The 118,985-nt window shown below is 40.7% G+C and overlaps 4 protein-coding genes and 2 long non-coding RNA genes across 9 annotated transcripts; 3 read left to right on the top strand and 3 right to left on the bottom strand.

The window, feature by feature from the left end:
- Window positions 1–390: 390 nt before the first annotated feature.
- On the bottom strand, window positions 391–5,250 carry LOC135796060 (uncharacterized). The gene is made up of 3 exons (XR_010549228.1): window positions 4,838–5,250; window positions 3,039–3,078; window positions 391–1,000 (listed from the first exon to the last, which is right to left on the bottom strand). It is a non-coding gene; the product is annotated as an uncharacterized lncRNA (long non-coding RNA).
- A 242-nt stretch (window positions 5,251–5,492) lies between these two features.
- mib1 (mind bomb 1) lies at window positions 5,493–110,477 on the bottom strand. Its single transcript, XM_065306924.1, has 8 exons — window positions 110,343–110,477; window positions 109,222–110,220; window positions 108,221–108,829; window positions 82,729–82,880; window positions 7,134–7,353; window positions 6,486–6,992; window positions 6,098–6,424; window positions 5,493–6,041 (listed from the first exon to the last, which is right to left on the bottom strand). Exons 1-8 carry the CDS (start codon window positions 110,457–110,459, stop codon window positions 5,901–5,903), a joined length of 3,072 nt encoding a protein of 1,023 aa, XP_065162996.1. The 5' UTR covers window positions 110,460–110,477; the 3' UTR covers window positions 5,493–5,900.
- On the top strand, window positions 110,173–110,802 carry LOC135795296 (uncharacterized). Its single transcript, XR_010549059.1, has 2 exons — window positions 110,173–110,298; window positions 110,362–110,802. It is a non-coding gene; the product is annotated as an uncharacterized lncRNA (long non-coding RNA).
- Window positions 110,707–114,085, bottom strand: LOC135795295 (uncharacterized). The gene is made up of 3 exons (XM_065306926.1): window positions 113,816–114,085; window positions 113,353–113,753; window positions 110,707–113,262 (listed from the first exon to the last, which is right to left on the bottom strand). Exons 1-3 carry the CDS (start codon window positions 113,939–113,941, stop codon window positions 112,170–112,172), a joined length of 1,620 nt encoding a protein of 539 aa, XP_065162998.1. The 5' UTR covers window positions 113,942–114,085; the 3' UTR covers window positions 110,707–112,169.
- Window positions 114,086–114,719: 634 nt separating this feature from the next.
- Sec61beta (Sec61 translocon subunit beta) lies at window positions 114,720–115,557 on the top strand. The gene is made up of 3 exons (XM_065307060.1): window positions 114,720–114,881; window positions 114,989–115,188; window positions 115,251–115,557. Exons 1-3 carry the CDS (start codon window positions 114,879–114,881, stop codon window positions 115,336–115,338), a joined length of 291 nt encoding a protein of 96 aa, XP_065163132.1. The 5' UTR covers window positions 114,720–114,878; the 3' UTR covers window positions 115,339–115,557.
- A 283-nt stretch (window positions 115,558–115,840) lies between these two features.
- Window positions 115,841–118,150, top strand: ApepP (Aminopeptidase P). Of its 4 annotated transcripts, none has more exons than XM_065307637.1 (3): window positions 115,841–115,998; window positions 116,080–116,442; window positions 116,509–118,150. In XM_065307637.1, the coding sequence occupies exons 2-3, from the start codon at window positions 116,127–116,129 to the stop codon at window positions 118,044–118,046; spliced, it is 1,854 nt and encodes a 617-aa protein (XP_065163709.1). In that variant the 5' UTR covers window positions 115,841–115,998; window positions 116,080–116,126; the 3' UTR covers window positions 118,047–118,150. The 4 variants fall into 4 exon arrangements, with proteins under 4 accessions (XP_065163709.1, XP_065163710.1, XP_065163708.1 ...); XM_065307638.1 differs by having other exon boundaries at window positions 115,845–115,998; window positions 116,069–116,442; XM_065307636.1 differs by having other exon boundaries at window positions 115,846–115,998; window positions 116,052–116,442.
- The last annotated feature ends 835 nt before the right edge of the window (window positions 118,151–118,985 follow it).

The raw sequence follows: 118,985 nt of genomic DNA, 5'->3' as shown, positions 1-118,985 counted from the left end.
AATTTTCTCGCAATAAATTTCGATACAGGGAAATAAAGAATTAAATTCCGCATCTAGGAAAATTATTGTGAGCTAAGTTTAAGATCGCGTTCGCGTGTTATAATAAAAAAACTACAATTCTTAGCGTAACGAGTACCTACAAGCGCGTATACACACAACTATCATTATAACTCGGGTCACGGAATTTTCTCGCAAAAAATTTCAATATAAGGAGAGACCGAATTAAATTCTGCATCTGGGAACATTATTTCGAACTTATTGCTACACCGCGTTCGCGTGTTATATCAAAGAACTACAATTCCTAGCGCAACGAGTACTAGTGCGTATGCACACAACTTTCAATATAACTCGTGTTACGGAATTTTCTTGCTATAAATATTAATACAGGGAGATGCCAAATTAAATTCTGCATGTGGGAAAATTATTCCGACCTTATTGTGACACCGCATTCGCGTGTTATGTCAAAAAAACTACAATTCTTAGCGCACGAAGGTAGCGGTATAAATGACTCGTTTTCAAGGCACCCTACGAAGGTAGCGGTAGAAGTGACTCGAGTTCAGGGTACCGTACCAGGGTAGCGGTAAACTACAATTCCTAGCGCAACGAGTACTAGTGCGTATACACACAATTTTCAATTTAACTCGAGTTACGAAATTTTCATGCAATATATTTTAATACAGGGAGAGGCAGAATTAAATTCTGCATCTGGGAAAATTATTCCGAACTTATTCTGACACTGCGTTCGCGTGTTATGTCAAAGAACTACATTTCATAGCGCAACGAGTACTACGGCGCACACATACAACTTTCAATATAACTTGCGTAAAAGAATTTTGTCCCAATAAATTTCAATACAGGGATATACAAAATTACATTTTGCATCTGGGATAATTATTCCGAACTTATTGTGACCCCGCGTTCGCGTGTTATAAAATATAATTGAATTATAAACATACCAGTGCACAGGTTATCGGGCTGCCAGGCACAACGAATGCTGTAACTAAACGAAAACATTAATTAAAACAAATATATTTCATACATTTGAATTATGTTATAATTAACAATCAACACAAAATAAACAATCTGTGCAGCAAACACAATACTTACACGAGCCTGATGAATCTTTCTTAAGGTGGGCGATATATATCCGATTAATTTAGTAACAGACACCATCAAACACAACGCCGAGTGAAGAATGTTATCAAATCCACTGTCACGTGACTTGTAATATACATATCAAACGCGATCAAAAACCAACATTTCCTAACATTAAACAAATGACTATAGTCGTAAAGAACAAATAAATAGTCGATTGAGTTTAGAGTATAACACGAATTTGGAATATTGAAGTCCGAATAAACGATATAAGTCTCACAAAACACAACTGGGTTAAACAGCAACCGGCACAAAACTGGCTGCAATCCACCGATAGTGCATGCCGAAACTGCGTAAACTACGACGCGACAATACGAGTATATGAAAGCAAGAGGTGCGCAAAGACGTTGAAGGCAAGCGACCATTTTATTCAATGGCGAAAATCTCGTAAACTAAAAGAGATAAATAGGAACAAATCACAGAGACTATTCTAAAAACTATTCTCTATGTGATTGGCTAGTTAAAGCGGAAATCTGAGAGATAAAATTTTAAGTCTTAAGAAAAAATTGCCAAGGGGGGGTGCTTAATATTTTTTTCGACGATTTTCAAAAATTCATATCTCTTAAACTAAAAGAGATAGCTACCAACGAATTGTTGATTATGAACGATTGGAAGATTCTCTATCAGATAAAAATATAAAATAATTATATTTCCTACAGTAAAAGGTCAAAAAACGCGACTAAAAGTGCTAAAAAGTGACATTTTGCAATTTCTGATGATTTTATTCAATCGCGAATATCTCGTAAACTAAAAGAGATAATTAAGATCTGATCACAGCGTCTTAATCTACGGACTAATCTCTATCAGATAGGATAGTTAAAAGGGAAATCTGAGGGATGAAATTTTAAGTTTAAAGAAAAAATTGCCAAGGGGGGGTGCTTGATACTTTTTTTCGACGATTTTCAAAAATTCATATCTCTTAAACTAAAAGAGATAGCTACCAACGAATTGTTGATTATGAAAGATTGGAAGATTCTCTATCAGATAAAAATATAAAATAATTATATTTCCTACAGTAAAAGGTCGAAAAACGCGACTAAAAGTGCTAAAAAGTGACATTTTTCAATTTTTGCCTGTTCAATTCAACTGCAAATATCTCGTAAACTAAAAGAGATAATTAGGATCAGATAGCAGCATCTTAATCTACGGACTATTCTCTATAAGATAGGCTAGTTAAAACGGAAATCTGAGAGATGAAATTTTCTGAAATTATTCCGAACTTATTGTGATACGGCATTCGCGTGTTATACTAAAAAAACTGTAATTCCTAGCGCAACGAGTACTACAACGCACAGAATACGAGTATACAACTTTCGGCACGAGGAGATGGCAACGCATTTTTTGCAGAAACTAAACGCAATAGATAAGTACGGATTGAATATTCTTAATTCTCTAGAAGATAAACGAGTTAAATTGAAAATCTAATAAACGAAAAAAATAATTTAAAAAGGGTAGCGGTAGAAGTGACTCCCATTCAGGGCACCGTACGAGGCTAGCGGTAAAAGTGACTCGTGTTCAGTGCACCGTACGAGGTTAGCGGTAAAAAGTAATGAAAAATTAAAATTCAATGTGTGTAATTCTGATTTCTTATGCTGCGTTTTACAAGTTTGTTTCCAATATTAAATCATAAATCGTATCGTATAAGCGCTTTTCTTGCAATAATTTAATACAACCGGATATAGAATTTAATTATGCATATTTGGACCCCGCGCCCAAGTTTGTAAGACGTTACTCCTAATAACAAAAAAAATTAACTATTTAATGCTAACGCTTTAGTAGAAGGCTTTGCACAACGCTGTGGACCACGACAAAAAAAACGTAAATGCAAAGTAATGATCGACACAGAAAATGAAACGAAATATATAATTGAATTATAAACTTACCAATTAATGCAGAACATCAGACTCCAAGCCTCGGCAAATACTGTAAATAAAAAAAGAAAACATAAGTAATATTATATTCACACAGAGGAGAAAAACAAACAATCTGTGCTGTTAAGTTAAAAGTTACTAACATCAGCACGATGGGTCGTCCAAATTTTAAATAAATCAACATGGCCACGAACACTTACGCGCACATAATAAATAACTGTAGTAAAGTTACTAAAGTTACAAATATAATACGAATTGGAAAGTAGAACTCCGGATAAACTATACGAGTCGCGCAAAATACGTCTGGATCAACCAGAGACCGGCACGAAACTAGCTGCAAACTGCGTAAGCAACGACGAGGCAGTTTATGATAAGAAAGCAAGAGGTGCGCAAGGCCGAACGCGACCTTATGTGCGAATTGCAATAGATGCGCAAATCCGTCAGCGCGTTGGCGGCACGCGACCTTGTGTACGAATTGCATTTGACACTTTACCTGGGATCAAAACTAAACTAAGATGCAGCAACATGCGGCGTGAGGTGCTGGCAGCGACGACACACGGCTATGCGATAAGAAAGTGTGAATTGTGTTCAAAACAAACACAATTCTGGTGCCGAATGCCCACGCTTGCCGATACATATAGAAATAAACAATACAACTTTATTTTACAATTTTTAGTCCATGCTATTGTCATCTATAAATGATACAGTAGTTTCGAAATTTAGATTAGTAAAGGTTATAAAAAATTAAAATTCGATTTGCATAATTCTGATTTCTTATGCTGAGAGAGTGCCAGATTTTACATAAAATATTTAAGTGATATCTGCTTTAGTGATCTGCTGATAATAAAAATGTTTTGCATTCTTGATAATTTTTATAATAAACTATTAGAATTAATATAAAATTGTGAGTTATATTCATGAATGAATCGAAGAATATTTGCTTAAATTTACGATGCTAATATAACAAACAGCAACGCTGTGTTTTGATTCCACGAAATAAAGATTCGATACCTGCAGGTAAACAAACTTATCTCTTGCGCGAAATCGCGTGATCGCACACGGACACGGTGTGCACTCACTACCACCAACAAGCAATATTTAATGCAAAACCGTACATCGTAGTGCCATCTAACCTTTGAAAATATTAAAACATATAAAACACATATATTTGATAAATGTGTTTTGAATATTTTTAAGTTGATAAGTATTTTCAATATTTTCAATATATATATATATAGGCTAGCGGTAGAAATGACTCCCATTCAGGGCACCGTACCAAGGAAGCGGTAGAGGTGACGCCCATTGAGGACACCGTCAAGGGCTGCGGTAGGAGTGACTTATGTTCAGGGCACCGTACGAAGATAGCGGTAGAAGTGACTCCGATTCGGAATCATAAAAATTTAATTATATGTAATTTCAGAACTATTGTCCTAATATAGAATCTTGGTCAAAACGTAAACAAACATAAACTAGTTTGCATGCATTAGTGAAACACGTCGGCGTGAGATGCAGCGCGGTGTTTATGCTTGTTGGGATTTTAGAAATCTTTATGCAAACATTAAAAGCAAATGGAACCCGACAAAAATGTGTGATAAATTGTTATGATTCAATTCATTTCATGCGTAAACTTAAAAAATAGGCATATATAATAGATAATACTGTGACAAAATACCCCGTATAACAATAACTGCCTGCCATCTAAGGCAAGAACTGTAACAAAATAATACTATGTAAATAATGCACGACACTACAATACTCCATATCAAACACAGCCAGATAAAAAAACTTGTTTTAAAATAAGATTTACTTACTAGGTAACATGCTCGCGCGACAATCTTTGTGATCCATAACATCCAACAGTCGAAAGCGAATAATTTCACGTTCTCCAACATTGCACACACTCTAAATAACACGACACATTTGTTATTATTACATGGCGTTTATACGTGATCGAATATAACACGATGTACCGAATTAATCGCTATCGGAACTTGCGAAAGAAGTACATATAGTAATCGACCACAGAATATACTCGTAATTTCACTTCGACACAGGTACGTGACAGCGACGGCGGTAAGTCATTCGCGACTGTGCAAATGCAAGACACTGAAGTTCCATGCAGAGTGTGAGTTCCGACGGCACATCGTCTCATGGACGTAAACAAATAGATATAGCAGATAAAAAACAAAACCTGCTGCGCCAATTCGCGAGATCTTGCACGGCGGACACGTACGTTACCTTTTAAGGCCAACCAACAACTGGCACTGATAAGTCCGCTTAGAATTTAATGCAAATATATGTCTTCCAGCGCCATCTTGGCTTGTTTTATAGAATTATTTTTAGATTAATTGATATTTAGCAACAAAACACATAACATATTATAAACTAAATGAACTTTTATTCATTTTTGGGTGTCACCCAATGCATTACCGAATTCTAATTCTAATTTTTCTATGCCCCTTCGCATAAACTAGACAAATGTGTTTTATTAAATAAATTATTGAGTTACATCTTAAAACAAAGTACAAAATTTGACTACAAATGTTATAATAACAATTCGAAATGGATCATGAGATTTTTGGAATAGATAACAATTTAACATTTATCTGTAGTTAATGTAGTTCCTTAAGACTATATTGCATTTGTAAAAATGATAATATGAAACAAAGCAACAATGAAACACGAACTTACTCAATAATAATAAAAAGCAAACGGTTGATCCAATAGAAAAATTACTCATAATATAAACGCACCTAATCAAATAATATAACTTCAATACACTAGCATGTACAATTACCAAAATGGAGTTGCTTCATGATCAAAATCCCTCATTTAACTAAGTAAATATTAATCTACGCCTTATCAATTAGCATCTTAATATAAAAGAATACGTTTCTCGACAGCCTTTCGGCAAATCGGACATTCCGTCATTTGATCCCCGCACATTTGACACAGGCCATGTCCACAAAGGAATATCATGTTCTTCAAACGATCCAGGCACACCGGACACATGGTCTAAAAACAGAAAACAAATTAATTTCCATAAAGCCTTTAATACAACAGTCACCTACTTGTTCCTTAATATCGTGCAATTGTTGTTGCAACTTTTGCAGATCATTATTGGAATCACGACTGCCATTATTCATAATTGGTCCTTGTGCGGCACCCGGGTCACTGGTAGAAGGCTTGATAGGTTCCACTTCAACCTCATTCTTCACCTCTGATATGGTTCCCGTTCCGCCCGTGCATATTGTCATGGGTATGATGAGTTCAATGTGCGACCGGCAAGTGACGCACTTTTTCATAATTTGCGCGCAGCATTCACAGGCGCACATGTGACCGCAAGGCTTAAACAATACCGACGCCTTCCTGTCCGAGCATACTAGACATTCCTCGATCTAAAACAAAGACAAGTTTAGTTTTTGTATAAACTAGAAAAAGATGAAATAAGAATTTTACCTTAACTCGAGCTGATACATTCTCTCTGCAGATGAGGCACTTCTTCACTCGGGGACCACATGCCGAGCAGCACGTAACGTGCCCACATGGCTGGAATATCATGTCGCGTTTGGCATCCGAGCACACCAAGCATTCGTCCATCGCGGGTGGAAGATTTTGGTTGACATTGCATTGCGGACCCATATCCATTTCGCCGCTCTGCTTCTCCTTGTAGCATTTCGTGAGCGTCTTGCACAAGTTGGGATCAGGGCAGAGGTCGAGCGGCGTTTGTCCCTTCTTGTTTTTAATGGTCAAATCGGCGCCGTTGCCCGCCAGAAAGCACGCGATGCTCGCCGACGACTTCTTGTCCGACCCTTGCGTCCCCAAACCCATGAGCAGCTTACCGACGTCTTGCACATCTTGCAGTTGTCGCAATTGCGACAGCGTGTGATGCCTCAACGCCTCGTGCAGTGGCGTGTCGCCATCTTTGTCGGCGATATTCAAATTGGCGCCTTCTCGCACTAAAAGCTAATAAATATTTGATAACATTAGGGTGCGCTCATCGCCGTGTACTTATACATCTAGGTAAACAAAGTATAGAGGCACATATGAGAGGACGCTTAGCGATTTTTGAACACCATCGGCGCGCCCCCAGTGCGCGATGCTTACCCTAACGATCTGAGTGTGTTGACGCTCGACGGCGAGATGTAGGGCGGTTTGCAAATTCACATTCTGCAGATCCATGTTGGCTTTTCCATTAAGTACCAACTGTTCGGCAACTTCCACATGATTATTTAATGCGGCTAAGTGTAACGCAGTATATCCGTCATCTTTTTTCTCGTCGACGATCCACGGCCTCGGTAGTTTCGCCAGCAATATTTTCATTGCGCTGGAAAAAAGCGAGCAGAACAACATCACTTAAGCGCTTCCGTTTTTATCGTAAATAGTCGGATTATGTGTTTACTTTAGAAATGAAAAATTTTCAAGGAGGCCACAAAGCACATCAAAGCTGTTAGTTTTACATTGAATTCACCATGGCGTCGATGAATTATAAATTCACAGCGACAAAAAAAAAGCGAAAGTGCATTGAAAGAACTTTCTTATAATAAGTAAAAAAAGAAACAAAATGATGAAATTAGATTGTTAGTAAATATTATGCAAGGCGCGATAAACTATACGTTCGTGTAGTTTAAGGTCATTCTCCAGATAGCGCGAATTCAGTAATTACACATTGGACATTATTTATTTTATTGTCTCTCATTCCGAAATGTGTGCCTGCGTTGCTGCTACCACATTCAGTAGTCGTGAACGCGGTGGCGTCGTGTGTATAATTTAGTCGCGTCGTCGTCGAGTGCGCGTCTTTTCGTTACAATATGCAGAGAAAATGAAGCAGTGCCGCATGCACACACATGTAGGGGCCTCAGTGTCGAACGTACGTGTGTGTACAATATACAAGATAGGGTCTTATTTATCCAGATGTGTCAGTGGGAGATAACTGGCGCGGCTGTTGCTCAGAGCGCGCAGCGCAGTAGCATCAGCAGCGAAATAATAAGCATTTGCCATTGCCGCCATTGCGCCTCCTCTCGCACATCGCTCGCGCTCTAAATGCGTAAGTAAAAAGAATACCACCAGTGGCTAGGAGACGGCCCAGCAGCCGCACGCATCGAATATTCCAGCGCGTATAATATTTCAAACTTAGTAGGAGGCTGCTGCCGCGCGTCCCGACGTTCGAATTTACAACTCAACTCGATTCCCCATTATAAATAGATAGGTACTCGACAAAGTTAAAACAACTTATAAATAGAAGTGCATTGTTTTGGATGGATATACACTCTCGGACGGGATGTTTGCCGGCTTAATAATAGACACTCTTTTAAACGCTAAAACGCTAAACGTTGTTAAAATGTGTTTTATTTAAAAAGAAATGTGCTCATCGATGAAAAATGCTGTGTTTTGTTTCGTAAGTGAACTTGCAGCTGAGCGCGAGTATACGTGTGTAAGTAATAGTTGCGCGTGTGATGCATTAAGCGAACAATTGTTTTAACATTTTAGACCTTCACCGGACCTTTCGGTTCAGTTTATATTTATTCATTAGTCGTCAATATGCGCACGAAGCGCGCAACGCTATGAAATCGTGTGATTTCGACCGAAATTGTGGTCATTCCCATGTGTTGTTGGCTTGCGGCTTCAAGTTAAAAGTCGTGTGCTGTGTGCTGTGCTCTTGGTCTATAATTGCATCGCAACGTTTAGATCATCGCAATATTATTGAAATGAGTCATACGTAAGCAAACGGCTCCATCGTGACCGCTGGATGCAATTGATATGTATATTTGTCCAAACGCAAGATGGACGAATGGAGGCTCGCATGTACGTATAAGTGGCGTGTGGTGCTGGTGCAGCGAAATCGCAGTGAAGTAACACACACGGTTTCCTTCCCGACCCGATGCTCATTTTTTACCGTTCGAATTTAAATTTAGCCGAATGCGGAGCGCACGCAAGTCACGAACGCAGGTCAGCTTTTAAGTCAAGTATAGAAGGGATAGGGATAGGCCGACACATGTGCTAACACCGCACATATGTTCCCTATAATTACCAAGAAAGCATCGATGCCGGGGTTTCGCCGGCGCGGCGCGCTTAGCCAGCGGCAGGTTTATTTTAGGAAAAGACAAATTTGGGAAGAGGGACTGGCTGTATGGCGTCACACCAATCGCATTCGCGGGTCCATTTTTAGACTTCAGCTACAACCCAAGAGGCAAGTTTACACTAATTTCGGGATGCAGGGTGCATTCGGCTCAGTCTCCGGGCGAATCTCGTCGCCGGTGAATGCTTCTTAGTCTTTCCTCGACCATTCATCATCGTCGACGTGCAGAGTCCGACTCTCGGGAGTGCCGTTTAGCATCGACTACTACCAGTACTACTACCTGAGGGCCATCCGGGGCCACGAGTGACTCGCATAAATTCCATCATCACTTTTCTGCATACGATGCATTTTTAACGCAAAGTGACACACTGTGAAATGGATTGTGCAACTCTGAGAAGATCAGCAGCCCGCGCAGTTCCGTACTTCCTTACTTCCCGTAGTGTTTAAGACTTATGGAATGTAAAGAAGTATGGAGCGATCGCCGGGTGCTTCAGCATAATACATCTGGTTGCCAGCCTACAGGAAGTGAAATACACATGCATCGCCGACAAGAACAGTAGCTGCTAGTGAACACACAGCCTGTTTATGTTCGTCATTAATTCGTACACTTAGTGAATGAATTAAAACCAATTTCATTACACACACAGCGCCAATCGTATAGAATTGAATGTTGTGAAACTCAAGAGTGATCCGGACCTTATATGGCGTTGACTCTACTGCGCAAGCGCGCGCCTTTTAAAATGGCGGTATCCGGTGCAAGTGTGTATGTGTGTGTGTGTTCATTCTAAAATGTAAATTATGATAGAAAAAATGCGAATTTAGATTCCTATATCTTCTCCTTCCATCTCTGACACCCTTTCAGGTAAACAATTTAAATAACACTGCATAAATTTCCTCGCCGCACAGCGCAGTTGTTATTCGAAACTATTCCAACCTTATTCCCGCACGCTCTCCAGCAATGCGCGACTGCTGCTCGCCGCCCTCGCCGACAACATATAGAAATGCATCGAATGAGTCTGTGTGGCACAGCGCACCGCGGAGAGGACAATGTAAATTACGGAAACAGTAAATTCACCAGCTAAAACAGGAAACGAATTCTACCATTCTACCCCCTCAACATAAATTATCGTCGTATTTGGACGAAACTGTTCGTGCCAAATTCAGCGCTTTCAACATGGCCGCCGGCGCTGCCGCGAATTAAGATTTGTCGATTTTCCAAGCAGCCGAAAATAAATAAAACATCAATTGGAGTGTGTTTGGACGTATATTAAAAATTCCGCTTATTTATCCTCGAAATAAAATTTCATCCGAGTATGTGCGATGCGATGTTTAATTAAAGCGGAATTGATTTTCCATTTTATTTTAGCGCCGCATAAAAGAAGCGGGCCGGTGCTCGAAAATGCGATATAATGCGCGATTTCTCGTTCGGTATCTGTTTCGCCGCTGCCGCCGCCCCCCGACGTAGGAACTTTGAGCCAAACTCGTATAACGAACGATATGTTTGCGTGCGCTTGCCTCGGCCCCGGCATTCGTTTGATTGTGTTGGGGGTGTGCAGGCGCGACACACTTCCTTCAATCCAAAAGTCCCGCTCTGCTCGCCCTCGCTTTTCATTCTTTCCACACAGCGCTACGCCGAAGAAACGGCGTTAGTTAACGCGCTTTGAACGCTTTGTATCATTTTATTTTAAATCGTGGTTGTTAAGCGGAGGAAGCTACTGATAGATTATCCGACGGGTGGATTCCGCACACGAATTTCCAAAAGAGGAGTGCTGAGACAGGAGCGCGTGACATGCATACCGGCCGGCTTCGTCCTGCATCAGCGAGGAGGAAATGTGTACGTGTGGTGCGCGCACCGGCAGTTTAAAGTTTCCTTCGTGCGCGCTTCAACTTTTCTTTCCGCGAGGCCAACGCATACAGTATGTTTTTTGCTTCCAAAAAAAAACCGGTTTAAAATCATCCGACGCGCATGCGCGTCGCTCCCCGCAGTCGAAATTAACTATTTTTAAAAGGGTAAATTATTGGCTTTTTATTACATCGCATGTTAACAACGTATTACTTTCCAGTCGTGATCTGGGGTTTGATCGTTCCTCGATGTGACTCGTATTTTTTATGGTCCCCAGGTTCGACTTCTCATTCCTCGCTTCGTTCGTTCGTCCGCTTTTTTCGTTTCGCTAGCCTAGATCGAAGCCGGTCGTGTGGCACCAACACGAAGCAGAAAAAACACGAGCATTAAGAAGTTTGCCTCGAAGGGGGCGAAAGAAAAGAGATAGTCGTCGCACGCGGCGCGTTGACTATTAAAAAACTTTGGATATAAACGACGCGCCCCGACGACGACGACGACTTGGTCGGACGTGTACGCGATCGGAAAGAATCGCAGAAGTTGGGATTTATTTTTGCCCAGCCGTGCGATATTGATTGCTAGTTTGGCGGCGAGCGAATTGCCGCCTCCGCCTTAAAATATTAACATTTTCGGAGCGGCCGTGGCATAACCCCATTCATATTTACACCCGGAGTGCGTGTTCCAAATGTCACACGGTGAAACATTTTTAGAAAACGGGCAAAATTAGTCGATTTTTACCGAAATACAATTTGATCCTATCGATTTCCGCCGCGCGCTGAATTTCAATTTATCGACAGTGCACGATTGCCAAAACACATTTTCGCTCGGCAAACAACATTCGATCAGCCGGAATTTATTTATAGTATCCATTATGCTAACCGGTAGTATGCGGACAACACAGCCTGCTGCTGCTGCTGGTTGCTGTGTACAACTTTTTGTACCCGGTTGTTTGCTGTCGTCGCCGATTTTGGGGTTAAGTGTGTCGCGTCCAAAAGTTACAAAGGCAACCACCACCACTGAGCCGTCAGGCGTCATTTATCAATGTGACAAAAATTTGCCACCGCCTGGTTACCTATTAATTATTTCGGACATCAAACGACCCCTATATGCCCAACATTAATTTCAATTCGCGTCCGGATCGCGAGTAAACAAATTAAAAGCGCACAATGCACTGCGCGCTATACGGTCAATTAATTAAATTCAATTAAAACGCGTACTCATTACAATGCGAATGGTATGTTTTCGGTCGCGCAGTAATAGCAATCGCAATCAGAGCGATAGAAATCAGTATGTGCATGGGGAAAAAATAATTCGAAAACTTTCCATCAGGACGAGTTTAAGTGGAAAGATACGAGCGGGTAAATGGGTTAGATAAATGCGAATGTTTGTGATATTTTTGGGGATGGTGGCAGCGCGCGCGCGTGTACCTATATATATAAAGTGGGGGAGGAATGATTTATTCAGCCAATAACACTTTGTCGATTCGTCAAAAACAGCAACGTCAAAATATCTTATCTGAGCGTTCGGGAAATTCAATGTGAAAAATGACTTAATACCGGGGCAAGCCTAAATTCCCCCGCCGCCGGAAGCCGGAAAGCGAAAAAATAAAAACCGCCATGGCGACCAGCTGTTACATCAATATTTTAACCCATTCACAAACAGCGCGCACATTAAAATCACTCGCAATCGCGCATAATTGAAGTCATAGACAACATAGACAATCGAAATTATTATTGTACACGCGGAATTGAATCGCAAATAATTAATGACAAATATTTACCGGTCGTGCGCTATCATCATTTTTGCGGTTGCGAATGTTTGCGCTGTATTGAGCGTTGAATCGAAAAAGATCAGCGTGAATAATTCAACAATCCAGGGATGGTAATCATTAGATCCACCTAACGAATACGCTAAAATAAAAATTTCGCGCCAAGGTTTTATATCATCGATAAATTTTTATAAAGCAATGCGCGCGGATAATAAACCCGCCGCACTTGTTTTGTGCTGATTTTATTTACGACAAGGCGTGTCAATTGTTGTTGTACGGATCGTAAACTGAGGGCGGTCAATTTGCACAAACAAAACGTGACATATGATCGTCATAAACATTTTTTTTCAAAAATCAAAATTTTTATGTTTTTCTTGTATTGTGTGATACGCAGTGTATAGATGTCACCTTTTATCAATGACGAGTGTTTACTTCTTCGCCGCTTGTGGCAACACGAAAAAAAAGGCAGCGCGCAGGAAAGTTTATTGCGGGAGAAGCGGCGCGTCGTCCATAGCAAACATCGCTGATGAACCGTGCGGATCGCAGCCGGCATTATAATCAGCCACTCGATCCCCATAGAATTTACACCCCCGAAACGTACGCGAATAATCCCCAAGCCGACATTTCTTCTCCTTTTAATCCTCCAAACGACCGATACAGCGGAACAAAAAAGACGGCAACCGACAGTCGGAACTTGGCAAGTCCGAGCGCGTCAATACGAAAAGAATTGGCGAGTAAAGGCGGCAAAAAACTTGATGTGGAAGTGATGGCAGGCGGCGGCCTGCGAGCTAGTTTGGTAACAAAACCATCCTGCTGTATCCTGCTCATCCGCCCACCGGCGCGCCGCGTGACGAATAAACGAACTAGATCTATAGATATATTTAGCCCCGCAAAAAATAAAAACGGCGAGCCACGTATCTCGCGTATTGGTCATATTTTCGAAGATGCGGTCCAAGTTTTGCGCCCCTCGCGGCCGTAAAAAAGGAAAGCGCAGCGCGCGTCTGAATAATAAGAACGTTTGTATAAATAATGAATAATCGATGGAGGTCCGGGCACCGGCTGACTCCAGATATCGACTGCACCCACCGCCACAGCGCGGGGGTGCAGCCACGGCCGGCCTCGGCTCCGGCGCCTGGCACATTACCGTCGTCGACGACGACGACGACAAAGCGGATAAGATCGCGCTATTGTTTTAATCACACTCACGACGATGCAATGTGCACAGCCAAATTCTTGATATCGAATCATTTCCTCGCCTCTATCAGCTGGATATCTTTCTGGAAGCATCCCGAGCGTAGGATTTCGCAAAATCTCAGAAAGACGTATTTAATTCCACTAAGATTTACCGCGCGCAAGATTATATCGTAATTAAGCGAATGGATACGCCACCCCTTCAAAAAAAAAAAAAAAACTCAACACACACCACGTATTTACTCGTAGATCTGATATCAGCGGATATAAGTTTCCAACGCGTGAATGTGATGAGGCAAAATTAAAAACCTTCGTAGGTTTCACATCGTTGACGAAACAAGAGCTGTTAAATCCTATGGAATTTATTAAGCCCGACGTAATGTCTTGCCGCGGGACGGATAAGATGTTTAGCTCGCGCGCGCGCATATAACAAAAGTTCATTCTTCGCTGAAAATAAGCATAAGTAATTCATGAAGACCGCAATGGCGGAGGCGGGGGCCCGGCATCGCATCGCATCGGCGGAACAGTAAACACGACGCCCGCGTAACAAAACAACGCCGCCGCCGCCGCCGAAGGACGCAGGCGACGACGAGTGCGCGCACATCCCTACGAATAACCCCACTTTATGATTCCGACTTTTCATATTACATGCCACCGAGGGAGGCAGCAGTTTGCGGCGCGGCTGATGAAAAATGCAGCGGCCAACATTTTTATCAAGACCATCATATTTATTTATGATAACATACGCCTGAGTTTCGCGGCTGCATTAATTTTACTTTTTTTGTTATTTCTTAGACACTAACAAACATAAAATAATATTAAAAAAAAATTATTAAATAATTACCAATAAATATTTTTAAGATTTTCAGAGAAGAAATTTTAGAATTTGCTGTGGAACGCGTTCATATACAAGAAATCATCATTAAATTTAGTTCGGAAAGTATTTATAAACCGCGAACACTCACAGTGTCGAGAAACACACTCGGTGCGCATAAAACACATGCATCAGCAGGCAACGAAGGCAATATTAATACACAGCGAGCGCAAAAAGTAGCCGACGACGCTTAAGGGATAATCTATCATTAGTTATGTATGCGCTAATAAGATATCGGGTTATATAGAGCAAGTAATTACTAAAGGTATCAATAAATCATCGAGGAGAATGAATGACGCTGACACAGTCACACACCCTCTACCCTCGCGCGTCACCCTTAATCAGGAATCAAAGAAATTGTCGCTTGCACTTGCAAAACTAGCAAAATATTCCCAAACCAAATTTTTGTATTTTTTAATTTTCCAGGAAGCGGAAATAAAACACAAATGAAAGAAATGAAAAAAAAAAACGCTGAGATAATAAGAAATGAATGTTTTTCTCCGTTTGCGCGCTATATAATCGTCATAATGATCATCAACTGATGGGGCAATTAGATCGAAGAGACCAGATCACCATGGCAACTGCCCTCCTCCACTCCTCCGATAACAAACGAGGCGATAATAATTTTATAAATATATATATAGGCATAACCTCTCCCCACAGCTCCGCGCGCGCGAGGTGGAAAAGGAAGCAATTTTGAAAGGCGCAGGCGAGAAACGCAATGTCATCACCCTAAATCTGGCCACAAGGATTGGGCTCGGCGGCGGCGGAGGCAGTGGCGCGCCTATCTGGGTGGGTATTAATTATACTTCATTCAGTCGCAGCTTTCGTATTCTTATTCTTATGCGTGTTAGTGGTGGCAGCAGCATGACATTTGAATGGGATTGGTTTTTGTGCGGCGTCAAGAGTCAAGCGGTGAAAACAAAGCCGAGGGATCATGGGGTTATGGCGTTATGAAGAAGCGCGCTCCGAAGTTAATTCCAGGGTGCGTGACAGATCGGCCATTGCGTGCCGATGGATTCAATGAGTAGTAGCCGCCGGCCGGTGCTGTGTGTATGTGGTTATGATGGCTATACATAGCCGCCGCCAGCGCGCAGAGGATATTTAATACACGGTTGCGCGCGCGCGCGGTGGGGCTGCTAAATATGGTGGGCCCCACGTGCCCACGAGGAGGATTCAGTTACGCGTCTTGTCGTCGAAGCCGGTGCGCTCCATATGTACGCGCCACGCGCGCGCGAGCGCAAATAGATGAACATCGCGAGGCGTGAACCTCTCCGGCGGAGACTTCGAAAGGCAAGTGTGTGGCAATGGCAGTATAATTGTTGAAATTACGTCATGGGAAAATATTTGATTTGATTATGACGTCTTCGTTGAGTTTTTCATGTTTTTCGATCGATTCACGAATAGATTCGCCGATATATCTTACAGCGAGAGTTATAAATAAATAAAGACGCGTCTTACATTTAAATTTAAACTTAGACATGCACGCGAAGAGCCGCATCTGTTCGCGTTGTTGTTTTTCACTCGCAGCGGCAGAGGAAAAATCACGCGCTTGTGATTTCCAATAAAAAGCAATTAAATTAATCCCCTCGTTCACATCGACGTCCAGCGAACGGATAATTGGAATTATTTATTACACAAATTGCAAGCGGACGGGAAAAAATGCGCGCCTGTTTCGGCAATCATAAAATCTCCCTTGATTGGTTCAATTAATGAACATCCCAGAGCGGTCAAGTCAAATTTGACGTTTGAACACGTTCGCAAACATTAAAAACGCGCGCGCACAGAGAAAAAACAACGCGCAGAGAGAGCGAAATGTGCTCCTTTTGTTGCAAATAACAGGACAATTCATTTCGCTGGCTGAATTTGACGCTTGGCTGGCAATCGCACAGAGTGGGCAAGAAACACAATCGCGTCTGATTCGCCATTCTGAATGCGTTCGGGCTTTGGGGGCGCATCCAGCACACTAGCTACATCGCGTCTCTTGTAATCAATTAAGTACATAATCTCTAATCCGATTCGAAGTTTGTTCGAACGAAATAGTACGAGCAAATTGCATCTTGGCAGCGGTAGCGGTAGCAGCGGATGCAATTCAATAAAACGCACTGCGCATGCGCAGCAGAAAATATTGCATAATGCAACTCAGCATACACCTGATAAACATATTATTAGCGCATCATGACAGCCGCCGTGTAACATTTGAGTGAGCACCGCTTGTATCATAATAAAAGATGCTACATCTGCATATTTGACAATTGATTAGTGCGCGCTAAGCGAGATTGATGACTCGCTAAATATTTAATAGATTCGACGGCGGATACGTCGAAAGCCAAACCTGCCGCGTACATGTGAAGGTATATATACATGCCAAATGGAAAGGGAAATGCACGCCGGAAATTTGTTCGCCTATCCTGCATTACCACAACGGGCGTCATTCTATCCGTAGGTATCTATCTATTCCGTATGTGTTTGAGCGTAGGCATTGCTTTTGCTTTAGTTCTGCCGGCGTAATACACAAAGTACATTAACAAATTAGTTTGGCAAATAAGAGCGCCAGGCGTAGAAAACAAGCGCGGCGGAAGGTGTTGCGGGCGCAAGGTGAAATCCGCACCCGTGTGGTCTGCGGTGGTGGCAGCGCCGCGGCTCTGCCTGTAGCACGCGACCGAAATTTCCAAGCGAATTATTCCAAAGCCGCTTAAATCTGACATGGCGCAAAAAGTTGTGAAATTGCATTTCATTCAGAGGCCCACATTTCAAATAACACTTTTCCACACACAAAAAGAGCAAAAAAACCTTTCTATACAACCACGTATATCATCTATACCTGCTTATAATTTTCACGAAAATCCTATTTTTGCTCTCCTGCTAAGGAAACAGATGATAGTGGTGTTTGTTGTTGCTGGAATGCAAGGAATGCGAATGAATCGCAAGACGCAAACATTCCGGAGCGTTCACCCTCAACAATTATAAGAATCCTCGATGAAACTCCTCGGAATCACGCAAAAACAAATTATTTCATTTGTGACCTTTGCCTTGGATATTTTCGTATGAGAATCTACTAGATGCGAGGCGATGCATGAAAGGAGCGTGAGGCGTCGATTAGGTAGCGTCGATGTGGCTAAAGATAGCACCAACCAAACTGTACGCCCGCCAACGCCATGTCGGCCATTTCATTCACTAATTTCCAAACTATCCAGGGTGCGCGTCGAGTAATCAACGGAATGTTCGACAAATCATCAAAAGCCAAACGCGCAAATTGAAAACGCAACAAAAAAAAAAATCAAAAATTTTCTTTTTCCGCGTCTGCTCGCAGCAATTGTACATTCAAACGAAGTGTTTTATAAATGTCAAGAGAAAGCTCGCGAGAGCTTCTCATGAAAATTCCGCACTGAAGAGTCGGAAAAAGACTGACACTGCGCCGCCTCTGATAGCGGGTCTCACATAAATCCTTCTTTTTATCTTTCTTTTGATGTCGACTCGATGCGCTGCATGCGAATCGCGGAACGCACCGAGTTGTTGCAGAAGCAGCTTTGTCGAATGCAAATAAATAAACAGCTTTCGAAAATGTAAACAGATTGAACGCCGGCAGCCCGGCCCGAGACAAAAGCTAAATGTTTCGGATCTTCTTCTTCGGCAGCGCACGGAAGGAAGGAAACGACTTTGGAATATAATTCAAAATTGCATTACAATTTAGGAAATTTTGCATATTTGATTGATCGCTTTAAGCGCGGCGCGCTGTAACCGACAGTAACAACTTTAAAGTAGACTTGTGTTAATATTTCACAACAGCTGCCACATCAATGTATCCAAATATAATCCCAAACTAAACTAGCAGGCGTCATCTATGAAGATTGCGTTGCACTACACATATGCGTGAAGTTTCTAGCAAACGCACCGAAACGCAAAAAACTTATTAAAAATGCTCTGTGTGTACCCGCGTTGCGCAAACGTCAACCGTGCGCTTTTTGATGGATGTGTTATGGTAAAAGTTTTCGCGACGCACGGAAATGAAAGCGATTTGTCATTTTGTTATTGCATACATTCTCACTGTTGACTTAATGAGGTATTAAGAAGAGTTGTAATTATCATTCACTGTGTGTGTATGGTTTTTTTTACTGTTGGTTTCACAAATGATTCGCAATGTTGCACGCGTCAGGTGAATCGAAGGAAGTAAATTATGTGAGTCGGCCGCAAGGACATTGAAGGATTACTAAGCGTCGTCATTGCGCGCGCACGCCCGCCGCCGCCGCCGGAAGTGCTCGGGCAGCTTTAACGCGATGATGAATTGCCTTTCCCTTTCAATTAAGGAAAACCCTTATTAAATCATAAGAGCGTGCGCCGCACAGCCACCGAAAGCATTGCCAGAGCGCGCGTGTATTGAATGTGAGGTTGGCGTGATGATATAGTTGGCGGTTTTGTGGGGGCGGCGCGTTAAACGACGCGCCAACACACAACACACATAAGGAGAAGAGAAGAGCTGAGATGTGTACGAATAAATAGGTATAGGGATGCGTGGACACATCGTGTTGCTTCTGAAAGGAATGCAAGCAAGCAGACAAGATAAGACCGAGTGGTGGAGAATAAAGTAATAAACGGGGCATAGAAAAGCGGGTAAAAGAAATACAGATGACGAAAACGAGTGAATACTAGAGTGATTGGTTCCGATAGAAAAAAAAGTAAAATACGTAAAATAAAAAAATGCTGCGATTTTATGAGGATTCGCATTTGTTTAATTTTTTGTAAGTTGATTATAAACTCAATTATTTTAGTAAAAATGCCGGTAAATATTTCCTGAAGTCTAAATATGAATTCCGCGTCGCTCAGTTGTATTCACTTGTGTTATGTTTAAATGATTTTGTAGTAACGCAACGTGCACCCCAACAAATTAGCTGAAAAATCGTGCTTAAGTTATAAAACTTGCATTGCAATTTGTATGGATGTTGGGTTGCATAATTACAACAATATTTCAAATGTTACCATCGATGTCATGTCTTTAAAAAAATATTCGAACTCATAATTGCTTGAAATAAAAATATTTTTCGCCGTTACACAGAAAAAATTAATATAAACCCATCAAATTTTACAAATTTCGACATTAAAAGCACTTTTTTTTTAAATTTAAGACAAGGAATTAATATTTTGAGAAATTGTTATTGATGATCCACATCCCCAGAATGCTATTGTCATGATGATCCCGGTATGCTAAGTGGGTATATAAAAGAAGATGATACCGGTTCGGGTATTGATTCGCGATATCTATGCTAGGCGAGACCAACACGTCAAAGATGAGGGGATGCGGTGGCGCATACCCCCACACACCCATATCGGCAACGCAAGAGCGCACTAAATATAAGCCCCGGCGAGATGAATCCAGTATCTTAAAGACTTTTATATCCCCCTAATATTGGATGGGTTCAAACTGTCATTGCGCAAATGCGATTCGACGACACTAGTGCTCTCGGCCCCGCCGCCGTCATGCAGTCACTCGCGCTCATCTCTCATCGCGATATTTGCGTCAAATTGAAGAAAACCGACGGCGATGAACTTTATTCTCTACTACCACCGCCCATATACGTACATAAGAAGTAAAACTAGCTACGTCCGTCGTCCGTCCGTCAGTCAAGTATCCTAGTGGTGTGGGCAGGTTTGTTTTTACAAGTATGTGTACATACTTGTTTGTTTGTGCTCTCGTTTTATACGAGTACGCGGCGACTATGTTTGCACTTATGACACCATAAACTTTATAATACCACCCGACGAACCAATAACAACACACAACTGGATGTGTCACGTATGCAAATATAAAGCAACAAAACGCGCATTAGCTTGTCCTCTGTCCAAAAACGCGTACAGGCCGCGTGTCGACGAACGAAAAAAAAAAACCCGGCAACTTTTCGAAAAACACTCTCATGCATGCGATGCGCGTATTTCCATCGCTTCACGCCAACAACATTGCGAGGGGATAAAAATACACCCGCCGAAAAAAGCGCGCGTGAGAGAGGCGGCATAAATGCGGCAATCACCTTTCGTGCACTCGATGTGTAGAAATCCCTGTGTATGTGTGTGTGTGTTACATTCTGAATGTAAATAAAACGCCGCCAGCGCGCGCGGAATAAATCTGAATAAACACGGAATGTTGCCGTGGCAATTAAATCCCGACCGACGTTTGACACTATTCGATGGCCGAAGTTGGACGAGATGCTCGCCAAACAAAATGAACAATGTTTCACCCTCGGCGCGCGCGTAAGTTTTATTGATGTGTGTGAATCGGCGTGGGCGCACACCCCGATAATAAACAATAATCAAATTGGTTTGGCCCCGTTTTTCGCATTCAGATTGCGGTAGTTTATTTAAACGAAAATCGAAAAATTTATTTCTGACCCCAACATAAATATCAGATATCTTTTCCTTCTTAAGGATTCTCTAAGGATAAATATCTATGGCGGATACAAACTGATTCAAAATGCAAACAGATACCCACCCGAAGCACATCTGCGGAAGACAGTAAAATTTATAATTAAAGTTAAGTTTTAATGCGTTTAAATTTAACGGCAATTACTTCGTCATGCTAATTCCAGCCGGCAATTATAGTCCAGTCGTTAATATTCAGTCAGCACTGCATTGCACACACGCGCGCGCTCGCTAAACGCCGTAATAGGAAGTCTTCTATGCACAGGCACCGGGCGAAGGTAAAAACCGCCGCTGCCGCCCCCCGACGGGTGCGCACGCGCGTAATACGAGCTTTAATTAACTTACATATGCGAGCGCGCCCGCCTTGATTTTTCATACTTCGGAACAACCGCCGCGCGTACTACATTTTATTAAGGTTAATTATTAAAATAACCTTTCCGTTGGTATTCACGTAACATTTAAAAACGCCGCGCAAGGAAGCACTCCATCATATGGCATGCTGATATATATTCATACTATTCATGCTCAATCTATATTCGGCATAAAATTATGATTTATACACAAAAATTAATTTCTAAGTGGAAAGAAATAAAATAAAAATGAAAAAACACGTACAACTAAATTTGTGATATAATATAATGACAAGAAGGGTAATCTAAAAAGCTCTCCCTGCTTGCAATGCGATTTATTTTGATTTCCATTGACTCGCAGCGCGTTCGTGCCGAGTTTCGCCTCAAAACGACATTAGTCAAATGTATTTCGCACGGTGCGCGCTCGGAATTTGAATAAAATCGAAGCGCCGTCGCAAAACACAAGTTTTTCGGGTCGAAACCAGCGAATAGAGAGGTGTGCCACTGTTGTGTTACCCTTGTAATACTCAGCGACGAGTTTTCCTAGAGGTCTACCTCAATCCACCATGCGTATCGCGGAAAATGCAAATTTTGCCAAAACAATTAAAATTTACACAAACACTCTGTATGTTAACCCAGCGACCAACTCTATAAATTGAAAGTTATAGTTTGCGTATAATTATACATTGTGTTGTTTGTTTGCTTACTTGTTGTTGTTGTTGGTGCGTTGTTGTTTGGGTAATCGCGAATCATTTACATAGAAATACAAACCCGATTGTAATTTTAAACATTTTTCCCGGGAATAATAATTCTAATTAATAATTTAAGCGTGTTTTCTTGTATTTTCTAAGAGAATTAGAAGTTTCGTAGTAAATTTTATTGCGAAACGAGCGCATTCGCTTTCCACACCATTCAATTGTGAAAATATTAATGAAAATCGATATATTAATTAAGTTTAATGTGTTTTATGTGCCATAATGCGGCGCGCAGTGTTTCATACTTTAAACGTGGACAATTTGCTGAAATATCTTCGCCGGCTCATTAATTCCCGCCTTGATAATGGAGACATAATCTAGCAATTAATGTGTTTACGTATAATTTAATATCATCGCTGGATTTCGAAAAATTTAGGGTGTATGTAGAAGAGGAGGGTTGTGTTGTGAGAGTACAGGTAATATCGAAAAAAGCATTCCCCAGCGGACGCATCTGCACATCGGCGAATTATCAGAATTTATCGTTGTTTACACGCTCGACTAATATTTGTGTGTCGGCGTGTGATGGGGAGGCTTATGAGGTCGGAGTTGATGGAGCAGTTAGTTCACTAGACGCGACTTTGAGATACGTTACGACACATCCAGGGGCGGCGTACACATGTGCGGCCGGGAAAAGGGTGGCGTGGGCGCGCCACTTGTTTTCCCGACCGCCATGGGAGGCGTCCGGGGAGTAAATCCGCATTGTTACACGGATTTAAAAACCAAAACCAAGCCGCCCTCAAACGCTGGCAGCAGTCCAGTCGCTTCCAATTTCATTTATCGAATATTCCGGTCATCAGCACCTTTAAATTTTGTTGTTTTGCAAGATTCAAGGAGTAGAAAACCTCGTCAGCAACATTGTTTAATCGCGTGCATTTCTTTATCTCGGCCGGCGGAAGAATTAAGTGCGCGAAAAGGAATCAAACAGCGCTCGGGGAGAAGAGAGGAATTCGGAGTAAAATGCGCAGTGAAACATCTTTCTTCTAGGGGTGGCTCATCCTTTGCAGGCGAGCACGCAGAGGAATGTGTTTAATGGCTGGCAATTATAGATTTTTATATCAGTTTCCGTTACATAAACTTGAATTTATTTCCTCGCTTTAATACGAAATAACCCCACCGGAAGAGAAGAAATGCGTGAAAAAGGGTGACCACTTCTTCATTTAATTGCTTTATTCCTAGCTGGAGGTATGCGCGACTCCCCCGATAGATAAAAACCCGAAAGGTATAATTGCAATTTAGCTTTTCGTTTTATCATAATCCCATAAAACCGGCGAGGATGTGACGTTGTTACGCGCAGCAGGTTTTATGTCGAGTTTATTATGAATATATTCAACTCGTTTCGGCGTCTACTCTGATGCAGTATGTTATAAGACATTTTATTACTCTTCCCCGTATGCGCAGCGGCAATATAAATCGGCGAGTTAAAAACTAATTACTTGCACTCACAGATTCCATCATAAGCGCGTAACATCAATGTTAGCCCGGCGCATCCGCACTTGAATGAAACACTCACAATGTGCAAATAAAGGGGTTCGCGGTGTACGCGCGCGGATGTGGAGCAAAAGCCGATATGCAGATTTTAATAATACAAATGGCTCGCGTGATATTGGCTGATGTATTTTCTTTCAAGGTCCGCAGGAAATCACATCGTTTTGATTGCGTGCTGAAAATTCCATGGCGCGCCGCGCAGGAGGCATGCGCGCGACTGGTGGCGGCTGGCGGCGGCGCGCAGCATGGCCGTTCCCGGCGGCTCCGCTTCAGTCACACGATCCTCCTCTCTACACGCTCGCCCTCTCATCCACCATCCACCGAAAACGCCAGAAATTCGCATCGCCCGCCGCTCCACAATACACACTGCATTATTAACGCTCTAATGTTGGCCAAACTACATCAGGCGAAGTACTCAGCACGCGCGCGGAAAGTAAAACGAAAAGTTTCCAATCATTTCGGCGACGGACAAGTGACAAAAACCACGAAAAAACAAAAAAATTTACAACCTCACCGCACCCGCGCACGCATACACACAACATTGTAAGTTTAGTTTACGGTTAATCTACTAGCTCTACCTAGATGGAGGATTTATTAAAATTTGAGTTGAAAGTTTTTCAAGTACGTAAACATTGCAAATGCAAACAGAAAAAAAATTGAAGCTCGTAAACAAGTTTTTATTATGCGCCCAGCGAGAAAAAGTGCGGATATTTTTTTAATGCGGATCCAACTTCAGTGCAGCCGGAGGTAAATTATATAGACACATATAAATTCATCCGAAGACGTAGACAAAGCCGAAGGAAAAATAACACCCGAACAGCTTAAGCAGGACGTTCCGTTTGTTTGGTTTTGCGCCGCCGGCGTCTATTTTGTGTTATGAAAGAATCGCGAGAAAAACGTAAAACAATAGCGCACTCGACGCGAAGATAACAACAAAGCAGGTAAATGGAATGTTGCGCAATTTTCTACTCGGAAAATACACATCAGTCGGTGCATAATTGGCAATAGCGTCGGAATCAAAGTTTCAAAATATTTCGACTTTTTCATGAGCCAAGTTGTGCGTTGTGGGCAAGGTCTCGGTTACACGCATCTATTTCTGCCGCCACACCGCTAAATATACGCATGTTATAGTCTATTGTCACGCCAGGTAAGATCGGAAATCATATAAAACGCACGCGGAAAAAATTAAGCTTTCGACTGGCGTGGAAATTCGTAAAGTTTTGAAGCGGTGAGAAATCAAATGTACGCACGGAAGAAATACGCGAAACTAGAACAGGGGGAAACTGCGCGGCGCGCACAAACCGGTGAATAGGTAATCGGGGTGTCCCGGGGTTAATGCGAAAGATGCAAGAGAGGGTGGGTGTGCCGAGATGTGCGCATGGCGCTCGCGACGTCAGGCGTCGCGAAGCTGCGGCGTTCAGTCGAGATCTGGACCTTGTTGAGACGTCACGGCGTCGACTATACTCTCTCTGGCCGGCTGCCCGCCTGCTGCTGCCTCCACTGCTGCCGCCCTGCCGCCCGGCCGGCCGGCTAAACACTCGCGCAACCACCATACACACTCTCGAGGCACTTGGGAAAGTTAGTGAGAATAATCAAAACACCACACACCTTAAATATTCACACACCACTCATCATCATCATCATCATCTGACTTTAAAATCAAAACAACCGTGTTTAATATTTAATAAACATGTGCTACCGAATTTAAAATAAAAATAAAAATATTTCAGTGCGGTTAAAATCTGAGTGATTATTTTTACTTCGTGTGGCGATTGATGAAGAAAGAAGATTGCACAAACAAAAGGTGTCGATGTATAGCTTTAGCTGGTTGAATCCGGGTCAAATTAATTTCAATTCTATTTGGTCCCCTTCAACCAGCTGTGGTTGACATTGCGAACGACTGTGACTCGCGGGATTGTGTTGCCGCCGCCACGATTAAGGCGAAGTTGAAACCGGCTGCACAGCATCATCGCGTCTGGCACGCAGGCGAACTATTTAAGTTTCACGCGGCGCACACATTCACACACATATGCCGGCGGAAAACTTGTGTAATTTACATTCCTTAAAATAGCTGTCGGCCGCGTATCGTATTCTAAACAACATTGTGCGCGCTCTCCACAGCCGCAGCAACATTCGCAAACCAATCTCTCTCTCAGGGAAAACCTTAAAACGTTTTGTGATTGCAGTGAGTAGAAATATTTCGAATCATTGCGTTTTGGTGGATTACGTTTCATAGACACACAGCATACGATCATCGCCGCCGCCGCCGCCGCTCTAATTCGGCACGTAGACAGTGTGTCGTCGTCTATCTCGGCAACACATAGATGAGAATCGTGACTGAATTGCGAAAAGCGCCCCCCTCCGCCGGTGTACGTGCGATGAAGCAAACGCGCCGCGGCGGCGCGCTTTTGCGCCCCCCGATGTACAACCACCACACTGCCGGGCTGCCGCCGCTGCCGCCGCCGCGCAAAAAGAGAGCGAAGCGTTGCGGCGCCGAGTGTTATCCCGGAAAGAGCCCGGGAATCCTGAATCTCCAGGGCACGTCTTCGGCTGCCGCCGCCGCCAGCGTACGCACATACACACCCACACACACATACAAACTCTACATATACACGCGATGCGTTTTCGCTTTACACTTTACACTTTCCACATGACTTCCAACCAAAATTCCTCTGTCTGTCTGGTTGGCTTCTCGCGTGCGCGCGTTCTTTTTAAATTAGCTCCGGCGCACTGAGCGTGTGAGTTTCAAAGCGCGAAACACGCGCAAATCCCTTCTACGCTCAAATATTAAAGATTATGATGTTTAAAAAGCCGCAACACGAGGAACGTGCGCACAAAGAATACGACGCGATAACGTTTAATAGATCGTAAAGCGCGGCGTGCACCAGCGTCGTCAATAAAGTGAGTGAGCAACCCCGAAACAGAGAAAAAAGAAAGAAACACGCACACACAACAAATTATTATGATTCTACAAATTCTACAAAAGTACAAAATGTAAAACCGATTGTAATAAATCATTTTTAACATTGTGATGTTTCATTTTCAGCTTTTAAAAGTGCAAAGAGATCAATTACGGTTTTATGATAGAAAAATATTTCATTAAATATATCGTAGACTGCACCTAAAATTTATTTCGAGCATTAAGAGAAAGAAATCTGGCGCACCCTCGAGCACGCAAAGACGTGGTAGCACTTATACTCAACCAGGGCGGCGGCAACGAGGGTGGTGGTAGTGTGTGTGCAGCGAGGACTATTCTTGAGGGCTTGTGGACTGAAAGTTGTAAGAGATACGCGCACATATAAAACGCTCACGAATATGGCGAAACGCAAAATACTTCATTTAATAAATCACTGTAATAAATCAGGAGTGCGCGCTAAAGGGGAGCAGCGCGCTTTGCGCAAACGAAAACACAAACGCATTACACGACACACATAATATTTCAGCATATTGCGTCCCCTTCCGGGTAAACGGCTAAAAAAAATTTTTTAAACAAAATTTTTGTTTTTTTTTTTATAAAAAAATTCAATCTTGAAAGTAAAGTTACTATTTCTAGATTTCAACAACATTTATTCCTGATTTATTCCTGTGTGTTATTATATTTGATTTTGATTTCAATTCCAATTTTCTAAACACTGGTCTGATTCGCTTTTGTTCAGTATGTACGATTGTAATAATGCCGATTGCGCCTGATAAATCCATCGAGTGGAAAAATGCCTGCAAGGTAAATGGAATGATGCGAAATGGACCGAGAGCTTTTGTGCGCGATTTTTCTCTTCGATTCGAGAATATTCATACAAGAGAAGCAAAAAAAAATATCCAGCGGACAATAGGCAATCTAATCATAATGATAACAATTGATAAACTTCCCCTCGACGTTTTCTTACCGCCTACACGCCTCGTAGAAAGGGAAAAAGCACTCTAGCAAATATATATTAACCCAACTTAAGATAATTAGCCATTGTGTTAATATATTATCGCCCCTCCAGTCTAATACTTAAAATTTAACGACTTTTGTTCCAAAATTACATCGCGTTGTCATTAGATACAGAAGGCGATAGCCCGAAGGCATTGTGGAAATTATGTTTTATCCGGCCGAGGCGAAGTTTTCTAATCCTTTTTTTTCTCCGCCGCCTTTACAAGAAAACTTTTCGCCGGAAGCAGAAAAAAGTTTTATTTCGCGAATTGTTGGCATATTGTTTGATGGCGAAAATTTGCGTAAAACACGAAAAAAATACGTTTATCTATCGTTTAGTTTGCGAGTCGGACAATATCAGAAATAAAAAGTATCAAAAGCAGAAAAGGAAAAAACTCGAGTTTTCCGATGGCATTTCGTTTGTAGTAATCCAACAATCTACTGTCGGCTTCGGTGGGATCCACCGCCTAGCACCGAACTCGGTATCGCTATCGTGAAATATTTGCTTTTGATTTTTTATGCATGCAGGATCTATACGGGCGAAAACTGGCTGTTAAAGTGGATCAATTTAATTCAACGCTCGAATCGAACCGTAGAAAAATCTTAACTCAAAAAATTTTCAACAAAAATCGCAAAATAAAACGCGTTGAAATTAAAAATAGCTAAATACACACTTTGCATCATTTACACACGGCGATTATTGCTTTATACCTATTCGTGTTCATGTTCATGTTCACCTGCCTGTTATGCAACTGTTAACGCCAACGTTATTTCCCGAGTGAACCAAAACCCACACACACACATATATACACATGTAAATATATAGGTATACAATGCCGGCGACGTGCTTCTTTAATTTTCATAGAAACGCACGCCCGGCGCCTCCACCATCGCATCGCTCGATTGTTGAATTGAAACGAACAGCGCGCGGAGAAGCGCACCTCTATTCTGCTTCTGCTTCTTACGAGCGAGCATACACACACCCCTTGAGGGGTTTTCTTTTGTTATGCTGGCGCGGGCGCGCACCCGCGCGGTTGATAGTTATAGTCGGAAAGGTAATAACATCGATGTGTGCGCCAGCTCGCGCGAGCAAGGAGCCCCGCGCATTATGCATGGAATAAAATAAGAAAGCGTGTGCACGTTCGCACGATTTGTTTTATATACGATTGCCAACAATGGATGTGCACGCGCGTGTTAACGACGATTAACTGCGTTTATCTTTTTCACTTACGTACTCATTTATTTACGATTTCCTGGAGTTTTTCTTTTCTTTGTATGTTTTTTTTACTGTTTTCAGGAATGTAAATATACAAAAGTCACCTGATGATGTAGCAGACTGTGCTTTATGACAAAATTCCATTTGGAAAATTAGAGTAAACGCAGCGGTGCGATGCAAAAATATTCGCAAATTTGGAAAAATCTTTTACGCGCATTTTTACGACCTTCGCTTTTATTGCGCCGCGCGCATTTTGTACACACTTCGTGTCTAAATCGGTGGCTATTCGTTGATTTGTTGAAATAAACATTTATGAATATAATAATAATTTTATATCATTCTCTCCAGCGCCCGAGCGCATTGTTGCGATTCCGCCACTCGTAAAAATTTTTATTGTCAAAAGTACCATTCACTGTTGCAACCAGCCACATGGCGCCGCAATTTTCTCCGCGCAGCATTCAATTACATCGAGCGCACAATTAATTGCGCCTCGGTTAACAATTAATTATTTGCGCGTGAGTGTAAAGTGATCAAAACTTGCCGCGCCGTCATAAAATGATAAATATTTCGCATTTGACGCAATATCGTGTTTTGTCTGCGCGCGATGCGCCAAAGGAAAACAAGACTATCTGCATACACATTCGCCTTATCGCCCAACGACCACCAACGTGCTCTTCATACTTCAGGGGCGCGTCGCGACGCAAACATCTCTTGTTGCTCATCTCCGAGGCGGCGTTTTACACTCTGCGCGCAGTGAGTGCCTTATCGCCGGCATCCGTGTATCTTGTAATTAAGATCGGGGCTTGTTAAAAATATTAAAGCAAGATTAATGCGTCGAGCGCTTTTATGCTCGCGCGCGCAAACAAAACAGGCGTCACGACCCCGGAAGTAATTTTACATAAAAATCACCCACAACAAAATTTCACCCACCTTTTTATAATACGAAGATAAATCGATTATTAACTCACCTGAAACAAGAAAAAAATAGAATATTATTTAAAGTTATGTCACAGAAGAGAAAGGACAATGACTAAGGAGGTGACTAAAGTGTGAAGGCGAAAAAACGAGTATAGGTTCATTCATCCCCGAGGCTTCTGGGCGAAAATTGATGCAGGAAACTAATATCCAACGGAAAAAATCCCGCACACGTTATATCTGCACGCGGCCTTCATTCTCTCCTTCTTTTCATTACGGAGGAGTTCGGGGCGCGCGCGCGAGTGCTTCGTCTTGTTCCGCTCGCTGCAATAACGCGAAACCGTGTCACTTTATCCTAAATAACGAGCATTTTCAATCCCGTCATCAGTCAAGCGGATCAGCAGCCGTCGCCGCATTTTTCTCCGGGACGTGCAAGCAGGCAGGCACAGTTTACCTTCGTATAATACAACACGCACACGAGTTCACGAGACGAGAAAAGACGAGAGACGAGCGATAACAGTGAAAAGTATTCCGACACACAAACAGTCTATTTACGAAAAATTTAGCTTGTGCAACAAGAAGTTACACACAATACGTTAAAAAACAACAACATGTTAAACATTGTGCAAACAATAAAAAACTATTTAAATAAAACCCACGCGCGAATATTTTATTCCCTCGATGGAAATATCAACGCGAGTGCATCGTTTATTCAATTTTATTTAATCGAATATTCGATTATCATCAGTTTTTGATCGACAAACATCCATATTCCCGCTCGCCCGGCCCGGCGTGTATTATACATGGAACACAAATAAATCTCCGGTCCGGTATACATTTTATAAAATATTTATCATTTCAATTTGCGCGCGGAATTCGACACAAAAGTGTAATGAAACCAAATTATGAGACTGCATAAAAATGTAATAAATAGCAAATGCAATAGAATGCAAATACTCGAAAGTCCCCGAATGCAAATCCGTCGAATTATCATATTCAGTAAACGCGCGCGCTGTGTGCAAGAGAAGATGAAGAAAGCGATTGTACTAGTTAAACGGCAGCGTGGAACTCTTTCGCCGCAGATAGTCGGCTAGGTGTGGAATTAATTAAGTTGATATTCAGCGTCGTGCCACGAAGCGATCGCAATTTCGCTTAATTTAATGCATATTATTACGCAAGCGCAATGCTGTGGTGGCGGGCAATATCTCGGCGCGAATTTATATTATCTACAACTGGTGCGTGCGGTGGGCGCGCGCGCTGTGCCGACTTACAGGTAAGCGCAGGTACAATATATACGGGCGATAATGTCTGCGGGACGACGTTGCGGTCGCGATAAGGACCTCCGACGGTTCGGCTATTGCCGGATTGCCGCCCTCGTTGTGTTGGGTCGCGTAAATCGGAACACAGATATCACAAAATATCAAAATAATTCGTAATATGGATTTTTTCCTTTCGGATTTAATTTATTTTGCTTTAAAACGCCATTTTAGAAGGTTTCGAGGCATAAAAAATAAAAATTTAATCACGGATGACTAAAGTCGTGACTAAAATACTTTAGCACGGGGCGGAGCTTGCGCATGCGCAATAAAATAAAAATAAAAATACTAAAACTAAAAAATGTGATTTTTTTTATAATTTACACTTTAAAATCAAAATAATCTAAAAACTAAAATAAAATATTCATTAATTTTGTAATGTGCAATTTGTACGCTAATATTATGTTAATCACATTGCAATAAAAATGAAATTATCGACCTCCACACAGAATATTTCCCAAAATTCTAAAATGATAATAATTTAGCGCAAATTTCAACTTGTGTACCATTTGTGCAGTCAGCGTACAGCGTTGATAACGCGCCGTCAGCACCACAGATCCGTAAGTCATCTTTAATGGCAACTTTAATCACCACCCAAACTCATCCGATGGTTATTAAAATATTTATCAACCAATAGCAACTCTTAACACCCACGCAGCGCATACAAATCTATTAAATTAAATCCAACTGTCCAGTCGTCGCAAAGTTTCCACTGAAACAAAACCAGTCTTTCTCTCAACACCAACCCGCAGCCGCTGCTGCTGCCGAGAGAGGAAAGCGGAAAAGGTAGAATTATTATTCAACACCGTAACGCTCTCTTTGTTAAGGTTCTCTCTTGGCTTAAATTAAATCTCGTTACGTTTACTCCTTCCGGATTCATTATGTCGTCGAGTGGATTCTTCGGCGACTTCCTCCCGCGCCGGCCCGGCTCTCGCTCTCGCGTGTTTCATTTTAATTTGCCTTGTTATTTGTCACAACGGAACGTCTCTCGTGCGTTGTTCGGGGGACGCGTGCGGGGGAGAGTGAGGGCGATAACTTATTCCGTTAACTTATTACGATTCGCACGCTTTTTTCTCTCGCCGGTGCTTTTATTTTCCGAATTTTAATTCTCCGCTGCTATAAAATTTCATGTACATTGTGCGCGTGATAAATAATGTATGTCCTCGTCGTCCTCAGTGGGGAAAAAGCAGAAATTATTTGAAAATTGACGCGCCTTAATGAGAAGTGATGCGCTGTCTGCATTAATTAAACAGCTATTTGCTTGCGTATACATTGTGTTATTTTAATTATTAACATATTGTAAACAGCGCGCGTGCGTGCGTAGAAAAACACCACGGAGGCGGCGGCGGCGGCGGGAGAGATCGGCAGCCACCGGCGTGGAAGCAATAACAAAACGTCGAGCGCCGCCGCGCTGGTTATTATTATTATTTCAAGCGTTGCTAATTAGTTCAAAAAGCGGCCAGCGCCTATATAAATGTCTCGTTTCGGCAGCATCCCGCACAAATAAAGAAAACATCTCCGCTACGCATGCGCACAACAACTTGATGCGTTTATAATTGCAATTGCATTGCTGCACAGCGTGTGATTATGGATTTAATTTAATTAACTTGAATTTAAACAATTAGATACAGATGCTACAAAATAATAACACACAACAAAAAAAAATCAAACAAATTTCTTTGTTGTTAGATTTATTAATTTTATTTTATTAATAAATTCTGTATCACGCAGGTATCGTGTATAAACCTGAATTAATAATACGCCAATGCACTTGTATATTACGTAAATAACTCTTTAACAAGTTTAATAGTTAATGAACTCGATGGAATGTTTTGCGCGTATACAAATATTGCCTCCCCGGTAATCCACTTTGCTGGCCCTACACGGAGAGTGTGGGTGCTTGTTTGGGGCAGGATTTCAAAGGCACCGGGTTTGTTTATTCCGGATATATGGATTGCGAAGCAACATCTAACGCCGCGCCGGGCATAAATAACATAAATAAATATTTCCACATAATGCCATGCTCAAAGACCAACCAATTAGCCAGCAATAAAAACGTCTCGATGATTAAATGAGCAAAACGAGCGCATTAAATGCGGAAATAAAACGCGCGCCGCCTGTAAAAGCAGCATAACGTAATGTTATGAGGAAGCACCGGAGATACTAAAAAGGGAATTACTCTTAGCGTAAAAGAAGAGTATATTGTTATACTCGTCTACTGGTTTAATTTCTATAACCCGTATTTTAAGAGAAGAAAAAATCAGTTATTCGATATCTACAAAGACCAGTAGTGGAGGAGGAGAAGAGGAGACATCGCCCGTATGTATTATTAATGGCCGAGTAAATTGTAATTTCAAAGAGTTTCACAGGAGGAGAAAATGCAACTATCCGATGAGCGAGTGTGTTTGAAGTATAAGATGGGAGTAGTCGAAGTTGGTCTTCGAGCTCTTCTATTTGCTCTATCTCTGCGGTCCCATTTAAGCCCGATGCACACTCAATCGCGTTGGCCTTTAGCCGGAGAGCGCGATCTTGCTCTCGGTCGGCAATACAATTGGTTAAATGGAACGAAACTCTCGGATGTGTTTGTGCAGCGCGTCTAGAGGTCGTAGGGCTGCGGCCCGTCGATGCCAGAATCGAAGAAGAGGGGAGTTTCTTCTTCTCCTTCGTTCATCGGAAGAAGAAAAAACAGAACGCGACTGTCGCGCAAGTAGCAAGAATTGAACGACATAAATAACCCAAGCAGTCCTCTTGCTTCCATTTCTTTTCCTCGAGAGATGTGTAGAAGGAAATGTAAGGCGGAATCCACTCCTAAAGGGTCTCGAACACTAATTCATAAAATTGAGACTCTCGTTCAAAGACGCTCGCGCTGCCTTTGTCCCAAACGTATAAATATACTCGTCGGCTGGTGGGAAACGGAAAGCCTTGCCGGGGTCCCGAAATCCTTCTTCGATAGATAAGTGCGTTTAGATAGAGAGAGGTCCTGACCGTGAAAATCCCCGCGCAAACCTCTTCAGCGTTAAAAGATAACGCCGAGGACCTTAGCTCTTCTTCACCGCCAACGGCGTCCAAGTGGAATACAATCACACGCCGCACATCGACGCATTCGGAAAGTCGCAGCACACGCGATCGTCGAATGGGGGCGCAAATATATAAATCTCAGTGGTGCGCGCCGCCGGCGAAACGGAGATAGTAGGTCGACTGGTGGTGGTGATCTACGAGCTCAGGTGTCATCTAATCACCATAATTCTTAGCCGCACCTTCGCCCATTGTTCTGATTTGCGCCGCGATAGCTCCGTCCCCGGTAATGGGATCACGTGACGGCTAGCGACGTCGTCGTCACTGCTAATGCCGGTGCGATTGCCGTGAAAGGCAATAAACATGGACCATCATCGGTTGGGGGCGGCGGCTGACGGGTGCCGATCGAAGGCTGAACGCTGATGTGTTTCAGCAATGCATTTTCAATCATTCGCCGATACGAATTTACTCATTCGATACTAACGCGACCTAAATCAGACGCAAATTGACTGCACACGCCCGGCTCCTCCACCAAACCAAATCCAATTCGAAAACAACGCCGCACGCGCTCACCTTAAATTATTTATTGATTGATAAAATCGCAAATAAAAATTATGCGCCCGCTGGAATGTTGACACAAGAACCACATGTAGATTTATTTACACTGGCGGTGCGGGCAGAGTTGAAGAGTCAGAATCAATATTTGTACGTTGTAATGAAGTACCTCTTTTCTCCTCTCTCGCAGCGCGCGGCCACGAGAGATGGAAATTTTCGTTCGCGAGCGTCTTTTGCTCGCTTTTTGTATCTTTTGTGCAGCGTTATTTTACTTTCTGTAATGACTACGGCAGCAAAGCCAACCACCTTTACAAAAACTGTTCGCCAACGACACCACCGCGCGCCAACACGCCGCCACCGACGCTTTTTAACGCGGCGCATAACGAGCAAAAAGCGCGCCAGCTAGCTACTCGCAGTTTGTTAGCCGAGATGACACAACCGAAATACACTACGAAACAATGAGGTTTGTGTGCTGATTAAATTTGCGCGCAAATATTTACGTTCAGACAAATTCACGAGGAGCGAAAATTAAGAGTGTTATTCTACGTAATATTAATATTATTCATGTACTTTTAATTTCATCCAACGTTTAATTTCAAATTAATTTTTTTTCGGTGCTATCTAATCAGGTAATTTCGACTTTGTGGAAAATATGCATGCAAATTGGTTGGGAAAGCGTGGTTTAAATTTATAGCAATTGCATTTATAGCGCGCTTAGAACTAAAACGCAGCGTTAATTCCACCCAATTATTAATTGCTCTTTGAAACGCTCACCCACACACCTGACATCCCAGCATGGCGTGCCAAATAAATGTAAACATAAAAAGCGAGCGAAATACCGAAACAATGCGAAAAGTTGACATGATTCGGGTAGTTTGGCTGGTTTAGGGCGAGTAGCGGATGTGCGGATGTGTTTTTCGTCCCTCGCTCCAAGGACCAAGAAGTGACCGTAGAAAAACTTAAGTTGTAGGTAGTTGCTGATGCTGTGTTTCTCTTCAGTGTGGTGCCGCCTGTGTGCGATGCGCTGTATGCACAAAGTCCGCCAGCCGTGATGGAAGAGGAATAAATGAGGCGGCAGACGGCACGTGCATCGGCAAGGACCCAAAACGTTACTACACACAAACATACTTGCACGTACCGTGTGAGAGATATACTAGACGAGATAGGAAGAGCAGGGAATCATCCCGCGCAGCACAAGAGCACAGGCAGAGACGAAGTAATAGTTGGAAGAGAAGCAAAAAGGAGCTTCCGGGCCGTCGCATTGCAGTAAATCCGGGCGAGGAGACGCGACCCACAATTCGGTACCTCTCTACACACAGCAGCACAGCACGGGGAGAGAAAAGAAAAGAGTCCAGCGCCGCCGCCGCCGCCGCCGCCGCAACTCGCCATAAACGCGAAACGAGAAATGATAATGCAACCGAATGCGTTTATCCTCGCAGATGCGCGCTGAGAATTGCCAAATGAAAACGAAATCACGCGTGCGGAATAAGAATGTGAATTAACAACACCAAAACAAAAATATTTGTATCTAGATAGTTGTTAATTTGTACAAAACTCGAAACAGAAAAATCTGTTTCATTGGCAATTCGATAATGGTGCTTTATTCGTGTAGACACAAAGATCTACTCCTGATATAGGTTACGTCAGGGCAGGAGACATCAAAGAAAACCACCGCACGTCGTGTCTCGTAATTTTAGCTCTTCCATTTTTCGTCGTCGTGGTCGTCGTCATGATGCCCCATCAAAAGAACATCAAGGTAAGCCGTTCGAAGCTATATCGGATCCGTCGAAAACTGGCAGTCATTCGTTACTTTGCCATTATTCAAACGGCGAGGATTTGTGATTTTCCAAAAAATATCCACAAAATTTCTAACGCGTTATTCCCAAATAGATTTTAATTAATTTAGATTAATGCTTGAAACAAAACAATACTACTTTAGTGAAATAATCTAAATGAAGCATTTGCAGCACTTCCATGAAGCATTTTAATGGCTTCTGAAAATGAGTAATGAGCCTAGAAGACGTAAACGAAGTATTCCAAAGAGATAATTGTGCAGGGCGCTGCAGACTTGTCCATTCGGCGAACCCTTCATCTCTGCATTGGACGTGTGTGCAAAGCGTGCATGTGTCGGATGAAGAGCGAGAAAAGTAAGCGCGACGCCTCCTCGACGAAAGCGTCGAAGCGCGAAACGCGCCAAGAGATATAGAAGATGGGCAAATGGCGGTGGCGGCGGCAGACACACTCGGACGCCCGCCGCCCCAACGCGTCCGTATATAAACGAAGAAAATAACTTTTTAATTAAATAAGTTTTTCGCGCGGCGCAAGGTCCGACGACGAATACTAACTGCACATTATTTGTAAACTTTGCCTCGCGCAATGTACATATCAAAATAATAAATGACGTTAGTTGTCGTTTGCCACGCGCGAACATATTACAACCGCCGCGCCGTTGAAATTCAACTTAATAATATAATTGTTCTGCAGTTACCGAAGATAAAACGTAATGTCAGCACTTGCATTCTAGGCGTATCACATGTGTACCTGTACCTATACTACCGTTACAGCTGTAAGTGTAGAGGTGATTGTTGTCGAAAATTGCAGGCGTCAGGGAGCGCGATGCTTGTTTTGCAGCGCATGCAGTCTTATTTAACGAAGCAGACAGGAGAGTATCAGCTTACATAGCAATAGAGCTCCGGTTGCAATCCGAAGACGTTCGAATCACTTAAATTTCAACATGCCGCTGCAGTTGGAGTCATTAAGCATGCACAGCAGCAAAACTTTGTTGGTTATTGACCTAATACGGCCCTGTGGATATTTTTCTGCATTCAGAAAGCGCGCAATATGCATTTTACTCGTAGAACCCAAGAACCTGCTACTTCACTATTTCAGAAAGTAATCTTCCCTAAGTTCCCCAGATGCTAGAAAATGTACTAATAATAATAATAGTAATAATAATAATAAGCGAGGAAATGAAGTTTTCCAATTTTAGCGCTGCAATTCCACCATCGCGCGAGTTTCTTTGACACATTCGTAATTCACTAGTATTCTACATCAATAGTTGTGTGAGAGTGGAATAAAAGTACGAGTACTATAGGCGTTTTGATGGCGTACATAAAATAATCTTATCGCGGTAATTATTTTCGGAATTACCATACTTTTACGCCAGGCCCACCGGACTTTTCTGTTTAATATTGCGAAATTACCCATTAGATAACGAAGAGGCCTCGCGTTGGAAAAACACTTAATGGCGCCATTTGAAAAATGCGCGCGCGCATTAAAATTTGCCAAATTAAATTGCACTATAGATCAACCAGGGGGCGGCGGAATGCCGCTCCTTATACAGCACAATTCTCTACACATGCCGCCGGCGCCATTAGTCCATCATGGACGCAGCTTGCGTTTCATCAACATCAAAACATCAAAATTAAAAAAAAAAAAAAAATTATTCTGCAACTGTAAAATAAATTCAATTAAAATAATTGTACTTGTATTTTAGATTGGTACGCGAATAAATAACGAGTATTATGGCCTGGATCGTTAACGATTCCCCAGAATATTACGATTGCTCATTCCTTTACCAACCCGGGCGGCACTTGTGGTCTCTCCAAGGGATAACGAAAACCACTCGCTCAAATTCGGCGCATACAAACATTCGCAGTAAAATTTAAAATTTCACATAAAATAAATTACTTCCATTTATTTAGGAGAACAACACAAATGACTAGATTAATTTGCCGATATAAAAATATCCCTAAAACCATTTTTCGCGTGTTGCAGCTCACTTATCCCTTGGCTAGTTATGCAAATAACTTTCTAATGTTTATTCGCGCAGCTGTACATATGCATGCGCTGAATTGCAATCGAGTATAAGAAGCAAACTGCGCGCCGCACATGACGAAGGATATCAAGCCATCCACGGCCCAGCCCACTAACGTCGACTAAATAATGTATGCGGGGTAGCTCTCTTCGCATGTGTGGCGCATCATCGTCGAGGAAAGGCCGGTGGATGGCTTTCAGCATAATACACAGCGCGCAACGTCAACATGCGCGTCTTAATTAAATTAACAAGCTCAACTTGGCCGACTATCGTTATGCAGGATCAGGCCTGTATTTATATTTACCCGAGGATGAGTGCATCCCCTTGCGGAGTAGCGAAATATGCTAAAGATACAAACAGCGGTCAATAATTAGATTCGCCGAACGCAAACTACTTAACCACAAGAAAAATAAGCGCAAATTTTATGCGCTGGATGTGATTGCAGCGGCAGTAAATGTTTATGAAGGCGTCACGCGCGTCATTAACTTAATTGAAATATGTTTCACCTGAGAATTCAAGCGGCGCACCGGTGCTAAATGCACAAGGACAAGTTTAGTGAAGTTTGATGTTTTGCCAGAGTGCCATTTGTGAGATGCCGACGCCGAACACATACTGGATGTTGATAATATCAAATAAATTCAATTAAATAATTAAATAATTAAAATGTGTGATTGAATTTATCGTCCCGGCAATTTGTGTGTGAGACAGACCGGAGAAACATTAGTTAAAACTTTTTACACGCAAAAACAGAAAAATAAAACTTTTTAAAAGTTTGAATTTTAAATCCGAACGCGTAGGCAGGTACAACGCCGGACGCATTCTGCTGTGTCGTGTGTTGTGTGCTCTTTAAATCCTAATTGAACTTGTTTTTTGTTTGCAAATTTACAGCGCCCGCACACAAAACAAAAGTACCGAGCGTGGAAGTAACCAAGTAAAACACCATCGTCAGTACCGGCTTTGACTTTGCAATATTCATTGAATACAACATCTCTTCTACATCCTCAAAGCAAATCAACAACAACAACATGGATTCTGTTTACACACAACATATATTTATATTTCCGCTCCGGGGGCTTTGCAATAATTATATTAGATATGCGTACGGGAATAATTCAACTCTGTTGTTGCCGAAACGAAGCCATTCGAGCATGAAAAAAAAAGCAGAAGAAGAAAAAACACAAGCGAATAAAAAACGCGGTGCAGGTTGGTTGGTTGGTCGGACAAGTAACATACATCAGAGCCGGAGCACAATGAGCAACGCACTGTGAAATGCAAGGAAAAGGATTCGTTCGGACTGTGGAATTGTCCGGATGGACGTAATTTAAAATCCGATTAAATTTTCCCCGAGTTTTCCGCCGGCCAAAATTTATATTATACACACGTTCGTATACATGCCACGTCCGCGCACAAGCAAGCAACCAGCGATGCGCTTGCAACCGCCCCCCGCGAGCTATAAAACTATAAACCAAATAGAGGGGTAATTAAAATAACTGCCTCGTGGTGCGCCTGACGTTTGGGCGCGCAACGCACTGAAATATTAGTTTATTCAAATTACGCGTTTGCGTTTAATTGGTTATGACGTCGATATTTTTATTATCGCCGCGCGAGAGAAAAACGCCTTTGTATAATTATAAATCTTGCGTTTGCGCCTTTTACGGATTTATTTCGGAAAACGCGCGTATTTGCATAGCGAAGAAGCGTTAAGTAAGCATTGTTATAAACGAGGAGAGCGGTAATAAATTTTCGATAATCCACGACCTGACAAAACTTCCGAATCTGGCGCGCCAGGGATGAGAAAGACGCGAAGAGTAAGGCAAACACTTTGAAGCGCACAAAATACTTCCGGGTAAATTCAAAACTTGGAAATTTTAAATTAGACGCATAGAAATTTGGATAATAAAAAAACAAAAAATCAAAAAATAAAAATCATGTACTAAACCCAAAAATTAATTAATATCTTTTCTAGGGTAAGATTCAAATACAACGATTTTGAGCTTATGCTCAGAATATTCATGAAAATTCAGAAACCGAGCCAAAGCGTATTGAATTGTAATTCTGTTTGCTTCGGAAGCAAATCATCAAAAAATCCGCCGTATTTTTTCACTCCCCTCGACATTAATCATCTGGCACACTCATAAAAAGAGACTGCAACATTAATTTAGCGCAATAACACATCCAGTGCATAAATTATGACTAAAACTTGGGCAAAACTCGTTCGAGTCCAGCGGCAGCAGTGGCGAAGAAGCGTGTGAAGACACAAGTACACAACTTATATGTATATGTGTATGGTGGGTTGCGGACGCGAAGGAGCACAGCTATTTGCAAGTGTAATACGTAAATGAAATGTCCGCCCCATCCTCCGCTGGCGCTGTATTAAGTGCCGACGATTTACATAAAGCCGGCATAAATAAAAACCGAAATGTTATAATCAAACTTTACGGCCGTATAGTGCTCGCGCTCCTCACATCCAATACAACGAAATGAACGGGTATTATATCAAGAGTTTGCTTTTGGTACTCGTATATCCATTCAGAATATTCTACAGTCAGTCCACCAAGTGAAATTTACGTAGCGCTTAAAATAGTTTTGCATACAGGCGGTGGGTTGGTGGTTGATATCGATTAAGAAAAACGGGGCATGCGAGCACGCTGAGTGTTTTCCGTAATTTTCTTTCAGCGGGGCAGCCTTCCGTGCGATCCGGCCTAAATTACGAAACATGCCACGCTTCCTGTGCACGTGGTGGTGCTAAGGTGGGTCAATAAGCTACGCTCACAAATTTTACACTACAAACTAAAATAACACATTTATTAAACTTGCTGCGAGCGAAAATTAGTTGTGATGACATTTTCCTGTTGTCACAAACAACAACAACAAACTCCATCCTAAAATCCGACCGAAAAGTTGTTGTAATAATTTTTAGCAGCATGCGAAAACTAAATAAACTTTCACAACACGTTTGTTGTAAAGGATTTAGTTCGTATTTAAAATTGCGTGCAACTTTGCTTTAATAAATCGATTCGCAGGCAAAGCGCGCGTGTTGGCTTACATTTATTTACCTTTCGCTCCGACTATATTTACCGTAATAATAATTGTAGATATTTACAGCGAGCAATTAGTTGTGTTAACTGTAGCTACTTAAAACTAAGTGGAAATTTAAAACCCTCACAAAAAAAACGTACAAAACTCAACCGGCAGGCTCACGTACACTCCTCGGATGTCTTTTGGGCATAGCCAGGAAATGAATAAGGAAGCAGGCGGCACGCGAAGAAGAAAAAGTCATCAGTATCCCAGTGGCAGGATGAAACTAAATCAAGTCAACATTAAATATTCTCAAAAGGTCGTAAACGTCCGCATAAAAGTCCTGGGGGTTGGGTGCACCTTCTCGGCGCTCGTATAATCCGGTTTATGATTTGAAAATAATTTATAAAACGAACTGCGCGCCGCCGACTGTCATTTCACGAAGAAAAATTACCGGCCGCCCGGCGCCTCCACATGCGCGAATAATGTTATGTTATTTTATGTGTGTAGTTGCGATGAGATGTTTCACAACTTGATTATATTATCTACGCAACTGACACCATTTTGAAAGACTAATAACAATAAAGCGCAAGTGTAAAGAAGAGCAGTTAACGCGCAAACAAAAGCAAACTTCGGGCGCGCTGTTGTCTTAATGTAAACTTTTAGTGATGCTTGGAAGTTGGTCAAAATAAGTTAAAACAGACATTGTTTAATTCGTTTCGTATGAAAATGCAGGTGGAGAAAAAACAATGAGCTGTGTAAATTTGAATCCCAGGCGCGCGCAGCGAAAAAGATTTTAAAATTCCATCCGGCTTCTTTATTGTGCCATTTAGCGGCGACAAAAGAGCGCGCCGAATAAATTGAATCGAACTTAATTCCTAATTTAAATATTTGCACAAAATCTTTGCGCACGCGTTTCTCTCTTTCTCCTTTGGATATTCCCAGCAACTTCAACTATACTACCCGCGTGGAAATCCGAAGCTTTCCACGACTACTAAAAGTTCGGCTGTGGCCGTACACATGTCCACGTCTGCGCTACACTTTACAACTGAATAATAAAACGCGAAAAACCACAAAAACTATTTATATAGTTACGACAACCTTCGAATAATCTACAACGAAGAAAATTACAGCCATGATTAAAAAATATGCACAGCGAATTTACGTGCAAATTGAATATTGAATATATTTGCGAAGCAAAGGTGGTACCAGACACTTATATTTTCAGCGTGACCTACATTGAAGGGGGGTGCCACCACCGCGAAGAACTCAATGCCGATGCTAATATACGCCCGGCGCTCCGCCGTAAAATATGGAAAACGCTCCACGAGTAAACTTGGCGAATCGATAATTTACTTAGAACGGTTGTTGCGGATTAATTTTAGGAACACGAATTTGCATACGGCGCGCGTACTTACGAGTATAACGCTTCTAATTAGCCACATCATCCGTAAATACGTATTTATTTTCGATTGATTTAATTCGTAGAAATAACGTGATTCAAATAAAATTGCAAAATTCCAGGGATTCAGCGCGTCAGCGGCCATAAAACAAATTTAAACCTGACGGAGTGTAATGAAATGGATAAGATCTCCGCTTTTTGTGTTCCATGTGTGGTTTTGGTTTGACTCCTCCGTGCATATGCAACAATATAAAACATACCTCTACATAAAAGAATAACTTTACACACTGCTGGATTTCAATAGCCGTTAGTTTTATTTTTATATCCAAGCGAAGAAAAATGAAAAACTGAAACTCGGAAATCTTAAATAATTTTTTTTAATATTTACTTTTGTGTTATTACGATTTGGGTAGTAATGCAGGAAATGAATTTCCGTATTTCGCTTGTCTAGCAACCATTTCGGCCATTATCCTATTTTATGTACCAACATTACTACTGCAGCGCTTTTATTATAGCAATAAGTATCGAACAGACTCCGTACTCGGTGCATTTAATTTCTTTGCGGAACTTTTAACTTTAATCAACAAATAATACAGCGAATTGGGTTATTAAAAATATATGGCAGTGCACACATTGGAAATATTTATGCAAGATGAGAATCTCGACATAAATCTTCCCGCAAAGTTTGGTTTATTCACAAAATATTCGATCGCACAAACACGCCACTTGCTCGCATGTGGAATGCATGCATAAATTTATGAATAATAACGCCGTAAAACAATATTTTCCATGAATTCTCGACGACTCCACTCCCGTCTGCCAAAACTCAAATAACAACAGAGATTCCACACACAAAAAAACCACCACCACGCACACAATGTCAATATTTCAATGCCTGGATGTTGATATTTTAATATTTGATGTCTAATAAATTTTCATACCGATTGATGCTGAATGTGTCTACAAATCATCGAAGTTGTGTGTTATTGGTGTGTGTGACCGAGAGTGAAAATCGTAAATATTTTTCATAGCCCAACCAACACCGGGCTTTGTTTTCTTTGTGTTTGCCCCGTTTATTTCATTCTACCCAATTTTAATTCGCCATCATACGCAAAAACAACAATGGCCTGCATATTTTCGCATTTCACGTTCGCGAATTTATAACTTATGACTTGGAATAAATCACGTGTGCGTGTGCAAACATTGTTAATTGGAATAAATGATTATATCAAAAACCATACGAGACAATGGGTTAATTAAATAACGAAATTAGAATTTAAATCATAAATAAATTTAATTATGTGTTCAATTGTACGCATGTAAAAAAATCTTTGGTAAATGTTTAAATAGATGTGATTTAATTAAATTCGCAGGCAAATTATGCTAATTTGAGTAGTTATAGACAAGATTTTACTGTTAATACGAAAGCCGCTTTGTTTATTATTATATTCCGGCGGCTGGGGGTACGAGAGAACTCGACTACCCCTATAATCAACATTGTGCTTGCAAGGAAGTGATGCGCGGAGACGGAAAGAGTTGTGAAATATGAAGTACGAATGCGCGCGTCAGACAAAGCGCATTTCCAACGCCGGAAAGACGCTGAGGGCGGCGGCTTGTCATTGAGAAGCACACGCGCGCATATTAAACGGCGGCGGAAGACGTGCGCGCGCGAGAATGAACACATTAGAAATGAAATTTCTGAATTTAATTTACAGCTCCGGCTGTTTCTGCTTCCTGATAGCGCATATTGTACGGATGTTAAGTGGGTGAAAAAAAGTTGTGTGTACAATATATGTAAATAGAGAAAAAATACGCTCGGGAACAATCTATTATTTATTGTGGCGAATTTCGCTGAATTCCGCAGCGGGTTGGCAAAATACTCGGCAGGCTTCCTTGCCTTGCCTCGATTGGAAGTTGATATAAAAATAGCCTCAGAGTTTATATCTGCACACAGCGACTTATCCAATTTCGAATATTGCCATCGCTTTTATTCCATCTTGATGCGATAAAACAGCAAATAGTATATCGATCGGGTTGCTGGGTGCACATAGGTGGTTCAATATGACGTTTGTGCGCTATTGTTCCGCCGGGGAAGCCACTTAAATACCAAAATAATGCAAAATAATCTCGAAATTTTCCACTTAATGAGCACTTAAGACACCGGCGGAAATGGGACAATCAAATAAAATATCAAATAAACGCCAACGTTCTTTTCTCTCTTCTGGGGTTTCTGGTGGTGGTGGTGGCAGCGGCGCCAAATTGTATTGTCCTTTTGTTGTTGTTTTCGCCGGCTGAGCAAAAGGGGACGTTTGCTTTTCATACGAGTTTATCTCGAACTCGTAAACAGCGCATCAGAAAGCGCGTCTTGTGGCAAAATTCGCCCTGCGCACAGGATAAAACGTCACCAGAAACGTTTGTCGGGTTGTTGATGGGCGGCTTCGGTGGAAAGTTATTATGCATTGTGCGCGACCTTCGGCCCGTCGCCGTGGGGGCGCAAAAGACGAGCGCGGCATCGCAATGTCCGCGCGCGCGTCGCAGTAATAAAGAAATAAAGTGAATGCGTGCCCCCCGAAGGGTGCGAGTGTGTGAAGGATGCTCTTCCCGAGATGAAAAGATAGATGATAACGACCTGCGGTGTGTGTGTGTGCGCGGGCGTACAAACAGCACTCCTTGAGGCAATACTGACAGTTGGCACGGGTGAAAGTTATGAAAATAAAAAAGAACGGCAAAACACACATAGCCTGCCTGGGAGGACACATATGAGTAGTAGCGTATTAGCAAACCAAAATGAAAGCAGAGCAAAGAATTAGACCGGAATAGAGGTGGAAGCAAGAGGAGACTACTAAGTAAGGAAGCGGAATGCCACCCGCGGGAGTAGTTATGCAAAACTCGGCGAGAAGAGGCGAGCGCGGCCCGTGTGCAGTTACGCGTTTATGATGAGCGGCCCACTAAAGGCACACACGAGGATAACGCGACCACCTTGCGACATGCTTTTGTTTTTAGACCGAAATTGGAAAAATTTTCGTTTCGCCAGACATGCACAATAAAGATAACCGCCAAACGACGCCGGGAATGTGAAACTTTACAAACAAAAATCTCTTCACTCCACTTTAAAACATCCGAAGTAACAATCAACCAAAGTTGCCAACTTTTACAAGTAATAATTCAACAAATAACAAAAAATATATATTTTAAGCATTAAATGTGCTAAATGGCACTTTAGTCACGACTTTAGTCACGGCCATGACTAAAATGCCACTTTTTTGTCTTAAAACCGTGAAAAAAGTGGCAAAAATACAAAAAAAATTTTAATGCTTCGAATGAAAATTACTATGTCACAACCCTAACTACCACTCATTGAGTTCGTGCCGCAAGTCTATCTACAGACGCGTAAATTGCCAGTCATGTAAATGCATAATTAATTTCACTTTTAAGCACGCACATCCACACACACTTCACAAAAGTCTTCCGTCATAATCGCTGCTCACTGTGAGCTCAACACGAGGAAATTATGCGAGTGCCAAATGATCGTTTCATGATGGAAACTATGTTCCAACAGAGGGTGTGCAGAACCAGGAGGTCGGTCGAGTCGTTACGCAAACATGTAGCGCACAGCCGAGAGAGAGGTATGTGTATTTAATTAGCCTAATTATGAGCTTGGGAAAATATTTGAGCGCTTAATCATTTTTGATGGTGCGCTGCACACACATGCACAACACGACGTCGATGAAAGCTTCTTACATATTTGCGCAGTGGATTAACCCGAATAAAATTTGTAAAATACTTGCAACTGTCATAAACATATTAAGTTATAAAATCTCCCAATGCAACAATAGACTATATACGAGTAGATATACAAAGAGATAGAGAGGGAGATGTAGAATGGTTGGCATTAGATGCGAAATTTACAATTCGGGTCATGTTTCTACACATACATGACCAGCGTGTGTCCCCGGGGCGCACGGACACCAACGTGCGCCAATTTGGTTCCAAAGGGGGCGGCGGTGGTGGTGGTGGCAGGCGCGGGCCGGCAAGTTTCGTGACCGTAAGATTACATCCGGTCGTCCGGCAAAAGCGTGCCAGCTGTTTATGACACTATCGGTCAGCATACCGCCGAAACTGTTGCGAAACTTTAAAACTGATTTTCATTTTGTATCTCGTCCCCTCACATAATATTAAATATTCATGAATCATAAAAAAATTAATCTGTGAGACGTGCGGGATAAAGAATCTAATTAACAATTACGTTTGCTTTAAAAAATATAAAAATTCCTATTAAATTACACCGGCAAATGAATATTAAACATAAAATTTATGCCGACAGAACTATTCACTCCGCGCGTAATGAATGTGAATACGTAGAATGAAATTCTTTTGCGCTTTTTACACACATATATACACAGGGTGCTTGATTGGTTGGCGGTGTATAATAATCGTGCGTATGATCCCGATTAGCGGCGTGTGGCGTGGCGAGCCTCCTCCGCTCGACAAATTTACAATCGCGCGCCGCCGCTCGCAGCAGTCCCGGTTTTCCAACCCTCAGGCCCGAACCGTATATGTACGTGCAATCCGGCTCTCCAGACCATTAATCATCCTCGCCCGGGCTGCATTTACATATCCCACTATCAATTTTTATCCCGTGACGTCATAAATCGCGACCGCAACAATCGGGGTGGCCGGCGGTGGTGGCCGCCGCCGCATGCACGTATTTCGAATTGTGAATGCCGAATGCTAGGCCCGCCGCACCGCGAGCTGCGCATAGCGCGACGGAATGCGCCACCACCACTATACTTCACTCACACCCGCCGCCGCCCCCCGTCCGATCGAATTGCACGAGTGCCGCCGTCACAACATTACAATGGAGCGTATTCGGCGCGCCATTGTGATGCGGAAGCGTTTCGAAAATTGAACGTTACGTTTTCGATTTTTTTCCGTGTGAAATCGAAATCGCGGCAATAAATAAAACAGATACAAAAAAAAAAGACAAGAGCAGTGAGAGCATGCAAATGCGTCGTAAATCTAATAAGTTATTTAATTATCTCCGCGGCCACGTGTCGCAGAATCCGCGCGGCGTGGCTAATTCGCAACGAGCCGTCAAGTCGTTTACGATTTTCATAAGTTTCGCTTTCTGCAACTTGCGGTGAACACTTAACACAATAATAAATTATACCAGTCGCAGCGCGAAAATTCACTATAAATGTCCTCATCTGCATCTTTAACGAAACGTGAAACTTATTTCATTTAATCCTATTTTCTTTCGTCGTTCTTGCTCGTAATTTAATTTAATTTTGAGCGGTGCCGAGAGGAGCAAGCGAAGAAGGTACTCATCCGTAGTGGCTGCGAACTTATATAAAATTAAACGAACTGTTGGCGCGCGCATTGCAGGAATTAAGACGAAACTGACGCCCACGAGGGTTGTAGGTGTAGCTACATTACATTTAACTAAATATTTTTGTGCAAAAATTCATAATAACCGGAATAAATCAATTTGGAATGTAATTTCTAGTATATTATAAACATTTTAATTTAGTAAAATGTTTGCGCGTGACGTGGATGAGATGAGATGACATTCAGCAATAATAAATCGGAACTCCATTCGTATTATTGTCGAAATTAACGCGGCGATTACTTTTGTGCGGTTTGTTTGGCTGTTGGCTTATCCATTAGCAACATTTCATTAATGTTATTTTCATCAGCGCCGCTGGGTATTCACGAAAAATCAGCGCATCAAATCAACCAGAAACGAAATTTTAGACAAAACATACATTCAAACATCACTGAGAGCCCCGCGAGCGTCCAACCTACTCAACTCGCTGCGTAATTAAACTAAAATCAATTATTAAAATAAACATTGCGCATAATACACGCATGGCAACCAAACATACAGAGAAATAAATTGAAATATATTAAATTTTAGTAATTTACGAGGTTTGATATGTGTCTAATCTGGTTGTAAACTCAATTATTGTAGTAAAAATGCCGGTAAATATTTCCTGAAGTCTAAATATGAATTTCGCGTCGCTCAGTTGTATTCACTTGTGTTATGTTTAAATTATTTTGTTGTAACGCAACGTGCACCCCAACAAAATAGCTGAAAAATCGTGCATAAGTTATACAACTTGCATTGCAATTTGTGTGAATGTTTGGTTGCATAATTACAACAATATTTCAAATGTTACCATCGATGTCATGTCTTTGAAAAAATATTCTAGCTCATAATTGCTTGAAATTAAAATATTTTTCGTTGTTACCCAAAAAAATTAATAAAAAACAACGAAATTTTGCAAAATTCGACGTTATACGGAGTTAAATCGAGAGTTCTGAGAAAGTTGCGTATTGCTTTGATTAAATATCGCGATTTGCAATGCGAGAAGCATAAAGCACACGAAGACGTCTCAGTTTCACACCGGTAGATAAGAGAGTAAAAGCTCGGCATCTACACTTGTAACACAACAGGTGAGACGACGGCGCCCCCGGATGGAAAACACGATACAAAGATGCGCAAAACTTTGCTCGCATGTAAAAGCCCTGCTCTCACACCACCAGCTTTTCACTAGAGATAGATCTATGTGCGCGTGCTCTCGTTTGAAGTGCGCACACGAAAAGTCTCGGCGCGTCTCGCATTTGACACCGCGGATCCAATTCGCAGGTAACTAGAGCTACACGCCGATCGAGCACGTGTTTTCGATGCGAGTGATTTTTTACGTCTTACCCCAATTCATCACAGCACTCAAATGATTACAGAGGTAGAGGAGGTTTTTGACATACCTGCAACAAACAAAAATCACGTTCTAAATAAATTACATCAAGTGCTAAGTACCGAGAGAAAAAAAGGAATTGCTTTTGTTAGTACAAAGTACACACATACATACATATATAGAGAGAAAGAGACATTTGTAGAGAGAGGTCTTGTTCTCGTGTGATAGTCGAGTGATGCTGACAACAAAGGAAGCTGGAAGCGACGAGGCTTATGCGAGGTAGGCCATGAAACTAATTATGACAAAATGAAAAGGAACGGATCTTTTGATGGCTTCCACGTTATCATAATGCATTCGCAACGTGTGCGGAGCGAACGGCACGTCGTCGCGCTGCCTACGCCAAAGAGACACATCAGAAATGTGTCGAGTTTCATAACCTTTATGCTTCGGTTGCTCTCAAGCTGTCTCGACAATTTTCCCATGATCTTACACGCCCGCAGTAAAATGCATGCTTCTTCATATCAAGTCAATTTTTGAAAAGTTTCATTTGAAACAAAAAAGAAAAACACACTTTTTTATTCTTTTAATACTTACACCACTTTTTCCACAGTTTATAGACCCGAAAAGTGGTAATTTAATCACGAATGGCCAAAGACGTGACTAAAGTACTTTAGTCATGGGGTGGAGCTTGCGTCTGCGCATTTGAAAGATGGAAATAAAGTGAAAGTAGAAAAAATATCATAAACGTGGTTAAAGTGCCACTTAGCGCACTTGATACTTAATATACTATTAAAATGCATGATACTAAATCTCATTTTAAAAACGATGGCAATCAGTTAAGAGAATAGGCTCTGCGATAGATTGGCAAAGCACAGGCTGGCATATTAGATATCGTTACATTTAGATATCGCAACAAAGCGTGTTGGAAATGCGAAATGCGGAAGAGAGGCGCGCGCGGAAATGGGAAAAATGCATTACGGCCCGCGCGTATCGAGATTTAGGTAATGTGCCGATATTGGAAGTGAAAGAGGCGATGAAATTGCATCGAAATTGCATGCGGATGGTAACGATCGCCGCTCGCTTCCATCTTTTCGTCTGCATGTGCCGCGAATACAAATATTATCCGATATTAGAAGCAAATATTATCACACACTTTAAGTGAACACAAATCAAAACATTCCGTTGGAATTTTTTCCCTCCTGGCTGCCGCCAATGCGGCTTTATTTTATGATCTGTGTAGTTTATGTCTGCTTTGCTTTGCAGTCACGATGCGGCATCAAATAGAAAATTCATTTAAACCGGAACGACCATAATTTATAATTGAAACAAAGCCTGATCGCAGTCTGAACGAAGGGGCCGGGACATGTTTTCGATGTCGACCGAAGGGGGTGGTTTATAAACCGCGTCGACCATGGCCTCGGCACGTCATCAATTTGCCCTACTGCGAGTTCTCTCATTCACCCATATTCCACCGCCGCATCGTATGCGGGGCGGGGGAGGGTTGCATCCACCCAACGCATACAATCAACGCCATCACTTCTCGCATGTCCATAGACCAATAAACTATAATATTGCGCTGGTAAACTAAACTAAACACGATTTGTTCGTTTGTTGTATGCGCATCGCTGAAATTAGCGAAATTACCCTCATCGCTCATTATTCCAGTCACACATTTTAATAATTCCATAGACAAATCGCGCCGCGCCGGTTTGCGGATGCGCGCACAAATTGTGAGTGTAACGGTAATTTATTTTAATTTATAGACCGCGTTCCGCATTACGCGTTTAAATAAAATATAAACTATTGGAACAACAAGCGCCAATGAAAATTATTGCAAATGAGCAAATCAACGGTGGACAATCGAGCTGGCACAACAATTATTATAAATTGCGCGCGCGGATAAATCATTCATTTTTCCATCAACGATACATAACGCTGATTTAAACATGATGAATTGTTTTTGGCGATCAATAAAAAATATTTTCACTAAACTAAACATTATTGTTTCATGAAATAATATTCATATCCTCGATATTTTTCATATTTTGAAAATTCGGCGTAAAAAACACCCTGTATTTATAAAGCAATTAGAGATTTAATAACAAAATATTAAAATATGGCTCCTTTGCTATTATATATCATCAAAAAACATTAAATTAATTTATTTTTACAGGAGATACAGGGTGTTTTACATGAAACATTACACAAAAATGTAAAAAATTACAAATTTTGACAATTTTCAAGGGTTTAAAATATAGAAAAGGAGTGTATGTTGTACCAAGAGTCTTTTACAACTATTTAACAATGAAGAACTGTAACTTCTATGTTTTTAAAAGAAATACGAAGCTTTTAAACATGAAAAAAATACTAAAAAATGCATTTTTGTTAGCTGAGCAAAAGTAAATACTTTTTGCAAATTGAAACCCAGAAATTAATATCGCGCAAAACTCCGTGAAACTACTTTGTAAAACTTGCGCACGCGGATAACGAAAAAGTAATGCGCGAACGCACCACAGCAAATGATAATTATCTAAATGAAATCTAAATTAAAAGCGTCCTAGATTAAAAATCGCCCGTTTTTACCGCGGCGCGCAAAATTATAAATTACGCGCAATTTACTTAAAACTTTGCCAACAAAAGTTTGTTATAAATTTGTTCGAAAGGTGGAAGTGAATAATACGCGCATTTCGAAATTTAATAAAATGTGGTTTTCGCTTTTTGCCTTCCCTTTCCTTTCCTTCCTTTCTTTTTTTCAGTTTCCGCGTGAATAAAAATATATATGAAAATATTTTGCTTTCAGATGCTGGTGCGCGCGGGCGGCTCATTCGAAACAAGAAAAGTATCTTTACGCGTATAAAAAGCACAGTTTAAGACGCTGTATTTATTATATTTATTATACGAGCCCCCGGAATAAATCGAAGGATGCGCAAAGCGAAGAGCGGTGTTCGCGCTGCCGAACCGCGAACAATTTTTTACGACCAATAAAATCTAATCCGAAATTTCTTTTCCGCACTTCCACACACACAAAAACGAAGAAAGCAGAGGGTTGGCTCAGCGTAACAACACGATGGAAGCAGCACAAAAAAAAAAACGCGAGTTTATTTTATCAAAAATTATCACATATGGTATCAAGATTTCCTGCGCCGGTATTGCATAAATTGCAATTTCCTGACGCTGTGGGTAAAGTAAAATACATCCACTACCTATAGAATATAATATTCTGCCCAACCACTACATAAATTTGTAATTACAGGTCGTTAAAAATAAATTATCAATTTCGGTGAAAATTAGCAAAATTTCATCTTCGATAAATCAAGGCGATAAATGAACTTGTCGTTTAACGACCGCGCGCGAACAACCGAGCAATTTCGCAGAGCAATACCGCACAATCGATAGATTAATAGGCGAAATTTTAGAATTAATTACAACGCCGTTTAGCTGTACATTACACGCCTGCCGATATATATAACACTACTAAAACATCGACACGCGGACGCGCGAATTCAATTCCATTAATTATCTGCTGCTTTTTTTCCGGGTTTTGAATGGAGTGGACTTAATTTGAGAGTATTTAAACTATAATTAGCCATAGTTTATGAGCGTGACGTATTAAATCCGGCGCAACCCCTGCGTACCCATCAGCCGCGCCTCTCTCGGATGTCATTACGATATCCAGGCGCCTTCACATTCGAGCCGGAGCTGTCGCCGCGATTTGCGTACATCGTTTATTCAAACCGTAAGCCGGCCGTTTTACCTCACGACCTGAAACGGATAAAAGCGCACACTGCTAAGGGTGCACACAATACTCGCGGCGATAATAAATGAGTAAATAATATAAAACCTCGTGCAAAAAGACGAAAAAACGTTTTTCGGCGGATAGAAAAACGATATTACACACACACACAACCCAAGGGGATGAAAAAAAACAAAAATGGAAATTAACAGCGCGCACAGTGCGAACTGTGCACCACTTTTAATAGCATTTAAACGTAGACAATAAAACGTTTCGCGTTTAATTCGTTTCGTGCTGTTTATGTATGTGTGTTGGTTGTGTTTTTTTCGGCGTTCACGCGTAAAGAAACGCGGGAGGGTTGCAATGATGAGGGACGATGCCGGGCACGTTGGTACAATAAAACGAACGAACAATACACATCGCTTTAACACAATAATGATCCGAAATATTCCGCCTCATAATGTAATTTGCTTTCGGTCCAATGACAGGTCGGCGGGCGCAACGTGCTGCGCGTCGACGGAATACGAAATCGATCACGTACGACGAAATTTGTTTGTACTATTTTCGCGTGGAAATGATGATGGAAGCAGGCGCATCGGGGCCCAAATTCGTTTCGCCGCCACTGCCGACAACAACGCTCGCCAACTTTTTTGCATACACACGAGCAGCACGAGGAACTCCCGAAGGTGGTTGTACTCGTAAAAATTCGCAGCACTAAGGAAAAGAACGCGGTAATCAAGTCTGACGACAAGTCGATGCAAATTAGTGCAGTGTGGCTGGTTTTACACGATACAAAAGTTAAAATAAATGTCATGTACGTTGATTGTAAAAGGAGAAAAATTAAGTTGATTGCGCACACGCATTAATATGCGCAATTGTAAAAAAGAGCGGCGGCGAAAAATTCGTGCATTTGCATAAATATGAGCGTCGAGAGGTTTTTTTTTTCTCTCTGTGTGCTACGCAATTTCATATACGAGTATCCCATATGTGTGTTACGACGCCCGGCCGACATTAACAGCGCGATGGATGGCGGCGATGGTGGAGGCGCCGCGTTGTGAAACGGATGCAACAAAAACGCTTTTTGAAAAACGCACTCACAGAGAGCCAGTGGAGGAGGAAATCATGGTGCGCCCGTTTTTCTATTACTTTATGCATGTATTATGCGCAAAAAACACTCATATATCAATTTTATTGGAAAAAATTTCACGCGGCGTGCAAAAAAAAACGTTTCTCGCCCTCAGAGTGGTCAATAGGTCGACCGGAATGACCCGAAAAGACGTGCGTGAACCCCGGGCACCCGAAATCCAGTTAACTATTTTCTTTATTCGCCAAACCCGCCAATAAAACAATCATTCGTGAATAAAAAATGTAACAATGTTGCCCCGGGCGCAGTACGAGTACTCAATACTCGATTTGATTATAGATTTTCATTTAGCACGTAAAGTATTAATATGCAGCAAACGTTCGAATGACATTGCGGCAATGTTGGCGGCCCAATTGGAATTTATCAATTGGCCGGGTCGTGCGCGTTACTCCTGCCTCCGCTGCCGCCCCTCTTCAAAGTGCATCATCATCCTGCGAATGCGAATGCAGCGTTCGCAACTAATTGCATATTAAATGTAAATGTACACGTCACCAAATCACATCAATTCGATCCAGTGAAAATTTTCGAATTTCATCAAACTGCGCAACTTTCTAGAAATTTCCGCAATCCCTTTACATGGGTCATTAAAAGAGTGACACATTGCTGTGGTATTGATTTGGGCATTGGCCCATAGCCCAGTGCAGTTCATTATCTAATTATGTTAAATTAACCGCGAGCGGTAGGCCTGACAAACGGTAAACGGTAAATCCTAAACATAACCATCAAATGCGCGACCAACTTTACCAAACCATCCACGCACATTACGCAGCTCCAACCAAATGGTTGTTCGATTTTATAGACACCTAAAGAAGTAACTAACGTGTTTCTATCGCGAGGGGTGTGCAGGAGAATCAACAATAACCATAAATTGAGGTTGAGAGCAGCCGATGTGCGCTGGATAAAGTTGTTTTCTGTTTAATGGCGTAAAAAATCTGATCACCTAAACGTAATGGTTTTCAACATCTCGGCAAGCACTTTCAAGTACCTGAGAAGTTCAACTGACCCACGATATATTCGTAAATGATGCAGAAACTTATCCAGCGTTTGTAATCAAAAGCAACAAAGTTTATATTGAGAAATATTGCTGCTGTGAGAAGTGGGAGCAACACAACAACTTAATCGAAAACTGAAAATAATATTTATGATCGCGATATTTACATTTTTACGTTGTCACAAACGTCGTTGGCGCGTCCTCGTCGCCCAATGATTTCCCCAGCGGTTCGCCCCGACCGTGTCGCTATTCGTTAAAGACAACGAAACCGAGCGACCTCTCCTCTCCTGCGGTTAGGCGCGCCCGTTTGCAAAAAAATAAGAAAAACAAACGCCACAATTTGCTTCGCACGAGCAAATAAAATAAAAGCGAAACTTCGGGGCGCGTAAAACTCGCCGGAACGCACCTTCGGCACTTCGAAAGACAATATAATTCCGCTCCGAATTGGTAATTCGATGGATAATAACACCGCGTCGAGGGAAGAGGGGCGCGCGAGTGTGTATAGGAACGATCCGCAGCCGTTCGTGACTTTTATTGTTATTTTAACAGCCCGCCGCCCCCAGGAAACTATATTCACTGCGCGCTGATAGTGCCAACGTCGGGTGGTATAATGTGTGTCATTATCGGCGAATTGTCCATACTCTCTATAGAGAACAGAGGACAGAACGGGGAAGAGAGGAGAGTAGCGTAACGCGTTGGTCCGATGGCCAGGGGAGCGAATTTCGAACGGGCACAGATTAGACAGGTAATTAGTGCCGTTATTGTATGTACACATCACACGATCAATTGTATAACACCTTTACAATCAAAATATCAAACATACAAAAATATTTTTTTCAAGGCACGAAAAGTGGCACTTTAGTCACGGGCGTGACTAAAGTTTTAAAATTTTAAAATAAAAAATACAAAAACTAAACATGAAAATTCATTGGAAATGGAAAAAATATCGTAAGCATAACATCGCTAACCGTGGGTAAAGTGTCACTTAGCGCACTAGAAACATAATATACTATTTTTGCATTTTTTCAAAGAAAATACCAAAGATTTAGTAAAACTTTCCCAAAAAACCAACACGAAAAGTGGTACTTTAGTCACGGCTGTGACTAAAGTAATTTCGAAGTTTTAAAATAAAAAATACAAATACAAAAATTGAACATGAAACTTCATTGGAAATGAAAACAAAAATACGTAACCATGACATCGGTAACCGTGGGTAAAGTGTCACTTAGCGCACTAGATGCATAATATACAAATTTTGCATTTTGATTAATAAAATACCGAAGATTTAGTAAAACTCTTCCCAAAAACCAACATAATCATTAGTTAACCATTCCGAAAACTCATCTAATCCAGTTAAGAGCATTAGATGGATGTTAGTCATTAGTATACAGCGCCCCATCTCGAATATCCAATGCGTAATTGTCTAATCACATCAATCGATTCAACAATTCCGCTGAAAACCAAATCATGATATGTTTTTTTAATACGTCGTAACTTTCTCGCTTGTCGTTGTTAAATAAATTGCAAATTGCGAAATACAGCGTCCCAATCAATACTCGAACGCGCGTTTTATGCATCCAATGAAAATAAATATGTCAATGTAAATAACAATACAATTTACGTATTGTTAGTTTTGTAGCAAAATTTTTCCTATAAAATTCCGTCACAAAACACAAAACGATATATCATAATGCACGTGACAAAATCCATTGAATAATAAATTTAAACATTTTTTTAAACAAAAATAACAACAAATTTGCTTTGGAGAATAAACCAACATATGACTAAAATTAATGTTCTAACACAACACACAAAGTAGACACACATTATCCACAGCAAATATTTGCAGTATCAAAAGGCGGTCGTAAATCGTCGCGGTGTAATTCTAAGCACGCGACAATATCGCAATAAAAGCCGCATATACACACCGACTGTACTCGACTATTGTTATTAATGGGCATATATTTGCTGCCGGTAGTAAAATGTCACATTGGAACATCTCCGTTGAGGAAATCACCTTCACAACTTGAAAACTTTGCATTCGCGTGGTTTATTAAAAAGAAACCAAGCATACAAGCTGGTATTAAAATAGCAAGGCATCAAGAAGGGTCATCAATGACCATTACAGCAGAACCGGAGATAGAGAGTGAGAAAGAGATGCGCACACACGCTCGAATTTAATTAAAGCGCACGGTGGCGCATAATGAACGCTGGAGCGGCGAGCGCTCGTTACGAAATTGAAGCAATAGCCGCCGCCGTTCGTAACTGTTGCGAGCGGTACTCTGGACACTCTCGCGCTGCATCTGCGAACATTTTCGGGGATGGGCTCCGGGCGCACCGAAGCGTTCGTCGTTTCCCATTCGGGAAATGTCAGGCGTTCTTAATACGTTCGAGTTGTTAAGGTTGCGCGTCGCCGGCGTATCTGAAAGTCAACAGGCAGGCATCGTCGAGGTGTAGGTCTCCTCTCTTGGAATACCCTTTGGAGCTGTGTGTGCGTGCAATTAAATTAAATAAAAGCCCGATGCGCGCTGGAATACACCACGTTTTTGCGGCTGTGGTTTTTCTTTGACTTTCTCCTCGCGCGCAAAACAAAGCGATGCGACAATGAATGACAATTTCGGAATTTTAAAACGTATAATTTAGGGGCGTCCGCTTATTAGTGCTGCAAGTGGGCCGGAAGGCAAAACCGCGAGACAGGCATTGTCTACGAACACCAAAGACCAGAATTCTCTAATCGTCCTTTTTGCCTCTCCGAAGCGCGACACGTCACCGCCGGCCAGACGAGGGTTAAACACAATAAAAAGTGACCGTAACAGTAACAATTAATTCAAGTTGTTGGCCTCTTTTTTATCCACCAGCTTTTTCATCCCCCGCAGGCACATCCACCCATCTATCTCATCTCCTCGTTGCGTTGCCGAGAAGGATCAGCCGTATAACCACACAACGACTGCGCCCTCGCCGCCGGTGCTATCATCCTAGAATATTGCTTGCATAAAGAAATGCGGACGTGTTTTTTTTTCTCTCCACGCGCCCCAACACAATTTACTTGGATATTCGTTTATTTCACACCCAGTGTGAATATCTACGATGGTGTTTTTAATAATATCCATAGCCCACGGGCGCGAAAATAATGACTAACGAGTTTTCAGCAATATTCATAAATAATTGTAAAATAATAAAATAAAATAATTGCATTTGCGCCATGTTATCGCAACAAAATGATTATATTTACAACTGTTACATTAGCGCCGGATATTTTATTGTTTCGAATTAAATTCTACAAACACACGCGGCGTGAAAAACGAAAATTGGTTCGCAATTCGGGCTTTAATTATTGATGATTCCCGCTGCGAAAGCAACATGAAGGACTGTCAAGAATTGATAGTATTTGATTGCGGACGCGCATCCACCCCATGCCGCGCACAGCAAATTTCAATTTTTGTACACCTCCGGCAATAAATATTAATTACATAAATTCCAATATATTGCACAACAAGCAGCTGTTGGTTGGAAATGTAATCATTTCAATCGTCGCCGGTGAATTATTTTAGTGCAAAGTGGCAACCAATACCAATACTCGTACATAAAAGCGATTCCTTGAAAACGGTGCGCGCACACCGAAATCAGCGAAAAGGAAACGCTTAAATCCCTAATGTTGCGCTGAACTGTAATAGTCAGCAATATCCACGATAATAAAATAGCAAAAGCCGTTCGCGCCACGAGTGTTTTTCGCTTAGGCGCTCTCGCCCGTATATTTTCCTTTCCGATACTAGGCGGCGGCAGGTCGCCGCCGAGTGTTCCGATCTTATGCGGCAGATTTTTTTCTCGCCTCGTGAAACGTTCGCCGATTGTATACACGAGTGTGTGCGGAAAAAATCAGAGAGGACCTCAGCGCGCGCGTGTGTAAAAAGCATTACAATGAGATGTGTGTTCGACAGTGCCAAAAATACTATCACCACTATACTTGGAGCTAGTAGTGCGCACGGCGCGCAAGGTGTCTGGGGCATGCCGCACTCTCCGCATCCTTTCCGTTTTGCCGTTTTCTCGTTTTTCAGTTAGGCACTATTACCAATGCTGTTCCGGGCCCATTCGCATTCGCTGCGGCGGAATATCGAGCATGCATATATATTACGTCTAAGCAAAAACCCACGCCGATATCAGAATATACGAGTTTCTATTATCCGCGGAGAGCGTCTCTGCTTATACTTCTATATATTTCTATACCCGAGGTGGGCATGCCTGATATATCTATCAGCACACTCACAAATTGTCGGCTGACAGTCCTCCTGTTTGCAATCAAATGTGTTTAAGTTTAAACGTAGTAAAATAGATTTATTTCCATTCTATTGAAAATAATAGTATATTATGTATCAAGTGCGCTAAGTGGCACTTTAACCACGTTTAATTTTAAAAATTAGAATTTTTTGTATTAAAATTCCATCTCGTGACTAAAAGCCGTGACTAAACTTCTTTAGCCACGGTCGTGACTAAAATGCCACTTTTCGTGTTTTAAAATAGTTAAAACGTGGCGTTTTAAACGTAGAAGTAGATAAATACTATTATACTATTGCGACATTTGTTTCGGTCTGCTACGAATGCACAAAATACCCAAAACAACTACCGCGCGCTGTCACGCCGAATAAAATTTCATTAGTTCGTCCGAGGCTATTTGAATTCAGCGTAACGACGTAGATCTCTGTAATTATGCACACGTGGTCCCACCCATACATTTCCACGCGCGTTGAATGCCAAGTAGGGTTCTTTTCTGGTGCACATTCTGGAACGAAAACTCCTCCAGCGCCGAGGTAAGTATAATCGCGATAGTGTCAGTTCATGCAAACCACCAGGCTACTATTCCCGATGAGTATGCAAACAGAATAACACCGAAAACTACTAGATAACCTCCCCTGTTATTACTTTTATTAGCTTACGAATAAAATATAAACGAATTTAAAATTATTTCGAATTTAAAAATATTGTCCTATCGGAATTTATGCGCAGCATAACATTTCATTACATGCATTAAATTTCAAAAACTTTATTATCATCGTCGTGCAGTGACCGCACCAAGTGGATAACAACCGCCCCCACATGCGTGCGACAAAAAGGCTTACCGAACCATAAACGAAGCGCAATTTACGACGAACAGAAACGCGGTACATGATAATAAAGTTAATTGTGTTAACAACACGAGTCCACTCCACGGCCCCGGCGACTCTCACTAAGTGGTTACTTGGGGCGGCGCAATTAAAAATATCGTTTTATAACGAGAGCCAGCGCTACCATAGGGTTTGTGCAGACCACCCGCACACACACTCATACACTCACATCAAAATTTCCATCGAGAGGGAGGCGTTCGCTCAAAAGGTGAGTACGTGTGAGCGAAACTAATGACAGCGATATTATTATTCCGCGTCGTTAAAAGTGAAGAAGCGAAGGGTGATAATTTTATTGTGTGCGACGACGTCGCCGAGTTTTGATTATGTCGACGTTTAATGTCCACATTTGTCCGCGACATTTGCATACAAATGTTAATTTTCAACCGGCTGCCAGCACGAACACGAAGATGTTCCAATTGAAATAGAGTGAAATAAAGTGCGGCCGCATGGCTCTATTAGCTGGATTTGCGCGCGTTTATTTTTTTTTTGCGAAAATGAATTGTAACGAGTTGGGAAATTTTAAATAGTGCAGCAAGTTGAGTCAACGCATCACAGTTATTTATAGTTTGCAGTTTTCCGCTAGTTTCGCGTTGTTGTGGTTGGGTTTTCATGGAACGAAGATGTATGGCACGCAATAAATAGCGGAAATGTGCCCGAAATACACTATTCACTACCCTCAAGCCTACCACAGTTATCTAACTCAACTAAATGTTTAGTTTTTATGTTTATAGTGATATGTTCGGTATATTTACGGCAACTCCAACATTGATTAATTTAAAAAAATCTATTTTTCATGAAATCTTAATTTTTTAAATGTTTTTTCTTGTTATTATGATATGTTCGGTACTTATACGGCAATTCCAACATAGATTCATTTTTATAAATTTAAAAAAAATCGATTTTAAATCAAAAAAATATTTTTTTAAAATGTTTTGCATTGTTTTCTATATGTTCGGTACTTATACGGTAACTCCAACATAGATTCATTTTTATAAATTTAAAAAAATCGATTTTAAATCAAAAAAAAACTATTTTTTTAAATGTTTTCCATTGTTTTCTATATGTTCGCTACTTATACGCCTACTCCAACATATATTTTTTTCAATTTAAATTTTTTTTCATGATTTTTTTTGTGATGACAATTAAACGTGAGTGAAATCAAACAATCGCATGTCCACAGCGCGCTCATTAAACAGCAATCGTCATTACTTGATCATTTAATTAAAGCCTCGCCGAGCCATCGTTCAATTAGTGGCCAGAGGTCGTCGGTTGGGCAGCGCGTCGAAATGGCATATATCAATTTGATCAACTGTGACAATAACGCCGGCCAATGAAAACGCCCTGATTGCCTGATATATCTGTCCGCTCGCGCGAATGTGCATTCGAGTCCGAGGATAGATAGAGAGATAGATTACGCTAATGTAAGTCGCGTCGATGCGCCTCCACCACGGCGGCGCAAACCAAAACTGTGTGTTGCGCACAATGCGCGCCACCACCCACACCCCCGCAATAGTTCAACAATGTCCGCTCGTCGCGACCGACCGCAATCTCAGGTAATTAATGGGCATGCATGCGCCGCTTGCGCGATTAATTGTATTACATAATAGCCGAGACACTCCACATCCCCCCCCCCCACCCAGATTCTATTCCCTGCAGTAGGGGCCATCACTTCAATTATTCTATCAGTTATCACAAGACTAGTAACTTGCAAGTATTGCTAGGAAACCCTAACCCAGTCGGTAATTGCTGGTACATTTTCACGAACATAAGTGGACTACTATCCAGAAATGATTCTTAATAGGCTTAGCCAGTGCTGGGCGAATATTTGTTTTAATTATGTAGAAGCGTAATGCCATAGTTGCGATGCGCGCGCCGCGCGAAAGGTTAATGATGTCATTAAGGATAATTCGGGAGCGGGCAAGCGGGTAGAGTAGAAATAACGGGTGCGATGGGCTACCCCAGTGGATATAACATGGGCCTTTCATATTAACAAGGGTCTTGTTTTAAAGTATCGTGAATCACACAATTTCAAAACTAAATTGTTTTAAAACTTTTATAGAAAATTATTTTTAGTTGATTTACAGAGCTCTACTTTACCGACATGCGTCCGAATTTGTCATCGTCAAGTCTTTCCGTTTCCTTCCGTTATTAGAGACGCTCGTTACCCAAACACGTTTCGCGTGCACAACACACACCGGCACACACACATAGAAAATTTACCGAAAGGCCTAGAGCGCCAACAAATATGTAAATACGACTTGTCCAAATTCCGGGCTTTCGGTATGTATTATTAAACGTAAAATATGTTACCGGGCGAATGTAATATGCAATTGGCGGTGGCGGAAACGCACGCAAAACGCTCCATTTGCGTTATCGAATAAAATGCAGCCGTAAGTCGCCTGCGTGCTAATTTAAAGTAGCAACATATTTTAATAGTAATACATAGTGTATTGGCATTACTAAGAGGACGCCTAAAGTCTGCTACATAGTGTTGGTGGTACAACGGGCGCGTACATAACATAAAGTAGTATTAATTGTGCGGTTCTCGCACCTGTCCTCGCCCATAATGTGCGGGGATCGTGCGGTTTTATCGGAAATCGAGAATTCCACGTATAAATTACACATTTTCCCACACACTACAACAACCCTTTCCTAAACGAAAAATGATGCATTAATAATAAAGCTTAAGCGTTTAATGGACGCGTAAATTAATTTCGTAACGTGCGGACACCATTGTTCGTGTTAATGCAATCTAAATAGCATCACACACCAACTCAAAGCATAAAGTTTGATTAATTTGGCTTTAAAGTTGCCGGAATCGACGTAATTGGGAATTACACTTAATCTTTTTCTATTAGAACACTTAAAGTGTTGTTGTTATGGTTGGGCGGGCAACTAAAGACGAAATAAGATAAAGTAAAAACTTATAGCGCGTGTAACACGACGATCTTGCTGCTCTCGGAGTGGACGACGTAGTAGTCTCGCTCGGGGGAGCTGAAGTAGTAATTGAAACGTTAACGAACGGTGTGTGTGGTGTGGTGTGGTGTGGAGCTTTCGCAACAGAAATCCCGGACATGTTATCCCGACGTCGTCGACGAGTTGTACAGTTAGTATACGAGAGTATATACAGCGCTAGTTTGGTCGAAGAAAACGGAGGAGCGCGCGGCGTTAGATGTTAGATGAAGCAAGGCTGTACTCATTCTCCTTTGCAACCACCACCACCACCACCACCACCGTTCTTGAGCTGGCCATTGTCGAGAAACTGTATCCGCGCGAGTGTATATACCGAGTAGACCGAAGTAAACCGTTCGATATAAAGGCACAATGGCTCGGAATAGAACGACGGATTAGATTAGGATAAGTCCGGTGGATTGATCAGATGTTTCGATTCGGGCTATAGCCGTACTGTGCTCAGATTCTCGTCTTTATCCTTATCCGCAACTTGCAAATCGGCGGCGCAGGATGAAAAAAAAAAAACTCAAGACTAAAGTGATTTGTGTAAATAAACAAAAACTGACAAACTTAGTCGTCAATCACGTCTTCTACTTTTTTTTTTCTTACTAGTTCAACGCGTAATCTGATTTTATGTAGTAATTTTTTTCTGCTGCACTCCTCAACAACCCTCTAGATATATTAGCGAATAAAAGAGAGAAATTAACATCGTGGAGGCTAGCACGCGATCGTTTTCCGTTAAATTTTCTGATTAAAACAAATGGTGTTTTCGGCCCATAACTCAAGTCCCATTATATACTTTCTCACTTTGCCTACTACACCATCGACCCTGTGTGTAGTAGACGACGTGGTGCTTCCAGATACCATCGCACACACATTCTCTTCACGTGATTTCCAAACACGAATGCAAACATACATCAAACGCAGGATGCGCGCTGCTCGTGTACCGACATTACGAGGCGCACGGAATTAAAATCTAATTACGCAAACGAAACGCCAGCCTAATTAACAAAACCCACATGTTTTAGATATATACATATACGCAGTGGAAAACAATTTGATACGATGATGAAATGTAAACTAATTATTTATCACACAACGCGTAAATTAAATCGAAAAATAATTTTAAAAAAATTTCTGTTCGCTGTACTATGCAGATAGTTATATATTGCTATACCTGCGTTCGATGCAATTGTTATTTATTGCTTCTACGCTGCATCGATTAAAATTAATGCCTCTGCAAGGGCTTTGTGTCAGTTTTTTGAATGCGGATTACGCTTGGAAAAAAATGCACGCCAAAGCTGAGATATTTCACAATCAAGGATTATATCCCAACAAAAAAAAAACTACAAAATAAAAAAATTAATTATAACGTAAATTCTGCGCGTAGTTAATAAATAAATACCTTTCCATAGAACAGGTTGAAATTGATCGCTTTAAAATAACACAACGCACTTAATAACAGTTTACGAGCACATTACTGTTTGCGTACGCCGGAGAAAACCTAATTACAAGTTGTTAATGCCTCAACAGTCATTAGTGCGCGGGCGGCGTGCGTATATTTCCACACATAATGGAAATTATCGCCAAAAACGTGCGTATATATTATTCACGCCCCCCGTGAATGAGCGTATTTGTAAGGTAAAAGTACCGTTTTGGGGAGCGCAAATCTTTATTATCCTAAAAAATTATACGCGCAATAAAAGGAATAAAACTTTTATGCAATTTATAAAATGAGGGCGGAAAATTCTTTAATGCCTCTTCCCTTTTAGTTTCAAACTCGCTCACATACACATACACACACACACACGGGTATATCGAGAAGATTAAGTGTGGAAGAAAGAAGCTGGAGCAAAAGTAACGGCTGCGTCCAACTTTTTATTCGCCAAGTCGACAATTTCGTTAAGACGTTTTAATATATACGAGCAATATCCATTTCGCCGTTACGATCGTCGGCCCAATGCCACACTTTCATTCGCGTAACAAATCGCCCATCGCAGATAATGGACCTTACAACATTACCACATTAAAAGCACACATTCACAGCACAATATGTCGATGTGTAAAATCTAATAAGATTAATATGAAACCAAAAGTGAAGAGGAGTTTTGCGAGTCAAGAAAGTGTCGCATAGCCGCGAGGCTCACTCGAAAGTCGAAAGTACGTGCGCTGCCGCCCCCGGGGGCGTCTGGTAATATAAAAAGCGAATTATCAAATATATTACGGCGATTAGTGGCGCGCACGCCTATGCTGAGGCAGAACAGAACCGCCGGCTGGAAATATGTAATAGCTTCTTGCCTTCGGGGCTTGTTCAAAGTGTTTCGGGCGCAAAAACAAGCGCAGCGTAGCTGAGCAGCACATTGCCGCCGCACCAGCCGCACACCATTCTCGCGTGTAGTAGTGTTTTAATATATTGAAGTCGGTGCGGACGACATCGCAATATGTATATCACGGTAATTAAGGGATCCCAACTTGGAACTAATGAGACAAAGAGATTAACAAATGCCGACAACGACGACTCGAGAGTGACGGTGGGCGGGTAATGAACGACACGCGAAATTAAAGGCGTATCACTCGAGTGGCACTGCATTTCAGCCCAACGGACTACTCTGTATATAAGATAGATGTATGTTTGTGTGTAGTAGTGGGTGCTCAAGAGCCTGCTGGCGGCACTCGCTCTTCGTCGCCTGCCTGAAGAAAATAATTGATGTATATTTTACCGGCGCTCACCTCTTGACATCCGGCTGACATTATATATAATATGGTAAATGGGAGTGCTTCGTCTTCATGCACTTTAAATTTTCATAACGCGCGAAATATTACATTGATCGCCGCATTTAAATTTAAAAACTTTGATTTCTTGTGAAATTAATCGTGAATTCATTAATTCATTCGCCCTCGCAAAGTCGATTACCGCATTCGAAAAAGCAAAAGGTAATTTGTCACTGGGCACGAATATCGAGTTGGGTAAGTGCGACACGGAAAAAATGAATGGGAAACACGCAAGTTGGAGATTGTACACAAGACCACATTGAAAAGACGCGTCTTTCACAAAATAAATCTCATCCTGATTAGTTTTGTTCAAGTAGCAGGCGGAGGGTGTTTTTGCGCTGCGGGCGACCATGGAATGATTGAAGGAGCGACGTAAAACTTTCGTTTGTTACATCGTACATGTGTGTGCAGCAGATGTAGTGAACAAAACGAGAAAATGCGAAAGCAACCAACCCAACCCCCTCCTGAAACACCCACTTAGAGGTGAGTTGTGAGAAGAATTCATTCGGCGACCTCTATTGTGCGTCGCGCGTAACACCGGGCGAAAAGTTTTCCCCGCTTTTGTATAAATATCGCATTAATCCAGCGCGTAGTTGGCACCGACCAAACTCCTGCAAGACTAGTATCTATAACTTTATATCCCCTTGTAGCGCAGGGGTAGTTATCGCACAACACCGAGGAGTTGGATTAGCCAACGAAAAACAACAATTTCCTTTCCCCGAAAAACTTGACGGGTGAACTTGTACAGTGGCAAAGTTAAAAGTGTCGATGAACAAATCCGCGGCGATTTTTCAAACGCGTGAAAATTGCAGAATGTTTTCGACGCAAAACGAAAACTTGGCGCGCGCGAGATTTACGACTTTCCTTTTACTATTACTAGAAATTCCAATACCCTAAAGTTCCTATTGACTCGGTGACTTCCTTTTGAAATCCACTTTAATTACTTCCTCTCTGGATTTTGCCAGTCGCATTCATTGATTTCTCCACGGCGCTCGTTTGTGGCGTTATGGAGCCATTAAAGCGATTCCAATATTCTTGCATGCTCTCAAATTCTCCAACAAAAAAAGCCCGAGATTTTAATTTCAATCACAAAGTCACGATTATCCGCATTCGCATTTGCAGTGGAAAAGAAGTAATCGCGTGTGCAAAATTCACCGAAAACTTTCGGGCAACAATAACTTCTTAGCCGATTAAGACGATGCACATTACTTATGCTCTCAGTGAAAACTTGCGAAAACACCAAGTGCACCAAGAGTACTCTCTGCGCGCTCAGAGCCAAACAACAACTATTACGCGCTACGCCCGGCGAGTACGAAACAAGTTCGTCCATATATTATCTTACGTAAGTCTGTGCGGGCGTAACAGTCGAGTTATCAAAACAACCGGAGGAATTAATACACATTAAAGTAATTAAGTTAATCCCGAGCGTGTGAACATAACTAGCGCGGCGGCTGCAGCTTGCTGCCTCTCCAAGCATACCGGCGCTAGTTTTCCAAAACCGCCCACCCACCCCATCGACGGTTCATCGTCGCGGCCCGCAGCCAAAACCCGCCATCATAACACGGTCGATATGTAAAGTAACGTAATTTAATGTAATGTAGGCATCAATGGCGGAGAATAGTGAAACGAACTCACATCACAAACACACGCCTGCACAATATGAATATAATTCGGTGGCGGTGTGTGAGATCGCACATTTCGAAATTAATAACACTTTGTTCGAGGCTTAGCCGCCGCCGCACACGGATGGGGCTTTCGACTTAACTAAAACTCGAATAACTCCGATATACCTGCCCCATTTCGGGCGCGTTATCCGACGCCGGCAACTCGTAACAAGCTTTTGAAATATTGGCAGATAAAGGGCACACATTCCCATATCTGCGGCGCGCACAGCACACACGTGGTCACGGGAATTAAACGCGTGTAGATGTGTGTGTTTGTAGGAATGACGAGGCGGCAAAGAGACACATCTCCGTCGATCGGTATGTAGATGCGGCGCGCTCGCAGACGCAATTGGAATTACGAATGCGAATAACTTGATATTACACCACCACCACCCGCATATCTCATGCATTAGGTCTCGACAATGATCCGAACATACAAATGAGCCTAATTAATTGCCTTTAGCATTTAGCGTGCGCGGTATATTCGCGATGTTAACGCGTATTCAATACAAGTGCCCGGCGCCTCCACATAATGATTTACATGCGAAAAATAACTTTTATTGCTTTTTGACTGTGAAACTGCACGCAAATGACATTTGAAAGCCAACAATAAGTAATTACCCAACATAAATGTTAGTTCTGCTCTCTAATATACCGCCGGCGTGCATACGAATGCGCTGAAACCGCAAATTCATACTCTAACTACTTCCGAAACTTTTCGTTTTCGTTTTCCGCGCTGCAGTAGCGCTGCATGCCATCCTCCTTTGTAAACATTTCACACGGCGAGACGCCGAACGTTATAAGCATCAGTGAGTAATGGCGCAATGCCTCACGAGTTCTGATGGAAATAGAAATAGATGTTGCATCGCGCGAAATCGAGAAATTTGCAGCGCGCGGCGCAAATATTCAAATATACGAAATATCGATGCACACGACGTCGAACGCCCGCTTGCGCGATGGATATTACTTGACAACGAACGCGTTCGCCTGTGCGTGTCGTCGTCGGTATCAAGACGTGTGCGCGCGGATCGCGCGCTCGCGACGAAATGAAACTTTTGGAATTACATTAGTTTCAGAAACTGTTGACACGCTCCCATTCATTCTTGTCACTCGCGCGCACTTAGGTGACAGACAATAATGCCAACGGCGGGCGGCGCGCACACACCTCGAGAAACTTCTTTCTGCGATTTACATGCGAAATACGAAGGGCCACTCGACACACACACACACAACTTTTTATCAGTTTCATTCGAAACTTTGCATTTGTGGCCGCGTTATTTACGTTTTTATCGCCTGGGAAAGTATAATTCACAAATCCACCAACGCAAATGTCAATTTTCAACCTAAACGAGACTAGTTACGAATTGACAGGTGTAATACATGCCCTCATTGATAAATTCAGCACGTACACACTTCTTTTTCATTTTCAGCGTTTTCCACACACAAAACTTTGGAATAACGTGCGCGGAAAATTAATCGCAACCAACAATACAATACAAATGTATGCAATGTATTGTTGGTTGCATATCATTAAAGAAAATATTCTCGAAAAACACCTGCGACGCGTACGTGTGTAATTTGTAACTTTCGCAAGAGTCTTCTGCAAGCGAGACAAAAATTAATTTAAACTCCACTTACGAGGGCACTAAAAGTTGCGCCTTGGAGGGTATCTATCAAAAACGAAATCTGGTCTCGTGTAGGCGGGACCTTTCGGCCAGAATTCGCATCGGCGAGTTACGTGGCGGCTGCGATAACAGCTTAAACTTAAACTTGCAGAAAATTTATCGATTTCAAGCGCGCGCGGCGCTTTTAAAGTGTTCCGCGCTCGAGAAGAAAAATGCAGAACGGGAGCGAGTCAAAAAGATATGTAGACATTCAATTTTCAACTTTTCCGAACAAATTTACAGCTGTGACTATTATACATAAATTTCCAAAAATCGCCCAATAAAATATAAAATATCTCAACGGCAAGACGACATGTAAACGGCGTTAAACACGGTTATGTCACACCGCAAGTGTCAAAACCAAGCAAACTATCGCAAAAATATTGGTATTGTTTGATTCGGGAGTGAACATCGGCGCGTCGCGCATAAATTTCCAAGCATTTTGTAGTTAAATTTCCATCGCATCGAATTTAAATGGAAGTTTAGACAAGTGGAAATTGTTGCCATTACAGTGAACGACCACTTCGTGTTGCGCGCACGATTTTTTGTTTTGCATTAAAGTGCATTACAATGCGAACTTGTCGAGCCGAAACACAATAAAAGCCAGCGAAAACGAAAAAAAAAAACCAGCGACAATAAATAGCAATTGGCCATTTAAAAGATAAACGACTTACCGATGGAAGTTTTAACAACGCAGGGCACACAAAAAACGCACCACTAAGCCTGTGGACGGGACTGAATTAACGACAGACTCACCTGGAACATAAAAAAAAGTAATCATTAAGTGACCCATTCGTAAAACAATCAGTATATGTGCACATCAACACATTTTTTGGTCATTTTATGTAAATTTTCACGTGATGTATGTGCGCAAAGTCAAATTTTATGTGCATTACATTAATCTGTATTAAATCGGTCATAAAATTAACGCATTCAATATATTATCGCAGATAATGAGTTAGTAGCGCATAAAAATTTAATATAATGTGCAATAAATGTCAGGATGTGTTTAAATTTGAATTCGCGTGTGTGATAAATGGCCAATTCGATTGCGACAATAAGTCAAATTTGGCAACGCGCGCTTCGTTAGTATGCGCACCGGGCGGAAGCCAGCCTGCATGTAATAAAGTAATATAAAAGTATAAGAAGCAAAAAAAATGTGCGAGAGATGAAGCAGACGGAAGCATGAAAGAAGCGCGAAATGATAGATTTATGCTTCGGAATGATGTATACGCCAAAGGTAACAATACAGACACCGTCGAGTGTTTCCGACGAAAACCTACGGAATAATAAATCAATCCGCACGGCGAGAGAGGGAGAGAGCAAAAGATCGAAGCCTTTATCAATACTTATCGCGCGGCGCGCAGCGGAAATCGGTAAGGAAGACATGTGCGCGTGATTTTTTTAAAACCGCAAAAAGGATACAAGCCGCCTTCGAATTGCAAACGTGCTTGAATATTGTACCGGAAGTATAAATCACGCACGACCTTCGATATATGGAACTGTCAATGGGGAAGAGGGGACGATCAGAATTGCCAAGTTGGTGTGAGAATTGCGAGAATGGGAATGAAATAATAAGAAAAGGAAACGAATGCTGTGCGCGGTGCGGCTGGACGCGATGGTGGAGGAGCCGCATTAGGAAACGCAAAAAAAGAAAACACACACACGCAGCCCGAGAACAAAATTTCGTCGCAATTTATCGGCGCGGCTGTTCCGAACGTGTGGTACACTTTTAGTCCACACGTTCCAACGCACAGAAAAAAATATTATAGTTATAAAAGCGGAGAGAGTCACATATGCACAAAAGACCCGGGCGCAAAAAATCTCGTATGCAAACCAGCAATAATGCCGAAAACACTCAGGGAAATATATTTATGAAATTGAAGCAGAAAATAATAGTTTTTGAAAAATTTCGCGGAAACAAAATAGGAAAAAACTTCATTTCTAACTGCTGTATCGCATTACGTACTCGTGTAGCTGCCGCCCGCCGCCGCCCCCGCCATGGCATGAAATTTATTCATACATTTCTTCAAGCGTTGTAGAAGGGGATGGGCCAAATGTTATACATTTACATAAAATATAGCGCTTACTCTACTTTACGTTACGTCGCGGAATTTATCACCTACGAGAAGCCCTTATGTGTGCGCGGCGAGTAAAAATTGAAAATTCATCACGACCACCGCCACCGCAGCGAGTGCCACCCGGAACGGAGGTGAACACTAGTGTGCCAGCACCGCCCCTCTTCACCAGCAGCAGCAGCAGCGCACACTGAACGCTACAACTACCATAGTAAAAGAGCGCCGTACGACCGTCTGATTTATTGCTGGCCGTCATTGCGCCGCTGGTCATTCGCGCAGAGTTTTGGGCGGCGGCGGCGGCGGCGGCGGGACCCGTCTTAGTTGGGCTTGTGGTTTCTGACCGTCAGCTGTTACATGCCGGAATAACAAATTGCCGCAGATGTAGGAATTGTTTACTATCTTTCAATATTAAAACCGTCAAGATGTCAGGGTTTTTGGATAAAAGTATCAAGTGTGTTAAGTGGCACTTTAACCACGTTTTTTTTTATTTTAACAAAATTTCTATGTTTAGTTTTTGTATTTAAATTTTAAAACTCCAACCCGTGACTAAAGTACTTTATCCACGACTTTAGTCACGTCCGTGACTAAAATTCCAATTTTTATGTTTTAAAACCGCGGAAAAAGTAAAAAATAGCAAAACTAGTTTTTAAAGACTTTTGCATAAAAAAACACACATAACAAATGCGATTTTGATTCGAACGTATCCCACCATTCGTAAACTAAAAATAATGAAAACGGATAGGCCACAATGTCGAGGACACTGGCGGTGGCAAACGCAGCCGCCCTCAATTGCAAAGAGCGCGGATTAATGTTTATTAAACTAATCAGTGACGCAGATAATTTGTCCGAATGTAATGCGCTCGTTTAAGCTGCGAATGACTAATCGTTACAAACTGCACTCGTTGCGGCAGCGGCCTTCGCACGAAATGCCGCCTCCGATTGTACTTGCTGCCGCCTCCGCCGTCGACGAGCAGCAAGAGCTAGATGAATTTTCGGCAATTTGCTCTTCATCCTCTTAAATCGTCCGAGCTTACGCGAGTTCGGTTCTGTCCGGAGATCCTGCTACAAGGACAGCGGAACAAGACGGATGCTCGGACTCGTCTCGGCGAAGAATAAGGCACGCCATTCTTTTCGCATTAACTAAATCTACTTGAAATTATAAATGCCGCCGACGGCGGCTAATATTAAAATAAACTAAGCGATTAATTACGCGACTGTTTAAAAGACGTGAAATCAGCAAAAAAAGTAACAAAATAAAATACTTGTAGAAAAAAAGTTTACCAACAGATCTAATTTAACGGGCTGCTGGTAGCTCGAATAACTCATGAATCACTGTGGCAACACACGCTGCTGCTACTGCTTGCGCGGAGGAGGAAAAACGCCGCGACGAGAAATTAAAGTTCGAACACTTGAATTTTTCTTATAAATCATCGACGCAAGGCAGGCAGGGCCTCGACAAATGGCGCACGGCGTTCGCCTTGACACCGAAATGAATATTTCGAGCCGGAAAAGTTGTGCGCGCCGACTATAATTACAGAAAATCGGTTATTGGGAAAACGGACCAGTGTCGTAAGTCAAAAGTTTTCTTATTATATGTAGCAATTCGTAGAAGTATACCCGAAAGTCGAATTTGAAATTTTTCCAATTTTCCAATCGTGCTAGTCATCGACAAACTCAACCGCCTCTCATATAAACGAAAAAGAAGAAGATGAGTGCTTGAGAGATGGCATTCCGCGTGCTCAGCGAAAATGTTTGTCACACAGGAGGTTTCTATATCGCGTCGCAATCCTTCTTGTGAGCGCGCCGAATCGGATTTTTTGTTACTAGCCACGGCTTACTATCGTCGGCAATCGCCGTACGTGTCATAAGCGAGTTGCTGATGTTGACATATCGAAAGAAACGCGCGCCGGGGATCAAAACTGCGTAATTCGTCATACGTGTTGCTCAAGAAGGATATTGCTGCCTACGTTAGCTGTCTACCAACGATCTTTTTCATCCTAAAATAAATTTTCTCCACAAAAACAAAGAATTACTCTTAAAAATTCTTCAAAACGCAATTTCGGTAAGAATTCAGCGATTTATTTAATTTAAAATATCATTAATCATGTAAACCTCTCACCGCACACGTTTTTCTTGTGCCGCACTTAAGGGTGCGATATTTTAACATTCATTAAAACGCTGGCGCAACGCAACCTAACGCAAAAACTTTGCGCGGTTCGCCCCACCGAAAAAACACGTCGTGCGCTCACGAGCAAATAATTAATGTCGGCAACAAATAAGTAAATTACTACGGTGTGTGTGTGTGTGCACCGTCATTCGTTTTATGGATTCGCGCGCAAAAGTTGAAGTTAACCTCTTTAACCTCGGCGTTAGTTTCGGCCGCGAGTACGCGCGCGAGTTTTAACGACTTTTGTGCAATTTTTATATTCATTAGTCAGCTGAGGCGGACACTCCATCATAGAAAAGTGGAAACTTTATTTGCATGTTTCCACGCCTCATCTTATTCCAACCATCACGTATTCACATAAAAATATTTCATATTCATAAATTATTTTTATAGATATTTCAGGAGTAAATGTATGTTTAGCGGTTGATTTAATTTAATTCTATTCGGTTCTATATCTTGTAATATATGCGTATAATTTCCAAGCATTTTCCGAAAACTGTCGCGTTGTTTTCGTAGGTTATTGCAATGGGTTTTTACGATATGGTCCCGGCGAGAATCCTGTCTGATTTATGTTGCTGGTAACTTGATATGACTTATAGCCTTAGAGCGTATTTCGCGATGTTTCCAACGATAGAAAAACTCAAAACATTTTATTTTATTTCAGCGCGAAGCAAAACATTCCGAAAATATTATTGATTTTAAGTGTAAAATGGGGAATAAAACAAAAAATTGTGATTTGGTGTGCGTTAAACGAATCCGCGCGCACAACGCACATTGATCATGAAAACGTCTGTAGAGAGAAACGTCACCTGCTAGTAGCAGGGCGCCAGTATTACGAATGCAATTTCCTGCTAAATGAATGACCGTGATGCATTGCCGCCGAGATTGCGCGCCTAGGCATTCGACACGCTTCTTGCGCGCCCACGCCCGCGTTATTACAACAAAAACGGTATCATGCTCACTCAATACCCGTCACTCACTGATAACAACAAACAACAATTCCGACAATTCAAACAACAATGTTTGACAGGCTTTAAAAAGACTACACCGAAATAATTATTTTTTACATTCACTTTTTCCACGGTGCCGATACACGAAAAATTGACTTTAGTCACGGTCGTGACTAAAGTACTTTATGGCCATTAAAGTGCATTTTAGCGCACTTAATATTTAATAAACTATTTTTACAAAAAGTACACCGAATACTTTTACGCCCACCTTTAAAACAATAAAAATAAAATGCATTTTTATTTTATTTTTTGTAGAAAAATTCTATTTGAAGAATTGGCAAAGTTTTATTCCAATTCCCACACGTTAGGTTTACGTGCGCATTAACCGCCCCGCAATCTAAGATCTTGAGCTCCCGTAGAACGGGGGTGTTTGCGAAAACGAGTGTGCAAAGTGGCGAACGACCGCCGGACAATATACGCCGCAGTTCCGCAGCTAACATGCCATCGCACCGCACCGAACACACCACCACCAACACCAACCACGACTACCATCACACCCATCGCGCCGATATGATAATATACAGTTATTGTATTTCGGTAACGATTTTATCCCGTGGGTAGCGACCATTTTCTCTGCGCGAGGATTTCGGCGCTCTCAAGGGATAGTTTAGCGCGCCGACCGGCCAACATAAATTCCAATTCCATGAATAGACCTGCAAATAGGAAATTACAACGAACACACATACACACACACCCACAAAATTTCAACCCTACATAGGAATATCCACAGCACACTTAACACTAGTTAATAAATAAAAATTTAAATCACATTTTTTCTCATTCCACTCCAAGTCTCATTAAATAGACATTAAGGATATAATTAATGGCGTAATTGATGATGGCAGTAAAGTCGTCTCCGGGGGCGGCAAATTGCCGCCTTTATGTAATACGCAAAACAAATTGGCTCGTTTTTTTTTTCTCTGTGGGTGTGTGTGTGTGAGAACAGAGGGCGGTGTTATGAATGCTAGATTTGATGGGTGTCGAATGTAATGAAAACCTCTGCGCTTGCCGATTTTATTATAAATCATCGAAACACCCAGCATCGCGTCAAACGCATCGGCATTGTTTTCTCGTTGTCGTTGTCCGCGCTGCGTATATAAATGGTTCTTTTTGTCGTTCGAATGAAATTATATTTCGGGCGTACTCTGATTCCGACCCGCACATTAGCCACGCAGCACAACACACACACAGAGCGCCCCAAAGGGGTGGTGTTTGTTTAATGTAAGCAGAACCGGCGGAACAGTGTTTAGAATTGATCCTGCTAATGCTATTAAGGTCGAGCGCAAATATAAGTCACACTAATACTGCTAATAATACTAAATTGCCTTATGGTGCATGTTTGCCATTCTGTGCTGTTTCCTTGCCGCTTGAGGACGCGCGCGATTTTCATTCGGTGTATTAGTGTGTGCGCACGTTCGGCTTACGCGACTGTCCTGCGGTTTTACGTTTTGCCAGTTCTTGTTCCACAATGGTTACTAACGCGGATTTCATTGTTATGAAATATGCATCACTTGGTGGGATACGTACAATGCGACGATTATCGCCCGTACCGCCCGCACGTCACGCGAACCAGTTGTCGCTTTCATTGCGCACAATATATCAAAATACGCGGCGCTGAGTTATATTGAAAAAGTTTCGCGCACTCGGCAAAAATAACGAAGGCCCGCCTCTGCGTCTGGGTTTCATTACGTGTGAGTTAACGAGTTCCCAAAGGGGCTGCCAGCAAGCAAGCACAGAAAAAACACAAAACTAAAATGGAAATCTTTGGTGAGTTTAGTGAGATGCTGGTCATCGGACGCTGTGCAAGAAGAAAAGATCAACTATCGGTTTGTTATCTGATTGGCCTCGGGAGTTGTTAAGACCCCCGACCGGAATAAAACGCGCGAGAAGAAGCAAAGTAGCAGCAGGTTATTAACGTTTTAAGAACTTAAGCTTTCTCTCGCGGCGCGTTCCATAGATAACACCCTAAATGCCACCACCGAACCCAAGAGGTGGTATTAAATCCTCTGCAGAGTAAAAATGCAGCGTCATCTCATGGAAAAACTGCTTCTTTAGCTGATATATAAATTGCTCGGCATGTTTGGTTCTTTTAAAAATTGAATTTTCAACGAAACAGACGAATTTAAAGATAAACTATTTCGGATAATTCGAGGGGTGCGTTCCTTTTCTGCTCGCCGTGCGCGAAAGAATGCGAAACGATGAAATTGCGAAACGACGGGCACACAACGCAAACACGCGTCCGTCGGTTGGAGGGCAGAGAGACAATAAACAGACGTGCGTGGCGTAGGGGATGAGCGAGCAAAAGATAGACAGCAGTAGCGCAGCACACGACCGGCCCGGGCCGTTTGCCTCCTCGCTCGTTGCCCTTTGCCGCCCCCAAGCGCGCGAGAGACAGCGGGGCCTGCCATGTAATTTCCCTCATTGTCCTTCCAGGTCAGTGGTCCGCAAACGCCCGGAAATTGGATAGTTGTTGCTTTATGAGCCACTTGCGCAACGCAATCCACTTTTTACCATCGCCCATCGCGGCTAAATGTTTTAAGAAGATCAAGCCACTTATAATAGATGACAACACTTGCGACCCTCGTACCGGAGACAAACACGCAGTGAATTTACTACCGGCGAAATAAAAATACAGACTTTTTTAGGTTTTTCTATTTTTACGAAGCAAAAAAAACCAGAGAAAATGTAATTTTTTGCATACTTAATAAACAATATACTATTATCCCACACATAGACTACCCGCAGATCAAACAAGCGGCCATTGTCTTGATTCTTCTAAGACTTATAAAAGCCGAAGCAATGAAGCAGCGAAGCAAAAAGGCAACGAGGAGTAGGCGATTCAAGCATCGGCTGTCGCTGTGGCACGAAGCGCGGTTTGTTCATCTTTTTGAGGTGCAATCAAGAGCCCTACAACGCTTTGTGCTCTCGCGCGCTGCTCCAGTTAGGCCCTTCGTATTTGAACTGTATTCTTTTCCGGTTGCTCCACATCTTTTTCATTACATACCATCCGCGCGATACAAAACACACAAAACACACTTCTTCTATTCTCACTATCGCCGCGCTCATCTATTATCCTCTCCGGCGAGCGTTGTTGTTATTTCATTAACGTTCCACCAGCACCACCAACATCGATATTTTCAAAAATATGTTATTAATTATTTTCAGCTGCATTGCGACAAAAATAAGTTACAAATGTAACGGTTAAGTTCCTGCGCAGCGAGCAGGACTAGTTCACAGACAGATAAAATAAATGGTGCTGATATGGGAGCATTTTTCAGCGGGCGATTAACGTACTGCTCTATCGAAGCTTCCAGCGCGCAATTAATTCACTGCCAATAATGCGTAATCCTTCGATGCATTAATCACCACCACCACCGGCAGTGAAATTATTTCATTTATTGCCGTTTAAATAAGTCGGACTTGAGAATGAAGGCAATATAAATGCAAAACACGCAGGAGCAGATATTTTCAATTTCGGATTAATATACAACGCATTAAGTCACCAAATGGATATAATACGGTGAATACATTACACATTACACGATATAGTGGAGGCGCCGGGCGCGGCGCGGGAAATAGTTTCAGTCTGTCGCTGCTATACGTGAATTATAGACTGTAGAGAAATGTTTGTATTAGTATTCTATGCGGCACAAGCCACAAGAACAAGAACTATATAGTAAACGATAAAAACAGGCGCCTCCACCAAAAATTTAATTTTACTGAAGAAAATTGGTCTGATTATTTACACTGGAAACTTTTGTTGAAAAAACTTAGGTTGAAAGTTAAAAAAACGCGATAAATTTCCCGATTCAATATTGATATGAAAGCGTCGTAGATAAAAAGTTGGAAACTTAGGAATTAACCGAAGCCGCGTGCGCCATACTTCTTCTTCGGTACGACTTTCTTCTATAAGTTGTAATCCGAATACTAAACAGACACCAGATGCTTGATTGCGAGTGCTTTCGGAGAGTTTTCCAAAGCGTTTCTTGCTCTCATTTTTCACACAAATAAAATACCAATTCATTGATAGGGACAAAATTCCGCAAGCGAAACAATGTAATAAATTCGAAATATTTTGCGAATACTCCACGCGAGATTAGGACCTAAATCTAAATTTCGCGCATAACCTATTTCCGGCCGGCCCTCGCGCGCGCGAGTTGTGAGAATAGTTGCGCAAAAACTTTTTATGCGCTCCTACACGCGCAGAAGAAGTATGGAAACACGTCCAAGTTTGGCGTGCACTTCGCATTGCTCGTAGAAAATAGATCAAGCGCGCCTGGGACTATAAAGTTTCTTGATTGTAAAGAACTTCAGTGTGCAAGGGTGGAAAGAGCAGCGGAAAGGGCCGGAGGAAAAGTGGCGAGTCATGCTGTGGGTACTAAACATACGGGCATCTGTCAGCGGAATATTCATCAATTCGTTTTCGACGTGCGGTGCGGAAAGAAGCATACTTCTCTCACTCAGAGAGAAGAAAAAAAAACAGAGAATTGGTTTTCGCAAATACATGCAGATAACCACTTCCAAAACAAAAAAAATAAAAAATAAAAAGAATGACGAACAGATGAGGATTTTAAAGAAATGACCATAAAAGTTTTTTTTTTCTTTTGGGGTAAAAATTTGTTATTTTTAAATGCAAAAGACATAAAGATTTGTGAAAGAGTTTATAGACCGGAATGCTTTTATCTTACCGCGAAGAGTGGAAGCGAAAGAAATTTGTAAGATTACAGATCATGCATATAGACCACCTGACTCGGAAAATGGCAACGAATTCTTATTATTATTATAAATTATGGCCCGAGTTCGCGGTTATGACGCGGTTTAAAGTTCGGATTTATGGCTTGGTGAGCAGGGACGAACGCAAAGTATGCGAACACTGCTTTTCCGCGCGGAGAGGAGAGAGCTGCCACCGCCGCCAGCCGAAAACTCGCGTATTTACAGTGACTTTACTTCTTCGTCCCTAATAAATTATTATCAAGGCAAGCAAGGACAAATAAGCGCGCACACTAGTCGCTCACGCGCGTATATTAGTTGTTGTCAAGTAAACATTATTCAGAAAACACCCCCAAGGAGTTTGTTTTTTGCGCGCACTCCTTTTCCAAAAACACACTACACCCGATATAATAAATAATTCCACCAACTTACAAATGTATTTAGCCTATACGCGAGTGCGAGAATATTTAGTAAAACGCTCGAATAACAACAGGGAGAAAACGGCTGCCGGGGTGTCAACTTTGGCCTTGTGTGGATGAGAAGCACAGAGCAGGAGAAGAAGAAAAAAGCGACGATAAAAAAGAAGTCGACCTGAGCAGCAGCGCTCGGCGAATATTTTTATAATAAAAACCGTCAGGGATAAAGTCGTTGTTTACGATGGAAGGCCAAAACTTTTTCACCAGCGCACAAGGAGCGCAAAGTTATGGCGATAACGCGACGTTATTGCCGACACACCGTGCGCGCGCCCCGAAAATAGGAGTTTGGCGCGACGCGGGGGCAAAACGTTCGCCACGGCTGGCATTAATTCTTAAAAATGTGCACCGAGAGGAAAAAAATACATTATACATGCACATTCGATGATTATTCACTGGATAATTTGAAAAATTACCAAAATAGTAAATTTAATATCAAGTGCGCTAAGTGGCACTTTAACAACGTTTAGCGCACTCTATTAAACACGTTTATTTCTAGTATTTAAACTTTTTTACCTTAAAACTCCACCCTGTGACTAAAAACCGTGACTAAAGTATTTTAGTCACAGCCATGGTTAAAATTACACTTTTCGTGTTTGGAAACCGTGAAAAAAGTGCAATTTTAAAGGTGGAATTATAAAAAATAAAATAAAATACGTACAACTTTATTAACCCGCCGCCTCGAAATGATAAACGACGAGTATCACCATTACAATAAAGCTTTTCGGCTGTAACTGTAGACGAAGTGCTCGGGCGTAGCGACATCCGAATCGTTAAATGTTGATTTTCGCACCCCGGGCCGTCACCGCTGACGAGAAGGAATAAAAACAAGCATAACTGTGACGCGTGCGAGACAAACGCGAATCGTGTGCGCGCGTACAAAAGAAGCGCTCCGGCGAATTGTCCTTTTGCGTTTTAGAGCCTCGTACGTTTCCGGGTTTTATTTCGAAACTTTGGCCGAGCGATAAAACTAAAAACGTCCAAACTTGGAGCGCGTTAAACTAAAACGAGCGTTGCCAAAAAGTCCTTAAAACGAGATAAATTATCAGCCGCTCATTCTCTCGATATTCCGCTAAATATATTTGCGCGCGCCGATGCAACCAGACCTCAAGCGCAACTTGAAGAGTATGAAAACAGTCAGCAGAAAAGGTGATGGCGCAGTTGATTATATTGCGTTGTTATCGGCCACTAGAATGTATCGCTGTTTACAAGAGCGGTTGCTGCAGTTCCTGGCACACGAAAGGGCACTTTACGCGCAAGGAGATGGAGCGATTTTCACGCGTTACACCTGAACAAATGCCCAAAACGAAATTGAGCTGGCGGTGGCGTCGAGGGCCGTAAATGTATCCACTCGTAAAATCCACTCACGCTGTATTTATCTAGACCGTGGTGGAACTATTAAAAATATTTAACAAACCGGCGAAGAAAACAAAAACATTCGCGGCGCACAACAATAGCAGCAAGATTTCGTTTATACGACCAGCAAAGATAAGAAAAGTGCGCAAATTATGAAAACGGCAAAAAGATAACGAAAAACGCCACCGCGAGAGCAGCGAAAACTTGCCTGATCCAGCGCACATCTCTTCATGTAAACTTTTCATAAAATTCAGCGAATCATTTTTGTTGGTTTGAAAAGTTTCCAAGTCGACTTTATGTCCGTAAACTTTTCATCGGGCAAGTGAACACACTGCAACCAAAGTAGCCAAGTATCCAAGCGCGAAAGAATGGCGCGACGTCTGAAAATTCGTCGAAACGAAATTTTACGTTTCTTTCGGAATCCAGTCGAAAGCGTTGAATAGCTTAGTGGGATAAACTTTAAACCCATCTACCGATTGGCCAACGCAGATAATGGTACATTTTATCGAATAAAATGCTTCATAAACTCGGTTATTACCGTATTTGTGCGCTGCCCAAAGTACGCCACTAGTTTTTATTGTGCTACGCCTCATTCAACGGTAACGACAGCGACGGCAGGCAGTATGTCACAACAACAATCTCCTGTTTTGACACAATACTTTTGCATTATTCCGCATTCGACCACTTATCTCCAGCGACAATAATAGTTTCTCCCGAATAGATTTCGCTTCCGGCCGTTAACCGTATTTCTTGCGCTCAAGAACACCACCGCGGTAAATCATCCCAACACCGGGGGAGCGGTTGGTGGCAGTGGTGGCGGCAGGCCCCCTGCCGTTTGCGTCCGCGTTTCTCTTTTTCGCAAGACGCCGACTCCGACGACGACGACGCTTTGCGCACTTAATAAAATAATTTATACGCGGGCGTGTTGGATGCGCGCATGCAGAATAGTACCAGATCCGGGCCGAAATAAAAGACAAGCGCTCGCGCGCGCACCCGTCGACATGAAATATCAAGCGAATTTGCGTACATAATGCAGATATGTGCACGCGTTCAATATATATGAACCGTGCCAGCATTATAATGCACTACCAGCAGCATCGTGAGATGCGTCGTTATGCAAAACACGACGGCGCGCCATAGAAAGCAGTTTGAGCGCATCGCAGATCGCAGAAAACGTGAAAAAAAAATAAAACACAATCACAAAGTCGTACCTGGGATTTCCACGCAGGGCGGCGTGATGCAGCGCATTAAATCCGTTGTTGTTCGTCAGGGTGATGTCAGCGGTGTGATCCAGCAGCAGTGTCAGCATATCGTCCCTCTTCTTTGATATTGCATCATGCAGTGGGGTATCACCTTCAGAATCCTGGAAAAATAGAATATTTTACATTAAAATTATTTATTCAATGAAATTTGAGTCAAAAAACATCAGAAACATCAATTTAAGCATAAAACTCAAGAGTGACGTCACTACCCCCACCAAAAACCAATAAAATTTAATGAAAAATTACAGCTACAACCAATTCTGTCATATTTTGTTGAAATTTATTTTATTTTCACGAATTTAGACCAATAATCGCCTATTATTCCAATTTATTAACTCAATAATGACGTCACAAACAAAATAACAACCCAAAAAATAATTTTTACCAACAAATTCAAAGAAAATATCTCTTAAAACCCTTTAAAACACTTTTAATTAAAATAAATTTATTACCTACACATCAATACCTCAAACTAGGTTATAGTTGAGTTGGTGTCAAGATAGGCAACACAATAGCCTCGCACACACCTAGAGCTATATGCTGCTGTTTGCCTACGCTTCGCCACCTTGGCTACTAATTAAATTAGCAGCTTAGCGGCTCATTTGCTAATTGACGCCGGCTTGTTATAATAAATCTGATAATGTAAGCGACCCAGTGCGCATCTCGCAGATTTATCGCCCCCTGTATGCGCATGTAAGGGGGCGGCGAATGGTAATCTGATGCGTAAATATGTGTCACCGCATGACAGGCGCACAACCCTTTAATAAATCGACGAAAATACTCATAGAATTATAAAATACAATAACTAGTTATGTTAATATGATACGTGTGCGCTTGCACAACAGTGTAATGGCAATTAATTAAACTCGGGGAGTGTGCGATTACAATAACACCGCGAGTTCGAAAATTAATTGCGGTTTAGTGGCAATACTCGTAGTTTGCAGAGCGCGCGGCGTGCACCATAACGACTTTCGGCTTATCGGCTGCAAGAAGTAAAATATACGCAACATATTGCAGCAAAATAACACCAAACACATCGCAGTATAATTACCAAAGTTGTATTGTATGTATATTGCGTGTTTTTTTGTGTGGCGGGAAAATAAAATTCGTATAATTAACGCGGTGGAAATGAGTTTCCTTTAGTAATATTTAAAATTTAATTTGCACGTCTAAACTGAAGCTAAACCGTTTTGACAAGATAACTACGCAGGCCGCCTCCGTTGTGGGCATTAACTGGGCAACATGTGTCGGTGGAGGCAGCAGCGCGCGGGGGGTTTGTTGAAGCACCTGCGCTATGCAAACGAATTCCCCGAAAGTCAACAATGTTTTGCATACGAATACCGCGCCCCACATTATGTTTCCATTTCGCAATTCGTCCGGTAAATACGCGCGCACTTTTGTTTGTTTAAATTCGAAATTATTTAAATTCATCTCCTGATGATATTGATACGCATGTAATTTTGGTAGTTTTGGTATAAAGTGCAGAAATTACAGTAATTTGTCATTCTGATTCAGTTCGTACAATAATATTCTCGAGGGAGGCGGCGGCGGGGTGTGCGCCGTTTCTACACTGGCGCGCTTGCACGGACGAGTTAAGTCGGCCGCAATTTCGCACCGACGACGTCGGACGGCATTCCTATTCATGCGCCATCCTCGGATATCCTTATGGCCCTCTTGGGGTGACTCGGTCGTGGCCCACCCCCGGGGGTCTGCGCGCGTTCTATGTGTAAGTATGTGGGGCTCGTTTACACTCGGCGGAATATATGCAGAATCGCGACATCAAATGTGAATCAAGCCAATGCTTTGACTTGCCGTACAAGTACCGAACATACAAAAATACCATGAAAAACTTTAAAAACTTAAATTTTCTATGCGTATTTTTCATCGTTTGACAGGCATCCATTTAGAAAACGTATCTTTGACACAAAACAGAATATTATTCGCATTATACGCAGCGATATCTCTTCCTAGAGTTGACTGCTCGTCAAATTCACCTCACCGGCGGACGATTTATCATACAGTATTAAACTTTAAGAATATTAAGTAGTGCTACGTGAGTAACATCACAAACAAACAAAAAACGTGCAAAGATAAAACCTCAGCTGTCAATAAAATAAAATAAAATAAATCTACCTTGCGTAGACAATCCAGAAATAACAAAATATTCCCCTTATGACGTTCGTATGCTTGAATAAATATTAGTTATGCATTCCAATTCGACATGATGAACAGAAATGTAAACGCAGCCCGCAGCGCATCGAATCGGAATAAGAAACTACAGAGTTCCACGTCTCAGCAAGAGGGTGTCGGTCTCCCCCGCGATGGAGAAGAAGAGAAAAGCCTCATTTACATTTCAACATTTCGATCCGAACAACACCTTCGGGCAATTGCTTTATAACTCCTAATATAGTACCCACGAGCGTGCGCGCGCCATAGTGGAAACTCGGCTGGAGTTTCGGGTAGGAAACAGTAATTCGCCCGGGCAAAGTCTAACGAACCACCTATAGCGCCGACCCGCGGCCCTCGAACATTTTCGCTGACTTGGCCTGCCGCTACCCGCCCAGAAGTGCACAATACGCGCCGCCACCAGCAGACGAAAACCAACGCACATACACTTACACATTTACACACAGAAATAGAGAGTTTGCGCAACCCCCCCGACCGAAACGAAGAAGCTCCCAGCTATGGAGATACACTCTGGAGATCTGTTAGTCTTCCCATGCACTCCACTCTTATTTCGAGAGAATATTAAGTAGTCACTCCGCAGAATTATCTGGTGCGCACACAAACCGATTTTCGCAAGGATTGCGCGCGCGCGCGCTAAAGAAAAATATATTACGAATTTGATGCCGCGCTAATTAACTGATGGCTCAAATTTGAAATGCAATTAAACATTCGAGGTCCAAGTTGACAAGTGTAATAAATTAATTATTCCGGCTCGTTTGGGAGCAAATGATAAATGTCGCGATTATTAACGAAAGCGATTCGTTTCGCGTGGAGGCGCCTTTTTCCCGCCCAAGTTTTCCGCCGCCGAAATGCTGATTCAAAGGCGTGCAAAACTGCGCGCACTGTTTGAAAACGCGCTATAAAGAACAACTTACATTTCTTGGCTTGACATATACCCCTTGGACATTGAAAAAATGGTAATAACTTCATCAAAATAACAAAAAAATCAAAAAATGTTAAAAATTCACAAATTTTAAGAAAAAATTATTTTTTTGTTTTAAAAATGTCAAATTAAAGTAGAAGTGAAAATGGTATTACTATAATGTCATGGGCGCAAGGTGTACATGTACACAGAGATACTGAAAAGCCAGGATGAGTGAAGAGTTGTCTTGGAAAAGTGGAAAAGCTTATACAAGTGGAAAAGCGGGCGGTGGCGCGCGCGGAAGCCTTGATCCGTCCGGAATCTAATTAAAACCTCTACATTTCACTGTCGCCCTTACTTTCGCACCCTTTCGCGCACATCCCAACTGCACAATGAAATGAACTCGTTCCGACTGCCAACTCTGAGACATTAACTCTTCTTATAATGAGCTTAGCTAAGCTATTCGTCAATTTTAACTTTTATTTTTCTGTATTGCCCGAATGCACTGCACTCAAGTTAAGCAGCAAGACACGACGACGCATTATTGATTGCGCCATGCCCACACGCGGATATTATAAAATTTATTAGCTCGGAAATAAAATCGGATTTTGCGAAATAAAATATACGACGACGTTAATATTGGAAATGCAGCGCGATGTCCGCTATCGGTTCGAGCACGCCTCGAGCGCATCATTCAAGGGGTATTTACCCAATAGTCGGAGAGGGTGCACAGACTTGCAGACTGTATCCAAGCAAATGTGATGTGATTCAAACCAAGATCACAACCACATCACACTTTGACAAGAAAAATGTTTTTCTACTTTTTTCACGGTTTTGAGGCATAAAAAGTGGTATTTTAATCACGGCCATGACTAAAGCACTTTAATCACAGGTTTTAGTTACAGGGAGCAGTTTTAAAATAAAAAAATTAAATACAAAAAAAGGTAAAAATAAAGTGATAGTACAAAAATATCGTGACTAAAGTACCACTTAGCGCACTTGATACTTAAAATACGTTTTTCCCCAAATTTTCGCTAAAAACGCGCGAAAACACTTTGAACAGCGTGTATATGCGATATCCGGTATAATGTCCCACATGGGTGTGCGCGTAATGGCCAAGTTTTGGCTGTGTGCTAAAGAAGTGTCCTTCTAATGTGGTTTACGGTGGCCGCTGCACTATAAAACTGTCTTGTAGATGCTACACTCTTTTATTACGGAACACGTTAAATGGATTTGCTTAATCTATAGCCGTGGATAACTCAACGACCATTATCTTTTGCGCTTTTTCTATCTCTTCCAAAACCGCCCACACACATACACACACACAATGTGTTTCGCGTTCAATTTCTTTACGTCAAACAGAAGCTTTCGGCGATATTTATGTGGCCGACCACACCACGCACTTGGCGAATAAAAGATAAGCATTGCAATAAAAATATTTCCATCAAACGTGAGACGCAATTGCTTAATTATTTCCGTGTTGATGTGTGGGTGTGTGGCAAATTCGTCGCTTGATGGTAAAGTATGGCGGCGTGCACGCCTATGAGATTTTCTAAAATTCCGAAAGGTTTTTCAGTAACTGGCAATAACGCCGAGATAGCCTCGACTGCCTTCGGGATAAAAGGGAGATTGCATCGTTCTGTTGATGTCTGATTAAATTGTTTTCTTGTCTGCCGTTTCTCTCGTTTCCCTTGCCAACTTGCCAACTTTCCACTCGGCGAGTTGGATTTTCGGTCAAAACAAGCGTCAGCGTCAAATCTGCGTTGGCTTTTTTTCCAGAGCGCATCGAAAAAAATCATAATTTCAAAAAATCGCAGTTTTTAAATAAACCAGGCATGTAAAATTGAAAATCCAAGCCGAAAAATTGATTATCAACATTTTAAACTCAATCTGAAGAAAATTAAGAGCAGATTTCCATGGAGTGCCGCAATAACTTACAAACTTGTCCTTCGCGCCTCGTGGAAGAAGGCAGAAAATCTTTCCAAAGAGTATCGTAACAACAATCGCTGCGAAACAAACTTTCGCAACTGCAAATCGAACAAACACGGTATAGAATAAATGAAGAAAACTAAGAGACGAGAAAAAAAGCAGCAGCGTGTACGAGCGGATAACAGAGAGTTGCAGAGAGCGCGCGCCCAGCGGAAGGAAGAAATGTATCCGACTTTTGTTTCCTTTGCGGGTGCTTTATGGGGATTGAGAGATGGCGACGGCGGCGCGCTTAAGTAAAAGCACAACATTGTTCTTCAACATCAAAATTTATTGGCGAGCATTATAGCATTTGTAACCAATGTTGCCTTCATGCGCACTAAAAGCACCATGAGATGCGATTACGATCAATAAACGCGATCATAATATGGTTTAATTGACAGTATTTTCACATAAATTACCATGAATATTTGCTAGGTAAATAAATACTTCATGATATGCTTATTTTTAATCAATAGTAAACGCGTAGGCAGCTCAAATCTAAGCAAAATGTAAAAATACCTAAAATTTTCATTTAGTATTTTTGCTTGATATTTTTTGAAGTAAAACATCGATTTTTTGGTTTAAATGCGCGTTTTAAAGCAGAAAACCACACAAAAAAAATCATAATTTTATAGTAATTACCTTAATTTACCAAAATTACTACAAAATAGCCTCAGTAATTAATAAAAACATACTGATTTCAATTTATAAACATCGAAGGAGGACAAAACCATTAAAATTTCACGTTTTTTGAAGCAAAACATCAATTTTTATGTCAAAATCTACGTTTTAAAAACGTAGTCCTCAAAAAATAATCTAAATATCTAATTTCAAACAAAAAACCTCTTAAAATGCTTCAATTATAAATCTTGCTTAATATTTTTCAAGAAAAACCTTGAGTTTTGGTCTTAAATACGCGTTTTAAAGCAAAAAACCACACAAAAACTTCATAATTTTATAGTAATTAACTCAATTGACCTAAATTTTTACTAAATAGCCGCAGAAATTAATAAAAACACACTGATTTTAATTTATAAACATGGAAACTATGAAAATTTCACGTTTTTTGAAGCAAAACATCAATTTTTATGTCAAAATCTTCGTTTTAAAGCAAAAATCGATCAATAAAATGCTTTAATTGGCAATATTTTCATATAAATTACCATCTAGGTAAATAAATACCTTTCGCAAAATGTTTTTAATTATTAAAATAGCGAATGCCACGCAGAAGGCAAAATTGTAATATAAAGTCTAAACAAAAACAAACGCATATTTTATAATGCCGTCTTTAGCATCATAAAATATGAGAAAATTCCACTTTCCGGCTGAAATTATGCAAAACGCGACTGTTCCCGGCGAAGTATGAAATCACTGCGCGCGTAATATAAAACGCAACGCCGAGAACGAGCTGGAAAGGTGGTGTTGGTTGTACTCGTACTTCTTTTGCTCGCGTGCACGTAGTTTGTTCATCAATTGCATCTTCTGCTGGCGCAGGAGGAAGAAATATGCCTGCAGCCGCTGCCGCTGCTGCTGCTGCAGTCAACAATTTTCCTCCAACGTACGTATTCGCAGAAACACGAAAGGGAGCGCGTCGAGAAGCGAGCTAATTCCACGCCGCGGCGCTCGTCCAAAAAGACGGGGAATGCAAGAAGCAAGACGAGGAGGCCAAGGAATCCTCGGCGGTGGCATCGACGGGGGCTAAACGCGCACCGGAATGAAATATGCATAGAGTGGAGATTGTGATCTCTCCCCAGACAATTGTTTATACAAGAGCAACCGACATGAATTTAACTTATTATCACTCCTTGAGGAAAAAACAACAAACGCACGCGTCAGGAAATATCACAAAAATATAACGCGAAAAATACACATACACCGTGTAATAATATGTTTTGAATGGAGACATAAATTAATATTGTTTCTTGTTTTCCGGGAACGGAAAGTAAATAAACACGGCACAGAGTCAATTCCAGCTGGATAACACAATTTTCCCCGGCTGCTTGAGGCATGAAAAACAATTTCTATCGAAAATAGCGAGTTTTAAGCAAATATTGCACGACTACATCAAAATGTTAATAATGTATCAATATGATGAATGTTAATGCAGATGCAAATTCTGTATTAGAAATAACTTCTCCCAGATGTATCTGCAGCCGCAGAACATGATGGCCCAATTAGTAACCATGTTTATGGAAATTTAAATTATTTACTTCTCATATGCCTGCCGTTGTTGGGGCTGGGAAATTGAAGCAAAATATAAAATATTACGCGCGATAAACAAGCAAAAATGCATAACAACTGTAATTTATTACGTTTTCTTATTTTCTTGTCTCTCTGGGCATTATTGCAAAAAAATGTAAATGAAATGAGAACGGCTGCGAGCAAGACAACACAAAACAAAAACAAAAACAAACAAAGCTTAATAAGTGACTGGGTATATTTCACCAAAAATCTTTCTTTATATTTTTCTCTGTTTTCTCTGTGTGATGAAATAGAAACAGAAATAATTCATGGTAAATATGAAAATTAAAATTTTTGTTTTGTTTTGTATGTGTCTATGTTCATAGAAAATCTAAAAAAATTAAGGAAAAAACGTCTACCGGTAAACTATTAGGAGAAACCGTCGGGAGAGAGTCAAGAGCGGAATTCTTAATAAAAGTAAGGCCATTAAATTGTTAATACTGGAAGCGTACGAAGCACCGCACCGATGATAACCATCTTAATTGAAACTCGGGCGCTTAAATAGAAAATTTCCACAACCTTTGCTGGTGTAATGCTGAGACTTTCGGCAGGAGCCTAGAGAAGTGCGCCATGCCGAGTGGAAATGAATAAGAATGGGCAACGCATACGCGATGCCAAAGGAAACGATACGGAAGCTAGTTTTGCGCGCGTTTTCTTTCGGTCATGGCGAGGAACACCTTCACGTTACGTTTAATTTTATTCATTAGCAAACGCGGGTGGGTGAAATCTAAGCAAAATGTTGAAACACTTACAATGCTTCAATTAAAAATTCTGCTTGATATTTTTTTGGAGTGAAACATTGATTTTTTGGGATTAAATTCGCGTTTTGAAGCAAAAAAACACTGAAAAAAGTACAATTTTATAATAATTAACGTAATTGACTTAAATGTTTATCAAATATTAGCAGAAAAATTAGAAAATACTCTGAATTTAATTTATAAACATTGAATAAGACATAAAACTAATAGAATTCCACGTTTTTTAAAGTATAACATTGATTTTTGGAGATTAAATTCGTGTTTTGAAGCAAAAAACACGGAAATTACAATTACAATTTTATAATAATTAATGTAATTGACTTAAATGTTTATCAAACAGTAGCAGAAAATTTAGAAAACACTCTGTATTAAATTTATAAGCATCGAAAATATATAAAACTATTAGAATTTCACGTTTTATGAAGTAAAACATCGATTTTTGTGCGTAAATTCGGGTTTTCAGCAAAAAAAAACACACAAAAAATGACGATTTAAAAAAAATTAACAAAATTTACATACATTTTTACAAAATAGTCGCAGTAATTGAATAAAAACACACTGAATTTAATTTACAACCGTCAAATAAAACATAAAACAATTAGAATTTCGCATTTTTTGAAGCAAAACATCAATTTTTATGCCCAAAACTACGTTTTAAAGCAATTAAACGCTCCTAAAAAACATTATTTGTATTTTCTGACCTAAAAATACTTCAAATACTTCAATTAAAAGATATTTAATTCAGAATTTTGTTAATTTGTACTTTACTGATATAAACCCTGACTGGGAGCAAAGAATGTACTTGTACGCTACATACGTAGTATCAAAATGGCCGTGCCAATTTCGGTTAATCCTAAATTACTTTTCAAACTATTTCCATTACCCCCGCGAGCGGGTAGCATTGTGACGCTCACTCAGAAGGAAGCGTACATCGGAATTGGGGTCCCTCCTACTACCCTCTACGAAAACGAAAAAGCGACATTAGACGAACGAGAGACGACCGAACACACATATATCGAGAATTGCGGTCGTACCGAGACGCCGGAAGTTATTTGACTTAAGATTCGATCACTCGCAGAAGGTGTGCGAAAATTATGAACTTTTCAAATCTCAAAACTTTCTCAAAACCCACACTATTCAAATATATTCCTTCCTGTGCTTCCAAAAAAATTCAAATTTGATAATATAATATGAAAAGTTGGATAACCAGGTCAGAAAGGTGGTTGGTTCGATTTGAGTTACGGCCAACTTCCGGCCAAGGTGTACGAGGCGCAGAAAATGAATTAAAAAGAACATCAAATTGCGAGTGCGTGAAATTCGCAATTTGTATGCAAACTAGTTTTCCCCTCGCCATGCATGCGGCGGGTCGATGAGATGGATACGTTCGGTGGCGGTGGAGAAATGTGCAAAAAAAAACGGGGTTCATACACTGCCCCCAGCCCCCCAGCGGGCGCATTATCCAGTGGATTTTAAAAACGACGAGCGCGGAAACCAATTTAACTACCTGCTTATTACAACCAGTTGAAAAACATGAGATTTTTGCATTACGCCCAGTTTATTATTTTGCTTTTTCCGGTGTGCGCAACGTAGAGGTGTAGACATACTATATCGTAACCTATGCGATTCCTTATCCGGTGGCAGCTGCACGAAATTCCTCCCTGTTCAATTTATGCGCCCATAGAAGAAGTAGCGCGCTCGCCCGCCATCGCCACCCTCCGAACGATATAAGTAAACCTCTGTGTGTGAGTTTTCTCTCCACTTTTCCACACATAAAATTCCACACGTCCGAGAGCGCATAGTCCAAACGAAGAAAAGTAGATGGGAAGCGACGTGGAAAGCGCATCAACCATCAAGCAGGTACACGCGCGCGGACAAATATAGTAAAACTACAGTAGCCGTTTTACGGCGGCGGCGGCGGCGCACGTCCCACACACCGAAAAAGTGCGAAGAAAACACAAAAGTACAAAAGGTCTGCGTGAAATATCAAATAGACATTCGTACGTGCGCATCCCCGTTTGAAGATGAGCTCTCCTCTGCACGACGAACATTTTTAAGACGTGTCTTAAAACTTTATTGTTCACAAAGCAGCAGCAAGAGCAGAATATCGTAAACGCGAAAATGTTGAAGACAAATGTTAACTCATCTACGGCTATAATTAGATATAGGAGGAAAAATCATTAAAATACCAAAAATTTCCGCCCAGCTTTCAGCACTCAAGAAAAGTTACGTTGCGGATTTAGGACGTAATCCTCACATTCCCAATCCGAAGGAAGAAGCCTTAAACGCCGCCAGCAGAATCCCCAATTTTCACCATCACCACCCTGTTTTTTTTCTCTCGCTCTTCTTTTACTTCTTAGAGACATATACGTATAAAACGTGTAAATCTCAAACAACGACCTGATGGAACCGTCCAAAGTCCATCTCGAAAATCATCGCATTATATCCCCAAGATCGCCGCACTCACTCCGGGGGGTTAAAAGTCACGAGGAGGTGACTTTACGATTCCCTCGAGGGATGCGTTATGACGTGTATCAAGATGACACAACTCGTTCGCCGCTCGTCCATACACAACTATACTCTTAACATAACTGCCGTCCCACTTCGTTATTCTCCTGCACGTTCCACCCTTTCTGGAATCATCTACAAGTTACACGTAAAATTCACATTCTTCATGTTTTTGTTTTGCTTTTTTAAGCATACGTCTGCAAATAATAAAACGCGCGCGCAGTGTGTCTTTATCGTGTTACTTGACGGCGCACGTCGTCGACAAATATGTATTGGCAGTAAACAGGAAAAGGAATCAGCAGCGTACGCAGAGACGTCAACGGTCGACAATCGACGATAATTCAATTTATTATTAAAGAGCGCCCCGGCGCTGCTGACCATTGTTCTGCAACACCGGCGCTACAACTTCGCAATCTTGATACTAGTAGTAGTAGTGCGGAGAGCTGGGTTAGATTTAGTTAGCAACACAATTTCGCTCGTTCACGAGTTGTAATAATATTACGAGTGTTCGGATATTGAAGGCAGTTTTTCATGTGTTCGACATGTGCTACCAAAAACTATTAATATACTGATGTTCAGGGTAGGAATTTAAAAATTTAAAAATAACAAAAGTAGTTATAAACCGCGGATTCTGAACCTTTAACCTCAAAAACGCCATCTATCGGTGTTTAGATAAAATATTAATACAAAAATTCACCACTAGGTGGCGCAACATGTTTCTATCTTGTTTAAATTAATAAAAAATTTAATTTTTGTTTCTGCGGATGGAAAAAAGCATATTGTATGTTTCCGACAACAAAATAAATAGCGCCGAAAGTAGAACACACACAAAAATAACAGTCCGGGAGTGTTGCAGCCGACCGGAGCGCAGCTCCTTTTCCGGCTCGGAAAACAAGAAGGACGAGAGTAATGGGGGCATCCAGCAAAGGGCCGAACCGAAACTATACTAATAACAGCAACTCCTCGCCGGCGCCAGCTGTCGCGCAACTTTCGGACAAAACTTTTTTAATTGACAAAAGAGCCACCCATTTAGTATAATACGCCATCCAGCTTACAACCAATAAAACGTTTAGTCCTACATCTTTATGTCTTCCGTTCAAGAAACACTCAAAAATTTCGCTGCGTATAATAACAAACCTCCAGAAACACAAAACTTAAAAAAAATTCAAAAACATAAAAAGAAAATTACTTTAATCGTGAGAAAAATCGCGCATAACTTCAACTTCTCTTCAACTCTCAGCTTTGGGGACAGACGGGGGTCGTCTGTTGGAAAAGTTTTATGTCAGTCATGGGTGCTATTATTTAAAAAGTCGTTCCAACTCAAATTTGCGTCGCGCAAGAAAAATTAATGCGACGTATTAAACAAGACGCCACGCGCGTATTTTTTTTTTGAATTTTTAAAGTTTTAATAAAACATTCCGGCTGGCAGACAAATTCCAACTACTAACAATTGCATAAAGTTGACAAACAGAAGTGAAACGAAGTGTTTACGAAGGCATAACACGTTTTTATGATGGCAGCGTTCTGCATAAATTGTTTGTTTATCGCCGCGGAGGCGCTCGGTAACAATATCGCCGTTTACGATCTATTACAAAAGCGTTTCGCGGAGTTTACCAGCGTGAATTTACTATCATTTGTCGATAAATTGTCGTCGGCAACGATGTGGCTAACACACAACTCGGGGAGGACGTCTTTAAAACGTCCAAAGATATTATACAACACTTACTTTTTGATAGAGCAAGTATTTATATCTACTTCTACTTCAACTGTTAAAGTGACATGTTTTTCACGGTTTTGAAACACCAAAAATGAATTTTAATCACGCCCGTGACTAAAGTACTAAAATTAATCATCTAATCATCAAAATAAAGATTTTTCTCTATTTTTTATGGTTTCTAGACACAAAAAATGCCAATTTAATCACGGACAGCCAAGGTCGTGACTAAAGTACTTTAGTCATGGGGTGGAGCTTGCGCATGCGCATTAGACGTGGAAATACAGTAAAAATAGAAAAAATATATCGTAAGCATCACTTCGCTTGGCGTGGATAAAGTGCCACTTAGCGCACTTGATACTTAATATATTATTATGTCACCTGTAAAACCAAAAGTAACAAAATGTTTTGTTTTGTGCTTTTTTTTCTTCTGCTCTCTAAAAAAATATTCCTCGCATAAATAAAGAAGGTAGAACAACACAACAACAACATCAAATTCTAATTGTATTCGAATATATTCCACGGCTGATAAAAACATAAAACAAGCGGTGCTCCGCCAGCATCCTCGCTGTGCGGAGCATGTAGATTTTAATTAGATACCCAGATTGTTATTCCAATGGTAATTTCGTTCCATTGCGTCCTTAGAAAGCGAGAGCAAAAGCAACGCGGATAACAAGCGGGGCCTTTGTTCGACTTTATAATATTAACAAAAGTGCGCGCGGCCGAACAAAGCGGCAGAGAGAGAGGCGGCGGCAGTGGCGGCGGCGGTGGCGGCAGGGCATGTTGTTCGCGTTTGTTTTGCTTAAATGTATTGTGTTTTAGTTGTTTGGGTTCGTTTTGGAAGTCGGGTGGTCCGAAAGGTAGCAGGTTTGCCCCTTGAACCGCCGCCCCGGCGCGAAAACACGGCTAGCAGGACCAATATTTTGATACTTTGCTTAAATGTTCCAGCTTTGCTACAAATACCGCCTCGGGGGAGGCGGCAAGGGTTGCTCGCATTGCTCAAACTCATCGTGTGCATTATTTTATGGAAATGTGCATTCAGCGCGTGTTTATCTATGAAAATTTAAACAAATTATTGCATTTTTAGCAAAAATTTTGAGAAAAAAAGTCAAAACGTTGAAAAAGTGTAATTGTTATTCAAATTTACGTACGCCCCGCAAACCAGCAACACGATGAAACAAGTTGGAGAGATAAAAGCAAGCCGTGGCACAATTAAAACGTGTTTAGGGTTAATTTAGAAATTGGGAACTTTATCAAACAAACGATATTCAACAAAAGCCGATAGAGAGCGATCTAAACCTCCTCGCACGACTTTTGTTTAGTTCTAATTTTCGAAATCGGTTATCCACACACTTGTTTGCATAATATACAGAGTGTAACCGCAATTTTTTAAACAAAAAAAACAAAAACAAATAAAATAAAACAATTAAAAATGTAAAACACGTTTTAAAAGTGTAAAAACATTAAAAATAAACGATAATCACGTACATTTTGTATATTTCCACTAGTAAAATGGGTTGATCCCATGGGAAATTCACCGACCGCGGGCATGTTTCGCGATTTACATGTGCGCCAACGATTTTCGATGTCGATAAGGCGATTGCGGTTTTGTTAATTACGATCGCTCGTAATTAACACGGCAACAAAATTGGACACGCGCTAAATACGCTCGGCATCAATTTTATCGACCAAAACTGCGCGTTTTCGAGCGCATTAATCACGTATTCCACTCGGAAAAATGATAATTATCATCGCAGTAAACTTTTAGTGCTTGCAACTGAGTGTGTATATGCTCAGTGCATCCGCGCAAACTTTCCGACGCCAGAGTGTCATGATGGTTGGCATTTAGAGAGCTACTGCAGTGCAAACATGCGCCAAGTTTCGCGCCTTGGCGACTTGTTGTTGCAAACATCGTGTAAGAGTTCATGTACACATTTTCGCCCCTCTGCCCAACAGCCGAAAACCACCCCCGGAAAGTTGTGTTTGCGAGTCGCAAAGTTTCTATTTGCGCATCGCCTGCATCCCTCTCCGCTATGCGCCTGAATTATTGCCATTATTATATTGCGTCGCTTGCATATGAACAAATTGCGATTGTTCTAAATCTGGTGCGGAAGGAATAGATGAGAAATGCGGTGTGTGTGTGTGTATATGAGCAACAAACATCTCGAGGTGTACGCCGAGTGAAACTTGCAAACTGTGACGAGCAAAGGGTGGAAAGATGCGCGCACCGATTAAAGCAAACTAGTGCAAAGCCGCCGAAACAAAGTTAAATCATATATGATATGAAGAGGCAGAGCAATGTGTGTATGTGTGTGTGTTTAGTGGTCGCCGGCGTCGTTCTATTCTCTCTGCGAATGACGTTTTGTACTCGACTGAACTTACACAGTAAGTACGCTAAGTAGTTGCCGGGCAAGTTTTGATATTTGTCATGGAAACATATTCGTACATTTGCCGAGCGCGAATATAAATAATTGGGCGAAACTCGCGCGGCGAACCGCTGCCGTAATAGACGAATAAATGGCGAATTATTGCCGCTCAAATACGAAACAACTATTTCAATAAAACCTTCGGGAGTAATTAGAGCATTGCTGCAGCCCGGGTGAATGCGACAAAAGTTTCGAATGTTGCAAGTTTCCGGTAATGTTATTGCCGCTTCCGTTCGTCTAATTCGGCCACAATTATCTCTTCCAGCAATAGAATTTGGTAAATTTCGTAAAACAAAGCGAATAGATGAATAAAACTAGTTCAAAGGCAGCTTTCAGAGCAATAGTAACAGAAAAACACATGAAAAACATTTATTTTGTCTTTAATTAACATTTTTTGCAAACTAATCAACAAAACGAAGCTATTTTGCCTTTAAAACTCCACTTTTCCACGGTTTCAAGACATAAAAAGTAATAATTTAATCACGGATGGCCAAAACCGTGACTAAAGTACTTTAGTCACGGGTTGAAGCTTTCGTCTGCGTAAGAGAAGCAAAGAAACCGATTTTCCTGCCAAAATAAATTCAAAATGCACACTTTTTACCAAAATGACTAACATAAATTCCCAAAAAAAGAAAGAAAAACCCCTCCGCAAAAGCATAATTACCCTCTGGCGCTTTATTCATTCGCTTCTTCATTTGTAGTCACTACTACTCGACGCTGAAGCGTTTGCCGCACAAGTGGGCGCATATAAATACAATTCTTTGTTTAATTAAGCACCGCTAGGCGTAATTCCGACGAATAATTAACTTTTCGGCTCGACTCATTTAACAATACCACTTTAATTCGTTGCGCGCCTTTTCAAACCGACACGCATGCGCACAGACAAAATATAATGTGTTGAATGCTGAATGTTGAGCATTTTCACATTTTATTCCAGTATAATATCAACCCACACTCACACAGAGACAAAAGTGTAGTAGAAGAACGAAGAAGTGGAAACAAAACGCGCACTCGAAAAAGCAGCGTGAGGCAAGAGGGATCCCGCTTGATAATGGTGTATTATTTTGTATTAGCCGTACTTCAAGCGCAGAATTACAACGCGCATTAAACACTGACCCGCCTTTGTCTCTGCCGGCCGCCAAGTGCGAAGATATAAAATGCTGCGCGCAAAGCTCCCAAAGCAGAACGCCGAAAGCACTTCCAAGTGGTTTAGTTTCATGCTCAACCACGAATATCAACATCAGACGGGATTATGTGAAAAGTTGCTACGTGTATTATATAAATATGACAAAAACGAATGGTACGCCGGGCAGTGGGCAGTGGGCAGCGCGAATTACCAAATACACACCGGTAATCGAAACAAAGCGCCGGCCGACAATTTACACCGGCGAGTTGGATTATTATCTCATGTGAATAATATGTTCGCGGTATAATATTACAGCGGAGATAGCAAAGCGAAAGGATAGATAAACATCCTCGGCAAACTATTAAAACTACATGTGGGACGATTTGTATTTAGAACGGAAATCCGCGAAACAAATAGAGTAGAGTAAGTTAATTACACAGGTATGAATATTTCCCAACAAAAAATGCAAAAAATGTGTTTTTAAATTCAGTGTAGCCTCAGAATAACGATATTGAAGAGATGGGGTATTTTATTATGTTATAACGAACTAATTTTAGATCGAGGAACAAAAAATAAGCAAATATTGAAATTTTACGCGGATTGGCACTGGTTTAATCATTTGTAAGTTGGTTTTAAACTCAATTATTCTAGTAAAAATGCCAGTAAATATTTCCTGAAGTCTAAATATGAATTCCGCATCGCTCAGTTGTATTCACTTGTGTTTTGTTTAAATGATTTTGTAGTAACGCAATGTGCACCCCAACAAATTAGCTGAAAAATCGTGCTTAAGTTATAAAATTTGCATTACAATTTGTAGAGATGTTGGGATCATAATTACAACAATATTTCAAATGTTACCATCGATGTCATGTCTTTGAAAAAATATTCTAGCTCACAATTGCTTGAAATGAAAATATTTTTCGTCGTTACACAGAGAAAATTATTAAAAACCCACCAAATTGTAAAAATTTCGTCGTTAAATCAAGTTTTTTCGTTAAATTGAGGCTACACTGTATTTTTAAAACCCAAAAAATCAATTTTTTAAGTAAATAAATCTCCTACCTTATTCCAAGTTGAAAAAAATGATAAATATTGTCTCGACTCACCTGTAACAAGAGAAAAAACATTAGCAATGTCAGTAAATTTCAATTTTCTGATTGATTACACTATCAAATCAAAAATTCCATTATCCTCGCAGCGGAAACAAATCGCAATTTGCGACCTAAACTACCATACCGGACGAAATGCGCACCGATTTGCAAAACTTGTTATTACTCGCGTAACACACAACACCACCCACCCAGCGCATCAAATACAAATTCATTAAACTCAGTTTGTAATTTTACAACACATTATCGACCGCGGTAATAGTTTACGAGTCAATTGAATATTTTAGTTGTTAATAACTGCCCGTAAATTATTACCCACGCCATATGATCTTTATAATTTTTTTCAACTGAGGATAACAAGCGATAAAATCCTTTCAATTATATCTATAAACTGAGAATGTGTGTAGTACAATTCCCCAATCGTTCACGTTCCGCCGACAAAGCGTTTTATGGCCATTTTTCCAGCTCCAGCCGTGTTCATCTCTTCACTTCATGACGTGCTGCAAACTTTCGGAAAAACGTACAGCGTAATGTTGGCTGAACACGTTTTCCTCGCACATACACGCGAGGTAACAAAATTTGATAAATTGTTTCATATATTCTCAGGAAAAAACAAAAATTAAACCAGAAACATCAACAAAAAGTAAAAAAAATCATATTTAATGTTTAATTTAATATCTCATTGATTATCAAGTGATTCAGATAGTGAGAAGTGAAAGTGTAGTCTATCGATTTTCATTTTCACACGATTAGAAATTAAATTTCGCTCGCACCTCGCCGTGATTTATTGATTTTCGCCCGGCAGACGCAACATGAAATAATAATTAATTAAATCTGACCCAAAAACGACGCTAATCAAATCTCGATTGTTATTAATTAATCAATATCAAGATTAATCACATTCATTTTACTAGCACGGGCAGCAAATAGATTCGCAAATGTCGATCTCATCCATACTGTTCGCTTCGATACGATTGCAGAAGTTAATATGGAACGTGCCGCGTTTCATAAGCACTTCTTTCGTAAATATCCCGACTTTTCCGACTACGAAAAGTCCATCGGTAGTTTCGCACACACATCCACACACTCACAACTATATATACCTATACACACACCTATAGATCGGAGTGATTTGTACGCACATGTGTGTATACGTGTTAATGTCGACCTCGCATGGGCGCACGGGGGCGGCGAACACACGCGTGTACGTGTGTTCGGTTACAGTTCGTGCCTGCTGCCGCTGCTCCTATATGGATGATATTAAATCCTTTATGAAATATTAGTTATATTGCAAAGGGCGTAGCGGCGGCGGCGGCGGCTGAAGGCGGCGACGTACGCCAACGGGGAGAAAACAGCAGTGTACACAGAATATAAACCCAGGCCAAAGGGGGTTTTTGGGCGCGCGTGGGCGGAGGGGAGTGGGAGAGGGCATCGGGTTCGCCTGTGCAGTAAATCAAAATGACCGGTGAAATTGTTTCCAGTTCCTTTCCGGATTAATGGGGCTTATGTCGACTTTTTGGACCCAATTATCTGAAAATTTCTCTCTTTTCGCTTCTTGCGCTGTGTGTTTCGGCGTTTTCTGTATATTACAAATCAGGTATTGTCGCAAATAAACACATAACCTGGTTTTAACAATAAAAACTCCGTATAACGACGAAATTTGTGAAATTTTGTTGGTTTATATTAATTTTTTCGGTGTAATGACGAAAAATATTTTGATTTCTAGAAATTATGAGGTAGAATATTTTTTCAAAGACATGACATCGATGGTAACATCCCTACTAATATTATAAATGCGAATGTCCTGATGTTTGTTACACTTTCACGCACAAACTACTTAACCGATCATCATGAAAATTTGTACACATATTCTTAATGGTCCCCGAATGGTTATAGGCTACTTTTTATTTAATAAAAAAATTATTTTTTAAATAAAACAAAGAAATAGTTTAGCCAATAATACCTCTGCATCTGGCTATTTGACTACTTTAACGCCATCTAGCATTCCAGCAATGAAGCTCAAACCTAAGTACTATAGTACCATCACACTGTATTATCACACTGTATTACCGACAGCTACGTCAACATCAAATCCAATTGACTACACTATGGAGACTGTACACTATACTTCCATAGACTATACTTTCAGCCATTTTAAACTTCCCGCCATTCTACTTCATTGTTACTTCTTCTGTGACTACAGACGCGTACGGAAGCAACTTCATTATTTTAGATATTCGCGAGCGAAGCCGCGGGTTAAAGCTAGTTTCAAATATTGTTGTAGTTATGATCCCAACATCCATACAAATTGCAATGAAAATTTTATAACTTAAGCACGATTTTTCAGCTAATTTGTTGGGATGCACAATAAGTTACTACAAAATCATTTATAAATAAGACAAGTGAATACAACTGAGCGACGCGGAATTCATATTTAAGTTCAGAAAATATTTACCGGCATTTTTAAAAGAATAATTTAGTTTATAACCAGCTTATAAAAAATTAATCAGATGTCTATCGACGTAAAATTTTAATATTTGATTATTAATTTCTTCGTTGCAATAACGAAAAATTCACATAATTCATGCTACGCCTCGTAAATTCACCACGCGCGGATATTCAACTTTGCGATTTTGCTATCTGCAGCTGAGTGTAATTATCCAGTGACATCATTAGCAAACAAAGCGTGACGACGCCGCCTGTACACCTGTCATAAACAGAAACAATAATCGGGCACCGCCAACTACCAAAACTAAAAATAAACCAAGTGTTTCCCAAACCTCCCCTGCAACCCACCATCAAAATAATCATTTTGCTGTCTTCCTAACCCTCGGTGTAAGCTGGAAGATAACTATAGAAATAGAGAAACATCGAATCCAGTTACAACCACACTCTCCAGCCCCCTCGGAACAAAAGACCGCCGTCGTGCGATGCCTGTGGAATGGCAACAAATATGGCAACACTAACGTCGCGAGGCGGGCGCGAGGGTAAAATTGCAGCCTACCCCGAAATACCGACAAGACAGTGCCTCGCAATCACCTTCGCTATCTACAGCGACATTAAGCCCGGGCGACCGTTAAACTTGAAGTTGTGCCGTTGTGTCATGGAGTGGATGCTGATGCCGGGATAAGGCGGCGGCGGCGGCGGCGGCTGCAATGCGATATCGGGGACACTTGATTCACTCTCTCGGCAGTCGGGTAAATACGAATTCCGAGTCGATGCCGATGACATCGACTGTTGTGTTGTGTTATTCCGAATCGGAAGCAGACGCAGCAGCACAATAAGAAGTTATGCAGTAGTCCTAAACCTAAACCTAAATTCAGCCACCAAAAACTGATTTCCAAATCAAAATCAAAGCAAAACTTTTTTTGAATACACGACGATTAATCACAGTATGTGACACATTTTTATCCCGGCTATTGTGAAGGATTACCACTCACCATCTGCACAAGCGGCGAAATTGAGGCATTGTTTCGATTGTTCATTATTCGTGCGAATTATATCCTCGATTAAATTTCAAAATGCTTTCCCTACCCGCCTGATACGATTGTGTTCCCTTTCATTGTGTGTACAGGCGGCATATTTGAAGATTATGCTTCACACCAGCAGTGCGGGGAAATAAAAGTGCAATAAAAACATTGTCCGCCTTTGTGTCCCCGGGAAAACTTTTCGGCAGGAAAGCAGGATGCAAGCGTTTTTGTTCCACAACAATGCCGAAGAATACTCTCTACTTGCAGTGATGATGAAAACATAAATAAAAGCCAAGTTGGACTTGACTGGACTTTGCAAAGAAATAAAATTTTTCCCAGTGTTGTGAAACGAGTTTCATTCGAAACGAAACCAACGCACATACAGATCGAGAAAGAAAAAAAAAAGAAACAGCATAGAAATTGCAAGCTGGGACAGTTTCGGTGCGGGGGCCAAATAATGCGTTTAATAAAAGTGATATGTGATGGGCGGAAATTTAATAATGCCGACCGCAGGAACGCTTGCCAACTGAAACTGGACTAACTGAATATCGGCGTTTCGGGCGCCCGAATGTACAATTGAATCGAATGTGTTTCAACACACACATACACATACGTAAAATATCCTTACTGATTTGTATTCCCACTTTGACAGCTATCAATTTCGCCGCAATCAAAAACTTTTTTCCACCAAGTTATTTTACACAAACAAAAGAAAATGTGTCGCGGTGGAGTGAAAATAAAAAGATACAAGAGCTCCACGGAAGAAGAAAAACATTTCCTTGCAAGATCGACGTCTCGTAAATCAACAGAAAAATTTATGTGAATCGTGCATGTGTGTTTGTTCAGAAAACCTTCGACAGTTTCCCTCGCCCGTCCTACGTTTGCGATTGGAATAACACCATACATACACGCGAGTTTCTTTTATTTACTTGCCGTACGTGCAAACCAGACCATCGACAAGTCGACGATTTGTGATATATCTTAAAAATTACAACCCAATATCGGCATCTATTGCATGCATAAAATTCCAGGCCGTAAAAATAAAAATTGTATTGCTTTTATTTCGGCGAAATTTTCCGGCGTTTATAAAAGCTAATTCCACGAAGCTGATTTTCTTCATCAGCACAAAGACGTACGCGGAACCCAATTACAAGATTACAAGCAGCGCCCGAATAAAACAAGACATCAAAGCGGGGAATTCGTATGTAAAGATAGTTTTTGTCTGTGCACAGATTAGACTCCTCAGAAACCCTCATCAAATCAACAAAACTCGAATTCGCATTCGGTAAGATTTAAAATTCGCTTTTCAAGCATCTGAATATGCTTAAACTTATTTATTTATTTGTTGCGAAACACACAACCCTCCAAACAACTAAACACATAAACCGAAAACACTCGCTTCGCACATGAATGCAAACTTAACATCAAGAATTACTTTAAATCCGCGACCATGCCAAATAAAGTGAACAAGAGCACAAAATAAGACGCGCACGACGCGGAATAAACAAACTTTTACCATTACGCCCCGCTCATTTAACGCGGCAAACTTAAATTAAACCAAATCCGCACAAATTCCCCGAGACACACCCAGACTCACCCGAAACAACCCTTTGAATCTTCTCGAAATAGAAACAAAGAGATTTAAATTTTTATTTTATTTTTGCTTAGAAAAAAATTGAATACACTCGGTGTAAAGACATCAAACGTGAAATTGTATAGACGCGTATTAAAACTTTGGATATATTTTTATATAGCCCAGTAAGCCGCGATCGCACAACGAGATAGTGATAACATCACCTAGCAGGGAGGATATACGATTGCTGAAGATAGCGGCAGGCGCGCAGAGGATGGAAACGTCGAGTGATTTTTATGGGTCAGCAAGTGATGCGAAATTGGCACTTTCCACGCGTCATAAAACATATCCGGCGATCGGGGCGGAGGCGCACCAAAGACCGGAAGAATCGGAAGACGCTCGCTAATACGATACTGTCGAGACCTGTCCATACTAATCATATTTTCCGGTTTATATTGCTGCAGGCGCGCCCGGTACGATACTCTTGTAATATTTGATAATATGGAGCAAGCGCGGCGTCAGCAAAAACTCGCATTACAAGGAATAAGTTTTACAGCCCTAGGGCTGTAGGTATATTATAAAAGATTGAGTGCAGGTGATTTATATAGAGAGGAGAAAATATGGCTTAGAGAAAATTAATTTGTTTTGAAGTATTAGAGTGATGAGTATTAAAATATGTTCAGAAATTACAACAATTTTAAGAAAAAACGCATTTTCAATGTGTTTTTTAGTGATAAATTTTGATTGGTACGAGATTTTCTAAATATTGCTTTACGTTATTATAGTAAACATGTCTACAAAATTTTGTACAAATCTGCCGAATAATTGTAAAGATATTGCAAAAAAACTAACTTTCTGATGAAACTAGCCGAATTATGCATCATTTTTTGTTGATAACTCAAATATTAATTATTTAATCTTAAAAATTTCTTCCCTAATGTCTTCCTAACATCAAAATTTATACTTTTGTAAAATTTCATGGCAAAATACCTAGTGTTTCAAAAGATATTCACAAAAAACTAAGTCAGAAATTAGCGAATTTTAAGAAAAAAGCATTTTTATTGCACTTTTTCATTATAACTTTTGATTGGTTCAAGATATTTTAAAAATTTCTTTGAATGTAGATTCCTGTTATGGCAATAATCGTGTATACCAAATTTTAAAAAATTTACCAAATAATTGTGAAGATAATGAAGAAAAACTATTTTTTCACTAAAATTGACCTAATTTTTCAACATTTTTTGCTAATAACTTCAAAATTAATTCTTTAATCTCACAAATTTCTTCACTAATGTCTTCCTATCATCAAAGTTAATACTTATATAAAATTTTATAGTAATATACAAAGTGTTTCAAAAGATATTCATAAAAAACTAAACCAAAAAAATTATATTATAAAAAAATTGAGTGCAAGTAACTCATACGAAAATGACAAAATATGGCTCCGGTAGAATTAATATATTTCCAAGCACGAGAGTGCATTAATAAAGATAAATGAATGAAAAGCTCGAAAAAACAGTAAACCGGAATAAGCCACGTTAATACCTAGTGCAAAGTAGTTTTTAAATATCACATACCGCATCACATACGCATGGATTAAATATAAAAGTCGCATCCTCGACTCGCATAAATTTCGCTTAAAAATAGTTTTAAACACTGTTTTGTGTAATATTCGATTCAATAGATTAAATCCCAGCCAGCGGTATCACACAGCAAGCATCCATGTGTGCAGACGTGAGTGCAGAATGGCGCAATGGCTCGTTGCTCAGGAAATTGTCGGCGAAAAAAACGCAAGCCTAGGAATAATGTGCGCGGAGCGGATGTGCAAAATGTTCGACGCGTAAAAGCCGGAAAGCGTTATAAATTGACACGAAATTCCACCACCTCTCTCGCCCCATATGCGCAAAAATGCACATAGAAAAATTCAAATATTACTATTATATTAATACCAAACTAGCTCTTTTTGTAATAAAAACCGACACTCAATCAATTTACTATCAAACGCGATTGCGCCTCGCTTTGGAATTTCGAGTGTGTCGGGATTATTCGCAATTTTCAATCGAAAACCCATCGGCGATGTGTTGTGAATTATCATCGAAAAATCAACACGCCCGGCGCCAGCAGCCTTTTACTATCGTTTTAACTGCTCGTAAAAAAAACGCGAGTCCAGAGGGCTGCAGGAAAATTTGTGGACATTGCTGTAATGGTAGCGAAACATATGTCGCTCGGCCGAATATGACAAAGGACTTTTCATCAGGCGCATTTGATGCACACTGCGAGCAGGTTTTTAGGGTATTATCATTTCTAACGAGAATATGCACGCGAAAAAATGGGCGAAATCTGCGAATGTTGAGAGCGTAAAAAAAGTCGTAAATATAAAATATTTACAGCTCTACTACGAACAATGAATGAAATATTGAAACGGTAATTCCATTTTCATTTCATCGAATGTTAGCTAATAAAATTGAATGATTTTTTAATTAAATGTATTGTTCATTTGGTATTTAATTAAATAAAAATGAAATAAGCAGAATATCGTATTGAATTAGTTTTATGGCTTCATTGAGTCGAAAAATTTCACGAAAATTTAGCTTTTTATACACTAATGACTTTTTCTTTTGATAGACTTCAAAAGTGGTTAGGTAAACATTAAATACCAAGCGCCATCTACCGGTAAAATATAAGATATTGCAGAAAAACTATTTTTCTGTTAAAATCCACCTAATTATTCAACATTTTTTGCTGATAACTTGAAAGTTATTGCTTTAATCTTAATAATTTCTTCATTAACGTCTTCCCAACATCAAACTTTATACTTTCATAAAATTTGATGGCAATATACAAAGTGTTTCAGAAGATATTCAGGAAAAACCAAAGTAGAATTTGCGAATTTTAAGCAAAGCGCGTTTTTAGTTTAAAATATCAAAAAAAACCGCTTTTTAGTTTTTTATCCACTAATTAACTTCTTCTTTTGATAGACTACAAAAGAGATTATGTAAACGTCAAATACCAAGCGCCATCTACCGGTAAAATATAGATATTGCAGAAAAACTAATTTTCTGTTGAAATCCACCTAATTATTCATCATTTTTTGTTGATAACTTCAAAATTAATGCTTTAATCTAAAAAATTTCTTCACTAGCGTCTTCCCAACATCAAACTTTATACTTTCATAAAATTTCATGGCAATATACAAGGTGTATTAAAAGATATTCAAGAAAAACCAAATCAGAATTAACCAATTTTAAGAAAAAGCGCGTTTTTTGTTGAAAATATTTAAAAAAATCGCTTTTAGTGTTTTTATCCCATAATTAACTGCTTCTTTTGATAGACTTCAAAAGAGGTTAAGTAAACGGCAAATACCAAGCGCCATCTACCGGTAAAAACTCATAACTCCAAAATTTCGAATTAATTTACATAAAAATTCAAAAAACAACAAAAAATAATAAAAATTTCCACCTACCTGTAAACTAGGATGACATCCAAGATCCAACAGCATCTTCACCACACCAATATGTCCCTTATTCACACCAATATGCAACGCAGTCTGTCGTCGTTTGTTCCGCGCATTTAAATCAGCGCCCGCATGAACCAGCAACTGCATAACTGCCGGCTCATCGCCAAATGCAGCATGATGAACAGCTCTATCACCATCCTTATCTTCGATTTCTACATCAGCGTGGAAGCGTAGTAATACAGTGATTACTTCCAGATGACCGTTCTGACTGGCGGCTTGTAATGCGGTGTGACCAGCAAAAACGCCGTTTACGTCCGGACCGATACCAGCCCCGGCTGTGTTGCTCTGCTTGAGCACTTCTTCGCATTTCTGAGCATCGCCATTCGCGGCGGATTTTACCAGTTCTTCGTTGACGTCGCCAGAGACGTGTGTTTCGAAGAGTTTTTTGAGTAGAGCGCTCAGACGCTCGCCGCTTGTTGTGTTCTGCATTGTGCCATCTTTGCTGGCGACTTTCGTTACGGCGAGGGGGTTGTAGGTCCATGTTGTGTTGCAGACTTCGACTTTTAGGTCGTTGTCGTTGTAGATTTGTTGAATGTGGCCGACTTTTCCAAGTGTCTGGAGAGAAATTAGATAATATTAAGAAAAAGGGAATTTTAGTTAAAGTTTTTTGATGATAACTTTTGATTCGTGGAAGATTTTTTAAAAATTTCTTCAAATACATATTCCTGTTATCAGCATAGACTTATATATCAAATTTTATAACAATCGCTCAAATAATTCCAAAGTTATTGCAGAAAAACTATTTTTTATCAAAATTAACCTAATTTTTCAACATTTTTTGCCTCTAACTTCTAAATTATTACTTCAATCTTAAAAATTTCTTCAATATCATCTTCCTATTATCAATCCTTACACTTTTATAAAATTTCATCACAATATACAGGGTATTTCAAAAGATATTCAAGAAAAAACAATAAAAAACAACAAAATTTTTAAAAAAATCTTACCGGTGCCATGCCATCAGCCCACTCTCCATGCCCCCTCTGCAACATTTTGATCCTCTCCAAATCTGAACATATCTGCACAACATCCCCAACCGAAAACTGCTGCTTGGGTGTCTCATTATTCCCCTCAGCAGTAGACGGCGCAACTCTCGTCAATACCGCAGGATTAAACGTCCACCTATTCCCGCTGGCATACGCCACAACAATGTCATGATCTTCATCAATCCCAACCACAGTACCAGTACTATTCATACACTCAAACATCCCATCCGTCCATCCACCATGCCCATGTTGCAACGAGTGCACAATCTCTAACTCTAAATTAACCGTAACTCTATCGCTAATTTTCAACCCAGGCGGGCCAGTATGCGGTGGGCCTTGTTCACCCAAACAGGGCAAATGATCCCGATAAACAGTTTGTCCTTTGGCATCATTAACAACCTTCAAATCAGCCATGCCTTCAAACCCGACTCGATATAAATTCTTCGAGCCGTTATCCCAGACAATATACGCTGCTGATCTTGGACTGGCCGCTGACCAATCTTGTACTTCTTGGACTTTGCCACGGCGGCCATTACCGCCATCTTGATCCTCCCACTGCCAATCAACACCTCGGACAACTCTCGCACCTGGAAATATTCCTCGCACAGATATTCTTTTACTTTTTCGACGTGCTTCCAAATAAACTCGCTCGCTGCCCGGCGTAGTAATCTGATAGAATCTGTGCCGCAAATGGTGCTTATCTCCATGATAACAAATTGAGCACAGGTCATAATTGCCACACTCAGCACACTTCCATCTGATGCCAAAAATTGGCTGCTGTCTGCATGTGTCACACATTGTGCCCTCATGCTTCACACCTGTTGGTGCACTGTCTACAATTCTCAAGTCATACTGGCCGGAACATCGATAATTCGCTGCTGTGCCATTATCCCATACAACAACAACTTCATCAGGGCTTTCAAAGTTGCGTACTGTTCCAACATGACCTTCTCCACCATCCTAAAATTATAAATTTGGGGTTTATGTTAGTTTATTTGCACTGGTTGGATGTATAGTTGGTAAATTATGTTTAGCAGTGTATGAATGCTTAGCAACGACTTGTTTAAACAAATGAAACTAACCTGTTTACCCCATTTCCAGCCAGGGCCACGAATTACACGCGCCCCGACGCCCTCCATCATAATTCGGGATGTGCGAGCAGCACCGGGGTTCGGTCCCACCGCATTTACCACGTCCATGATGAACAAATTCAACCAACAGTCTACTATCACTTTATCAACTTAAAACGAACACCCTTTCACAAAAATAAGAACACATGCACTTGCTCGATGAAAGTCGTTGCTTATCGCAACAGGTCGGCGTACTGGAAAATAATAAAACGTACATTTAACATAGGCAACCCAAAATACACACAACATAATTATACACCAAAAACATAAAAATTTACAATTTTACATTAAATATTTACAATTAAAGAACGCATAATTTATGTTTTCATTTGTATTGAATGCTTTGTAATAATAAACATAATGATAACATCAACATGTACTTTGTAGTAATAATAATATGTAATAATATTTACACTGGTTTATATTATCTTTTGTTTCCTTCCTACAATGTAAGATCTTATTTGTTATTGTTTCCTCTAAGCCCTTATAACTAGTAAATTCGATTGGCAATGGTACAATACTGTTAAATTCGACAGATGAGATAAACTTCAATCTTCAGCTACACTCTTACAATATAATTACAATACATACAGTTTTCACTATGTTTCAATAAGTAAAAAAGATTCATTTATCAAAGAGTAATGCCAAAATATAAATTTCAATGTATTTGGTGTGTAAAGTGCAAAATAAATCAAAAACAATTAAATCCAAAGTGTGTTTGGTGCAAATTTCGAGTAAAAACAATGGCAAATGTCTTCATTCTTGTATAAAATATATGCTTAGCACAATATTTGACGCATTCACATGACAACTTCCATTTCAACTAGGTTTATTAAAAAATTTGTGCTTATTTACAGGCCGCAATTTTGTGCAATCTTGCGACAGTGAACAATATGCCTATCCACTGCATTTGCATAGAATTATTATAGGTATATGTTTTGTTTAAATTCGCTTATGTCAGCGTCATTCATGACACGCAGTCTTTTTCCATATTCGGATAAGTAAATATGCAGCACGGTAATGTTTTGCATGTATATTATACCGTCGTTTGAACGAATTCGCAAACGGAAAACAATCAGCAATAAAATGTTAGAAGTCATAACTGAATATTGAATATGTATGTAAATAAATAATGATCAGCTTGGCGTGTAATTTGTACTAATAAAATTCAATTTATGACCTTATTAGGTAAATTGGATCATTTTTGGATTTCTAAAACAATTTCCCGACGTAGAAATTAAGTATAATAAAATTTTTAGTTCAAAAAAATCATCATAACCTCAAAACTTAAACTTTTTAAAAGTTTTTCTCTTATAACTTTTTAGTTTTACATCCGATTTTAAAAATTCTTTCAAAAATATCTTCCTTTGATTAAAATTAATCACCATACCAAATTTTGTAATGATAAAATGATTATTTTAGAAGATATTTAAGAAAATGTGATTTTATCGTCTTAGAAATCCAAAAATCACCCAAAAAACAAGAAAATACCTAAAAAAATAACTGTAACGTTTTAAAATGTATAGTACTTAAATATATCACAGAAGTTTAGGTGTAAAATAATCATCGCACCGATTTAAATATTAAACCGCGCGTTTTTTAGTACGTAAAAAGCAAAACCTGCTCACGAGATTCCTAAAATATGCATAAACTTTAAAGTAAAAAACAATAACGCATGCGCCATTTTAAAATCTCCAACCTAAGTTACAAAAATGATGCCACCTTACCAAACCCCGATAACAATTAGTTTATTACTCTCTGTTTATAGCTTCGTGCGCTTCAGTGCCCCATTTTGGTGCAATGCGAGTGCAAATACCCAGGACTCTTGAAGCTGCGATTGCACGTATCACATTTGAACGTCCGCGTCTGAAACTGTTGCATGAGTTGCGGATTAATGAAACGGTTACCTCTCGTCCGGCACTTGAGATGACATCGCGTGGGTAGCGGCGCGTTACTTTTCGGCGCACCTTTGGCCAATCGCGTGCTATTCGTCAATCGCGTCAGCAAATCTAAGCTACTTAGACTTGAGGTGGATGCTTCAGGGATCACAGATATTCGATTAATATGGTTCACTATCGTCGCTGGATCGGACAATTCCGAGGCTTGACTGGTTAAATTCGTCTTGATTTTGTTCATAAAGTGCTGAAAGCCTTGATTTATCTTTTGTTTCAAACATGGTGGCATTGCGGGTCTCTCCGGTGATTGGTCCTGTTCATAACAGGCTTGCACAAGCGCAGAGGGTAGAATGTCATTGTCAAGGTCATTATCTGGTTCTTCTTTAATCTGCACATTATCGCCGTCAACGGTTTCTTTTTTGATCGTTACGTTGTTATAATGATGATTATCGCCTAAACTGCACTCGGGCCATAATAATCTGTCTTCTTCTTCGTCGAATGGCTCCAACATGTCGTCGTCGTCATCGCTGCTTTCACTATCATTAGCTAATGATAGTATTGTTTCACGATAAGCTTGGAAATCGTTGTAAAAGAACGTCCGGGAGAAATTTTCCAAGCGGTCGATGACGCTGCCGTTGCATTGCTCTTTTATATCACTATCTTTGACGTTGAAACCAAAATCGTAGCATTTTATAAACCCCAGTAGATCACGCAGTCCGCCTTTTGGTTTGGCGTCCATTTTGTTTTTCAATGGTTTCGATTTTGTTGCTTTGCCTGTGCATGAAGGTTGTGTGTTTCTTTGTCTTGAATGATACAAAACGTACTTTCGAGATTTTCGTGAGGGAATTACTGGTGAATTACTGTTGTGGTCACTTTTTGTTAATAAACTTTTTAGGAGCATACAGCGTTGTTGTTTGGTTATGCGTGGACAGACACGTCGTAGTCTTCGAAGACGATCTTTGTAAGCCTCTGATATTCTAAAATATTTACATTTTTGTATTAAAAGTATGCAACCAAACTTACATATTTTTAATATAGGTTATTTTTGTGTATATTGTGTTGCCTACCTAAATGAAGCCTCCTGTTTTAACCTCCTTCTAAGTCTGATAGGTTTAACACTGTTTACTGCACTTGAAGGTATTTTATTCCTTGTTCTGATAGAAATAGATGCATTATAATTAAAGTTAGCACCCACTGCAGTGCTACCAACACAAGTGATCTCTTCCTCATCATTTTCAACCACATCCTGTGGTTCTGGCTTGACTTCCCAGTGAGGAATAGGTACAATAGTAACCTTCAGTTCCGAATTAACAAACTTCCTCCCTGGACACTCACTGGTGAGCTCATTCAGGTATCTCTCTAGGATCTCATCAGCCTTTGTGCATTGCTTTTGGAAGAGATATGAAACTCTTAGATTCTGAACACACTCATAGCACATCAGTCGGCAGTGCTCCTCTTCACTGATGACCTATGACAGAAAAATCAATAGAGTAATAAAAAAATTACACACACCTCTTGCGTTTTGTTTACCATCTTGGCGCGCACGTAGCGCAGCTTGTCGCTGAGCTTGACCGCGTCGGCGTCCTCAGCGTCGATGTCGATCAGCGGGCCGCAACTCCGCACGCAGATTCGGCAGAATCGCGTTAAATAAAACATTTTTCGCGTCGCCCGCACGACCGAGTGTCAATCATCACTATCATATGTCAGCAGCGCCAGAATGTCACTTGTCAACTCTCGCTCACAATAACATAACCCCACTGCTGCGCGATCCGTCCTGCTGCCAGGCCTGCCGGGCCTGCCAGTCATCATCTGGCAGGAGACGCGCGCATTGGAACGCATTGAAGCAGCACGCATTCGCGACACCGGCCAATGACAACGAGGGAACCAGTACATTTCTTCTATCAACTTGATTAGAGTGAAATTATTTATGCAATTACTGTGTGACAAGGTTATTATTTGTTGTCATCGTTACCATGGCTACTTCAGACGCAAAACCAATCAAAATCACAGTTTGCAATGTGTATACCGAGTGTACTCACAAGAATTATGTTTTTAATCATGTATTTTGCATATTCAGATATATTATTACGCTTAATAGGAAAAAAGATGCGCAGTAAATGATTTGAAACTTTCTAAATGTACTAAACAACAAATTACGTACTATTATTGTGTTATTTTTGCATTTTTAATTTTCTCATCAATTTTTACTTTAATTTGATAGAAACTTATGATATATTTTAATTTGTGTTTGTTTTAAACAAAATATGCATACTACAACTACAAATGCATTCATATAGTGTTTGTTTCAACTTGTAAGTTCAAATAACGTTAAATTATTATCCCACCTCAATATAACTAACGGTATATTCTAGTAACTTTCACTAGATATTCAGTTGGTGCCCCTGCGTAAACTTAGTAACGAGTCGAGTTGCACGATGACGTATGCCAACGCAGCCAACGTGTCAGACGCGAATCGCTCGTTGGCCGTGCGTATTCTATTATTACTTCGAAGAACAACTTGCGGTGCGGACGTGCTTCACTTTTCTACGTACAATCACTTAAATACTCCTGTAAAACATCCAAATTAAACAAAATGGTAAGCTTTATTCCACATTTAACATAAACACATTAATATTAAGCGTAATTTAATTCAACTTAAACAATATTTGCTATTTTTTTACTTAATGTGATGTTTGTTAACAGCCTGCAGCGCCGAGTTCGACCAATGTGGGCTCATCGACACGATCGCCCTCGAAAGCAGCGGCACCGCGTGCTGGAGGCGGCGGTGGTACCGTGAGGCAGAGGAAAACCACCACCACAACAGCTGCGCGGACAACTCGCGGCGGTGCTGGCACCGGTGGCATGTGGAGGTTCTACACTGATGATTCTCCTGGAATCAAAGTGTAAGTTTTGAGAATTTGTTGGCATTTTTGAGCGATATTTAATTGTTTTTGTTTGGTTTTAGTGGACCAGTGCCAGTCTTAGTAATGTCTCTCCTCTTCATCGCGTCAGTCTTCATGTTACACATCTGGGGCAAATACACTAGGTCTTAAGCAATTCATTCCATACAACTGAAGCTGAATAATTATTACAAATTGGGAACTACATGTATGCATTTTGGCATAAGTAAAATTTACATACTTTAATATTAACTATATTTACATTATGTTTTGTTCTTTTTTAAGCTGAAATAATATTTATGAACATCTGAATGTGAATAAATCAAATTATTTATAATATTGTATTTTGCAATAAAATATTGAAATACAAAAGTCACTTTCTTCGCATTTTTAATCCTAATTTACACAAATTTTAAGTTTTTCTAGTAAATTACATTAAATATGGCTACTACCAAATTGGTGTATATTGGGTTGCCTATATTAAATGTCCATAGTCGATTTTAATTTAAATATTTATTTTAAAACAAGAGATTAACATGCTATACAAAATATATACTTAAAACATTAAATAATTTAAACACGTTATTTATTTAAATTTATTTTAATTTGTACTACATGCGCTTTTTATTATTTAAAAAATATGTCCTTGATGCACCGGTCACATACATTGTTTGTTTGTTGTCAAGTGAGCATGAAGTGGAAAATTTAGACCAAAATAAACACAAGTTACACACTCAAAATCACCGGTAAATACAATTAAATCAATGTACCTTAACCCGCATCTCACCACCGCACACTTCTAGCACCTTATCAGTAAGTTGACTTTTGTAATTCTCAATTATCTTATCAAATAATAACCTCATTAGGTTATGTTATCTCAAAGGTATATTTCAGGCTTTAAATCGCTGCGCATCAAGCTGCTCCGCACATTCAGCAGCAAAATGCCGAAAGTAGCGACCGCCACGGGCAATCAGCTCAAACGTCTGCGCGACTGCATGCTGGACACTAAGCTGGTGCCCCAACCCTTGCATGCATACATAGTGCCATCAGCAGATTCCCATGGCAGTGAATATTTGGCCGAGTGTGATAAACGACGGGCATTTATCTCCGGTTTTACTGGATCAGCAGGTACAGCCATCATCACACAGGATCATGCTTGTCTGTGGACTGATGGTAGGTATTTCCTGCAAGCCACTGAAGAGATGGATACCCACTGGACATTGATGCGTGAAGGGTTGCCTACCACGCCAAAACAAGGTTAGTTTTATTTCATGTTTTTAAAAATATTTTTGCAGTTTTTATATATATTCGTGCATTTTACAGCCACATGGTTATGCCAGACATTATCCACTGGTTCAGTTGTAGGTGTGGACCCAAATCTACTCTCCTACAACACCTGGATGCCATTCAAAGATCAACTTGAATCAGCCGGACACAAATTAATTCCAGTTGAAAAAAATTTGGTTGATTTAGTCTGGGATGACAAACCCTCCGTAGCTTGCAATCCAGTCGTGCCATTGCCTTTAAAATTCTCAGGAAAATCCATCAAAGATAAACTCACAGACATTCGTTCACAAATGCATGAGAAAAACGCTTCTTTATTAGTTTTAACATTCTTGGATGAAATTGCCTGGTTTCTAAACATGCGCGGTTCTGACATAGAGTACAATCCAGTCTTCTTCTCATTTGTCATCATCGGAGAGAAAGAATTCACTATTTTCATAGACGCGAAAAAATTCACGCCTGAAGTCGAAGCGCATTTGAAAACCGAAGCAGACGGCGAAAAATTCCACATTAAAGATTACAATCAAATCAAAACGACTCTCAAGGACCAACTTGCGGATTTACAAGGACGTGTCTGGATTTGTCAGGATGCGAATTACTCGCTGAGTAGTCTAGTGTCTTCCAAAATCGCAGTGCGAGAAAACACTCCGATTCAATTGATGAAAGCGATCAAAAACCCGGTTGAGATTCAGGGCATGCGCAATGCACATATCAAAGACGCAGCGGCGTTATGTTGTTACTTTGCATGGTTGGAGAAAAACGTCTCAAGCGGACAAATCACCGAAATCTCCGGTGCGGATAAACTTGAACAATTTCGTGGTATGCAGGAGGATTTCAGAGGTCCTAGCTTTGATACAATAAGTTCAGTTGGTCCTCATGGGGCGATAATTCATTACAAACCAACGAAAGATTCAGATGTCCCGATTCGTTCCGATTGCATTTATTTATGTGATTCTGGTGGTCAGTATCGTGATGGTACTACTGATGTAACAAGAACTTTGCATTTCGGCACTCCTACTGATTATGAAAAGGAGTGTTTTACACGAGTCTTGAAAGGGCAGATTAAACTTGGAACTTCCATCTTTCCGAGTAAAATCCGCGGTAATTATTTGGATTCTTTTGCTAGGCAATACCTTTGGGAAGTTGGTTTGGACTACAGTCATGGAACAGGTCACGGAATTGGTGCGTATTTAAACGTGCATGAAGGTCCCATTGAAGTGTCTTGGAGGACAACTAAAGAGGATCCAGGTCTTGATGTGGGAATGTTTATTTCTAACGAGCCTGGGTTTTATGAGAATGGAAGTTTTGGTATAAGGATTGAGGATATTGTGCAGATTGTCCCTGCGCAGACGAAGCACAATTTTAACAATCGCGGGTTTTTGACGTTTGAAACTGTTACATTGGTGCCTATCCAGACGAAAATGATGATGGTGGATATGCTTACAACTGCTGAGGTGGAGCATATTAATGGATATCATCAGAAGTGTCGGGATGTTGTTGGGCCGTTGTTGGAGAAACAAGGGCATAAAGAGGCGAAGGAGTGGTTGTGGCGTGAAACAGAGCCGATTTGCAAGTGATGAGATTTGTATCAGGAATTTTTCTATTTTTAGGGTTGTGGTACGTTTTATTGAGTAAAGAAAGAGATTTCTATGTGTAATTAATAAAGTATTATGAAATATAATTGATGTTGTGTTTCAGTGATAAGATTATTTTTAGGAATGATGTCTCGTCTCGGAATATTGTGTACTTAAGTATTTAAGTGATTTTGTAAGTTACTTAATTATAGTTTTTAAATTTAGGTGAAGATGGCGTTGAGATGCACTTATTGGAATTAAATTCACGTTTGTTGTGTGACTTAAGCCTAACATTGTGAGTTAAACAACACTATGGCCTTGAGCAGAGCCAAGGCCGCGTAAGTATACTTAACTAGGTTTAATAACTGGTACTAGATGTCGCTGGTATGCAGTTATTTGCGTTAAATAATTGTTTGTTGGTGTCAGTGAGTGCGCAAGCAGATAGTCTTGTCCGTGAGAGATCACGCGATGCGTGCACTATTCTTGAATGGTTCTTTCTCTTACACTTGTTTTGTGTTTGGTTTTGCAGCAGATTCAAAATGTTTGTTGATTGCATTCAACTGCGTGTGATATTAAGTCATCCATCGATTGGTACAATAAAAATATCGTTATGATTATTTATTCTCATTTTACAATGTGTGATGTTACAATTTGATTTTATAATTTGATTCTTTTTGTTTTAGAGGCATTTACAACTTAAATTAACAGACAATTAACTTTACAAGAACCACAATATTATTCTACTTTATGTAAATAATTTGGATCAAACTAAATATTCGCCAGGAAAGAATTATGCTTAATTTTTTAAATTGTTCTCATACTAGAGTTATACATATTACAAGCAAATTGTACGTATATCAAAGATTCGCACACGTTGTACCTGCGCTGTTTATAAACAAGCACCTCTCTGATATCAACAAACGAGTTTTTGTGTTGTCAACA

The sequence above is a fragment of the Atheta coriaria genome, unplaced genomic scaffold (assembly GCF_025399875.1).
Source record: "Atheta coriaria isolate IRGN ID8LTWV9N9 unplaced genomic scaffold, Caltech_Dcor_3.1 hic_scaffold_7_pilon, whole genome shotgun sequence".
In the NCBI taxonomy this organism is placed as follows: Eukaryota; Metazoa; Arthropoda; class Insecta; order Coleoptera; family Staphylinidae; genus Dalotia; species Dalotia coriaria.
The sequence above is the reverse complement of the archived record's forward strand: the minus strand, read 5'-3'. Positions and strand labels throughout refer to the sequence as shown.

What these genes read in the sequence shown, in the direction of transcription:
- mib1 (XM_065306924.1), bottom strand. Translation starts at nt 110,459, where the DNA reads ATGGACGTGGTAAATGCGGTGGGACCGAACCCCGGTGCTGCTCGCACA. An exon ending in AACACACTCAGATCGTTAGG is followed by an intron (nt 6,993 to 7,133) that starts GTAAGCATCGCG and finishes AATATTTATTAG; the next exon opens with CTTTTAGTGCGAGAAGGCGC. An exon ending in TGCACGATATTAAGGAACAA is followed by an intron (nt 6,042 to 6,097) that starts GTAGGTGACTGT and finishes TTCTGTTTTTAG; the next exon opens with ACCATGTGTCCGGTGTGCCT.
- LOC135795295 (XM_065306926.1), bottom strand. Translation starts at nt 113,941, where the DNA reads ATGTTTTATTTAACGCGATTCTGCCGAATCTGCGTGCGGAGTTGCGGC. An exon ending in GCTACGTGCGCGCCAAGATG is followed by an intron (nt 113,754 to 113,815) that starts GTAAACAAAACG and finishes TTTCTGTCATAG; the next exon opens with GTCATCAGTGAAGAGGAGCA. An exon ending in AAACAGGAGGCTTCATTTAG is followed by an intron (nt 113,263 to 113,352) that starts GTAGGCAACACA and finishes TAAATATTTTAG; the next exon opens with AATATCAGAGGCTTACAAAG.
- Sec61beta (XM_065307060.1), top strand. An exon ending in GATTCTCCTGGAATCAAAGT is followed by an intron (nt 115,189 to 115,250) that starts GTAAGTTTTGAG and finishes GTTTGGTTTTAG; the next exon opens with TGGACCAGTGCCAGTCTTAG.
- ApepP (XM_065307636.1), top strand. Translation starts at nt 116,055, where the DNA reads ATGTTATCTCAAAGGTATATTTCAGGCTTTAAATCGCTGCGCATCAAG. An exon ending in GCCTACCACGCCAAAACAAG is followed by an intron (nt 116,443 to 116,508) that starts GTTAGTTTTATT and finishes TGCATTTTACAG; the next exon opens with CCACATGGTTATGCCAGACA.